Here is a 144,179-nt window from a genome sequence, read left to right on the forward strand (position 1 = left end):
AGCAAAGGCAAACTAGAGCTGCAGTCTACCAAAATCAGTTGGCGCTAGACTATTCATTAGCAGAAGAAGGAGGAGTTTGTGGAAAGTTTAACACATCTGATTGTTGTCTACAGATTGATGATAATGGAGATGCAGTTTTGGTTATAGCCAGAAACATCCGGAAAGTAGCTCATGTACCAGTCCAAAAATGGGAATCTATAATGAATAAAGAATGGTTGAAAGATTTTTTTTTTTTGGACTATCCTGGTGGAAAAGGGTGGGATTTGTAGTGCTATGTGGAATAACAAGCTTAATTTTTCTTTCATGTTTAATCCCATGTCTTATCCAATTTATTACTTATGTGGTTCAAAATATGCAAATAATGACAGTGCCCACCAGTCCAGAGTTGGGAACCACAGGATGAATGCAGAAAATGATTGTATTGAGGAAAATAAAGATGATAAAAACCTAAAGAAGGCATTTAGGATATATCAAAGGTATCAGTATGCCAAGAGCACAGAGGTTTAAAGGTTGTAGCTCAAGCCAAATAAAGTAAGAAAGACAAAGGGGAGGAGATGTTATAAATGACAATATCATATCAGCTTTTGCATTTATGTATTAGCTTTTGCATGTTGTTATTGATTACAAGTATTCTAATATGGTACAATTTATAATTCCTTTTAGCTGCTCCTTAATATAATATAATCTGTCAGTTTATGTATGCACCATTGTGGTGGTTTCAGGTCGAAACTGGACAGAAACAGTAATTTCGTGTAGTGGTTTTTGTTCGCCAATTTGAATTTCCCGAACAATGCACCAATTAATGTAGTGGGCTGAGCGCTGGCTAAACACCAGCGGATCTACTAGAATTATTTACTCTTTTTCTGCTGTGAGATAGGATTAGGACAAGTCAAAAGAAGGCTTAAAACTTTAAAGGGTATAAAGAACACTTTATTAACAGAACTAAAAGAAAATTATAAGAATCAGAATAAAATCTTAAGAACACTTCTCCTCCCCCCACAACCTTCTTTTCTTTTCCACTGACAGCATACAGAGACAAAACTTTAGGACTTAGGTCAGTTGACCACCTCTAAAATAGTCTTTCATCAGTTCTCTTAGGGAGAGGAGTCTTGCCATGTCATGGAGACTTCTTTACAAGAAAACAGTTCCCTCATGGCTTCAATTCTCACAAAAAGCAGCCGCCCAGAAATCTGCATTCATGAAGTCCCTCTCATCTCATGCAGCCTTCCCACAGCTGCATTCCTGGGCCATGTCAAACTCATGGGATACTATTTCAAGGATGGGCTGTTCAAAAGCAGAGATTGTCTTCATTTATCTTTGAGATCATATTCATCTCTAGGAACAGAGGTCTTCTTCTTTCCGTGGGGGAAAAGGGTCTTTATCACTCTCATCTCTCTCTGTTTAAGCTTCTCATGAGATCACAGCTACTTCAACATCTACTTGCTTCAGCACAAATGCCTTTGTTCATATCTGCAATTTGAACACTCTTCATTTCCCCCCTCCTGTTTACATAAAATAAAGGGCTATTTTAGGATATCACAGTCCATTACCATGGCCTTGCAAAAGAATTTCAGCCTAAGACTAAGGCTTCTCTTCATTCTCCTCCCATCTGGGACTTGACTTCTTCACTGACCTTGGTGTCTTCATGTTGTTTCTCTACGTGCCTTCACTCTGTCCTTTTCTCTCACTCGAGAGAGAATCAATGTTCTGCAAGTTTCATCTGTGCAATGAAAGAGTTAATATCTTGCCCAGGGCCTGCAGTGGTCATGATGGTCAAAGCAGTCACAGTGATAGATTCAGGCCACACTGGGGGCTGGCTGTGCCAGGATCTCGGGGCCCCAGCCAGAATGGCAACAGCTGCTCTGGCCACACGGCTGGTCTCAGGCCTGTACTATGTTTAATTCCAGCCACAGGTTGGCTTGACTGCCCTGGGGAGGAGGGAACTGGCCCAGCAGCAAGATGTTAACAGCCACTGGGGCTCAGCAAAGCCAGGATGGGGCCCCCTGGCCTCCCCTCCCCCTGCCTGGAAGCCACTGGGGCCTGGCCCAGATGGGGCCTGGCGGACTCTCTGGGAAGGGGCTCAGCCCTTTGGCAGGGCCCACCCAGCCCAGCTACATGGAGGAGGCTGGGCCAGCCTGTTACCTGTTCCCAGGCCAGAAGAAGAGGCTTTTCCTGGGGTTTGTTTGTCTTAAAATGTGAATCTCACAGAGGGGTATTCAGCTCTTTAATTGGTTTAACAGGTTGTCCATATTCAAACTAGCCACTGATTGGTTTTATCTGGCATGGAGGAAGCTGTTAGCAGCTTCTCTTAGAAAAATCATTTCCGTGGGTGGCTTCTTCCCTCCTCAGTAAATGTCAATCAGTGCAAAACCAGCACAACTGTATAGCTTATAGAAATAGTGGTGTGATGAATATATCGTAGGCCTTAGCAAAACATGAAATGTTAAAATGTTTCTATGTAACTAAGGGAATGGTGTAAAACAATTACGTTGTTTCTCACATCTGCTCACCGGCCTCTCCAAGTGATAACACTGACAAAAAACAGAGCACCAGAGAAGAATTAGAGAAGAATTTATTCACTCTTCATTATCAGGGAGTATGAAACAACAGGATGGAACCACAAGAAGACATAAAATATATTGACTGTTAAAAATGACCCTATAATATTGGCTTTCACATTTATGTATTAGCTTTTTCATGCTGTTATTGATTACAAGTATTCAAATATAGCGCAATCTATAACTCTTTTAAACTGCTTGCTAATATAACATAATCTATTATTTTAAGTTTGCACTGTATAGCCCATAGAAATAGTAGTGTGATGAATATATCTATGTATACACTGTATAGCTTTTAGAAATAATGGTGTGATGACTGTATTGTACTGTAGGCCTCAGCAAAACATAAAATGTTAAAATACATCTGTAACTAAGAGAACTGTATAAAGCAATTATGTTGTTTCCCACATATGCTGACTGACCTCTCCAAGTGATAACAGTGACACAAACCAGAGCATCAGAGGAGAATCAGACAACAACTTAACTCTTCATTATAAGGAAAGTGTGAAACAACAGGACAAAGCCACAAGAAGGAATAAAATATATTGACCTGATCTGCAGGATGTCATGCAGATAAGTCAGAGTGTAAAACCAAAACAAGAGAAAGTTCTTGCAACATCAAAAGCACCCAAGAATGTTTGAATAATGCATGAAACTTATGAATATGTATGTACCTCAGTAAAGTAACAGTATATAGATAACACTGTCTTCATCTACCGGTGTGTTCTTTGGCCAATAGCCAGGAACACCCCAGTGCTGGACATTGTCCTTTTTTATCCCCTTAATAAACTTTTAAAAATATTCTAGAGTGAACTTTCGTTTTTCACATTGACCTAATCTACAGGATGTCATGCAGATAATTCAGAAGTTAAAACCAAACAAAAGAGTTCCTGCAACATCAAAAACTCACAAGAATGTTTGAATAAGGTATAGAACTCATGAGTATGTATGTACCCCGGTAATGTAACAGTATATAGAGAATGCTGTTTTAAGTTAACAATGTGTTCTTTGGCCAATGGCCAGAAACACCCTGGTGCTGGATATTGTCCCTTTTTATCCCCTTATTAAAAAAAAAAATCTAAAGAGTGAACTTTGTTTTTCACACAGGCCTTGGCATTCCCAGCTGCAAGGTCACTTGAGCAAATCTACCATCCTCCTCGCCATTCTTCCACTTTTAACCCTTTCCACCCAACACTGTCAGAGAGCAGCTTTAGACTGGATATTTGGAGGAATTTTTTTCCTGGGAGGGTGGTGAGGAACTGGAACAGGTTGCCCAGAGAAGCTGTGGTTGCCCCATCCCTGGAAGTGTCCAAGGCCAGGTTGTATGTGGCTTTGAGCAACTTGGTCTTTGGAAGGTGTCCCTGCCCATGGGAGGGGGGAGGATTGGAGCTATATGAGCTTTGAGGCATCTTCCAACCCAAACCATTCTAGGATTCTGATTTATGGTGCAGTACATTTGTTGGGGTTGTGTTTGTAGGGCTTTGCACTTATGGGGATTGTATTTCCGTGACCATACATTTATAGAGGTTGCTTTCGCGGCCCTGCGCATTTGTTGGGCTTCCATTTTTGGACCTGTTCCTTTTTGGGACCGCGCTTGCGGTTGCAGGAGCGCTGCCTGCCTCGACCGATGCGCCACCGCTGGACGCCAAACATAAAATTAAACTCCGATTATACCCGTCCGCCCGCCCCGGCTTCTGGCTGTCGGCGGCATGGCTATTGCGGGGCGACGGGCGCGCAGGCGTAATAGTGGTGTGTGGTGGCGGTGGAGTGTTACCCGTATGTCGCGCATGTGCGGTGACGTCCGGACGTGTCGGAGGCGGCTGCGGAGTGCGAGCGGCCGGAGCTGCGGCATCGAGGCGACGGTGACGACGGCCGTCACTGGGTGCCCGGGTTCCCCCTCCCCCGCGCCGCCGGCCTGAGGGTGGGGGGCGGAGGCCTGGCCCGCTCTGCAGCACCGGGGCTGGCTGAGACGAGAGTAAGCTCATCCCCGCAGCCGTCGCCACCCCTCATCCGAGCCGTAGGCCGCGCCCGGAGAGCGGCCGCTGCGCCGCCGCCCGCGGCCCAGGTAACATCCGCTCTCGCCTCTCGTCCACCTGCCCGCCGAGGTCGCCCGCAGCACGCCCTCTCCTACCGCTCACCGCCAAGGCTGCCGCAGGACCGGGCCGGGCCACGGCGCGCCCCACCGCCCCGCCACGCTGGGGGCGCGCCGGCTGCTGCTCCGGGGAGCCGAGACAGCGGCACCCGCCGCCCGGGGGCTTCTCCTCGGCCCCGCTTGTGGCTTCCCCTCCCTGGCTCCTTCCCCATCTACCCCTCTTTTACTGAACGAGAAAAAATATGATCGCCCCGCCTTCAAACCTTTAGTATTATTGTTTTAAAATTCCAGCAAAGCCTCTCCAACCGGTCTGTTCCCAGTTAAGCTTTCCTCCGCTGCTGTTCGTGCAGACTGCTCTCTTCCTCCTCTCTCCCGCACGCTGGAAAAACGCTCTGGGTGTTTGTATGTGAGCCGCTTCTCGTTTAGTTCTTTGAAATCTGCCATCTTATTTGCAGTAACAAAGAACTGTGCTTTTAGCTCATTTTCAGACTGCGTGGGGCTGCTCAGCACAATGGGTATTAATTAATTTTGTTCCTTCTTTATTTTTCTTTCTTCCCATCCCTATTTCTGTGAGTGTGGGTTTTGTGTGAGGTTTGTGACTTGCTGCAGTTGAGCCTTATATATTTTACCTATGAAGATGGGTTAATTTGTGGGGTAATCTAGTTGAAGGTTAGGTGTGTTATCACTTAGTACCCAAATTGTGCTACTGCAAGCTAGTTCTTCTCAAACACATACGGTTGGAGTAGAAACATGGTGTCTTTTACCACCACTTCTCAAATTATCTTGGTTAATAATAGTGTGCCACTGTCAACAGGCAAGAGTGAATTCAGGCTCCTGCACTGTTGTTACTTTGTTCAGTAATGCAGATAATTCCATGCAAGGTTGTTGAAATAACTATACTGGCCTATAAAACAAAATGTGTTTTTGTACTCCAGCATCATGATAAGTAGGCAACTTGTCTTTCTGGCCCTCCTCTTATTTTTCTTGGTTGGACTGTGACTGGAAGGAGTTTCTTCTCACTTGGCATTCACGAACCTCTTTTGATTTGCTTGTTGTGTAGGCATGTTTAATATTGATATAGAAGCTTCATTTCCAAGAGCTGAAGCCTAAAGAAAAGCAGTGTCTCAAACTAATGAGAATTTCTTTTTTAGGTAGATGGCTCTTTACATAATGCATTCAGGCAAAGCTAACACAATAGGGATGTGGGTTTTGAGAGGAATCAACAGATTTAGTGGAGAGCAAAGGTGTGCTGAGAGCAGATCCGTGGATCCTGATGGGGAACAGCCTTTGCTGTGCTGTTGTTAGGGTCTTGCTGGAATTTTAGGACTCTCTTTCTGTGTTGCTAACCTTGTGAAAAAATCTACTTTTGTTTGAGGCTGGAATTTTCTGTGTTTCCAGAAGTGATTTTTTTTTAAAATTTGAACAAGTGCAGAGAACATTATCCCTGTGCAGATTACAATAAAGAACAGATGTTATCTAATACACCTATTGCTAGGGTATTGAAACATTACATACAAGTGAAAAATCACACTGCTTTTGCCTGAGCAAGGTTTGATTCTTCCTTTTATTGCTTGGTGTAGCCACAATTGTTTTCTCTGTGAGCTTTTCACAAATAACTATTTGCCCTTGTTGAAGGAAGCCTTTTCCAAGAAGAGGAATCTTGCAGGATCCTCTGAGGAAGAGTTCAGTTCAGATTTGCCATGTCATTCTATGGCAAGGATTTTCACCACCTTTGCTCTCTGAATGTGGTCTCTCCTGCCGTTTCCAGGTTTTTATCCTCATCCCCAGGTGCTAGGATGAGGAGGGGATGACCTCTTGCTCAGTGGGACCCCAGGGGTGCTCTCTCACAAGTGAGGTAGTTTGAGGTGCCTGGAACTGTATTGCGGAAATAGATCCAGTTGTAGAGGAGCTTACTGCCCTCCCCACTCTCGATGTAAGGTGCAGTAGCCTTCCTTCTCTGTCCATACAGAAGTCTGTATTGAAAAGATGAGTTGTTTTCAACTGTATGCTTTCTCAAGAATAAAAATGTGGAGAGAGAGGAGTGGAACTAAAATGAAAAATGAAACTTTCTAGGATTTAAAATGCATGTGTATGTAGTTACATGAGCATAGTAGCTCTACCTTGCTCATTGTCTCCTGTCCCCCCATGCATTCAAAAACAAGATATGGACTGCGATATGTTTTTACTGTTGTATTAGTTTCTTGAACAAGATTAAGAAAACTGGAACTGTGTGCAGCAGAAACATTTGCTCTGTTTATAGGATCAGTCTGTTGCATTTGTAAAGTGCTTTTCAAAGCAGTTGAAGTGCACAGGTTGAAGCTGAGCAGTAAAATGCTGAGAGCTGCACTTGGTAGCTACATCAGATTAGTTTCTTACACAAAGAAATGGTTGCTCCTACTTTTTTTAACTGTGAATTTATGTTGAGATGAAAGAGTTGCCACTCAGAGTTGTCTTAAAACTCTTTCCCAGTTCCTTTCATGCTGTCATGTGTCTTAAATTTTTGTAGCTACTGACAGTGAGATGAGCAGAATTGCGACTTAGGATTCAGATATGCACACAAAAATAGTATTCTGGGGAATGTTGGCTCTTACTGTACAGAACAGTGTGAGTATAGTACCTTAGTACTCTCTCTTGCTCTTTAATGCTAATTGTTCTTATGTCTACAAACACTTTGTTCCTATTCACCCTTTGGGCAAGTAGGTAATAGTCTAATATGCTGGAATGTATGTATCTGCAGTCTAATAATTCATATCTTCTTTAAATCACAAGCTGCCTTTTGTTTTATTGGTTTTCAGATTTTTCTTTATCATAAAACTTATACTACTGCATTATTAAACAGCAAAATTGTAGTAATGTTTTGGTGGTTAAAAGCTATCAAATGTATATGCAGATTTTCTGCCATCTTTGTCTAATTTTGGAGACAAGAGCCTTTCTTGTCCTTTATTCATGTGAAATGTTCTAGCAAGATGTCAATTTGTATGCTTTTCTAATTAGCCAGTTTGTTAGCATCGCATTACTGCCTAATATCAAAATGCTGGAAATTTGTTTGGGATGGGTGTTACTAGTAAATCACATTCCAGAGTATCAGTGGCAGGTTCACTACCCTATTTGTTTACAGTACGGTTTATCATATCAGTGTCAGGCCTGGATTAACTGTCTTGCCCAAAATGTTGGATTACTGATTGCCTGGATCATATTCCTTTGGGTTACACCTCTGATTTCCAGCTCCATAACTGCCTGGTTTTTCTGCATAAGCATATTGTTTCCTTTTCTTGTTGGGGGTTGATCATTCTCCTCAAATTGCAAAATGTGGCTTAAGGTCATTTTTAATATTTAGAAAAAGATGAGCGTTCTTTTTAAGAAATCTAGATTTGTAACTTCTCAGCAAATTTCAACCAGATTAGAGTATTGGAAATGGGAATTATTTTGAGGAAAGGATTTTTCAGATGATCTTCAAGATTTGCTTGGCTGAATGACTAGGGCACATTAATGGGAGCTTAGGTTAGGTCTTCAGGTTATATTGGATGTATGGAAGAATTATGGTGTTTGTTCAAGTTTGCATCAGTCTTGAAGGAAGAGTTTCAGTTAATGGTTACTTATCAATTCTCTGAGATAATAGTGTGTTTGTTACAGATCATCAAGTGTGTTTTTAATTACCTGGCAATCTGAACTTCTTTTGTCTTACAGATTTACCAATTCAGAGGCTCTTATTCTTGTTCCAGTACTTGAAGTATTGTAGAACACCAGTTGTTGTTCACTTGTTTTATAATATACCTGTTAATACTTAGTTATTGAAATAAATTACTTTCTATAACATAGAATTATAGAATTGTTAAGGTTGGAAAAGACATTTAAGTTCAAGTCCAAACATAATCAAGTACTTCTCTATAACTCTGTAACTTGTTAGCATTTTATGTTATTTGTCCCTTTTTTTTTTCCTGTTCTGCTCACATTACACTGTAGCAAAAGGGAGAGAAATACCTTTTTGTTCCTTGGTGAATGAAGCTGAGAGCTTTACTACAAGCACTGTCTTCTGCTGCTGTTTTTCTCATGTTCCCTGTCTCTTCTCTCTGCCTCTTTTTTCCCAAAGCACTCTCTCACCCATTTCTGTTTCCATGAAATTCCTGGGCAGAGGGAATTAAGAACTTCTTTGCTCAATATATTTGGCCCTATGTATTCGACTGTAAATCTAAGCTTGAACTGTAGTGTCCATTTGTAAAACATAAAAACTTGGCTTGTCTCCAAAATATACCTATGCTTCTGGTGCTTCAGAGGAAATATGTCAAGACACTTATCAAGATGTGCCAGATTGATACCCACTGACCTCACTCCCTCTTTTTGGGGATCAAAATTGCAAGATTAAAGACAAGATTTCTGTAGATGTGACTTCTAAAAGGAGGCTCCTGAATTAATGTGCAATTATGGACCAGCAGTGTTTGACAGTATTCAAAATCCTAAACAACTGGCCTGGCTTTCAAAAATGCTGAAGAATCAGAAGCTCCTACTGAGCACAGTTGGCAACTGAGGGGTGACTCAACATTTCTGAAGATCATTACACTTAAATAAGGATTTATTTGCTTGATCTTAGTCCTCTGAAAGTCAGCCGTCAAAATTCTCATTCATGCTTTTAGGGATGGAAAAGAGCTGCATGTCTAATTTTAAGCATCTCTTTATTTAAAGCTCCTTTAGCTAGTAGCTTTATCAAGTCACTTATTTGTGATTACTTATGTGTATCTATCTAGGATGCTGTTTTATATTTAAGGAAAATGATGTTCTGTTTTGTTTTAGCTGGTAAGCTTTGAGATTTATGTGAATTTGAGTTGCTGTGGAGAATGAATGGCAGGTTAAGCTTGACTTTTAATAGAGACTTACTGATTTGAAGCATTAGAAGAAGCTAGTATGGAGGGAAAAACTTTAATAGCTAGGTAAAATGATCTTAAACTTAGAGGTAATTGTTTTCCTTTGGGAGAAATTAGATCCAGAAGCATCCTTACAAAAGAAAAGTATTGAAAATGGAGGGGGGGAGGATTTGTGCTGTTTTTTCCCAAGTATACCAAAATGTGATGTATTCAAGTTGAAATCAGAAAAAATACTAAATATGGAAGAGTTTGTTTCCTTTTATAATTGTGCTGGATTTGTGTTGCAGTATTCCTTTTACAAGGAGGGAAGTCATGTGTTAATACTGTAATTTGTGTGATACATTAACTTTCTAAGTTAACATCCCACTCTTATTTTTGTGCAATGCATTTCTTTCAAATAAATAGCTGCTACTGCTGTACCTCTAATGACATGGAAAATTCCGGTGCAGAAACAGGTCTTTGACTGGATGTGTTCTTCAGATAGTGAGAACAAACATTTTTTTTCTTTAACGTTTGAAATCACATATATTTTATTTACATTGCTGAGAACAACATGGTAGTTTCAAAAAGGCTTATATTTTAAGCTTACTTGGAAAATGTAAATGTAGTAAAATCACTTATACGTATTTGCTGCCAGTTTCTTAAGAAAGTCAGACCACATATTTCATAGAATGGTGTTAGTGAAGCCAGAGCTGCTTGAAGAACCAGAGCAGCTTTTTGACATTAGACTCCTTTTCTGTGACTGCACAAAACCTGCTGTCCTATGTTTCTGGATAAAGCAAGATAAAGTGTAGTAATTGGCTCATTCAGAAGCAAGAAAATCAGGCCAGCTATAATTTGTGGATTGAAGGAAACTTTAAAAGGATCGTGTCTGCTGGCTTTGAGAAGAATGACTTCATAACTAGAAACCACTGCAGGTTCTTAACAAATGGAGTTTAAAGGCTAAGTGTGTTAGGAGGGACTTGGTCTTGAGCTTATCTTTAGTATAATTAAGACAGTTCTGTTTGAGACAATTCGGAAGTGCTTTTTTAGTGACTTCAGTCAATTTGTCTTGATCCAGAAGAAGCTGGATCCAAACAAGAAAAGACAAATGTGCCAGTTGAGGTTTTCATAGCTAAAGATACACACAATGCTAATTTACATAAATGTGTATTAAATTAATGGTCAGGTACAATTTTTGCCTTTCTGATTAGCAAGGAGAAATAGAATTGGTCAGAGGTCAGAACATAGTTGAACTATTTGAACAGGATTATTAAATGAAGATGACAGATGATTCTGGTGTGTATTCATGCTTATTCACTATTCAGATTTTATTTAAATCCGTGCCACTTGATTCCCAGCCAGTATTTTAACTTGTTTTCATCCTGCCAGTATAAAACATAGGAAATCATTGTTACTGTTCTCCTTTCCCTGATTCATTCAATACATTTCTATATGTACATACTATGTGTACATATATATAAACTATAATCTTTATTTAAATATTGTTACTAGGGGAAAATAAATCTTATATCTGAAACTGTGCAAGCAGTCTTAAGCATGTTTTAGCTATCATGGGACAAGAAATGCAGTTTTGTCATGCCCTTTTAATATCCTGCACTTGAAAATAAAAGAAGCACAAAGCCACAGACTTCCTTAGAAACATGATCTGCAATGTTAAAAACAAATCTAATGTAGATATTTTTTCCTCCTAGGTTTTACCAAGAGACAGTACATCTAACACTTAACTTGGATCATCTCTTGTGCATCAGCTTGAAAATCATAACAGCCCCCAAAACTGACATTTGATCTGAAAGAAAAAGCTGTGACATATGGACAATATGTCTATTACTAACACACCAACAAGTAATGATGCTTGTCTGAGCATTGTTCACAGCTTGATGTGCCATCGACAAGGTGGAGAGAGTGAAACTTTTGCAAAACGCGCAATTGAAAGTTTAGTTAAAAAGCTAAAGGAGAAAAAAGATGAATTGGATTCTTTGATTACAGCTATAACCACAAACGGAGCTCATCCTAGCAAGTGTGTTACAATACAGAGAACGCTGGATGGGAGGCTTCAGGTTAGTACAAGTGGAAATCAGATGTTTTCCTCCTAGTGAAGCTGGAGCAAAAGTGAGTGACACAGGATCCTAGTGTTGAGGAAGAGTAGCGCTTCTCTTGCATCTACCCTCGCCCTCATTTGTAGACATGTTTTATGGCTGGAGCTCTGGACTGCTGCAGTAGTTTTTTGGAGGTTTTTTTTTTGTTTGTTTTTTGTTTTTCCAAAAGGAGCAAAAGCCATTGGATCAGCCATTCTAAATGAGTATGTGTGTGGCAGTAAAAACCAGAGTCATGTAACAAATTTGGCTGTTTCTCTTGGTATTTTCACTACAAGCTTCTGTCAGATCTGTGTTGGTCAGAAGTATAAAGATAGACCTATTCTAAGAAGGTACTCCAAGGAGTCTGCACTGAGGATTTATGTTAGCCTTATATCATCAGTACTCAGTACCTGTATAGCTTGGGTTGCAATTTCCTTGTTCCAGGACAGATGTCATGTTTGCTGGCTAGCTTTCTGTCTACCCTAGAAGCATTTTTTAAATTTTTATTTCTTTCATTATAATGGATTGGCATTCTTCTACTTGTAAATTCCTTATAGTGTAGCTCAGCACCTCATTCTTCTGGGACAAAGCTCCTTAGTCATCCATGGTGGGGAAGGTGACCATACATACTACCTTAAGCACAAATTCTGCTTCTGCCATTTTGTATCCAGTATTTTTTTTCTTAAGAATCACAGTGTTGATTTAACCATAGCAAAACCCTAATAGAGATTTATTTCTGTTGAGTACAGAACTTGGGTAAACTGTACATCACCTTTTTTTTCCATATTTTGATGATGAAGAGAGGTTGTGTTGTTGTTTGTCCTCTTCCAGCTTTACTCCTCACTAAGTAAAATGAAATATGTTGCTACTTTCCCAATCAACTTTTGTGTCTAACTTTTTAGGTGGCTGGTCGCAAGGGATTCCCTCATGTGATTTATGCTCGTCTTTGGAGGTGGCCTGATCTTCATAAAAATGAACTCAAGCATGTTAAATATTGTCAGTATGCTTTTGACTTAAAATGTGACAGTGTCTGTGTAAATCCTTACCATTATGAGCGTGTAGTATCGCCTGGCATTGGTAAGTAGACTTGATCTAAAATGGAACAGTGGGAATAAAATGTAAAATGTTTTCCTTTTGAGTGCAGAAAATACAGGCCTAAATTAGAAACATTATTTTTTAATGATCTAATTATGAATTACTCTCATATACTCTTGTCCATCTTCTTAATGGAATTATTCTTTTATTCCAAATTTAAAAGAACAATTACTGGCTTTTATTTAAGCCTTTCTGTTGGCTTTGCACACAGTTCTTGCAGTTAATGTCTATCCTAGGAATAATTTAGCATTGAGACTTGTGTTGAGATAGAGGGGGTATAATAGAGGCGGTGTAATATGTAGTCTGTAGTACCAATTTGTAAAGTTTATAAGCTTAATGTTCAAAAGTTGTTGAAGATCTCTGAATATAATTTTCTATGCCCCCTTTTCTTTTTCTTCTTTTTAAAGATCTCTCGGGACTGACACTACAGAGTTCTGGTAAGTAGTTCTGTTTACTATTGCATTTCTATGGGCGCAAACTGTGTTAAATTCTTCAGTATGCACACAGTTTATTCTGTTGTATCTCCTTGGGAAAGATTATAGAGAGCAGACGAAAATGCATTTTTCTCTCTGGTTTTGGAAAAACCAGCTAAGTAGCATATAAGAGGTGTGATAAATTCTTTAAATTGAGGCTTCAGCTGAGCTTGTCAGTATGTTCTGTTTTCATTGTTCACAACTTATAAACCCCACAAAAAACCCCCAAACAACAAAACTCACCATTGAATGCTGCTAATTAATAAAAAAACCTAGACACCCAAAGCCATGCGCATCTGTATGATATGCTAATTAATTGAATTGGGAATAATAGATGCTTATGATGTAATAAGTAGTTTAACAATAAACTGGTGTAAGTTCTGTAATTAATATGCAATTGAATGAAGGAGTCTTAATATTCTTGCTGTCTCTGAAACTTGAGAGAAATTGGATGTTAAATCTCCAGTGAACACTATTCAGAAATTATGAGATTGTGCAGCTGGTAACTGCTTTATTTCAAAATGGTTTTTTTTCCTTCAGGAAGAAATTCATAGAGAAATTTGGGTTACCCAATATTTTTAGCAAAGACAACTTAAAAAAACCCAACCTACCCAACAAACTCTTAACTTCACAAGCTTTATCTTGTTTGCTCACCTCTGCTAATTGTTACATGTGTCTTCTGAAAAATGATCCTTTGTATGGAATCAAAGCTTACTAGCCAGCAGTTAAATACATAAATGTTTTCGTGTCATGCGACTGTTTTTGCAGCAAGAAACAAAAAAATTACTGTCAGATTTTAATACATTTAAGTCTGCTTTATAAATGAGCATGGGAGCTAATGTGTGTTATTTAAAGATGCTCAATAGGATATATAGAAATAAACTCTTGTAGTGGCAATGGTAGTAATTTCTTTACACTGTATGTGGAATATTCTGAATTAATGGCTACATTATTAAATATGTAGTAGCGGTGTATTGTCTTTGAATGTGAATTTGATGTTTCTAGTCAATTTGGATGGGAGTTGCTTAAAATTATTTAAGGGATGCATGAAGTTTTTAATATACTGTGTTAATGAATTGGTTTTCATAGGAGCTTTATTTATGTTCTTATTTGTATACTAGGAATTGGTTTAACTACCGTGTTAACATATACTTAGGTGCTTGACAAAAAGCATGTTCTTCCCTTTTATTAACTGTGTCAAATCACACAGTGATGGACTAGAAAACAAAATGCTATTGGAGTCTACTACTGTGAGACTAAACTGCTTGTTTGATAGCAGTAAGCAAAATAAACAGTTTGCTTTTCTGTTCAGTTATGCTTCAAAATGTCTTGCTGCTGGCTTGAAGTGTTTATTTGTAATTTAGTGGAGTGCTTTAGCAATGTTTATATAGATTAAATTCTCCCCCACTAGTTTTAATGGCATTGTTATTGCTTGAATATAGTAGCACAATCTGTAGTTAAATCCTGTAAATAGATTTGCTTTGCATGTTTAACTGTTTGTTTCTTCACAGCTCCATCAAGTATGTTGGTGAAAGATGAATATGTTCATGACTATGAGGGGCAGCCATCATTGTCTTCTGCTGAAGGCCATTCAGTCCAAACCATCCAGCATCCACCAAGTAACAGGGCATCTACAGAGCCTTATAGCACCCCAGCCATGTTAGCTCCTACTGAGGCTAGCACTACCAGCACCACTAATTTTCCCAACATTCCTGTGGCTTCAACAAGTAAGATTGAGATGATATGAAATACTAAACTCTGAAAATGTGAAAGCTCAAAGATAACCACTGATTTTTAACAAAGTAGATCTTGTATTGGAACTGTGCTGCTTCCACACTACACTGGTAAAAGTGTGTGGCAATATGATCTAGGCAGTCTTATAAGCATTAACATAAGGTTTTACCTTGGAGCATAATTTGAGTAACTTTTCCTGGTGACCCAGTCTTTTTTCAATGAAACTGACACTACATGACTCTTACAAGACACTTAAATATGCCAAAGGTTCAGTAACACAATGTTAAAACAATTGGCCAGTAGCAAAAATATTATGGCTATTATTTGATTATTGTTGTAGAAATGGAAGAATTTTGTTATTTTATCACAACAGCAAATGGGGTAACAAACAGATATGCTGTAAGGTAGCAGTATCAAGATGTTTTAAGGCAATTCTTTAGTGTTCCACAATTGACAAAATCTATCTTCCAGTTTTAACTTGATTATTTTTATAATGGCCCACTGTACTACCAAAGTGACAATCCTAATTAATATTTTCATGAGTCTGTGGAAGTGCTGCATTGAAGTTTTTTGTTACTTTTTTGTGTGTATTTGGTACAAGTGGAAGAGTCTGGTTTGCCAACACCAAACCTCACATTTTACTCCAGCAGGACAGTAAAGCATTACGTGTGCAGCGTCCTGTAGCCCTAATGTAGGGAAACCATGAAGTTTGCAGGGGTTTCACATACTCATTGTCACTTTAATATCAAAGATGTGTGAATATGAATTTCATGTTATCAAATTTGAATTATGGTGGAATTATGTTTTTATAGTGTCTTGAATTTTAGCTGGCAACTCTTTTGTTAAAGCTAATGATGGTTTTGCCAAGCTGAGATGTGGTGTCTGTTTCCAGCAGAGAAAAAAGGATAGGCAGTTTAATTGTATTGCTTTTGCACAACAGTTTATTGTCAATAACTTTTTCTCATTAGCATTATAATTGTTGGAGTCAATTAGACAAGAAAAATGGCTCATTTTTGGGTTTTAGTTCAAGTTCTCAATGTATTAAATTATGCTAGCCCACATCAGTTTGAGAGTGCAAGTACACTTGTGAAACTGCTGGTTGGTTTAGTGTTAATGGCTGAGCTGAAGTCTTAAAATCAAATTCTGTTAACCTGTTCTGAAATATTTGTAGTTTTTCTTTAAAGCTTAGATAATTCTTGAAATACTTACTTGGGAGGAAAAAAGCCCAGCAACTTTCTCAGGAAGGAATCCAGTTATGTATACAGCTCTATTCAAGAACTATTTCTAAAAATAAAATACCATTCAGTATGTTTTGGATGAACACGAATGAGTGTTTTCCTTAGGAACAGTAGTTATAACATGCTGAAAATAAACAACATATTGGACCTGCTGCTGGTCTGTTTGGATTCACACCAAATCTACTCCAGCTATGTTATTCAGTAAAACCTGACGTTTCTTCTTTCCTTTCAAATTGAAAAATAAGATGTGAACAAAACAAAGATGCACTTGATAAACATGACTCTTTGCATACTTTTACTCCTTAAAATAGTAAGGGTGTCAAGAGTCAAAATTAGTTGATGCAGAGCATCTTGCTTCAAGTTTCCCTAAGACACTCTGGTGGATGGAAAAAAATACTGGAACCAAACTTGTAGGAACTGTGTATTGCAGTGCCCCTAGTTGGGTGTATTTTCCTACCCAGTAGTGTTGAGCTCTTCTTAATTAAAATTTTGGAACATTCATGAATAGGTAGTGTGTTCTTTTACCAGGTCAACCTCCCAGTATATTGACAGGTAGCCATAGTGATGGACTCTTACAGATTGCTTCAGGGCCCCAGCCAGGAACTCAGCAGAATGGGTTTACAGCTCAGCCAGCTACTTACCATCACAGTGAGTATATATATGTATATATATATATATATATATATATATATATGTGTGTGTGTGTGTGTGTGTGCACTCTTCTTAGTTTTCTAAAACCAGTTTCCAAATTTCAGGAGAAATAGAGGATTAGAAGTGAGATACAGAAAAAAAACCCTTTAAAACCAACCACTCCTTTCTTTTTCTAGATAGTACTACAACTTGGACTGGAAGTCGGACAGCAGCCTACACACCTACCATACCTCACCACCAGAATGGCCATCTTCAACATCATCCACCTATGCATCCTGGGCATTACTGTAAGTAGTGCAGATTTCCAGATCACTTAGTTTTCAATTTTGTTGAATGGTGGGGGTTCATTTGTGATTACTGTTTACCCCCAAACACTTTTCTTTTTTTTTGTTTAATATTACAGACATACCATTACTGTGTTTCATATTTTATGACAGTTAAGTATAAAAGCCTGATGGACTTGCCTCTGTTAAAGCAGCAGAGATTAGAGACTCAGATAGCTATAGTGATATCATCTATATTATACATCTTACTATACCTAACGAAATTAGCATTTCCTTTCTAAACCTCTGTTTTTAAGGCTTTGCAATCCTGAACTAAATATTTCCTTTTCAGAAAAGGAAGTTGATTCAGAATGTGTTGTTTGCATATTTTTCTTTCAAAACTTGGAAGTTCTTGGCTGTTTTTATTTTCTGAAAATTTTGAAGTCATACTAAGCTTTGGAAGACGTGTCCACGTACCCTAGCCAATTTAAAAGAAACTTGTGAAAGCTCGTGCAGTAAAGTACTTGTCAATAAACTGGTCTTGCCACAGCCTGATTCATGAGTGCATTTGGCTCATAAAAATGAATCTCTTGTTTTAAGGTACCAGGAGATGGGGAGGAAAAAAGTGTGATCAAACTGCTAGTGCAAGTGTCTAGCACAGTATATGTATTGTAAGAGTATAGTGGAGAAAAACTCACTCAAATTCAAGTTTTTCTAAATTTTGTGGCAAAAAGCTAGAACAATTCTCGGTCTTCTAATATAGTACTTAACCAGATCACCTGTTGGCAGCAGTCATGGTTAACAGAGGGGAAAACAAACTGTGAGTTAATATTAGAGTGACTTTTCAGCTTGTCTCTATAGAGAAAATTGTTGTTTAGATACAGTTATTAAGTTTCCTTATTTTGGTCTGTTAGGATCCCACTTCATCTGTCATCTAGTTTGTCAGAAATACCAGGATGTAAAAAAACTTTAGTGGTGCTGTAGATTATCTTTCCATAGTTATTATTTAGAACTGGCTGGTGGTACTACATAGAGCTTTTCTTGGCTACTGCCATCTCTCACTTCAGAAAGTCACGTTTTGACACCTACCAGTGCTGTGTTTCTTTTGACATCTTGTTGCAAAAGCTGCTCTTACTTATAATACTATGTTTAAATTTTTCCTCTTTGTTCTCTGCTGCCTGTAAGGGACCCAGTTAATTCATAAAAGTCAAGAGACTAAATTAATACCAAGACTGTATTCATTGTATTTTTTTTTCTTAGAAAATGATTTCTCTAGGGCTTCTTTCCATCTTCAGTGAGTGTTTCTTATGGTTACGTCCACAGCATGCTGGGCAACTTGTTTTGTGATTGATGAAACTAATGAAGTGTGGTTTCTGACAGACTTGTATCACCTGCCTCTATACACTGATTCTCTCCTTGCACAACTTGGGGGCAGATGTGGAGTCCTATTTCTCTTACATCTCAATGCTATATCTGGTTTCTGTTCTCTCCTGGAACCGGGTCTGGCTTGAGCAGCATGCAACCTTTCTTCCTGGGATACTAATGGAGCTCTTTACTCAACTTCTGAATTTTTAGGAAACCTCTAAGAGTATAGTTTTTCTGTGGGCATTTTTATCCCCTGTCAGATTAGGCCAATTGATTCAGAAATTACTGGGATTTATAACATCAGGCATCCTTGCAAGTCTTTTTTTAATAGGAAAACAAGCTAAGTAAGAAAACATTATTTTTCCTCATGCAAAACAAATGGCATGTTTTCTTTTAAAGGGCCAGTTCACAATGAACTTGCATTCCAGCCTCCTATTTCAAATCATCCTGGTGAGTAAAATCTAACATGTAATGCTAGCTTATAACTTTGTGGTTTAAGTTTGATTATTTTTTTGTATCAAGTACTCTGAGATTTGAGAGATATAAATTCCAAAGAAGAGGAAGAATTTTGTGATTAAGTCTTGTTTTGAATTTGGACATCTCTTGGAATGGTGACATAGGCTGTGAACTGAATTTAATTGAGATGCCGAAGTCAAAGATTGCAGCCCTCAAGCCCACACTGAGCTGGTGCCTACCCTGGAGGTATCAGAACTCTGAATGTTCTTGATCCTAAACTTTTCAAGATGGCTGTAGTTGTACTTTTTGCCTGCTTAGAAATATCATGGAATTTAGGTGATGCCAAAGTTCTCTTAGATCCATAATCTAGTCCATCGTTACAGCCAGATGCCCTGAAAGATAGGTATTGTGCTGCTTAGCATTTTGGTGCTGAAGTTCCTCATTGGATCTTTGCATAAAGCTTGTTCTTTCCAAGTCTTCATTAATGGTAACAGTTCAGGGAGCCAAGGAGGTTTTGTCTTGTGGTACAGGCTAGCTCTCATGTGGGTGCAAGGTGATATGTTTTTAACAACAGCAAGGCTGTTGCCTGAATAGGGAGATCTGCATAGTTGAAAAGCCTAAAAGTTTAACTTGTTTATTCATTGGCTAGTGACTAAATCCATACAAGAAATAAAAATGTTGATACTTGCTGGCTAAACTTAACTGTAGCTGAATTGTATTTCACATTATTTAGTATCTCTTTCACTCTATTGATTTCATCCTATTCAGTCCTCAGAGGCATGAGTATTTATTTGAAGATAAAGCTTAAAGTAATTTAGGCACCTTTTTTTATTGTTTTCTAATAAAACCAGTACAGTTTCTTGAGGCAAATAGGTGTACTGTTTGGTGCTGCTGTTTATAATGAATGACTACCACTTACAGCACAGGAAGAGCTCTTCTTCCTTTTGGCTTATCAGGCTGTTGTGTTTAGGTCCTACTGCACTAAGCATGTCCAGTAATTTTTTTGTATGCTTTCAGGGATTGTGCCTCCACCACCTCCCTGGATGTCCCATTCCAATGCTTAACCACCCTTTCAGTGAAGAAATTTTCGCTAATATCCAATCTAAACCTCCCCTGGTGCAAATTGAGGCAATTTCCTCTTGTCCTATCACCTGTTACTTGGGAGAAGAGACTGACCCCCACCTGTCTAAAACCTCCTTTCTGGTAGAGAGCGAGAAGGTCTCCCCTGAGCCTTCTTTTCTCCAGGCTAAACATCTCCAGCACTCTCAGCTGCTCCTCAAAGGACTTGTGCTCCAGACCCTTCACCAGCTCTGTTGTCCTTCTCTGGACATGCTCCAGCACCTCAATGTCTTTCTTGCAGTAAGGGGCCCAGAACTGGAAACAGGATTCGAGGTGTGGCCTCATCAGTGCTGAGTACAGAGGAACAATCACTTCCCTGGTCCTGCTGCCCAAACAATTCCTGATACAGGCCAGGGTGGCATTGGCCTTCTTTGCTACATGGGCACACTGCTGGCTCATGTTCAGCTGGCTGTCAACCAACACCCCAAGGTCCTTTTCTGTCAGACAGCTTTCCAGTCATTCCACTCTTCTCCAAGCCTGTAGTACTGCATGAGGTTGTTGTAACTGAAGTGCAGGACCCACCTGGCACTTGGCCTTATTGAACCTCATACCATTGGCCTTGGCCCATTGATCTGGCCTGTCCAGATCCCTCTGCAGAGCCTTCCTACCCTCCAGCAGATCAACATTCCCACCCAACTTAGTGTTGTCTGAACTTACTGAGGGTGCACTCGATCCCCTCTTCCAGATCATCAATAAAGATATTAAACAGGACTGGCCCCAGTACTGAGCCCTGGGGAACCCCACTAGTCATTGGCTGCCAAGTGAATGTGGCACCATTTACCACCATGGTCAGGGCCCAGCCATCCAGCCAGTTTTTAACTCAGCAAGGAGAATACCTGTCCAAGCCATGGGCTGCCAACTTTTTCAGGAGTATGCTATGGGAAACAGTATCAAAGGCTTTGTTGAAGTCCAGGTAGACATAGTAGCTCTTTCCAACTACCATCTTTCTTTTGTACCCAATTTTTTAAATAGTACGAGTTAAAAGGCACCACTTGGCTATTAAAACATGCCATTTTGTTCTGCTCCCTTACTTAATACTTCCTTGTTTTAGCCCGTACCTGACTGTGTGCAGACAAGGTCATTATATTATCTTTGGTTTTTTTCCCATTGCCCTACTTTGCACATCTGGTTTGCTTTGCAGGGAAGATAGAGAAAACTGACTTCAGTTAGGATAGGAGGTAATTACTCCTATCTTAAGCCAGATCTGTTTCAAAGTTAGTTTCTGCTAGACTAGCCATGAATAGGCATATATGTATTACTTGTTTAGGCTAAAGCTATAGTCATAAAGTGCAGGAATGTAGATGGCTTAGAAAATCTTACTGCAATTATAAACTGTACAAAGATTTTTAAGATCTACAAAAAACCCTATCATTGTGTTGTGTCCCACCCCTACACAGAAAGGAGCACCCAAGATTTGTAGATGCCTGTGGTCCAAAAAGAATGGCAAAAGCCAAAAGGGTCAAAAAAAACCCTCACAAAGTTTTATTAGTAAACTATGCACTCCGCATGGAAATTGGTATATATTTTTCCCCTTAATAATGATGTTGATTCTAATAATAATAATAGAATAAAGAGGGGAAAAATAAAAAAATAAAAGGGAGATCAGAAAGAGAGGAAAGGGGATCTCCAGTCCTGAATACAGCATCAATACAGATGACAAGGGTGACCTGGGGATGCCACCTAGGCTCTGTGGGGGTACCTTCTTATAGGTAATTTTTCCCTGCCCTGGGATTAAGTTCCTCCCTCTTCATGTAAATGAGTTAGCATGTGCAGTTTGTTCTTCTGGACCTTTCTGGAAATGGGTCAAGGGGCTTTGAAGTTCCTTTGGTGGTCTCGATCCCCCTCTATTGGTCTTGCCTGCTCCTTGATCCCACTTCTGACCTTCCACTCTATGTTTTGTTGTCACCATGGACCTGAATAGGAAAATTTGCTCCAGAAAGGTGCTGCCATACCTTCATAAGGCCTCCCTTTTCAGGCACATCATGTTCTAACTTGCCTGCTTGAGTGGTCATCAGTGTTTGAGGCATAGCAGTGCATTAACTCCTTACTGCCTAGGCTTCTACACATTGATGTGTGCTTTAATAAAAAAGAAAAGCCCATGTTCATTGTAGTATGTAGTAATTTTCTGTGCTAGTAGATGTGTCATTGTCTATCTGAACTTGCTTATGTGAATGTGCACTCTTAGTCTGAATGACAAATACAGTTGCAGAAGGCCTAATGGATTGTCTGAATGGGTTTGTTGGGTTTTTTTGCACCTTTCAGTCAGTTAATTGTATATATTCTTTAGCTCCAGAATATTGGTGCTCAATCGCATATTTTGAAATGGATGTGCAAGTCGGGGAAACATTTAAGGTCCCTTCAAGCTGTCCAATTGTTACTGTTGATGGATATGTGGATCCTTCTGGAGGAGACCGTTTTTGCCTGGGCCAGCTTTCCAACGTGCATAGAACAGAAGCCATTGAGAGGGCAAGGTATTCTGCAGATCCCAAAAGCTCCAGATGTCTGTGGTATTTGAAAATATTTTGGTTTGCCTTCAGTGTGTGCCTTTCTTTTGAAATCACAAGTATAGTATCTTTGAACTGAATTAACCATACCAGGGTAATTTTTCTATGCCACTCCTGTAACACATTCAAAATGTGAACTGTGTGACAAAGCCCTTCAGAGCTTTGCAGTAGTAGCATGTTGCTTTTCATTGCTTTCAAAGGCTGTGCCTTCAAGGATAAAATTAGCAACTCATGCAGTTATATATGCAAACTGAATATTAGTTCTTCACACTAGAGAGTGATACAAGAATAACTGCAATATATAGATTTGTCAAAAGGAGCAAAGGAAGGTTGATAGAGAGCTAGTTGAATTTTCATTCATTCTCACCATGCACATGCTATGCTTTGATGTGGAACTGAAGCAGTCTTTCAAATTTTTTTCCACTCCTTTGAAACAAAAAGAAAGGAAATTATTCCATGTCTTCAGAAATGTTGCATTGTGACAATCAAAATGTTAGATTGCTATAATGTGATCCAAACAAGCATACAGTTCTGCATTAAAATGTGGCTTTGTATATGTATTTGATTGACTTTCTGTTCTAGAATACTTGGGGGATTTTACACTTCTGAACAGAACTGAGTGCGTTTGGTATCCCAACTCTGTATTGTTAATGACTGGTAGTTGCAACTCGAATATCATGGCTTCTGCATTCTGTTTCCCAGAGATCTTTACATGGTATTACAGATGTTTTTTTTTAATTTACAGATTTTGCATAACAAATGCTAACTTACACCTAAGATAATAACTACAATTTCAAGTCCTTGTATGAGCAGAGTGCTGGAGAACTGTTTATGGTTTATTTAGGAAAGGTCTGATTTATAGTATGTATACACAGCTGCATTGGATCTGTTTTTCTTTTTAAGGTTGCACATAGGTAAAGGGGTGCAGTTGGAGTGCAAAGGAGAAGGTGATGTGTGGGTTAGATGCCTCAGTGACCATGCAGTCTTCGTTCAAAGTTACTACCTGGACAGAGAAGCAGGGCGTGCACCAGGGGATGCAGTTCACAAGATTTACCCAAGTGCATATATAAAGGTTGGTTTGATGTTCCTAGATGAAAATTGTAGGGGAAATAGCGTATATTTGACTCTTGTAAATGTTAGAGAAGCTATGAGACACTGAAATAAATGTAATTTGGCTTTAAAAAACCCTAAAAATTTCCATTTGACAAGTCACTTAAGATGACTTAAGATTGACTAAACTGAAAGTGTCATCTAGATACTGTGAAAGTAACTAATTTTGTATTTTGTCACAAGCAATCTTGATAGCAGTTTTTTGTATTTTTAGCCTTACAGGTTTAAATAAATTCCTACTAAAATTTTTAGCATAGGTTACCTGTTTCTTTACTTTCTCTCTCCAAAACAAGAAAAGTTGGGAAATTATGTATAAATGCAGTAGAAGTGTAAAGTGTATGTTAAAGTGTGTGTTAGTGTTATGAATGTGAAGTGATCCAGAGGCCGCAGAACATTGCACGTTCTTAGATGTGCCTCTGCCAAAATTTAAACTTTATTTAGGACAAGTCACACTCGTAAAAATACATTTTTTAATTAAACTGCTTGAAGTTTGCATTGATTTTTTTACAAGCTTTCTAGTATGAGAACAGAGTTCCTGTGCATATATATTAGTGTTAAGCCTGATGACAAAGATATAAAATACCAACAACCTGAAACCTAGCTGCTGAAACTTCAGACCTGTCAATTATTGGTATTTCTTTTAAATAGACTAACACATTTCAGTAAAACAGTAAAGAATAAAGTCTGACAAAGTTAAGATGGACTTGTTGTCATCCATTTTGATTTATATGCCTATTTTCTGGAAATACTGGGATTTAAAAGTTAGGATTTTATCAGCCTGTAGTATCCTTCAGACTTTGATCTTGCAGTCAGTCCCACACATGATACTTCTGTAGCCTGCTCAGTTCAGCCAAGTTCTGGTAGTGCCAGTGGCAGTAATGTCATATAAGAAGAGTCTTTAACAATCAGCTTTAATGGATTATTTCTGATAGAAATTAAACTAGTTAGAGAAGGTTTGTTTTTACCCAAGTGTATGGTGAGATTGTACAAGTTGCTTTGGGAGAGTAAAGAGGTCCAGATTATTTGGGCTGGGAGTTGAGAAATTATTTTCTTTACTGATTTTGGTAAGTCTAATAGTTCAATGTTTTTATTTTTTTAAGGTGTTTGATTTACGCCAGTGTCATCGTCAGATGCAACAGCAGGCTGCCACGGCCCAAGCTGCTGCTGCTGCTCAAGCTGCAGCAGTAGCAGGAAACATCCCCGGACCAGGATCAGTAGGTGGAATAGCCCCAGCCATTAGTAAGTGCATTAACTTCTTGGTTTCCTTTTTTCCTTAATTGAAAACAAATAACACAGCTTTCCCTCATAGCAGCACCCACCCACTGCCCCTGCAACAGTACAGACAGACTTGGAATGAAATAGCAGGATTGGGGTAAGGTGGGGCTGGGATGGCATTGTGGTAAGTCTGTATTCATTCACTTTGTACCTGTTCCACGTGCCATTTTTTCACTCTGTAGTCTTCAGGGAATGTCGGATATGGAAGTGGCTGCTTATTATACTGCAAGAAGTGTTGCAGTATGACAGAAAGCATGTTATATGCAATGTCAAATAGCATAACTCTATGACTTTAAACAGATACTTTTGGCTGCTTAGATCCAAGCTCATAAAAATATTACTGAAAACAATAGGGATTACTTGGCAACAAAGTCCATGACTGAGTTTAGGAAGACTTAAGATCCTTGAGAAGAGGAAGAGGAGAGTGTGAGGGTAGGGTTTTTTTGTTTGGTTGTTTGTGTGTTTTTAAGTTATTCTGGGCTGGAGTTTTCTTAGTTACTAAATTCTAGATTCTTGAAATTGTACCTAAGTACTTTTAAAAGTGTAAGTACTTACATATCTCAGGATGTTTTATGTGCCAGAGTGTTTTCTGAATTACTTGTATTGCCACATGGCTCTTTCCAGCTATCTTAGAAATTGCTGAAGGCATCTTGGGGAAATGTGTTTAACTTTTGTCTTAGCCATACTTGGCAATTTGAAGTTTGCCAGCAGTATTCATCTCTTTATTACATGTAAGTAGTGTTGTTTGTTAATCCAGCTTCCTGCAGGTGGTCAGTCTGATTTCCTATGCTGAAAATGCAGCATTTGGCAAACATCAAGAATAAGTGTATTTTTACTTCTACATAAGGGTTACATGCATTGTATCACATAAGACATTGAGTGTCATCCTGTCTGCTTTACTATAGAGTTTTATATTTCAGCACCCTTCTAAGATTGCAGAATGATGAAAAAAACTTAATTGTAAGAAATGCAAATTAATTGCTGCATTCATTATAGCAGAGACCTAGAAATATGGACTGGCCTTGGCTGTGGTGAGAGGAAATTGTATTTGAAGCAAAAGCCAAGCAAACAGGAAAGGCTAAACAAACAGATGATAAAAGAATATGTCTGAACACTTACTTGAAACTTCTGTTTAGGTTTGTCAGCTGCTGCTGGAATTGGTGTAGATGACCTTCGACGCTTATGCATACTCAGGATGAGTTTTGTAAAAGGTTGGGGACCTGATTACCCAAGGCAGAGCATCAAAGAGACACCGTGCTGGATTGAAATTCACTTACACCGTGCCCTCCAGCTTCTAGATGAAGTACTTCATACCATGCCTATTGCAGACCCACAGCCTTTAGACTGAGATCCTTCTGCTGCACTGCTGCAGGCCATTATATTGTGAGGATGATGGATTGTAAAATACAGTACTGTTTATAACCTGAAGATATATTTTACTTTTGTTCTACCTAATCTTCTAAACCCAGGTTTTAAAAATATGTTTGCCGTCTTGCTCTAAGCAGAAAGAAATTAAACATGCAGAATTTGGATTTCAGTTATTTTCAGAACTTAATTGTCATAATACAAGGCTTAAAGTGAAATGTAAATGCCTTACAGAGACTTTTTAGTACTGGGTTTGTTCCCTTTGAAACTTTCCTTCTTTATTATGGCATCTTCGTGATAAGTCTCACAGGAGCCTTTTGTATGCAGAATATATATTATATATATTTATATCTGAAAATTCCTTCTACTAGTTACAAATATTTACCTTGTAGCAACTTTAAAGTTCCAGCTGATTTATGATGTTCTTTTTAGGGAACAATAATTAACAGAAGACTTCTTTATTTTGTTGACAATCTTGTTATGATTTTTCCAGATTAAAACATAGAAGCTGCCAAAAAGTGAGGGGATGAGACATATGTTGTTGGCACTGCTTAAAAATAGCAAGGAAAAGAAATATGGCTTTTCCTTCTCTAGTTTTTTAAAAAAGATATCTTAGATTTTTATTTATATAGACAGATGAGTTTTAAAACACTAAAGGAAATGGATACTTTCAGTGCTGGCACTCAAATAACATGAAATACCTAGTCTGCAAAGTTGCCACTGAAATTGCATAACAAGCACCTAATGGCAGGAATATATTTTCATCATTACTACTGACTTCTATGATTTTACTCAACTAAAATTTGGCAGGTATTTCAAAGAAGTCACATGACTCTTTTTACTTGCATATACCATTAAATTATGTATAATATTGCATCAATATTTAGGATCTAGTTTTTTGTATCTGTTCACCATTTCCACTCAGGGCAAGATGGCAAACTTGTTTTTATAGCTCTTGGTTAAGCCCTATGCCATCAATGACCATATCAATTGGCAATGACTTTGTATAGAGAATTTATAGTAAAAAACCCTGCAAATGTATTGACTCTATGACAGATATGTGTATGCTTTCTCTCTAGCTAATACAAAAAGCCTGGGTTTTATAAATTTAGTTTGCTTATATTCTGCATCTTGAAACCATTGATCTTGAGCGATGGATTCCTTTCCTTTGCAAAACCTGCAGCAGCCAGTAGTGGTAGGAATTTTTGTTGGTTTAAATTTGCCAGGAACAAGTCAAATTTTTCTTACTTCCACCGCTTCTCAATAAAAGCATGTCCTGAGGATATCTTTTTGACTGTTTGATGCGGTATGGAGAGAGAGCAGGAATTCCTTCTTTTTCAGCATGTGTGTAGGGAGTTGGAGCTTAATTAAACCGGCTTAGGTCATACATTGAAGTCTTTCAAGCGCTGCGGGTTCAGTCTGTCTGCTGTGCTGTGCTGGAGTGGTTAACAGAAGTCTTGGAAGAGATTATTCAAAAGCTTTTGGACAAGTTTCTTGCATAGTTTCAGGAATCTGTAGAGGGCTGTGACACACAGTGTTTAGATATTGCTTCTCCCATATGCTGGAATTCTGATGAAGTCAGCAGTCATTGTTTCTCTTAGGTGTGGAAGTACAGAAGACAGATGACCTGAGTGATGGCCAGAAATAGATCCATTTTCTCTGTATTTTCACTAACAGTGCTGTCTTCTTCAGACTAATTTCTAATGAGATCACTTTTTCTTTTCACTTATGTGGAAACTTCTTGATGTATGGAAAAATAGTGTTTGCTTTTCTTGAAGCCTTTAGTTAAAAACCTTTTTCATTTTGCTTTCTCTCCCAAGTGATCTATTTTGTCTGCAAAGCAAGCTGCTTCACAGTCTTGAGGAAGACTCTCAGTAGAGGATTCAGACCACATCCTCAGAGAAGCTTATTAACCAGCAGTTTGGTTACGCTTCATCCACAACAGAAACCTTGATTTGGGGGAAGAAATTAAAAGCCTGACGTGTTTTTCTTGCCAGCCTCCCTATTATATTGTCTGCCCTGCACTTACTGCTGGGTTCAAGGTGCCTTGGTGTTTGGAAAGTATGTAACCTGACTGATGAATTGCTTATAACAGGCTGTTCATTTGATTAGGAGTCCATGAGCTTACTCCCTATTTAACTTTGTGGCTTTGCAAGGTGTTTTTCTTGGTGGATGACTGATCTGTATATGACTACTTCACAGACAGCTTTCTGTACCAGTTGCTTCTGCTTTGATTGTGCCAGACTTTGATAAAATAGTGAAAGATTGCTTCTACCTGTTGGTGTATTGGCCTGTACTATGGTGTGAAAGAATTCAACTTTTAAGATTAGTTTTCTTTGCAGATGTTTTGCAAGTCTCCTTAAGTCTGCACCTACAGCGTAGTATTTAGATGGCTCAAAATGTTTGGAATAGAACGACAAAATAATGTCAGATGAGTTTATCAGAAACAAAAAATTGCAGGCTCCACGTCAGGAGAAATCTGAGCATTGTGTGAGGCAGTACAAATACTGAAAAGGCATTTATCTTCTCCATCAGGCAGTTTCTGATAAGATGCTGTCGTAACTGTTAAAGATCAAAAAGAGAAGCTCATTCTTAATTCTTAATATGTATTTAACTTAATTTTTTATATTTTTATGACAAGGCATAAAAGGCAGTGCATAATGGATTAAAAACCCTTCAGTAGCAGCGCACTGAATCTTTGAGTCTTGCATTTATCTCTTTTTCTGAGAGCTGAAGAACTGCAGCTACTTGATAGCCATGATGACCCCTATACATGCAGCAGGCAGGAATGTCAAGGATGCCAAAATCATGTCTCCTTCAGCTCTGAATGTTTCAAATTCAACAAGTATTTTTTCAGCTAGCAATCTCCTGCTTGCAGTCCTGTTCCCATGTCTGCTCTGCTTAGTTCTTTCAATGAAATAATTACCTCTGTGTTTCTCACCCTTGATTATGTGCTCCTCAAAAAACACATTGTGCTGGAATACTATTTTATTTCAACTTCATGTACTGGTGAGCTGGGATTAACACCAGAAGGTTTAGATTGCTTTATCTGTGTTACTGTTAGTTTTGAAAGTGAGGGCATTTAAGGTTAACATGGTAGAGATGTAGGAGAGAAAAGCTTTTCTCTGGAATGGTTTAAAAATAATTAATTCTACAGGAATCTCTTGGAAGGAGCCATAACCGCTAAACAGTGGTGGTTGAAAGTATTCCTTTCATCACTTTTCTGGGCTTGATGAGAATGACGTACTCAGAGACCTGGAGACCCTGGCTGTGATGTAAACCACTTCATTTACAGCTCTGGCCTACTGAAGACCTGGGAAGTACCCTTCTGCTTTCTAGAGAGGGACCTACACTGCAAACAAGACAATGGTCTCCCCCAGTCACCAAACAGGTCTGTAGCAGCAGTAGTCATCAAACCGATGTCCAGCTCCTGTGCCTTACCTTTGAAACCATCATCTCATAACACTTCTGATGACAGCATTCTCTCTGTGTGGCTCAGGAACAACTGCCTCTGTTCTTTTACTAGGAACCATTACAAAATTTGTATACCAGTGTATATAGGAGGGGCTTCTGCCTCTAAACCCTTCAGATGTTGTCTTGATAGTGGTCTTTATTGAAGCATCTTTAATCTCTTCTTTGAAGAGTAAGCGCTTTAGAAAGGACTGTTTCCTCAATTTGCATTTTTACTCTGTTACACAGAGTGACTAGGTTTGCTAGTCACTAATGCAACTAGTTAAAGACAGCCACATGGATCTTCATCTAAGTGGGATTCAGACTTCATTTAAGAAATCCTCTTTCCTCCCCCCCTTCTCTCAGGCTCCATGCTAATTAACATCTGCTCTATAAAATTCTAAGATGCTTAGTTGTCAGGTGTTTTTAAGGATGCAGTTTTGGAGAGGTTACCTTCTTTTGGTTTTTGAAAGATTTTAAAAGCTATGGTCTTGCCTGGTCCTGCTGATAACAGGATTATTTCCATGACTGGTATCAGGTTTTTGAGGAGCATGGCATTGTTCTTGGGACTGAGAATTGCAAGTTGCCTGTCATAGGCATGTGTTCAAACCAGCTTTGTGCTCATGCTTCTAATCTCTGATGCAGCTCATTGGCACTTTGGTCCTGGACAGGGAAACAAAAATGGAAAGTGCTTCTCCACCAGTCATGTAGGAGCTGGATGCCGAACATCTCCTTTTATTGTGTCATTCACTTTCAAAACATCCTTCTTGATTGTGTGTTTCTGAAAATTATCTAAGGCATGTGACCGTGCTGACTCAAAGCTGCTGCGCATGATGCTGCTGAGGTCCCCAAGAACTGACTTGACTTTTCAGCAACATGAAAGTTTCACTTGGTGAGACCTCGTGAAAGCAGAACTGTCAACAATATCTCAAGAGGTTTTGGCTCTGTTGGCTGCAGTTGAGCCTTTTGGGTGATACATCGTTCCTAAATTTGCAGGACTTGTATAAGTTCACTAAAACCACATAGCACTTTCTTGCTCCTATACCTTTTTCTGTGTCTTTCTGGTGAAGTTTGGTAGCAGGACAAAGTGATTCAGCTGGATTGAGAGCTGCAAAGTACCCACAACCCAAAACCTGCTGTGAGAGGGGTTTTTTGAGCATGAAAGCCTAGTTAAGCATTTCTTCTTTCAGCCATTGCCTTTTGATAAGTGGTCAACAGAATTCCCAGTAGTTCCTTTGTAGCTTACTGTATGTTTTTCATTCAACTTAGTTTGTGGATAATATACTGTAGTTAACTTTCCTGAAATTCTGTTACAGAGTATGTTTTTGATTAAAAAAGGTAAAGATTCAAGTTTCTGGCTTCTTCATTTCATTCAGTGGGGAGCTTTTATCCTGTTTCTGGTCAGCTGTTGGAGCTGCTAGCTGCAGTCTCGAACTGTGTCAGGGCTAGGGGAACTTGCTGGAGCAGGGCTGTGATTCCAGAGGGTCCCTTCTCGAAGTCCCATGTCAGATACTTGGGTACAACTAGTATCAAACCCAAAGCCAAGGTCAGTTTCCAGTGTAGAACTGTCTCTGGGTGCCTGCAGGTGTGCAGATACCAGTCTGCTTTAAGCTGGTAGGGCACAACAGTTCTATGGGTGTTCATGTTAATAGAAATTACTTCATTTAACCCACCAGCCAAGTTGTGTGTGCGTGGTAGGGTCTCAGAGGAAGGACCAGAGATCAGAATGAGTGCCAGGTGTGGGTGAGTGACTGCCATGGCATGTTAAAAGTTGCACAGGAGCTCTACTCCATCTGCTCCTGAAGTCAGGCTGCAGAACTCTTACCAATAAATGAATCAAATACCAACCACCACAAGTCATGCAATGTAGGAATAAAGCAGGGGGCAGGTGATGTGTCTGTTATGCTGTCTCCTCCATAAGCAGCTGCATCCCATGGGGAGAGAAAGGGAAAAAACATATACCAACTGTCTTAGTTTGAAAGACAGGTGTCTGCCAAGGAAGGTGGGAACCTCCCTTGTAAATGGAAAATATGACCCCCTTCCCTCCAAATTATTATAATTTTGAAATTAAGGGGCTTTCAGGCAAAGATATGGGAAAAGGAATAGCAGTTCTTTATTTATGTATATGTGTGTATAACAGGGCAAACAAACAACAAGGGCAGCAACAACAAACAAAACCAGAAATCCAATAACAGCCTTCACCCAGCTGTCTAGGACTTTTCCCTTTGGTATAGTTATGGTCACAGCCAGCAGGGGTGCTGTTGGCTCCCGGCTAAGCAGGGCAGGTGTGATGATTCCCTTGCGGCTGCAGTGGGAGCTTTGGTGCGAGCTCAGGGACCATGTGCTAATGACGGACTTGACCAAGACAGGAAGGGATAGAAGCTCAGCCATACCGCCACACAGTAATGACAGATGAGCCGATGGAAGAGACAGAAAAGGGGCTTCCTTTACAAACTCCCAGGGGCAGTCTCAATGCCCCTCCAGATGGCAAAGTGGGCTGTAGCAGGAACCTTGGAAGCAGCAAGCTGGAATGGCAGTCAAGCAGACCTGGGGTGACAAAGTATAGCAGAGACTCCAGGGCTGTGCCAGAAGCTGCAGGGTGTCTGGATGTCAGGTTCAAATGTAGCAAGAAGCCCTGAAGCAGTGGCAGAGAACAGTGGGGCTGAGCGGGAAATCACTCCCCTGGGTAGCTCACCAGTGACAGCAGGCCCCAGGGTTGGGCTGCACAGAGGGGGCAGCCCTGGCAGGGGATGGGGTGCTCCCAGGTCCTGGCGTGGCATGCACTGGCTCTGGGCTCCCAAGCAGCAGACAAGCAGAGAAGCAAGCCAGTAACCTCCAGTCACAGTGCCAAAAGAAAAGAAAAATTGGGCAAAAACCACACAGCAACAGTATCTCTCATCAGAGGGATCGTGCCATGTGGCCGCTGAGACAAATCGCCCCACTGGAAGGAAGCAACCCCCTTTGCCCCCAACTCTCACAGGAATCATGGGCTCTCACCCATCACGCATGATACTCAGGGAGCCGGGGGGGGGGAGCGACCACCCCGGACATAAAACAAAAAACAAAAACAAACCCCAAAATGGATATGGGATACAAAAACCATCCCTGAGAAACCAACCCTCTGAACTCCAGTGATTTATGAGCATGAGGCAGGGTGAAAATTCCTTCTCCATTGCAGATCTGGTGCCCTGTTTGAGCAGGAAGGGGTACAACAGAATGCCTCAGTGCCCACCTGTCACAGTCTGGTCTGGTGGTGAAGGTGCCACAACCTTCCTCGCTAGAAGCATCTTTAAAAAGACACCCAGATCGATGGAGGCATGGGCACTCTCAGGCGGAGAGTGATTTGCTCTTTGTACACTCTCAGGTGCACAGTGATCAGCTATTTGTGAGGCTGCCTGAGTAGCAGAGCTGTGTTTGCCACCCCAGGCGACGCAGGAGTAAAAGCAGCAAGAAGGGGTCTTTTCAGTCTCCAGGAGAGCTTCTTTATTCCACAAGGTCTGGAGAGAAAAGGAGCCAAATGATCCCAGGGGAGAGGGATTATATAGGGTAGCTAGGGGCGGGGTTTCACAACTTGGCCAATGGGGAAAGGAATTGGGAAAGGGACCAATCAGGGGAAGGATCCAAAAAGAACTAATCAGGAGGGGTAAAAACCAAGATCAAGGGGAATAACCAATGGGATATGAAACATTAACATAGAACTGCAAATGCTCATAAGTTGAAGTATTTTTTCTCACCTTGAGCCACAAGGAAATCTCTCAAGGGGACTTCCCAAAGGCGAGTCACTGCTAACTGAGGCAGCCTAGGCGCTTCACACTCTCCAAGGGAGTGAACTGTCCTCTGTGGATGGTCCACAGCCCACCACACCCACCCACTCTGGGTCTGGGGCTTCACTCACTGGTAGCTGTGGCAGGCTGGAGGGCACCGATGCATAAGTTGTGTATTCTAAGGTACTAGACTAATAACTGTAATGTGAAAGATGATGCTTCCCTTCTACCCCCGAACAGCTTCCTATATGCAGAAACATCAAATCTTCGAATTCTCTGTGGCCAAGATGTTCCTGCTCAGTTGCAGTCCCTCCATAAGCCACCTTAAAGCAGTTTTAGCTCCATACCTCTCCAGAGAGCTTTTCAGATGCTCCCTCCTGGTACTTAGCAACTATTTTCTAACTGGTGGCTAGTCACTGTTGAGGCCAATGTAAAAGCATTGGATAGCACACTGGTATTTGCCTTTAGAGCACTGAGAAACTATATACCAGCACATGATGCATGTTTAAACCCTCTGATACAACCACATGTCTGTAGGCATGGAATAAATCCATATCACAAAGCTAAAGCTGGCCCAAAATGTCTCAGTCTGAGCACCTCTGTGCTGCCCCAGGGGGTGAAGGATGGCCCCATGTCAGACCCCTGTCCATGCTGTTGCTATTTGCATGTCTATGGGGGTACTGGAGTGACCCAAGGGACACAAGGCTGGGTTCTGCCACAGGGTGATGGCTATGTACCAGGGGGTTCTGTAGCTGCCTCGGGGCATCTGGGGTCGGTGCCCACTAGATGTCCACTAGTGCTCCATCTTCCATGGCTGAAAACATAGCAGGGGAGGGGGGGGTGAGCGGCTTTGGGAGCATCCTGCAGATGGTGTGGGTCATGTCTCCTTTTGGTCATGTTCTTCATAAATATTGGATGGGAGCAGAAGATGGGGACACCCTGGGGCAGACTGGCAGTTCAGGTTGATTTTGTTGATTTGTTGAGTCAGGGTGAAGCATTGTCTTGAAGTAAATGCAGCCAAAGCAGTGCAAAGCAGCATGGCCATGCTCAGAGCAGGGAAGCTGCATGGCCAGCATGAGGATGGCAGGTTTGGGTGCTACAGTGAAGCTGCCTCTGGATGTAGTGACATGACCAAGGACACATAGTATGGTGGTAGCAAAGGTGGGAATGGCTGCTGTGGGTAGGGATCCATGGGGACATCTGGGCAGCTGGTAGCAGCAGCAGGCAGGGGGGATGCACCACTGACATGCCACTCAGGTTAGCACAGGTTGAGGGAGCAGACTCCAAGTGGGTAGCAGGCATGGATCATCCCAAGTAACAAGCAGCAGGATGAGTCTCATGTTGTGCCGGGGCAGTTTAAATTGGAGATTAGAAAAAATTTCTTCCTTGAAAGGGTGGTCAGGCAGTGGAACAGGCTCCCCAGAGTAGTAATGGAGTCACTATCCCTGGAAGGATTCAAAAAGCATGCAGATGTGACACTTGGAGACATGGTTTAGGGGTGGACTTGGCAGTGCTAAGTTGACAACTGGACTCTGATTTTAGAGGTCTTTTCCAACCTAAGTGACTATATGGTCCATATTTCTTTTCCCCCTTGACTTAGAGAATGGTTTAGATTGGAAAAGACCTTTAAGACCATTGAGTCAAACCATTAACCCAGCCCTGCCAAGTCCACCACTAAACAATGTCACACCCTGGGGCAGGCACCTGCCAGCCTCAATATTTGGGATTTCTTACAGCTCCTGGTGCAGCTCATTTGCCCAAAACCTATTTGTTTTCTTAGCAACAACCTGCACCCTCCCTTCAGCTACTTCAGCTCATTTTGCATGCATTTATTTTAAACTTTACTCAGCAGCTCCTGGAAACTTTTCCCTGCAACTTTGGGAAAAATTGGGCCAAGGGTATTTTGGGAGAAAAAACCCACCACAAAACCCCCACAAAACCCCTCAATTTTTGTTTATACCAGTTAAACTTCTTTCAGGAGTGGAGCACTGGAATGGGATCCCACCAGCCTGAGCCCTGCACATGAAATACTAAGGACCGAAAATGCCCCTGGTTGGGTGGGGGATATCATCCAGCCCCAGCCTGCCTAAGCTGCTCCAAGTGACAACTATGAAGAGAGCAAAACATTCAAGTTAATGGAAACAAGTCTTTATTAAGTAACTTTTAATATCAGAAAAATAAAACTCTTATAATTCTCTTTACAGCAAATATACAATATCAGTGCTTTGGCCATCGTAAGTTAAAGGCCCTTTATCATAAAATATATAGATTTTAAACTTTACCAAATTTGAATTTATAATCCCTATGACCTCCCTACATATACATAACAAAGAGTGTAGTAAAATTAGCAAATACTAAGCTAGATCAATAGTTCATCAGTTTATTCTTGGTTTGTGGTATATAGAAATGGTACACGCACCTAATGTCTGTTGATTCCTTGGCTTATTAGTTGCAGTGTACAACGCAATAAAACAAAATACACGCTCAGTGAACATTTGTTCCCATCTACAAGACTGCAGCTAGAGATCAGATTTTAATACTGACATGTAACTATCCTACAAGCAATTATAGTATTAAAGTTATGCAGTATATAATATGCCTTCAAGGCAACTCCTGGTTGTAAACTTTTATTCGAAATATAACTCTTCAAGTGGAGATAAAAATAAAATTTTCTGCATATTTACTAGTTTAATACACAATTTCTTTTTTTTTGTTACACTGAGAAAAAGATTGTATTGGGAAAATAATGCTTTAAAAAAGAGAACAAAACTACATCAGCACTCTTCTTTTGTGTCTTTTTTTTTGTTTTTGCTGTTTTAATATGTCAGCACAGATTCGAGAATGTACTGAGGATGAAAAAGCTAGAAACATCCACAGGTTGAAATGTAAGAACCTCATTCAAGAGACTTTTTTTTTTTGAAAGACAGTTTTGAAATGAAGTAAACTGATTACAGGGCCACTGTCACAGCTGCTGTCATGAATACAAGGGCATTTACACAACTGTTCCTTTTTCTTACTAAAAATATATATTTATGTGTAAGACATGAATTGAACATAAAAATGCTTCACATTTTGAACTATATACCCTCTAAAAAGGTAAAGAACAGCTTGATCAGACTAATGAACAGAATGGCAGCATCATCACTCTAAGTCAAAGTATGTGCATCCCAAAGCCCTTACTCTAACTGGATGAAGCCAGCCAGACTTTTTCCACATTACACTAACAAAAAAGCAGTGGGTAGGAATTCACAAATTGAGACATTCCTGATCCTCTGGACATACTGCCCTTATCAAGGACAAAATGGAGGTGCATCTAGCAGCTTCTCTCTTCCCACCTCACTGTCATTTATTATCTGAACCTGCCAATAACACAATCCATTTCAATAAATCAAACTATGCTTTAATAGATATTTGCAATGCTGAAGAAGTAGGCATAAGTTGTCACATAAAGCAAAAAATATTTCCTCAAAACTGGTAGAAGAGAGCATTGGAAGTGTTTGATATATTGATATCACACATCCTCCATAGCAGACAAGTACTTTTGCATTTAGGCAACAAGGTTCATTGCTGCCAGCTCACAGAAGCCAAACAATTAACAGAGATCCTTTAGAAAGGCCTGGAAAATTTGAGGGTTTTTTAAGTTGTGTACTTTATAAAAATTTGTCCTCACTGTGCCATAACATTACCCCAGATGTATCTCTGCTAAACATGCCATCTGCTTACACTGAACCAGACAGATCACTTAAGTTTAGTGTTACCATAGCAGCCTTTTGAGAAAGTAAAAATTTATTAATAACTTCAGCCTAATCCCAAGGAAGTCCAACAGTCAGAATTCATTAGAAAGTTTACTAGTGGGTACCATTACATCTATGCCTTTTAGAGTCTTTAAAAGTCCACTTATAATATCTCTATAATATCTCTATCTAAGAGTGAATTTGAATTGCCTGAGTAACAGCTGTCTGGCAAAGAGGACATGATGGGACTTCTTTTTCACAGATTTTGTTGGCACACTTCAGGCAGAAGAGATTGTGACCACAGGGGACCAGGGCCGCAATGACTTGGTTCTCGAAGCACATCATGCAGTCGTGCTTCCGTCTCGACTCAGGGGGCGAGCTGGACGTGGAGCCACCATTGGAAGATGAATAGCTGTTGGTGCCATTGGAGAATGCAGGGATGTAGATGGGAAGGCCTACTTGGTGGCCAGTGCTAGGTGGGTCACTACTCACTCTCCCAGCCAGCAGGTGATCCAGGCTTTCTGGAAATGTGGGTGACAGGCAAGGAGTAGATGGCCGTCTCCCTCGGCATTGAGGCTTGACATTACTAGCAGGGTCACTACCAAAGCCAGGGAGAGGGTTTACAGGTTCAAAAGGAGTCCAAATGGTTTGGGAAGGCATTGATATGGAGTCATACACAGGAGAGTCAACCGTGAGGTCTTCCGTGCCCACTGAAGGCAATGTTTCTCCAAACCAAAAGTTGCCTGTGCTGAACGGACTTGTTGGGCTCAAGTCAGCCAATCTATTGCTTCCAAAACAGGAATCTGTGGAATTACTTCCCAAGGAGCTGGAGCTGTCATTCCTGTAATTAGAAATCATTCTGGTGCGGCTAAGAGGGACAGGATTAGAAGCAAGCCATGCAGACCTGAGAGTGCCTCCTTCAAACCTCACATCTGTACCACTGTAGTGGAAATCATTCTCTTTATTCAACTTGATGTAGTTCCCAGTACGCATGGCTATATGCATCTCTATCTCCTCACGTGCACAGTTGACATTTTCAGGCATTCCTGTGACTTCGAAGACTGGCTCCTTGTCCCTGCTGGGGGTGACTATGTAGGTATGGGTCTGCTGCTGAATTCTTTTGATTGTAGCTCCTTTTGGTCCAACCACCAGCCCAACTACACGGTAAGGCACCCTGACTTGGACTGTCATCTGACCTGGCAGGTTAGGGGTAAATGGCAGGCCTCCCAGGGCAGGACCGCTCTTGTTGCGTGATGCTCTGATCATGGAGAAGTGTTCAGCAGCTGAGAGAATTTCCCTTTTAGCCACGGCTACATCCTCCTTTCGCCCAGTGACAACAAAGACAGGTTCTTCTCCACGAACAGGGGTCTTAATGTAAGTATTTGTCTTGGCCCTTAGTGCTTTTATTTTGCAACCTGTTTAAAGGAAACATATACAAGTTTAGCAAGACATCTAAGTTTAGAAAGCCACAAGAAAGCCATCTATTTTAAGCTATTTGAGAGTTTCAAGAAACCATAGAGTGAAACCAGAAGCAGCTGTTTGCATCTCTGCAAGCCACATCAGCAAAAGCAGTAACAATTTATACCTATTATTTCTAAACAGACCTCTGATACTTATAGCCACAAACTAGTTTAGCAATGTTTCTTGGGCTGGTTTAGCCCAGCAACTCCTCAATTGCTATTAGATGGTAAATAAACATGAATTACTTTTTCCTCTGTCAGCCACCTTTGTGATTATCCTATACATGTTGCATCATGCTACAGCATGTCTCTGAGAGCGACCTGTGCCTCAGGGGCCCAGAGCACTCTGCTAATAAAGAGCTGACGATTAAAGGCGAGAAGACAGGGTCCCATTTGGAAATCCGAGGGCTGTTTATTGTTGGTGCTTGCATTGTGGGTACAGCCTCGCATGTGTTCCAGGGATGAGAGCCAGAAGGGGTACAAGGGCACAGGGTTATAAATGGGACAAGTAGGGTGGGTCTTGAGGTCAGGGTCCAATAAGAATAGGAAAAAGTGGTGCAAAGGGGTAAATATAAACTAAGGGGACTAATGGGGTTACAGGGGTGTAACACTGCGGCAAATTTAACCCAATGGGGTTCAAGGGAAAGAAGAACATTCTGGCATGGGTGCATATATGGTAACAGGGTGACATAAACTTAACAAACCAATGGAACAATGAAACCTAAGAAATATTAACATGAGGCTGCAAAGCCCCATGGGAGGGAGGTTTTCCTCACCATGACCTAAAAGGGTATCTTTCTCCATTTGCCTCAGTCCTTCCAGGGTTGAGGCATAACTACCTTGGGGATAAGCCCCTGGGCCTCCACACATACATACTGGTAGGTTTAAATTTTTTTCCACTGATGGCAAATTATTAGCCAATAATCTACCGCCACACATATTGTTTTAATTTTCACACCAGTAGCTAATTAAACTGTATCACGTCCTGCCGCAATGCAGACAATTTTATCCAATCATATAGTAACGCACAAACTACTTGCTACACCTTGAAACTTCTTATTACCTTTATAACTACTTCTATATCTTAACTTTAAAACCTTAAAACTCTCCACTACCTAGCTTAACATGTTCCTATCTAAACTAAAATTCCACAATCTTGCTTATGGTCTCTAAAGCTGGAAGCCTTTTCCAAGGCCTCAAGTCGAACCCTGTATTCTCTGCTGTATTTGGGCCTGCATGCATGAGGTTTTGAGAATTTTCTGTGCCTTGATTTCCCACAGGTATACTTCAGTTATTTCTAAGATCCTGCAAAAGGAGTAAAGGTTCACACACACGTTTGCTGATATATTAGCCTTCCACCAACAAGCATGACCTAAAAGCAAATTAAACATTTACAAGTGACAAAAGTGTCTGTATTGCAACCTGTGTAGTGTATACATAAAATTGATTAACTGAGAACTCTTCTTTTGCTTCCTTTGATCAGGAAGTGTTATTTAAAACTTTACTCTTCCCTGGGGGATGAAGGAGCCACTCCTTGAACTGTAAAGTAGGAGTTCAAGCAGTTTGTTGCATGCAAATAAGGCTTACTATGTAATAGTATGTGCCTACATGGAATTTCTCTCATTCATTAACTGAGTAAATATAGTCTGAAATAAAAGCAAAAAGTTAATGAAATATTTGTCTTTGGTTTTTGGGAACCGAATTATAAAGTTTGCTATGACACAGTGACAACAGGCTCTTTCCCAAGATGCTCAAGACATTTTGAAAGGCATCGTACATACAGAAGCCCCTTTTACCCATGACAGGACCAGAAAAGCAGGCATTGCAAAATGAAGAGACACAAGCAGATTCATGACATGCAAGACAGTCTACTGAATTCAGTCTTAATTGAATTTATCCTATTTTAAAACAAATTCAAAAGCATGTCACAGTAAATGTTATTTTATAGTGAACCTCATCTTGAAAAAATTATAAATAGCATTTTCAGATCAAGTGTTTTAAGCATCATTTCACTTGCAGCAATTTATTCAACTTTTCCTTATTTACTTTAAGCATCTCATAACTGTTTGGGTACTCAAAATAGTCTCTCAAAATAGTGTTTTGTTAGTCCTTTGCACCCAAGGTATCACAAACAATAAATTGTACAGTTAGAAAACCACACAAAGATACACTATCAGTACTATCTCCTAATAAAAAGAAAGTAGCAAACATGCAGATGCTGGTTGGAATAGAGGGGAGGAACAGCTGCTTTTTGAAGGGCCCCTGCACATTGCAAGGACAAAGGCTCAACACAACAGCCCTTTGTTTTTGTGACACACCTCAAAAGAAAGTTCATTAATCTTCAATAGCTACAAAGGGCTCTGAGAGGCCCTACCTCCCCCAGAAAGCACACAGAGGAGCACAGGAGGGCTCCTGCAAGAGTGTGAGGCAGATAGATCTGTGCAAAGGAGGGGATGCAGACCAGAGAGCCAAACATGTTGATCAGCAAGAGCAGCAAGTGTCAGCAGAGGAGAACAAATCCATAATCCTTAACCTCCCACTACAGTCCACCGAGAAAGCACTAGTGCTCTACTAGTTAAAAAAAGGAAAATAGACATGAGATGCCTTACAGAGGTGGCAAAGCACACATCCTTCAAAGCCATGGCATTTTCCTACATGTACCAGAGAGCAGCACCTCACTTCAGCAATTTACCTTTACTCCTTCCATCTCTTTGTTTGCATTTCTCCCTGTAGTAAATCTGCTTGCCCACTCCATTCCCATTCCTTCCCAGTTACTCAGAAAATATAGTGGGCTCAAACATTAAACGAAAAGGATCTGTAAAACGGTGCCACTGAAGTTTTCACACTGCTGGAACACCTAAACCCAAAGTCAGTCTCCTGATGTGTATCGATTATTCTCCAATATACACAGATTACTTTCATTTACTCCATTCCACCCAAGTATATATCCTTATTTCCTGAAAAATTACAGAGGCATCATTTAAAGAATACTAGAGGCATTTAGACAGACATCTAAATAGCAATATAATTCTATATTATATATCACAGTTCAGAGCCCACTTAATTCCAGATTCCAAACAGCCTTACCAAGTCTCATAGCTTACATTTTAGACAAGATTTTCCTGATATTTTAGAAATTCAAATTAAGTTAGAATTATGCACCTTTAACTCCATTCCCTGCAAATTCCCAGATTACTTTGCCAGTGTCACATTTCCAAACCACTCCAGTATAAAGAAAATCCTTCTTGCCTTTCTTCCTCAGGCTGCAGAACAGCACAGACCTAGATGGGTAGAATTTTGCTTTTAAGGTATGAGTCACATACCTAGAAAGCAGAGGCCAAACACTGCCTCAAATCACTGTAGCAACAAAACAACTTTTAAACATCAGAAAGTTGGCTTCAGTGAAAAGCTGACTCCCCAGATTATCAAGATCAACTCTCAATCTTTATCTGAAAAGTTAGAAAGAACTGAAGAAAGTCACCACATACAAAACCCAATATTTCTGAATGAGTCAGTCAATACTCACTGGATTTTGTCTACAAGGAGTGCTGGAAACCTCCACAAAAGACTCATGTCAAAATACAAGGTCAGTAGCCCATTATACCACTCCAGCTGAATGACCTTTCCATTTGCTTTTATTCAGCTGGTCTGGTTTCCCACCCTCCTCCATTAGTCACTACTGAGGCAATGCTGCAAAGCACAGCTGATCCCATTCCCTCTCCAACAATTCTGCAGCCACAATGACAAGTTCTGCCAGCTATGAAATCACATGGCCAAAGGATAAATCAAGACGTTTCTGTATCTAAGCTCAGGAGACTGGGAAAGACAAAGGGGAAGAAAAATATATCACCCAGACTTTTGCAATAAATAAGATTTTTGTAACCAAGATTTTGAAGTACAAAGAAAAAAAAAAAACTGAAAAGGGGACTTCTAGACCAGAAATTTTTTTAAATCAAACCTTTTCAAGTGATTTTAGTTTGGTGTGATAACAGAAGTCTATTCAATACCAGTTACCATCCTTGGTTCAGCAGTATAAGCATTCCTAAGCAGCACATTCAGCCATAAGTACATACAGACACAGGTAAAACAAAAACCTTTCGGTTTGCTTTCATTTAGGCAAAGTTTTAGGGCTTGCTTGCCCAGGCACCTGATGAGGAGCCAAGCCTGAGCCAAGTTCTGTAGGCAGTGTTCACCCTGTGCTGGCTGATTTGTATCATTCTTCTCAAGCCTTCTCCCCATTTTTTCCCATTAATAGGATTATTTGACTATACATTTTAACCACACAATGAACATTATAATCCTCAAGAAACTTAAGGGTAGCTCTAAAGGAATAGTTTACCTCATACGCTGCAAATTTGAAATTATCAAATACTTTCTAATTAAAATGAGATGATAGGAATGTCGGAATCTAGACCATCCCTCTGGCCACCCTGGAGGGTTTGGAGACCGGACAGGGGGGTCTGGGATCTGTACAAGGGGGTCAGCCAGCCTCACACAGAGCCCAGGAGGACACTGCCTCTGATCCCTGGCCATGGGAGTGAATGCCCACATTGTATGAAGATACACAACCTGAGAGAATTCAAAATAAGTAGTAGTTAGTTAATCACAGAGTGTGAATGTAGAATCTAGGATTTTTAGTATATGGGGTTGAAGAGACAAGATGGAGGAATTGGGGAGTGGCCCCTGTGCTCCTTGTTCTTGCTCTTGTCCCCCATCTTTTGCTGAGTTGGATTTTAGAGATTGGTTTAGAGTAGAAACGACATGTTAGCATAGGTAGTAGGCATTGGTAAAATTTTGTAAATAAAAAGTACGTTGTGGACTGTGGTTGGGTCAAGGGTACCGTACATAAGGTACAGGGCTCTCTGATCCGCTCCAGTCCGCCGCGTGTCCTGCTCTGCTGGGGATGCCTTGCAGAGCTGAGAAAGAACTAAGATAAGGTACCCTGCCAGGGAGGCCTGGCAGAGCTGAGAAAGAACTAAGATAATGTACCCTGCCAGGGAGACCTGGCAGAGCTGAAAAAGAACTGAGATAATGAAGAATAAACAACCTTGGAAACATGCACTGGTGGACTCAGCTTGTCGTCTCTAGCTCTGGTGTGAAACACTTAGGGCAAAGAGAAGATGAAAAACCTTATTACCTCGGGGAACAGCAACCCCGAGGAGAATCTCAGGGAAAAGCAACCCTGAGAGAGTGGAGCCCAAAAACATCTCAGCAGCCACAGACCCTCAGAAGAAGCCAAAACTTCATCACTAGAAGATAAAGACAGACTCAGCAGGTCGCCGACCTTGGAACTTCAGCCGGACCGACGTGAACCCAGGGGCCCAGGGCTGCGTCATCCCACAGCTGCCAGACAGCAAGGGACAACACCGGTTCCAGTTCCACAGGGAGGAAGAACTTGCACCTAGGTGAGACCGGTCAAAAACCCAGAGCACGGGGGGAATGTAGCCCAGAAATAGCTACATATCTTATTAACTCGGCAAAGTATCACTGCTGCATAACTTGCAGCTTTATTTAACAAAGAGCCAGCAGCTCTCTAACAATCGGTTCGCCTCGAAATTCCACAATGTAGAACGGAACTACTGTTCCAAACAGAGTTTTGGAAAGAGGTGAACAAAAAACTATATCAAAAAGCAATAAGGAGAGATAAAGTAGCTCTCAAATTATTGGCACCAGCAAGAGCACTGCTGGAAATAATATCACAGAATTCCAGGGAAGAATTAAAACTCCCGCGGCAGCAGAGAGGCAAAGAGGAATCAGATTCCCAGCCCTCTGAGCAACAGTGAGCCCACATGCAGACCGCAACCCCAGAAAAGGGAGGGGATGCTCAAAATCAGTCTCTAACAGTTTCCCGGACATCCCCACAATCTATAAGCCTGCCACAAACCTCCTCACTCATCCTGCTTTGCAGGAACACCTTGATATGATATTTTACAAAATCGAGTCCTCTGCACGCAAGTGTAAACCTATACAGAGGCATTTAAGAGCCCCAGAGTTCAAAATCCCATCGCCCCTCCGCACCCTACCCCGCACCCCGGCAAGGACACTGAAGCGGGCGGCTCGCGGCCATGCCGCGCTGCTCTCCCCATCCCCCACTGCAAAACAAAAAGGGAAAGAGGGGAAAGGGCAGAAGGAACGCCAGCCTCGCCGCCAGGGCCGGGGGAGAACACACAGCGCGGGGGAGGGCGGTCCGCAGACGCCCTGCACTGGGAAGGAAACATTAGCCGGGAAGAGGGGTTGGAAACAGATGGTGAAGAAATAGAATGGGGAGAAGGCGAGCTTTCACAGTCGCATTTGAATCGGTCAGAGCAAAAAAGTGAGGACAACGAATCGTTTCTGTGTGATTCTCATGAAATACGACTCACAGGGCAGGTTCAGTGGCCGCGCATGTTCGCACAGCTCAGAGCTGATGCGAAAGCAGCAGCGGGCGCTGCCGCCGTGCCGGGGGAAAACGGGACAGGTGGCAAGCAGTGATCTCCTCCACGCACCGCAGGGCTGGGGAAGGCTGGATTGGGTCACGCCACGTGAACGTTCGCACAGCCCGCTGCACTCGCCGTGCGCCCGGTGACAGAGGCTGCTGCCTCCCCAGCAGGGAGGCGGAGACGGGGCCACGCTGCGGCAGCGTGCGTGGAGGGACGGAAACGGACCCATGTCACCGCGCGAGCAAAAGGAGGCGGGACAAGAGGTGCGGTCGCGATGGGTGAATGAGCGAAAAAAGTGGTTTTACTTAACTTCCCCACAGTCCCCACACACACCCTATCACTGCTCCCGAGAAGGCTGAAACTACTGATCCATCCTACTGAGGAGGAGGACATGGATCCCCCTTTTTTAAATTTTTTTGAGGCTTGTCCCCCCCGCCACGATACGCGTTCCCCGGGAAGGAGGCGCGGGGAGTCCAACACAGACCCCGCCTCCATGTCCCTTCAGCCCCCTCCCTCCAAACATCGAACACGGAGGGACAAAGCGCTGTGCCCCCCCCCCTCCCCCACACAGCGGGACAGGGAGAGACGAAGGGGAAAGGAGTGGAGGGATCGCAGGCAGCGGTCACCAAGCACGGGAGCGCGGGAGCGCGGAGCAGATCAGCCACGCCAAACCAAGCCGTGTGGGGCAGTTGGGGGACGCCCTGCGCTGGGGGGACGCGGACCATGGGGATGCCCTGCCTGCGGACACCACGCTTGTCTGCGGCGCGGGCAGGACACACGGTGATGACGCGGACCGTGGAAAGCGAGGCAGGGACCGGGGCCACCAGTCCAGCACAAGCGGCGGGGATGCAGGAAGCGTGGGCGCCGGCTGGATTTGTAGGGAGCACCAGCGCAGATCGGGGTGGGGCGGACCCCAGGAGAGAGCAGAGAGAGTGCGTCTCCTCGGGCTCTGCCACGCCAGGGCAGGCGGAGGAGGGGCATGGCCACACCAGAGGCGTTTCGTTCCACGCCCCCATGCTGGTGCAGACAGGGGCGAGGCGGGGCCAGGGTGGGATTTCCCTCTGGGCACCGCTCCCCCCTCCACCCCCTTGCAGCAAACGCAAGCAGCGTTCCGCCCATTCCCTCTCGTCACAGCAGTGCTCAGACACGGGACCCTCCTGCAGCAACCTCGGTGCACGACCGAAATTAAAAGCAATTATGCAGCAATGCTAAGGCATTGAAATACTTAAAGCAAAACCGCAAATATGCTCGCAGCACCCAGCCGACACTACACGAGTCACACAATTGCAAAACTGCAGCTTTTTAAAGCATGCTTCACAAGGATTGTAGTTCTCCCATCCTCAGCATAGAGAGGGGGAAGATGATGTTGCATGACGGCAACGCATAGCATTTAAGATTTATAAGAAACACGCAGCAACACCGAAAAGCTGCAGTGATCAGGGCAAATAAATTTTCACAAACTTGCCCATTGTATCACAACACTGGCACGGAGTTGGCCGTGCCAGGGACCCCTCAATGTTTTTTATCAACCCCAAATCCCTCAGCTCAGTCAGAACGGCCTGGCCAGCTAGATGAGCAAATGCTGAACCCAGCCGGTTCAGTGACAGTGCCACCTAGTGGCCAAATCCTAAAACTGCACCCAGCCAGTGCAGCGACAGCGCCACGCATGGCGGAACAGCAGCATTGCAATGGATTTCCAGGCAGACTGCACAGATTCAACAACAAAAACAACAACGAAGAAAGCTTTCATCAACTCCTGAAGACAACAAAATTCAAAATATGCTAGCTCAGAAGCAGCAACAAATATTCACCGTTGGTGACAGCAAGTCAGTTCAAACTCCACATGATTTTTGGACTGCAGCACAAACTTTCCACTCAATTACAATCATCTTTATTTTCAAAAGATTTTTTTTTAAAAGCAATTATTTCTTCAGTTGAAAGACTGTGCTCTGGAATTTTATCCAAATTTAGCAATGCATTTCCCTCAATTACCCCTTCCAGCATAAGGTAGCCACACCCTTTCTGAATCCTCTGCAAATAATCCCTACACATTTATACCAAGGCTACCTGCTGGGTCAGTGGCAATTCCAGCCGTGATTTCACTTCACTGTGCCACATAGGTATTATGTGCAGCACAGAGAAAGCAATTCCCCAGTCCTCATACAGGAGGGGAAAAAAAAATTTACAATATCCACTCCTCATCCAGGAGAGGGAGAAAAGTCAGAAATGCAAGAAAAAAACACCCCAGAAATGTCAGCAAGCTCCAAAATGGAAGAAAGAGCATCATGGCAACAGCAACTGAATCATATTCCTGCAAATTCACAGGATGAAAGAATTATAACAGACTGCAAAGAAATCAAAAAGAAAACATTGAAAGAACAGAGCTGTGATATAGTGAATCATGGAAAGTATCGTGTTATCAATGATTTATGATCTACAGGATGGAAATCCAAGATGGGAGCAATTGGATCACGATGTGCTCAGAGACTGGAGGAAAGTGATGCAAGAAAATGGTTTGAAATCTCTGTACTTCAAACAGTTTTTGAAGGAATGCTAAATAGAGGAAAGCCCTCAAGGAACTGAGGAACAGATACCAAGGAGGAGTGAATGCAACCCTCACCATGTTGCAGGTGGCAGGGGACATGCCACATGACAGACCCAAAATTCAAGCCAGGAACTTGCCACGACAGGTGCTGGCAGACATCACAAATACACCACAAAAAACAATTTTGCAAGGTCCATCGACTGAAACACCTGAAAACATTTATAAATTAATCCAGCAAGGATTTTCAAAGTGTTTCATGTCATTCCCTGGTTGTCCCAAAAGTGCAATGAACAGGCAAGTGAACAGTGAAATAGCAAAGCTACACCTGCTTCAATTCCTTGCATTTGGGAATGCCAACGCAGAATGCAGATGCATCATCAATGCAATGCCTGGTCGACCGTCTCTGGCAGAGATGGTGAAGGCAGAAATGGTAAAGGCATGCAGCGAAGTGGACACACCTCAGCACAGCACATCAGTGCAGGTAGACATCTGAAGAAACCAGCTTGAAAAGATCCTCCAAGCCCGGGAGGAAGGAATTCTCACAGCACTTCAACAAGTGCTTCAACAGAACAGCATGTGGACATTGTAAGAAAAGACCAGAAGAAGAAAATACAATCATTTGTCCCTTTGTTGTGGAGCAATCCATCATTGTGTGGGAAACACAATGTGAGAAAGGGACATCCTATAATAAAGAAGATAAAATAGAAAATTAAATGGAAATGAGCTTTTAGCCAGAGTTATTCATTGTGTGTTAATTGGAGTTATGTTTCCACATTTTACTGTTGTTGAGATTTTTGTGTGGTTTGGTTTGAGTTTGAGTTACATATTGTTAAATATATAATCTTAAAGTTTATTTCAAGTTTGGGCCCTGATGAGTTTAAGTTTATATTTAAGTTTCATAAAGTTTAATTAATAATGAATTTATATTTTATTGATTTGCTGTATATGGATTTTATAAGGTTACTGGAAGTTGTAGATTTTTTATCAAGATTTATTTATGTTGAATTTAAGTGTTGGTTGATTTAAAAGGTGATTTACAATTTATAAAAGGTATGTTTGTTTAATTTGCAAAGTTTAGTTATTTCTCTCCAGAAATGAAACAGTTTCAACTGAAATGATGATGATGGAACATTGATAAATAAGATTTGCGGAGAAGATACAATTTGTTAGATCCTTGATTTTATTGTTGGTTGTGAATTGTTCCAGTCTTTTGTGTTTCATTTTGAATTAACAAGTGTATGAGAGTCTTTAAATACAATTTGACATGTTAAGTACTGAGATATTGATTATATAGTATGAAAATATATATAAAAATTGATAGTACTTGTAAGTTGATATTACAGTTTTTATGCTTTGTCATTTGTTTATAGGGTTTTTCAAAAGGCATGCCATTTTGAATTTTTCTATTTGTTTTTTAGCCATTTAAGCATTTCGTAAATGCTGTTGTTGAAAAATGTAGTTGTATTGTTAAGTGCAAGTCAGAATCTTTTCTTAAGTTTCCTTTAAAGTATATAGTTTGTCTTTTGTAATCAGTCTTGTATGTTTTATGCAATGTTTCTGCATGTCCTTTTGAAGTTTCATTTGATTTTTTAAATTGTGTTATGCATTTCTCTTGAAATGAGATTCTGGGCTTGTTTTGGTACCTCTTGTGTGAGTAGAGGCACTGCATTTCAGTTTGTTAAATCTTTAAGTGTTTTTCAGAAGGTCTTGGAGAGAGATAACCTGAAGCATCATTGATGATTTTTCCATCAGCTGTTGATCCTGTGACAGTTCCAATTGGTGCTCAACTGTTTTCAAGAAAAGTTCCAGAAAAGATGAGTTCCTGAGTGATCTGATCAATTTTTCATCTTAAGTTTTAAGTATTTCTTTTGTGTAAAAATGTTATGACAGTTTGTTGTATTTTGGGCATTTTATGTTTATTGTTGTTGGAGGTTTTATTTAAAGAATATACTAAAGAGCATCACTCCAACTTGAAGTTTGAGTCCTGGCCAGACTGATTTTAAATTGGACGGATGTCGTTTGCCAACAAAGCCCAGAGGTTTCTGCTCCAAAAAATAATATGCAAGTTATCTTGACTTGGCAATTTGAACCTATTATTATAACAGCTGAATCAACTTTGAGGTGAGACCTGATGTCCTTGCCCGGGAAAGGGTGCCTAGGTCGTTTTACGGGCTAAAGTCTTTATAAGGTCTTATATCATTTTAGTATCTAAGCAGAGTGGTTTATTTACAAAGCATGTATCTGAAGGTGCAAGAGTTCTAAGAGCGGTCTTACAATACGATCAGTTATAAACATAAACAAGCAGAGTCCAAATACAAGCAAACTCTAGTAAGACTATAAGCAAGCATAAATCTGACATTACAGCCTCTAGGTAAATCAGCCTCCCATCTGACCCCAAGCAGGATTTTCCAACCGTGGGGTCACAATAACAGAAAGGGATCACAAGATCACAGATCCCAGACAGGGGTCCCGGCCGCGGGGATCACAGTGGCAATGGAGGGGTCCCCAACTCGGCAGAGTTCCTGAACGCAGGGTCACAGGGACAAGGAGGGGTCCCGGGGTCCCAAACCCTTGCAGTTCCCGGTTGCAGAGACAGGAAGGAGGTCCCGGGGTCCCAGACCCTCGCAGACTCCCCGGCAGCCCCGAACAGAGTTCCGGGGCAAACACCACAGGGGGAAAGGGAAGGGACGGGATCGCAGGGGCAAGGAGGGGTCCCTGGGGTCCCGCACCCTCGCAGGAGGAAGGGACGGGACCCCAGGGCCCAGATGCCAGGCTACAATAGATGATACCTTTAGAATCCCATTCGGCTCCCAAGCAAGGCTCCTTCCTCAGGCTGCAGGAGGTGGAGGTTGGATCGATAGATCGGATTGATCAGTCAATCCCTCCGACCAACTGACCCAGAGGCTTTTTATGCCAAATTGCAAAATGCATATTCATATTTTTTATCTACACACTAGCCAATCTAGATACAATTCTAAAGTTCGTAAAACTACGAAAATCAGCGTCAAAACCTACGCACATAGCATATCTATTAACGTAAAACTCTATATTACTAGCATAAGGTTCTACCTTGTTGTATATAAAACTCATACTAAAAATTATAAACAGTACCCTACTCTATTTTTGTTATGTCTATACTCTATCACTAGGCCTGAAGCTGTGTCCTTCTACAGTGAACTAGGACTTAGGGCATGTAAAACTTAAGGCTCAGGGTTAGATTTCTACTTTATGTATCTAAAGCTTTTATATATTCTAATTTTTCTAAAGGTTTTAATTCTATCTCTGTACTTTTCACTCTCTGTGGAGGATCCATGGAAACATGGACTCCAACAAAGGGTATCAGGATTTTCACTGAAGTAAAGTGTTTCAGCAGTTTGCAGTCTCTGAGGTGATGGCAAAAATGTTTTGATAATCATGCTTCATTTTCATTGGTATGTCATTTTTTTTCTTTGTGTTGAGCATTTTTTTATTGAAGTTTTTTGTCAGGGAAAAGCAACCCTGAGAGGAAGACAGATTAATTTTTTCCCCTTGAAATGAGAGTTAAGTTTAGCAGCCATAGCACCTGCAGTCCTCACCTATCACACAGCAACAACCAGCTCAGCCCTCACTCCCCCTTTCACCTTTCATCATCACTAACAGGATGAGATACATCAAACCCAGTCTCAGGCCATTCAATCCATGAGGGAAACTCCCCAGTGGAGCCAGCAGAGCCAAGTGACTGCAATGGGAACCCTGTGCTCACCTGCTTCACACCACACCAGCTGAGCTTCTGCTATGAGCCAAGAACCACCCCAAAAAAGCATTCCAGACTCCTGTTCTGCACAGCCATGGAGAAATGTAACCTTTCCCCCATTTCTTTCTTCTGCTGAATTCACCTCCATGTTACACAGTGGGAATGGGACAAGGATCAATTTATAGATGAGGTTCCCTTTGTTGTGTAGTATCCCCTCTCTCACCACAGGATGGAAGTCCTTAATCCTTCCAATTATCAATAGCAGCAAAATGCAACCTGTCACAGCAGGGACACACACCTTATACCCACATTCCTCTTGCCAAGTGCTGCAAAACTGGGGTTCAGGCACACACGGGAACTTAAACCTTCTTACCATTATGTCTGTTTAATTTTGCCTCCCCAATTACAGAGAGCTTTAGGGAAAAAATAGCTGAAAGAAATTTATCCAGATAGAAGCCTGGAAGTCATGGTGGGTAAAAATTCAGTGAGCAGCCCCTGTGAACCACAATCAAATGACAACACCAGTTTGTTTTCCTTCCCTGCTCCTGACAAGTAACTAGCTAAGGGGATCAAAACTGAGAATTTCCTGCAGCTCTTCAAACACACAAATCCTGTGTGAAGCCACCAGTGCTGCCTAGGCTGGAAGAGCAGCAAGCAGGGTGAAGTATTAGCACCAATTCACCTCTTAAACAGGAGGGAGGGCTGACGAGCAGCCTTGACCAAGTCTGACATCCTTCGACTTGTCCCCAGAGCAACCACAGATCTCACAGCTCATTAGCACTAAAGAGAAAGCCATAGTTCACAGGAATATATTTTTCAGTAGCTTTGCAGTTATCTGATGAAAGACAATACTGTATTACAGCTTCCACTCTGAATACTGTCTTCAGCACTCTGACCACCATAAGAAGCTGACACCAAGTAACAAGGCAGCAACAGAATAATTACTGACATCAACCCCAAACAATGAGCTGCCATAGCTAATTTCTTGCCTACAAAGCAAGGTCTGGGAAGTCCCTCCAGACCAGCAGGGGATAGCATAGCATTGCCAAGTGTGCTGAGGGGAACATGCAGGGATTTGTTTTCTATGGGCTTGCAACAGCTGTATATGGACATAGCTTTAAGAGAGTCTGTTAAGCTGGAACAGACCTTATGTCATTGCTAGGTTGCTACAGATTTTTAATCAGAAAGCAAGAACCCCTGCGACTATGTGCAAATCCTTTGTTACCTGACTGAAACACTGGATGGTAGTACCACAAGGCCAACAGCTGCTGGTCTGCAGAGCATAACACTGCATACCTGATTAACAAAGAAAGAAAAATTAATCTGCTTCATTAAGAATGACTGCTTGATATATATTTCAGAAGAGCTGTTCATTCCCAAGCTGCATTCTTTTGTTTAAACAGAATGCTTCTTCTCAATTGTGAAATGACTAAAAGTATTTCTACAGTTTGTGATTATACAGTACAAAAAAGATAAATGCCTCATTTATTAAGCAGAGATGAAGCTGCATTGGGAGAGAAAATGAAAACCTATTCTAAACTGTTTAATGGCTAAACCTCCTTAAGCAGGCTGGCTACACAAGAAAATTAAAACCAGAACATTTGTGGCATTTCACTGGGTTATTAAAGCCATTTTAAATACTACCTGTTGTCAAGTCAGTTGATAGTGACTAGTTACTTGCACCTTTCAACTAAGATCAATTAATTTCATCTCACACCTTGTTTTAATTAATGGACTTGAAAATTTTAACTCTTGACAATTTTATTTTTTTAACTGGCTGTTGAATATAATTAGTTGATTTAAGGAAGATGAAGACAGTAATCTCTCTATACTTGCAAAAGATGCTCATCTACATTGTACTGAGTTTGCATGGCCAGGTTTTGGTAGCCAGGGGGCTGCAGGGGTGGCTTCTGTAAAAAGCTGCTAGAAACTTCCCCTATGTCAGACAACCAATGCCAGCCATCTCCAAGATGGACCCACATGGGAGCAGGTGGATGCTCAAAAAAAGGCTGTGACCCTGTAGGAAGCCTGCACTGGAACAGGATCCTGGCAGGGACCTGTGGAGAGAGGAGCCCACACTAGAGCAGGTTTCCTGGTAGGACTTGTGACCCTATGGGGGACCAACAATGGAGCAGGTTGTGCCTGAAGGACTACACCCCATGAAAAGGGGGCCACATTGGAACAGTTCATTGAGAACTGTTGCTTGTGGGATGGTCTTACATTAAAGTTCATGAAGGACTGTCTCCCATGGAAGGGACCCCATGCTGGAACAGGGGAAGGACTCTTCTCCCTGAGCAGCAGCAGGAACAGCATGTAATTGTTGGAAATGATATAACTTTTCTAATTATTTTTTCTAATTAATGTCTTTAATTAACTTTTAAATTGTTTTAATTAATCATAAGCAGTGTATTAATCATAAGAAGTTAAGCAGTGTAATTTTCCACTCTGGCCAGCACATAGCTAACTTTCTTTTCACAGACTCTTTTTAAGTGTGGTTATTAGATCACTGAAACTTTTAAGTTTTGCTAAACTAACCCTGATAAGTTTCAGTGAACAAAGCCTGGGAGAGTTAAAGGCTGGACACCTGGAATCCAGAATTAATAGTCCTTCAAGGACATGTTAGAGTAACGAGGAGATAGAGAATAGACTAACAAAGACATTTCAGCCTGAGTGCTGGAGACTCCCTGTCTGAGAAAATGATAATAAAAAGAGTGAAAAATATGGACTAATTAGTATGGGAAGCGAGAAATCAATAACCAATAGAAGACAGAATACCAATTAATGAAGAGAATTATGCAATTTAGAACCAATAAACAATAATTTTGTTGTTTGCTAAAAATGTATAAATAAGTGAAAAGTTCTGAAAGTGGTGTATATGGCTGAAGTTATCCACTATGCACCCTGGCCAGAATAAAGTAATGCCTACTCCCTAATACTAAAAGAAATAGTGTTAGAGAGTTTCATTTATCCTAACATTTTTGGTGACATGATGAACTGATCATAACCCCCATTCCCTGTCTCCCTGCAATGCTGGGGGAGGCGGTAAGAGCCCAGGAAGGAGGGAGGGGTGGGAGGGGAAGGTGTTTTTAAGGTGTTATTTTACTTCTCATTATCTTGCTCTGGTTTTGTTAGTAAGAAATTCAATTAACATCCCCAAATTGAGTCTGTTTTGCCAGTGATGGTTATCTGTGAGTGACCTTTCCCTGCCCTTAACTCTTGAACCTTTCACTATATAATAATTAAAAAATTAGAACATTTTATACTAAAGATATTTTTCCTTGCCTCCTGGCCCATAAAAAACTCACCCCTGCAATCACAAGCTTTTAGTTCCACTGCAGTGTCCTAGGGTGACTTTATGATGCTTGTATCCCCTATCATCTGTTTTGTTCATGCTGGATATTGATTTCTGTGCCTTTAAAACTAGATCTGAGAGCAAAGGGGGAAGAGAAGAAGCGTACAGTTGGTTTGCAGAAAGTGCACTTGCTCCCCCATTCTTTCTCACGGACTGGGTTGTCTGCAGCACGGACAGCGGGAGAGAGCTCTCCTTTGCTTTCAGTTCATTTTTTTAGCTAGCTGAGTGTTGGGGGTTAGATTTGTTTTTTTTTTTCTTCTCACAGAATTTTTTCCCATAAGTTTCCAAGAAGCCTTGATGACTACTTAGTCAGAACAAAAGGAGTACTTGAGGGATATGGCAGCACAAGGCTACACCTATTGTTTTTGAGTCCCTGGGAGTGTCCCTCAGAGGGGAGAGATGATGAGCTTTGGGAAAGGCAAAAAGACAGATGTGGGGGAGGGGGAGGCACTCTTGCTCTCAGCGCCGAGGAGGACGGTCAGGCTGCTCTCTGCCTCTGCCTCGTCCTGGGAAATCTGTCGTCATCTGCTCGTGTACCCGGGAATCCTGAGCTCGTTTTCTCCAGCCTCCCCCCACCGCTGCTGCTTCTTCGGAGCTTTGAGGCTCTCCTGCTACTCTGTAGCCCTGCACTGCCCAGCCCTGCCGGGACACCTCTGCTGCTCCAGCTACCAGCGCAGAGCTCCTCATCTCATCCACCAGCCCGGGACTTTCCACCCTTCCAGCTCGGCCTCTCGGAGTCCTGCAGGGGCGCCGAGATCAAACTGCTCTGGGCTTTTGTAAAAGAAAGCCCTCAAGGTTCTTGGTTCTGTTTATTATTGATGCTGTAGTTGTTGTTTGTTTGTCGTTTTGTCATATATACTAGTAAAGAACTGTTATTCCTACCCCCATACCTCTGTCTGAAAGCTCCTTTAATTTTTTTTTAATTGGAATAATTTGGAGGGAGGGGATTTGAATTCTCCATCTCTAGGGAGGCCCTGCCCCCTTCCTAGCAGATATCTGTCTTTCAAACCAAGACACTGAGGCAGAGAAGTTCCCGAGACTGTGGCTTTTCTTTTTCTTGGAACTGATCAGCCCTGCTCTGGACCGAAAACCCAGAAAAACACCAGAAGCTCATGCCTGTGGCCCACTGGACCCTGGGACACGGCATTTTCCAGCGCAGGAGGGACTGATAAGAAACTGAGTGAGCCGAGCTATGTCCCACAAGAAGGTCTCTCTCTGAATTTGCCGTCTCTTCAGAACAATAAGAAGTTCCATTGTTTAATATTATTTATTTTTTCGTGTTTGTCAGTACTTTGCTTGTTAAATAAACAGTTTTTTCCATTTTTCTCAAAGGAGGTTTACCTCCTGAACTGGTTGGGGGAGAGGCCGCTTGAATTTGCTTTTTAGAGAAGACTCCTTCAGGAAGTTCCCTCCCAAATCTGTCCCAAACCAGGACATGCAGTTACCAAACCCCTGTGCCTGCCCGTGGAACATATCAAGATGGCTCTGTATTTGGTCTGGCCGAGCCAGTGTTCATTTCCCCAAAGTAGCCCTCACAGTGCTATGCTTTGCATTGGAAGCTAGAAAGATGTTGATAACACACCAGTGTTTTGGCTGCTGCTGAGCAGCTCTGGCACAGCATCAGTGCTGTCTCACAACATTCCCCCCATTATGGGCTGGGAGTGGGCAAGATCCTAGGACGAGACACAACTAGGCCAGCTGACCCAAATTAACCAAAGGGATATTCCATAAGGGATATAAAAGCTAAGAAAAGGAGGAGGAAGGGGGGCATTCCTTACTTACAATGTTTGTCTTCTGTAGTAACTGCTGCACATGCTGAAGCCTCGCTTCCCAGTAAGTGGCCAGACATCACTTGCTGACGGGAAGTAGAAAATAAAAAAAATTTTTTCCTCTTTCCTTGTGCGCGCACAAGTTTTCACTTTTGCCTTAGTAAACTGCCTTATCTCAACCTACAAGTCATTTTCCACCCTATTTTCTCTCCCCCGCCCAGCTGACAAGGGGGAGTGATGGAGCGGATTGGTGGGCACCTGGTGTCCAGCCAAGGTCAACCCACCACAGACTCACCTCAAGTTTTGTGCACAGTTTTGGGCACCTCAGTATAAAAAAGCTATAAAGCTATTAGAGAGGATCCAAAGGAGGGCAACAAAGATGGTGAAGAATCTGGAGGGGAGGCTATACAAGGAGCAGTTGAGGTCACTTGACTTGTTCAACCTAGAAGAGACTGAGGAAGACCTCATCACAGTCTACAACTTTCGGGGAAGTGGAGAGACAGGCATAAATCTCTTCACTCTGGTGACCAGTGGCAGGACCCAGGGGAATGGCCTGAAGTTGTGTCAGGGGAGGTTTAGGTTGGATATTAAGATAAGGTTCTTCACCCAGAGGGTGGCTGGCCACTGGAACAGGCTCCCCAGGGAAGTGGTCATAGCACCAAGCCTGACAGAATTCAGGAAGTGGTTTGACAATACTCTCAGGTACATGGTGTGATTTTTGGGGTTGTCCCATGCGGGGACAGGAGTTGGACTTTGATGACCCTTGTGGGTCACTTTCAACTCAGGATATTCTATAATTCTATGCTATATATAGTGACCAAGACTGCTCCCATTACAATTCCATCACACCCATTTCTGAGGAGTGACTGACCACTTACTTAGCATTAGTACATGTAAAAAAAAATACAAAGTGAAAATGATACATGACTTTCCTACTTGTCATTATCCAGCTGGAGCTGTAGAAGTGTTTTTAGATGACATACTTTCCAGACCAGCACTTCAAGCTCAAGTGCACCAGGTGCTGCAGCCACACAGGCTTTGCCTAGGTACCAGGACAGAGGAGTCTGGAGATCTCAAGTACTTTAACCAAGAGCTGAGGAATTGAGGCCAACCACTTGGCTGTGCCAGATCAAAGGAAGCAGGACTTTGTTTGACCCTATTGGCGCCAAGCTAAGACATGAAAAAAGAGGGCAGCTTTAAGAATCTCTGATTATGTTGAGAAAGCTTTCCAAGAGAAGGCTACTCAAAAGCTCTCAGGGATATTTCCCTCTTCTAAAGAAAAAAGAACTCTGGTTCAAGAACCATGTAGAAACTCTTTAATAAAGATTTCTTAGGCATGTATTAATTTATCAATTGATATATATATATAGATATCAATCAATCTAGTACAGAATGAAGTAGTCAGCCTACACGGTGTTTCCTTCCATATATCAGTCCAAGACGCTATCAAATCAGCAATCTTACAGGCAGAAGAATACTCCAATTCCCAAAACAGATGGCAACTCTGTTAACAAGGTCCATGGAGCAAAAAAGCCAGAGGGCAGCAACTTGTATTATTAATTACTTGCACTGCTCTAGCATCAGGACTGAGGTAGCATCTGTTGAGCCAAATTGAGAAGGTACAATAGCAGAAAAGCAATAGTTATGAGAGGGAGTACATCCAACAAATAACTACAGGAAAAAAGTTTTGATTAGGAACACTGATCTACTGAATGAAGCAGATTTGTGTGAGAAACAGCATTGGGAAAACTGACCTGCATGACGATATTAAAAAGAAACACTATTCATGCCATGCAGTAAATGGTCAATAAAGGAAGGTTGCAAAAGACAATGCAAATCTTCACCTACACCAAAACCTTGATTCAAAAAATGCTGCTAGACCTGTGTTCTTATGGACAAAATCCCACAGTATACTGTCAAAGGTAAAATGATCTAGAAGGTAAAAAGTAACAAATACTGTGTCTGTTCAAAAGAGAAACAGAGAACCTGACGCAGACCTCAGAACTATTGACTCACACCAGTGAAGGAAACAGATCTCGGACACTGACAAAAATCTCACGCTCTTAAAGGAATACATGAAAGAGAAAATGAAGACATTAAGGAGTAACTGAAATTGGAAAAAAATGCTTGATTTAGAGTTCTTTGGCCTTTTCTTTTGATTAAATAAAAGTGTACTAGTGCTCAGCAACATTTTTTGTTACAGGAAATTTGCAACCTTAACCCTGCTAAATTTTTTGCCTGCAATGAGAAACTGGCCCTGTGGGATGGAAGCATTGCATCAAAACAAAATTTAAGATCTTTGAGATATCCAACGCATTGTTCAGAACAAAGTTTCTTTTCCAGAAATTCAGACCACAGTGTACTAGAAGAGAGGGTAACGGGGTGAGAAACACAACATCTGCTGACTTTACTAACAGCTTAAAAGAATTCATCGGTTTTCTCAGGCCAGACAGGTTAATCCAGTGCAGTTCAGAAGCACATTAATCAGGATTGCTTTTCTATGTGTGCTTTAAATATAAAAAAGGAAACCATTCTTTTATAAGACAGCAATTTTACAAGAAAATCAAAAGGACCAGACAATTAGAATTTGGTATTTTACCTTCCAAGATTTTTAATTTCAGCTTCATTAAAAAATAATCTTATGATGCAGTCACACATTAAAATCTACAGAATTTCTGGCAGACTACACAAAGTGTCCTGAGTGTGCACTGTGTTTGGTGTCCTTCCCACCCAAGAAGCAAGACAAGAACAGTATTTAGGAGGAAGAATTTACGATCCCAGCTGGAAAACCTGCACCTTTCTAACACACTTTACAACTTGAGTTGTGTCAGAGTCCAGGACATCCCTCTGGTCGCCCTGGAGGGTTTGGAGACCAGACAGGGGGGTCTGGGATCTGTACAAGGGGGTCAGCCAGCCTCACACAGAGCCCAGGAGGACACTGCTTTTGATCCCTGGCCATGGGAGTGAATACCCACATTGTACGAAGAATCATAAGCAGAGAGAATTCGAAATAAGTGGTAGTAAGTTAACCACAGAGTTTGAATGTAGAATCCAGGATTTTTAGTATATGGGTTTGAAGAGGCAATATGGAGGAATTGGGGAGTGGTCCTGTCCTCCTTGTTCTTGTTCTTGTTCTTTTCCCCCATTTTCTGCTGAGTTGTATCACAAGGATTGGTTTAGAGCAGAAATGACATGTTAACATAGGTAGTAAGTATTGGTAAGATTTTGTAAATAAAAAGTACGTTGTGGACAGTGGTTGGGTCAGGGAGACCGTACATAAAGTCTGAGACCCTCTGATCCGACCAGTCTGCCGCGTGTCCTGCTCTGCTGGGGATGACTTGCAGAGCTGAGAAAGAATTAAGAGATAATGAAAGAATAAACAACCTTGGAAACGCACTGGCAGACTCAGTTTGTCTTCTCTGGCTCCAGCGCTGGACTTTTTGGGCAAGAAAAGCTCGAAAACCCTATATACTTCGGGGAACAGCAACCCCGAGGAGAATCTCAGGGAAAAGCAACCCTGAGAGAGTGGTGCCCAATCATCTCAACAGCCACGGACCCTCAGAAAGCCAGATGCCAGAACTTCAACACTTGAACCCAAAAAGAAGACACTCAGCAAATCGCCGACCTTGGAAAACCTGAGATGACGATTCCTGACTCTTCTTCTGCTTCTGGCACAAGGTGTTTCAGTGGGCAAAGAACACTTTACCACCGAATCTCAGGGATAAGATTACTTGGGTGGGCATGGCCCAGCAGGCCTGGCCCAGTGGGCACACAGTCAGCCCTTTGATGGTGATGAGCCAGAAACTAAACTCCTGAAAAAATCGTAGGAAAATCTCCTCAGAGACGCTGCCCTTGAATTTGGCCGGAGCCAGATCTCCAAGGCGCCTGGACTCAGTCATCCCACAGTTGCTGGATGGCAAGGGACAACACCGGATTGAGTTCAACAGGACGGCAGAGCTTGCACCTAGGTGAGACCAGTCAGAAACCCAGAGCATGGGGGAGAACGTATCCCAGGAACAATTACATATCTTATCAGCTCTGCACAGCCTGATCTCTGCACAGCCTGCAGCTCTCTCTAACAAGGAGCCACCAGCTCTTCTGCAATGGGTTCGCCTTGAATATCCACACCGTAAAACAGAACTACTGTTCCAAACAGAATTTTGGAAAGAGGTTAGCAGAAAGCTACATCAAAAAGACACAACAAGAGATAAAGCAGCTCTCAAATTGTTGGCACCAGCAAGAGCATTGCTGGAAATAATATCACAGCATACCGGGGAAAAATTAAAATTCCCGCGGCAGCAGAGAGGCAAAGAGGAATCAGATTCCCAGCCCTCTGAGCAACAGCCAGCCCACATCCTAACCACAACCCCAGAAAGGGGAGGGGACGCTCAAAATCAGTCACTAATACTCTCCGACATCCTCACAATCTATAAGCCTGCCACAAACCTCCTCACCAATCCCGGGAAGACTACAGCTTCTCATTCATCCTGCTTCGCAGGAAAACCTTGATAGAATATTTTACGAAATCGAGTCCTCTGCCTTCATGTGTAAACCTAGGCAGAGACATTTGAGTGACCCAGAACTCAAACTCCATTGCCCATTCCGCACCCTACCCCGCACCCCGGCGAGAACAGCGAGGCAGGCAGCTCGTGGCCGTCTCGCGCTGCCCTCCCCACCCTCCATGGCAAAACGACAAGGGAAGGAGGGGGAAGGGCAGGAGAAGGAGCACCAGCCGTGCCGCTGTGGTCCGCGCGATCACACACAGTGCGGGGGAGGGCAGTCTGCAGACGCCCTACACAGGGAAGAAAACATTAGCGGGGAAGAGGAGGACTTCGAAACTGAAAGTGAAGAAATAGAATGGGGAGAAGGCGAAATTTCAGTCGCCTTCGGAGCGGTCAGAACAGGAAAGTGAGGAGAATGAATCACTTCTGTGTGATTTTCGTGAAATACAACTTACACCAAGAAACACAGGGCAGGCTCAGTAGCCGTGCGTGCCCGCATGGCTCAAAGCGGATGCGAAAGCAGTGGCGGGCAGTAATGCCGTGCTGGGGGAAGGCGGGACAGGAGGCGCGGTCGCGATGGGTGAGTGCGCGGAAAAAGTGGTTTTTACCTAAATTTGGGAAAGTCTGGGGCGAACCCCGAGTGTCAGCCAGCACACTTGACTGCCACAGGAGATGTGGGAGGAAAATCTCAACAGACGCAGCTTTCCCCAGGTTCCCCAGAGTCCCCACGGTCCCCAGACACCCTATCACCGATCCCGAGAAGGCTGAAATTCCTGATCCACTCTACCGAGCAGGAGGACATGGATCTTGTCTTTTTTTTGAGGCTTGTCCCCCCGCCACTATGCGCGTGCCCTGGGAAGGAGATGCGGGGAGCCTGACACAGACCCCGCTTCCACGACCCTTCAGCCCCCTCCCAAACATCGAGCACGGGACAAACGCCGTGGAAAAGCACTGAGCTCCCCCGCCCCCCCCCCCCCCCCCAGCGGGACAGGCAGGCAGAGACGAAGGGGGAGGCAGCAGAGGGACTGCAGGGAGCGATCATCCCTCTTGCAGCCACCATGGGTGGGAGCGCAGGGCGTGGGGCAGATCAGCCGCGCCAAACCAAACCCTGTAGCCACGCACAGCGCGTGCAGGGGCAGTTTGGGGACGCCTGGCACTGGAGGGACGCGGACCGCCGGGAAGAACTGTTTGCAGACACGCAGCATGGTTTCGCAGATCTCGGGATGGCGGGGGGAGATAAGAGAGACAACCGCGGACACCGCGCTCTTCTGCGGCGTGGGCAGGACGCACGGTGATGACACAGACCATGGAAAGCGAGGCGGGGACTGGGGGCACCAGTCCAGCACAGGCGACGCGGATCGAGGATGCGCGGGCGCCGGCGGGATTCATACCGAGGGCCAGCGCGGATCAGGGCGGGGCGGACCCCGGGAGAGAGCAGGGAGAGGGCATCTCCTCGGGCACTGCCACACCAGGGCAGTCGAAGGAGGTGCGTGGCCACACCAGAAGCGTTTCTTTCCACGCCGTCATGCCAGTGCAGACAGGGGCGAGGCGGGGCCACGGTGGGGATTTCCCTCTAGGCACCGCCCCCCCCCCCCCCCCCCCCCCGCAGCAAATGCAACAGCGCTCCGCCCATTCCCTCTCATCGGCAGTGGCATGGCGGCCACACCGGAGCTGCCTCACGACAACAGGCAGCGGCAAACAGGCTGTGCAAAGGGTTTCTTGCAGCAGTGATCAGACAGCGGGATCCTACCGCAGTGTTATAAACGTGAAATGATTAATTCATGTTCTTATGGTAAATTGGAAAATTATAAAACTGTATAAAGTTATATTAGGTATAAGTCTATATTTTAGGAGACCTTGCAGCAGATGGTGAAAACAATCAACCCCGAAAAAGCAGATGCCTCCATTCAGAGAGGAACAAAGGACTTGTCCGGGAAAGCTTGCAGCCTTCTCAAGTACCGGGAGGGGACCTCCCGAGACAAGCCGGCACCAGCAACTCACACCTTAGTTGTCACCTTCACAGACCATCAAGCAACATCATCCATATCTCGATCATTTATCGACCATAGGATCCATAGAAATTGGACATTAACATTTGAACTGAGAAAGGAACTCTTTTCTGCTTGGTCGGGGAAACTCCTGAATTTGTATAGTTAGTCGGGAAACAATGGGAAATTTGGGGAAATATTGCCGAGGGCAGAATAAAGTGTATAAAAACCAAGCCCCGAACCGGGCAAATTTGTGAACCGTTGGGGGAGATAGCAGACTGCCAGGCCCTGTATCTCACAGTTCACCCTTGGCATTTCCCAGGAAAACTATGTCAAATATCTCCGCTGTTGGTGGGTTATCGAAATTCTGTGATTTGATCTTTATTAATAAACCAAATTATTATTTTAATTGGAATATCGTATTGGCATTTATAACACGCAGCAACCTCGGTTCGAATCCGAGTCACACCACCAAAGAACACACAAAATCAGCATCCAACCTCGGCGAACGACCGAAATTAAAAGCAAATAAGCAGCAATGTCAAGACGCTGCAACAATTCAAGCAAAAGAGCAAACGCCCGCTGCACCCAGCCGGCACTACGCGAGCGCCACCCAGTGGCACAATTGCAAAACTGCAGCTTTTTCTAAGCATGCTGCACAAGGACTGCAGTTCTTCGATCTTCAGCCAGGAGAGGGGGAAGAAGATGTTGCAACACGGAAACGGACAGTGTTCAAAATTTTTAAGAAACACGCAGCAGCACCCAAAAGCCGCGGTTATCAGGGCAAAGAATTTTTTACAAAAATGTCCATTGCATCACATTGGCACGGAGTCAGCCGTGCCAGGGACCCCTTCTGAGACACTAATTTTGAAGCTTTGAGAAAAGCTAAGGTTACAGTTAACAATAGATGTTGCTGATTTAGCTGAAAGGAATAGATAAGCTTTGCTGAAATCAGTTAAAAGTTAGAGGATGGTTAGAAGAAACCGGATTTAAGATAAGCTACCCCGGATCTAATAACTCATTGCTTGTCAAACAGAGAAACTAATCAATACACCACCAGACCTCCTGTTTCCAGAAACCCACTGAAATAGTCCTGGAAAACAGGAAACAGGGAGTTCTACCAGGCATCAATCACATCTGCATTGAAAAGGTTGAAAGTTTAGAACGAGGAAGACTCGTTTTACTTCCTCCTTTTGGTAACCACTCCTCACAAAAAGACCACCGACCCATTTCAGAGAACAAACTACGCATGCTTAATAGTCTTTTTGTCAATTAGCATACGAAGCGGAGAAGAGGAAGTGACAGGGGTATGAATATGCATTTGTATTTTGTGTATTCAACATTTTTGTAAATAAAAGGCTTTGTGATCTTTGCAGTGCCCATTAGGGAGCTATCCCACGAGCTGCCCTTCGTCGCAATAAACATACACTTTCTAACTTTAACTGTTAGAGGGTCTTTTGTCCGTCACAGTTGGATACTGATATTAGATCGATATTCATGTTTTAATAAATCATCTGGCGAGCCAGCCAGGAGACTGCTCTCTCTGGCTGAGGGGCCATCGGGGTCTGGGACCCCTCTGGGCGCCCACCCAAGATTTTCTGGGAAGAGGGCTCCCGCGGCCCCGCTGACACCCCGGGGAACGACCAGGACCTGTCAAAACTATGGACAAAAAGGTATGTTTAATAAATATTGGAAATGGGTACCTTTGAACAGAGGCAGCTTGTAAGTCATAAGAGATGTCTTATGCAAAGCAGAGGCCTGACTGGGTTTTGTAAGCTCCGTGGAGTCTGGTATTTGTGATTTGTGTTTCGGGTGGTGCTGGCAGCAGCACCAGGCGTTTGTAGCCTGAGTCCCGGGGTGGGGCAGCGGCAACAGGACAGCCAGTTTTAATGTGTTCTGGGAGCAGCGGTGGCTCCGTTTGGCTCGGTTTGTGCTGAGAAGCGGCTTGGTGAGCTGCGTGTAGGTGTCAGCTGCGAGTTTTGGGACGAGAGGGGTCCCGCTGTGGGTTGCAGGAGATCGCAATTGCAGCTCGTGCGCGCTGGATGTGAGTGGAGTGTAAACGATCTTTAGTTTGTAAGTTTGCGTGCTTACACTGTAAAAATTACTGGTGTGCCGTACGCATGGTGGTTTGTGAGGATTTGTATTTTGATTTGTGTGTTTTTAGGGTGTGCTGGTAGCGTGCTGTACGTGTTTTAGAAGAATGGTGTATGTTTAAAGTGGTAAAAGAATTTTAAAACCCCCGCCTGATCAGTGGAGGGATATCTGAGTTGGTGTTTGCGAAAGTAGTGCTTATACAGTTCCTGGAATGTGTGCCATGGATAAGTACTGTGTGTGAGTTTTGTTTGTGTAGCTGGCAATGATATTTTAACCAGTGTGTTGTTAAGTAGAGAAGACAGTTGTGAGTGAATAAGCTGCTTATTTTGTGTAAAGGAACGAGTGGTGTGAAAAGTTTGAAATTACACCCGGTATCACCTCAGTAACCGGCAGAAAGATCCAAGGTTTGTAGTCTCGCACTGTGTTCTACCAGCCCCGCTCGACCCCAAAAGGTTTTGGTTGTGGGGTCTCGCCTTGACTGTGAAGGAACAGACCTGATTGCTTGTGAGGCTTTGAAATTGCCGGGGTGTGTGCAGTAGGATTTTAAACAGGAACTGGGGATTCCTGGCCACAGAGGAGTGCAGGACGGTGCGGGGCCGGGGTCGCCCCCCTGCTTCCCTCTTGTAGAGGGATTTGTGCTGTGTCTCCGCTTGAGCCCTTTGGCTTACGGCGAGACTTTGTTAAAAGTTTTTAGTTGAGTGTGTATGTTTGAGATTGTTAACATCTGGCTGAAGCCAGATATTGGTTAGTATTCTGCAAGAGCCCCATCTATACTCTAATTACAGCTCGACAGGAATTGCGTTAGGTTTTAACTGTACGCCTGCTGCAGTATGTGTAAAACTGCTTGCAGTTTTTGAGCGCATTTTTAGCTGCAGTATAGCCAGTGCAAAGTATAACAGAGGACTTGGTTCGATAGCAATTTATAATCAGCAATTTAAGCAAGGAAGAGGGGACAAGTCTGTGTGTTGTCAATTTGTTTGACTGTGTTGTGTTATTTCCTTTTAGATTAAAATAAAAAAGAGCTTTTCCCTTCCCGTGGCGTGTGTGCGTGTGTGCGTGTGTGTAAACCCTGCTTCATTCTTCAGTAAAAGTATATGCCCAAGAGCAGGAGATACAGGGAAGCCAGCAGAAATATTTAGGGTGAAGAGTGCCCAGTATATCTTTATACCAGAGGGATTTTAAAGATGGGAGCAAGTGAAAGCCAAGAGATTCCTAAAGGCAGTCCTCTGGGATGTATTTTAACACACTGGAAAGAATTCGTGGGCTATGGGGGTACAGAAACCAAAAGGGAGCTTGTTAAGTTTTGTACACAGTGGTGGCCACTGTATAGGCTGGCAGAGGGGGTGAAGTGGCCAGCAAATGGTACTCTGGACTATAAAACTCTTGCAGCTAATGCTCTTCCTATGCTGCGAACAAAAGTGGCAGGAAGTGGCTTATGCCCGTATGTTTTTTACTCTTAGGGATCACACTGAGTGGCAAAGAGATTGTAGAACGAAGCCACCATCTGATCCTTAAGTATTGGCCCTTGAAAAGGACCATAAACTTACTAAGGGAAAGCCCAAACGGTGTTGTAGCACCTGCTCAATAAATCAGAGGTGCACACATCCTGACAAGGTATACCAAGCATAGGCTTTGGAACAAGAGACACAAGACATACTTAAACCACCCCCTAAAAGGCAGGAAAGGAGGAGGGTGGTGGGGGATGCAGATTCAGAACCATCATTAACTCCAACCTCCCCCGCTTCATCTCTAGCTTCATCTTCCTTTGGAAGAACAGCAGCTGAGGAAAGGGTTTCTCCATCCACTCCTGAACCCAGGGAACCATGCAAATTTTATCCACCACTGCCTAGCAGTGACAGTGAGTGGGATGAACCTGAACCTCCCCCACCAGCTCCCAAACTTCCCCCACAAGGACCCATAGCATTAAGGACCCGAAAACAAACCAGAGAGGTCATACAAGCACCTCTAAGGCAAACAATGACCTCTGATGGAGAAACAAAATTGATTAAGATTCCCTTTTCCACGACTGATTTAGAAATTTAGGAAAAGAGTGCTAAGGGCTATCAAAGTGATCCAATAGGGGTTGATAAGAAAATAAAGTTTATGATTAAACAGCATTTACCTGATTAAGCAGACCTCCAACTGCTGCTTGATGCCCTAACAGAAACTAAGAAGCAATTAGTTTTGAAAGTAGCTAAGGATCTGGCTGAGGATGATTGTAGAACAACACAGGAGGATGTTAAAGATATATTTCCCCTCCAAGACCCAAAATGAGATCCTAATAGCGATGAGGGGTTGGGACGGTTAAAGAGATACCAGGAATTAATAGTAAAAAGGCTGGAAAGAGCAATCCCCAAAACCATAAACTGGTCAGCCCTATATGCTATCAAACAGGGCCCTTCTCAAACACCTTCTGAATTTCTAGATCACCTGCGATACGCAATGCGCCGACACACCACTCTAGATCCTGGATCTGATGAAGGGACGCAGCAATTAATAAATTTATTTTTAGGACTGTCTACAAGAGACATCAGGCGGAAACTCCAGAAGATCCAGGGTCCAAACAGCCGGAATTTAGAAGCTTTAATGGAGGAGGCCTAGAGAGTTTTTAGTAATCGGGAAAAAGAATATAAACAAAGGATGAAGAAATTAGTAGCAGTAGTAAAAGAGGGAGAAAAAAGAAAATGTGGGCAAGGTCCACCGAAACAGGGACCACCCCGACATGGAAAAGATCAATGTGCATTTTGCAAAAAATTTGGTCACTGGAAAAACCAGTGTCCAGAACTAAAAAAGGGTGATGAACATAGAAAAAGTGGTCAGAAAGGGGAGAAACTGATTGCTCATGTAAAAGAGGACTGAGGGGGACTAGAGGGCCCTACCCTAGAGGACCCTCTAGTTATAGTCAAACTAGAGAACAAAGAAACAGAAGTGAAATTTTTGATAGACCCAGGGGCAACATTTTCAGTGCTGAATAAGGCCCTAGTACCTGTAACCAGTGACTATGTTATAGTAAGAGGAGCGACTGGCCAATCTGAAAGAGCTTATTTTTGCAAACCACTGAAGTATAAATTGCGTAAACAGTGAGGAAATCACCGATTTTTATACATGCCTAAAGCTCCATCTGCACTTTTGGGCAGAGATCTGCTAGAGCAGCTGGAGGCAAAAATAACATTTAAGAATGAAGACATTATTTTAGAAGTAAAAGATCAACAATATGTAGAACTGTTAAGTTTAATGATGATAACCAAAGAAATTTAAGTTGCAAGTAAAGAGGAAAATTTCAGGAGAGGAATAGACCAAGTATTTCCTGGAGTGTGAGCTTCTGATATACCAGGAAGGGCAAAGAATGCACTACCAGTGCAGATTAAACTTAAAGAAAGAAGACAGCCAGTAAGGGTTAAACAATACCCCCTAAAGAAAGAAGATAGAGAGTAGATTAGTTTTGAAGATAAGACTACTGAGGGAGTGTCAGTCTGATTTCAACACTCCTATTTTGCCAGTGAAGAAGCCTGATGGGTCATATGGGTTAGTACAAGATTTAAGAGCTGTTAACAAGGTGACTGAGGACTTGTACCCAGTAGTTGCCAATCCTTACACCCTGTTAACCCATTTAACACCTGAATTAATCTGGTTTACCATTTTAGATTTGAAAGATGCTTTCTTTTGCCTACCTCTCCATGAAGCCAGCCAGAAAATATTTACATTTGAATAGGAAAGCCCTAGATCTGGACGTAAAACTCATCTCACATGGTGCGTATTACCGCAGGAGTATAAGAACTCTCCTACCCTATTTGGGGAGCAGCTTGCAAAAGATTTGGAGTACTGGAAACCTCCTCCAGGAGAAAAACAGCTCCTCCAGTATGTGGATGACCTCTTAATAGCCACCCAGACTCAGGAAACATGCGTAGACTGGACGGTAAGCCTCCTAAACTTTCTAGACATGCAAGGATATCGAGTATCCCAAAAGAAGGCTCAGATGGTAAAGCAGACAGTTATTTACCTGGGCTATGAAGTAAGTGCTAGACAAAGAACCTTGGGACAAGATCACAAAGAGGCAATATGCCAGACCCCAAAGCCTCAGACAGTGAAAGAACTGAGAACCTTTCTAGGCATGCCAGGGTGGTGCAGACTGTGGATTTATAATTATAGATTGTTTGTTAAACCTCTGTATGCCTTGATCACGGAAGAGAGCAGAGATCTTCAGTGGACAAAAGAAGCAACTCGAGCCTTCAACCAGCTAAAGAAGGCCCTCATGTCAGCACCAGCCTTGAGACTTCCAGACATGGGTAAGCCGTTCTTTTTGTTTTCTCACGAGAAGCAAAGAATCGCTTTAAGAATACTAGCACAAAATCTAGGCCCGTACCGAAGGGCAGTTGCTTACCTCTCCAAACAGCTGGATACAGCAGCTAAGGGGTGGCCAGGGTGTCTCAGACCCGTTGCAGCAGTAGCAGTGAACATCCAAGAGGCATGCAAGTTCACCCTGGGCCAGAAGATGACTGTGCTAGTGTCCCACACAGTGTCTACAGTCCTGGAAGCAAAAGGGGGGCATTGGCTCTCCCCACAGAGATTCCTGAAGTACCAAGCTATACTGGTAGAACAAGATGATGTTGAGATTGTAGTAACTAACATTGTGAACCCAGCTTCCTTCCTCAGCAGGAATATGGGAAAACCAGTGATCCATGATTGCCTGGAGACCATCAAAGCCACCTACTCCAGTCGCCCGGATCTGAAGGATACCCCGCTTGAGAATGCCGAGACCTGGTTTACTGGTGAGAGCAGCTATGTCATCAGTAAAAAGAGGCATGCTGGGTATGCAGTCACCACAAGCAGAGAGGTAATAGAGTCTAGACCATTACCAACAAATACCTCTGCGCAGAAGGCTGAAATAATCACCTTAATTAGAGCCCTAGAGCTGGCGAAAGGAAAAGAAATTAATCTTTATACAGATTCCAGATATAGATTTAGAGTAGTTCATGCACATGGAGCCATTCAGAAGGAAAGAGGACTATTGAACTCACAAAGGAAGAATATTAATCATGCCCAAGAAATACTGAGACTTAGATGCAGTACAATTACCTGAAAAGGTAGCCATCATGCACATTAGAGTGCACCAAAAAGTGAGCTCTGAATTAGAAGAAAAAAATATGCTGGCAGATAGGGAGGCAAAAGAAGCAACAAAAGGTAAAATACCTGATAAGACAACTGAGGCAGCATTAATTCCAGATAGAAAAATTTCTATTGAAGGTAAGCCAATATACAATAAGAAAGATAAAAAACTTATTAAGGTAAAAAAGGCAAGTTATAACCAAGAGGGATGGGCTGTAACAAAAGAAGGGAAACTTGTAGTACCCTCTTATTTGTTGTAGTCATTAGTACAGAGAGAACATGAGAAAACACACTGGGGAATAGATGCCCTGTATAACCTTTTGAAAGAAAGAATTATGGCTAGGAAATTGCAGGGCACAGTGATACAAGTAACTCATCAGTGTAGCCTTTGCCTCCGAACTAACCCTAAAAACACCCCAAAGCCTAAAGTGAGACAAATTGAGAAAAGTTGTAGACCTGGGCAACAATGGCAAATTGATTTTACAGAACTGCCCAGGAAAGGAGGGTATCGTTACCTATTGGTGCTAACTGATACCTTTTCAGGATGGCCAGAAGCCTTTCCTGCCAGGACAGCTAAGGCCCGAGAAGTAACCAAAACATTGTTGCAAGAAATAATACCACGATTTGGAGTTCCAGCCACCATACCCTCAGATAAAGGGCCACACTTTATTTCAAAAATTGTACAGCAAATAAGTCACCACCTGGGAATAGACTGGGAATTGCATACCCCATACCACCCTCAATCTAGTGGGCAAGTAGAGAAAATGAACCATTTGATTAAACAACAAATTGTGAGATTGGGGCAAGAAGCAAATTTGCCCTGGCCCCAGGCTCTCCCATTGGCATTATTGCGAATTCAGACAAAACCAAGGGCAAAAGAGAAACTAAGCCCTTTTGAAATATTGTATGGGAGGCCATATGCAGTTCAAGAGGGGACAACACCCATTCAAATAGAGAAAGAAACCCTACATAGATATATAGTAGCCCTAAATAAACAACTCAGAGAAATTGAGAGATATGTGGCTAGAGCTCAAAACAGGGAATTAGATGGGCCAGTACATGATGTACAACCTGGGGATTATGTGTACATTAAGTCTTTTGTAGAAAAGACCTTAGAACCACAGTGGGAAGGACCATTCCAGGTGCTCCTCACTACCTTCACTGCAATCAAGATCAAAGAACAGGAGGTCTAGATCCATCACTCCCGAGTGAAGAAAGCCCCAGAGGGAATTTGGAAGGTCACACCAGGCGATAACGAACTGAAGCTGAAGCTCACTCAGGACCACAAATAAATAGACTAATAATTATTATAGACATTATGTGGAAAGTTATAACTATTGTAGTAATTACCTTAGCCATAACAAGAGTCAACGCAATACCACGTAGGTATAATGTGACTGGGATATATCGGTGCCAAGGAAGAGCTTATGACCCTTACTCTTGTAAGGCTTTAAACAAGATGCTAAAAGTCACGAATGCAAGCTTGTAAGAAAGAAAAAATGTTTAGAGATGTAAATATGCATTCGTACAGGATGGGTTCCATGAGGCGTACCACCCACCCATGAGACCCATCCAGATTAGTCCTGAATGCTGTGACAAATGCTTGAGTAAATGTCCTCAGTTTAGGCTCAAAACAGAGGAGTGTAAGATAAGAAGGTAAGATATTGACTTTAACATCACCCAGGTATGTACTGAGCTCCATAAGGACCAGACCGAGATTACTCCACCAGTGCCAAGAAAGGCTGTGATCACCCAGATGCCAGCTATTCCAGAAGTAGAGGAACAAATAACTCCTGTAGTTACCAGAATCGGGCCATATGCTATTAAGAAGACAGCAGTTCAAAAGCTAATAGTTAACCCAAAGTAGTCTTTGAAATGAGTAGAAATAAGAGTACAGGTAAATGCTTCTCACGTTCGGCCAGAATGTGCCCCATTTCTCAGGAACTCCTTTAGGGATTGGGCCACTTGGCACCAAAAAAGTATGCCTCCTAATTTTAGGAGTAAGAGGGATCTCACTGGGTTGCTAGAGACAAGACTGGGAGTGCTGAACACAATAGATTCAGAAGTGCTGATGAATAAACTAACCTCAGTAAGGAGCGATTTAGTCAAACTACAACAACCTTTGCAATCCTCTCTACTAGCACTGGGTAACAATCATTAGAAATTGACCCAAATATTACCAGAATAAGAAAATACAGAGAAGCGAGATCATGAAGTAATAGTTAATGCGCTAGGTACAGCTAGTGAAAACATCTCGCTGGCTCTAGGGTGTACTCAAGCACAACTGTGGATGCAACCAGTAGCTGCTGCAGTTATCAGGGAAGGTAGAGAGGGAACATTCCCTGCTAAAATTCGCAAGATTGTTTGAGACGATGCCTCTGATATGGAGAGAGAATTTCAGTCTTGGTAGATGTTAGTCCATTTCACCTATAACCCTGTGACTGGTATGGTGACAGCCTTTGTTTGAACTATACACAATGCCTCAGTGGACCTAATACATCCAATAGTCCCCTTAAGATTAAACCATGAGGGAACGGTATTGTACCCTTCCGAACACAGGATGTGGGCACGAGAAATTGAAGGAAAATGGCAAACTGTTAATCTAGAGCCCTGTACTGTGAGGAGACAACTAAGATACATATGTGAAGAGACATTAGAAGGTGACAAAGACACTTGTTTGGATACAGACCAAAGTATTTGTCACTTTGAAACGCATCCAGGCAAACAGACAACTTCACTTGTGTATACAGGACAAGGTTGTGTCTGTTTTAGGACTGCATGCCCCATCATAAGGATAGACAACCAAATTATAGATGAGACTCAGTTCAATTTGTGTGTTTGCAATTTTGTTAGAATTAAAAGATGTGATTTTTCCTATCGGGTACCTGTAATATCACATCAATATATAAAGGCCAACCTAGCCACTGTGCAGGAGATACTGCCTGTGCCCATAGGAATGAATTTGACTTTAGTTGCTCAATTGTTAAAACATCACGAATTGAGAGAAATATTAAAAGAAATTAGAGATGGAGAGAACAAGACATTAATTACAATACATCATGACACTGAGACCATCAAAAGGGTTTTTAAAAGGCTTGAAAGACACTTGTCTCATCATTAGTAAGATGTGCTTTTTGGGTGGTCACCAACAGCAGCTGGTATACTGAATGCCTTAGTCCACCCTATAATTGTGTTTGCTTATTTTAGTCAGCATAAGTTTAGTATTATCTGTTGTAATACTTGTTTAGAATTGGAGGATGCTACGACGAGTAGCAGCTTTAACATCACTATCAAAGGCGTATGGCTTAGTCTTGAGAGACACCAGCCGTACGGCTTAGATAGATGAAGAAGATGCTATATACTGAGTAAAAGAATTTACTCATTTCAAAGAAGAAGTGGGGAAATGAGACACTAATTTTGAAGCTTAGAGAAAAGCTAAGGTTACAGTTAACAATAGATGTTGCTGATTTAGCTGAAATGAATAGATAAACTTTGCTGAAATCAGTTAAAAGTTAGAGGATGGTTAGAAGAAACCGGATTTAAGATAAGCTACCCCGGATCTAATAACTCATTGCTTGTCAAACAGAGTAACTAATCAATACAACACCTGACCTCCTGTTTCCAGAAACCCACTGAAATAGTCCTGGAAAACAAGAAACAGGGAGTTCTACCAGGCATCAATCACATCTGCATTGAAAAGGTTGAAAGTTTAGAACGAGGAAGACTCGTTTTACTTCCTCCCTTTTGGTAACCACTCCTCACAAAAAGACCACCAACCCATTTCAGAGAACAAACTACGCATGCTTAATAGCCTTTTTGTCAATTAGCATACGAAGCGGAGAAGAGGAAGTGACAGGGGTATGAATATGCATTTGTATTTTGTGTATTCAACATTTTTGTAAATAAAAGGCTTTGTAATTATCTGTAATCTTTACAGTGCGCATCAGGGAGCGATCCCATGCGCTGCCCGGCGTCGCAATAAACATACACTTTCTAACTTGAACTGTTAGAGGGTCTTTTGTCCGTCACAGTTGAATATTGATATTAGATTGATATTCATATTTTAATAAATCACTTCAATGTTTTCATCAATCCCGAATCCCTCAGTTCAGTCAGAACAGCCTGGCTAGCCAGGCGAGCAAATGCTGAACCCAGTCGGTTCAGCGATAGTGCCATGCAGCGGCGGAACAGCAACATTGCAATGGATCTCCAGGCAGACTACTTTCACAGCTTCAACAACAAAAACAACAACAACAAAGCAAGCTTTCATCAACTACTGAAGACAACAAAGTTCAAGATGTTCTAGCTCAGAAACAGCAGCAAACATTCATCGTTGATGACAACAAATTGGTTCAAACTCCACATGATTTTTGGACTGCAGCACAAGCTTCTTTTTCCACTCCATCATAATCATTTTCATTTTCAAAAGATTTTTTAAAACAATTATTTCTTCAGTTGAAAGACTGTGCTCTGGAATTTTATCCGAATTTAGCAATGCATTTCCCTCAGTAACCCCTTCCAGCATAAGGTAGCCACACCCTTTCTGAATCCTTTGCAAATAATCCCTACACATTTATACCAAGGCTACCTGCTGGGTCAGTGGCAATTCCAGCCGTGGATTTGCCTTCACTGTGCCACATACGTATTATGTGCAGCACAGAGAAAGCAATTCCCCAGTCCTCATACAGGAGGGGGGAAAATGATTTACAATTTCCACTCCTCATCCAGGAGAGGGAGAAAAGCCAGAAATGTCAGCAAGCTCCAAAATGGAAGAAAGAGCATCATGGCAACAGCAACTGAATCACATTCCTGCAGATTCACAGGATGAAAGAATTACCACAGACTGGAAAGAAATCAAGAAGAAAGCAATGAAAGAACAGAGCTTTGATATAGTGAAGTATGGAAAGTCTTGTATTATCAATGACTTAGGATTTACAGGATGCAAATCCAAGATGGGAGCAATCAGATCACAATGTGCTCAGAGACTGGAGAAAAGTGATGCAAGAAAATGGTTTGAAATCTCTGTACTTCAAACAGTTTTTGAAGGAATGCTAAAATGGAGGAAAGCCCTCGAGGAACTGAGGAACAGATACCAAGGAGGAGTGAAAGCAACTCTCGCCATGTTGAACAAGTGAACAATGAAATAGCAAAGCTACAGTTGCTTCAATTCCTTGCATTTGCAAATGCCAATGCAGAATGCAGATGCAATCATCAGCGCAATGCCTGGTCGACCATCTCTGGCAGGCATCTGAAGAAAGCAGCTGGAAAGGATCCCCCGAGCCCAGGATGAAGGAATTCTCGCAGCACCTCAACAAGTGCTTCAACAGAACAAGATGTGGACATCGTAAGACCAGAAGAAGAAAATACAGTCATTCGTCCCTTTGTTGTGGAGCAATCCATCACAGTGTGGGAAAGAGACATCCTATCATAAAGAAGATAAAATAGAAAATTAAATGGAAATGAGTTTCTAGCCGGAGTTACTCATGTGCAAGTTTGAGTTAATTATGTTTCAACATCTTAGCATTGTTGAGAATGATTTTTGTATGTTTTGGTTTGAGTTTGAGTTAAATATTTTTAATTATAGTATTTTAACATTTCTATCAAGTTTGGGCCGTGATGAGTTTAAGTTAGGTTTATATTTGAGTTTCATGAAGTTTAATTAGTAATGAATTTCTATTTTAGTGATTTGCTATATATGAATTTTAAAAGGTTACTACAATTTGTAGGTTTTTTATCAAGATTTGTTTATGTTGAATTTAAGTGTAGTTTAATTTCAAAGGTTATTTAAAGTTTAGAAAAAGTGTGTTTGTTTAATTTGCAAAATTCAGTTATTTCTTTTCAGAAATGAAACAGTCTCAATTGAAATGATGATGGAACACTGATAAATAAGGTTGATTTTATTGTTGGTTGTGAATTGTTTCAGTTTTTTGTGTTTCATTTTGAATTCATAAGTGTATGAGTCTAGAAATATATTTTGTTGAAATGTTAAGCACTAAAAAGGCATTTGTCATTTTTTAATTTTTCTATTTGTTTTTTAGCCATTTAAGCATTTCATAATTGCTGTTGTTGAAAAATGTGTTGTTAAATGCAAGTCAGATTTTTTTCTTAAGTTTCATTTGAGTATATGGTTTGTTTCTTTTGCAGTCAATTTTGTATATTTTATACAATGTTTTCCAGACTGCATGCCGTTTTGAAGTTTCATTTGATTTTTTCGCTGTGTTATGCATTTCTTTTTGAATGAGATTTTGGGTTTGTTTTGGTACCTCTTGTGTGAGTAAAGGCACTGCATTTCAGTTTGTTAAATTTTTAATTATTTTTCAGAAGGTCTTGGAGAGAGATACCTGAAGCATCATTGATGATGCTTCCATCAGCTGTTGATCCTGTAATTGTTCCAACTGGCATTTCTGTCTTCAGGAAGTGTCAGAAAGGATGAGTTCCTGAGTGATCTGATCAATTTTTCATCTTAAGTTTTAAGTGTTTATTTTGTGTGAAAATGTTATGAGAGTTTGTTGTATTTGGGGGATTTTTTTCATTGTTGTTAGAGGTTTTATTTAAAGGATATATTAAAGAGCATCACTCCAACTTGAAGTTTGGGTCCTGGCCAGACTCTGATTTTAACTTGGACGGATGTTGTTTGCCAACAAAGCCCAGAGGTTTCTGCACCAAAAAATAATATGCAAGTTATCTTGACTTGGCAATTTGATACTACTAATATAACAGCTGAATCAACTTTGAGGTGAGACCTGATGACCTTGCCCAGGAAAGGGTATCAGGATCTTCGCTGAAGGAAAGTGTTTCAGCAGTTTACAGTCTCTGAGGTGGTGGCAAAAATGCTTAATTTATGCTTCATTTTCATTGGTATGCTGAATTTAGTCTTTGTGTTGTGCATTCTTGTCATTAAAGTCTTTTGTCATGTTTTATAGTACTCATGTCATGTTTTATATCAAAAAAAATTTAAATAACCTTCATGGTTCAAAAGGAGAGGGGAGGAATGTTGAGTGGAAATTTAAGCAGAATCCTGAATGTTGAGGAAAATTTAGTATGTTTTAAACTTTTGATAAGTTCTTTTGCAGAGTCCACTTCACCGAGCATCAAGTGGAACTTGAAGAGAAAGGTGAAGACAATCCTTTAGTCTTGAGCAAAAACCCAGAGAAAGGATGGATTGGAAAATCATTCAAACTGAAGGCTTGGGGCAGGGATTGTGCTTGTGTTTTCACAAGAGCTGAAAATGAGCATCAGCAAGGCACGAGAACCTCTGCCAAAGTCAACGGCATCAGACGCTGGTCCCAGAAATGGAGAAGCGAGCACGCAGACGTGAGCTGGTGTCAAGACTGTGGACATCTCTTCATTTGGTGTGCAAAAGATTTTGGGACTTGGGATTTCTTTTGGGACTTGAGTGGTGTTGCATTTCAGAGATTCCCACAGAGTGAGGCCTTTGAACATGCAGTTCAATCAAGTGTTATACAGTGTTCTCACTGATTGCCTTGAGCAGTGGGGTGGTTTAGCCCATGATTCAATTAAGGGAGAATGGTTGGGAAACTCTGGCCAATGCATCAGAGTTGAACATCTTTCGTTTGATATACTCAAGATCAGGCAAACTCTTTTCAACATGTTTTATGAGTTTGTTAGCAGGCAGGTGATCGAGCAGGTAGTCGATCCCAGAGGACATCCCTCCAGCAATTTCACAGTTCATTTTCAAACTAGTGGACAAATGGGATGTTCGAATGAAATTCTTTTCTGTGGTTCTTTGTGAACCCCAGGAATGAGAAATTTTTGGTTCAGCAAAAATGAATTTTTGCAAAAAATTTGATCTTTCCTGGAGTGACACAAAAGAGATAACATCATAGACGTCACTCCAAATCATATGATTTGTAAAAGTGCATCATCTTGGTGTAACTACACTGAGATGTCAGATAAACTATCAAGCCAGGTTTCAATGCAATCACCACAAGGGATCTTTTTCATTTGTGAAGACAGGATTTAGTCTGTGATCCCTGCAGATGTCAAGGGTGGTCCATGCAGCAATGGGAGACTTTCTTTGTTAACACCCAGCATGACATTGATAAAAAAGCAAGAGATAAAAGATGTGTTGAACAATATGATCCAACGTGTGATGGCAACAAGGATAGCATCAGGGATGATTTTAACACAGTTGGATCAAAGGGGCTGTTGGCAGAACAAGTATGCCCATGCCACTTCTCTTGCACTGAATGATTTGTTAACTGATATTGACAGTGTGAGACGAAAACAGAACAGCAATTGATTATTCATTGCTAGAGCATGGACATGAGTGGATGAGTTTGAGGAGATATCATGAGAACATAAGACAATTGGAAAAAAGGGTGTGAACCAACTAATATGAGAACTGAGCCTTGGATGGATGGAGTGTTCAATTTGTTTAACCTTTTATCATGGTAGAGGGAACTTCTGAAAGTATGTGTATATTTCTTGCTGAGGCTCGTGATTCTTCTGATGTTTGTGCCGTGTTTGCTCCAATGCATACGGTGGGCCATGAACAGAGTTGTCAGAGAAGCGTTTTTGGTGCAAACAGGAGGGGGAGATGTTGGAGTCCAGGACATCCCTCTGGCCACCCTGGAGGGTTTGGAGACCGGACAGGGGGGTCTGGGATCTGTACAAGGGCGTCAGCCAGCCTCACACAGAGCCCAGGAGGACACTGCCTCTGATCCCTGGCCATGGGAGTGAATGCCCACAATGTATGAAGAATCACAAGCCAAAAGAATTCAAAATAAGTAGTAGTTAGTTTATCACAAAGTGTAAATGTAGAATCGAGGATTCTCAGTATATGGGTTTGAAGAGGCAATATGGAGGAATTGGGGAGTGGTCCTGTCCTCCTTGTTCTTGTTCTCATCCCCCATTTTCTGCTAAGTTGTATCACAAGGATATGTTTAGAGTAGAAATGACATGTTAACATAGGTAGTAAGTATTGGTAAGATTTTGTAAATAAAAAGTATGTTGTGGACGGTGGTTGAGTCAGGGAGACCGTACATAAAGTCCGGGACCCTCTGATCCACCCCAGTCTGCCATGTGTCCTGCTCTTCTGGGGATGCCTTGCAGAGCTGAGAAAGAATTAAGAGATAATGAAAGAATAAACAACCTTGGAAACACACACTGGCAGACTCAGCTTGTCTTCTCTAGCTCTGGCGCTGGACTTTTGGGGTGAGAAAAGCTCGAAAACCCTATATACTTCAGGGAAGAGCAACCCCGAGGAGAATCTCGGGGAAAAGCAACCCCGAGAGAGTTGGATCTTTGCATAGCACAAACGACAAATAACATAAGTGAAATCACATTTGTTACAAGGTATCAGAGCAACAGGCCACTGAAAATTTAGCAGTAATTTCAGACTGTGCCAGGCCACAGTATGCTCACATGTTTCAGATCCTGGAGTTCCAGGCTCTAAAAATGACAAGACTTCAACTACCTAGAAAAATAGCTTTTCAACAAATAGCTTAAGTTTTATTTCAGTCTTTAGAACAAGCCATTTAATATAGCATTTAATAACTGGCTTGTTATAGAAGATGCAAAAAAATAATCTGAAGTCTAATTGCCTTTTTCACTTAACTTAGTTGAACCTGTGGTCTTTGTTGTCTGTGGCAATCAGTTGGCACCGAGATAGATGACAACTTCTGTCATACAAATTAAACTTATCTATGAAAGTAGAAATCTTAAAAATCCAGTATAAAAAAAGCAACAAACATGCAGTTCAGGTTAGTTAGCTCTACTTATGCTGACTATGCCTTACAGATAATTAATAACCAGTCAAGGCTATGTAAGTACTCTAAGTAAGTAATTCAGTAATACTATTATCACAACACATTGAGAGATAAAACCAGATATTCAGTATTTTTGGAAAGGACTATAATTAATCCTCCGATAGATAAATACAGTACATAGAGATCCTAATAAAAAAGTCTAGTATTATATTAGTATTATTATATTTTATTATAGTTAGCTATAGGATTGTTTTAGCACTTTTCCACTACCTAAGAGTGACAGCTATTGCTTTTATTTGGCTGTTCAGCTATGTTAGTTATCAGCTACCAACTTAACAGAACTATGTTTTTGTTTTAATTTCCAGGATTATTTTAAGCAAAGTAATATTTTGTTCAAGAGCTCACATTCAAAAACAAAGAACAAAAAAGAGTCCAGGATCATGAAATCTGCATAAAAGTGTTGCTTTAGAGTTAAGCAGCTCCCAACTCTAGTGATGTTTTAGGGAGAAAATCCACTACTGTCAGTTTTATCGAAGATATAAACACAGAAAAATCACATTACTTGGATAGTCAAAGCACTGGAATGTATTAAATATATTCCAGCAATCACTATCTGAAGACAGTTAATATAATCAGGGATGCAGCATCTCTACAGGACAGACTTTGTCCCTTCCAGCATCTTTCAGGTTTTGTGCTTGTCTTTAGACACTACCCCTCTTTTTGCATTATTCAAAAGAGATGTTAGTGTTTAAATGTTACTTCAAGTGCAAAGTGCAGGAGGCACTGAAGACTTAGCATCACCAACGTTACATAGGGAAAACAGTTTTCAGGTGATCCACAGAAGACTTTCACAAGTCCTTCACATGATTTCGAGATTAAAACAAAACCTAACTTAGACTTCTGGAAGCTTTTTAAGTCTGGATACATGCTTATTTAATTCCAGCTTTTCTCATGCAAACAAGGTCACCTCCTCAGCAACACAGCTTTTATGCTACCACTTCTCAAGAGCACTTTCTCTAATTTGATTTTATTTTTTAAACCAATGCAACTTTGTGCATGCAGGATTTTCAGCTGCTGACAGCAAAGGAAGTAGCTTTTCTGCTCAGCATGATGACTGGCCAAGAAGCAAAGGGTGGATTTAACAGCTAGTTCAAATTCATACAGGAAGCCTGTACACTGTCAGGAATGGAATCTAGTTTTCCTGGCTCCCAGTTGCATGTCTTTACAAGAAAAGGATACAAAAATCTTTTCCTTTGTTGTTCACCTTTGAGATTTTTCTACCTCAAGGACTACAAAGAAATATATTGCACTACCCCAACAAGTGTCTGTTAACTTCATTTTTCGGGGGGCAAGAGGAATAAGAAAAGGTTGAGAACATTTAAGATTAATAAAAATAACATTAAAAATAATTTTGAAAAGGCACAAAAAGCTGCCAGGTTTCAGAAATAATACACTAAGGAGCACTTAACTATTCATGAAAGTCTTAAGCCTTTTCCAGTGATGTAAATGCTTCCAGCAGCAACACACTGAACTAGTGTCACAGTAACCCAGCAACCTCCAACATAGTTTCAACTATCAACCACAAGGTACATTTCAAGCACTCCACACCTTCTATAGCTATGGCATCCCACATCTGTGCACAGCTACCAGCAAAAATGCCCACATGAGACCCTGGGCTGCAGCAAAAGACATGCCCAGCAGGTCGAGGGAGGTGATTCTCCCCCTCTACTCTGCCCTTCTGAGACCCCACCTGGAGCACTGTGCCCAGGTCTGGGGTCCTCAGCACAAGAAAGTTGTGGACCTGTTAAGAGTGGATCCAGAGGTGGCCACAAAGATGATCAGAGGATTGGCACACCTCTCTGCTATGAAGACAGGCTGAGACATGGGATTGTCCAGCACGGAGAGGAGAAGGCTTTGGAGAGACCTCATTGCAGCCTTCTAGTACCTAAAGGAGATTTATAAAAAGGAGGGAGAGGGGCTCTTTATACAAGCAGATAGTGACAAGACAAGGGGCAATGGTTTTAAACTGAAAGAGGGGAGGTTTAGAGGAGATATTAGGAAGAAATCCTTTACTCAAAGGGTGATGAAGCACTGGAACAAATTGTCCAGAGAAGCTGTGGATACCCCATCCCTGGAAGTGTTCAGAGCCAGGTTGGATGGGACCCTGAGCAACCTGATCTAGTGAAAGGCGCCCCCACCCATGGCAGGGGAGGGTTGGAACTAGATGATCTTTAAGGTCCCTTCCAACCCAAACCATTCTATGATTCTAATCTGGAATCCAGCAACCTAGAGCAGGGCTGTGGGAACACCACTGCCTTAAGTGCTATATTTATTTCTGAAACACACACAATTGAAAAAATGTTAAATGCGTGCACCATAAGGTCTTTGCTTGTTTACAGCTTGCTTAGGACTCAGAAGTTCCTTTGGTCTGGTAAAGTGTCTAGAGATTCTCTTCCACTGGGCAAAATATTAAATTTGGATAACGAGTACTGTGGAATTATGATTATCATTACTTTTTCAGTTAGGACTTAGAAAAATCATGCTCTCAGTCACAGGAGTGAGGCCTCAAGCAAAGCCTAGATCAAACTCAGCATTCCTGGTATTTCACAGCTGATGTTTTTAGGCTGCAGACATTTCAAGTTCTTTTTATACCTCAGACAGCAACAGAAAGAATATAAACTTAATCTTTGTGGAAATCTATCAGAAGTAGCATTTCAATCTCATCACCCTTACATAATTAGATATTAAAGTACTGCAGTATAGAGGAGTCTGGCATAAAACTTATCTGAATTCATTCAAGATAATCCTGGGAAGATCATGGAACAGATCCTCCTAGAATCTATGCTAAGGTACGTGGAGGACAAGGAAGTGATTCAGGACAGCCAGCACGGCTTTACCAAGGACAAGTCCTGCCTGACCAACTTAGTGGCCTTCTATGATGGAGTGACTACACCAGTGAACAAGGGAAGGGCTACAGATGTCATTTATCTGGACTTCTGTAAGGCCTGTGACACAGTCCCACACAACATCTTTCTCTTTAAATTGGAGAGAGATGGATTCGATGAGTGGACTGTTAGATGGATAAGAATCTGGTTGGACAGTTGCATCCAGAAGGTAGCGGCCAACAGCTCAGAGTCCCGATGGACATCAGTGAAAAGTGGTGTCCCTCAGGGGTCTGTACTGGGACCAGTGTTATTTAGAATCTTCATTAATGACACAGACAAAGGGGTTGAGCGCACCCTCAGCAAAGTTGCAAATGACACCAAGCTGAGTGGTGCTGTTTACACTCATGAAAGATGGAATGCCATCCAGAGGGACCTGGACAAGCTTGAGAAGTGGGCCCATGAGAATCTCATGAGGTTTAACAGGACCAAGTGCAAGGTCCTGCACCTGGATCAGGGCAATCCAGGCTGGGGGATGAAGAGATCAAGAGCAGCCCTTCTGAGAAGGACTTGGTGCTGGTGGATGAGGCTGGACATGAGCTGGCAATGTGCACTTACAGCCCAGAAAGCCACTTGTATCCTGGGCTGCATCAAAAGCAGCATGGGCAGCAAGGCAAGAGAGGTGATTCTGTCCCTCTACTCTGCTCTCATGAAACCTCACCTGCAGTGCTACATACAGCTCTGGGGTCCCCAGCACAGGAAGGACATTGACCTGTTGGAGTCCAGAGGAGGCCACCAAGATTATAGGGATGAAGCACCTCTCCTATGAAGAAAGGCTAAGAGAATAGGGATTGTTGAGCCTGGAAAAGAGAAGGCTTTGGGATGACCTAATTGTGGCCTTCCAGTACCTGAAGGGAGCCTACAAGAAAGATGGAGAGAGACTATTTACAAGAGCATGTAGTGACAGAACAAGGGGGAATGGATCCAAACTGAGAGTATGTTTAGATTAGATATTAGAAGAATTTCTTTCCTGTGAGGGTGGTGAGGTACTGGAACAGGTTGCTCAGAGCAGCTGCGGATGCCCCATCCCTGGAAGTGTTCAAGGCCAGGTTGGATGGGGCTTTGCGCAACCTGGTCTAGTGGACACTATGATAATTTAATCAGCTGGTTAGGATGTCTGCTAGGAAGAGACTATGTGTCTTCATTTTTACAGAGAGCAGAATGATCTGTGAAGGATGCAGCTCTGACCCAGCCTTGCTCAAGGCAGACCAAGCTGCACTACAACTGACAATACTTTGTGGGCTAAGGCACAGACACATGCAAAGCAAGTAGATGAGAAAGCAAGAGCCTCTAACCCATGCAATGAGCCAGCACAGTTCTGGATCATAAAAGGGGATGCAAGGACTAGTATGTCTTAAGACATTTGACAAATATTTAGTGGAACTAATACAACTTACATAAGGCAGTCTTTAAGCATAAGTCTCCCATGAATGAGAATTTTGAAGTGCCTCCTTGCATAAAGCTTTCATGCAAGTATATTTGGTAACAATTTTTTTAGCTCTCTCTCCACTCCTGCTCCTTCTTCTTTTGTAGCCCTAATTCTCTGTATTATAAAATCCCTCCCCATCAAGGCTAAATATTTTATCACAAGCCAAACAGTATGACACCAGATGAAAAATAAAAGCAGAAGCAGCAAATGAACCCTCAGGAACAATGATCCTATTTTTATGCAAACCCCATTATCTTATCTTTAAGTGACTCGAAGTAGTGAAAAATATACTACAGAGAACAACCCTGATCTGGTGGAGAATAAACATGGCAGCCTAATTAGTCCTTGAAGCCAAATAGTTTCTATTTCTCCTTTAGAGGACTGTAGCAATCATGGTTTTCAGTTCTGTTTTCCACCCACTCCCCTGTCCTCTGCCCACCATCCCCAGTGACACATGAACAGTCTTTAGAAATTGAAACACCATTTCTTGGAAAAGAAATTTTCTGCTTGAACAGAACATACTTTTCTGCATCAGAGGAAGCTACCTGCAAATTTCTGCTGCACAGCCTTCTATTCTCCTTTGATACATACAGCAAAAACCCCACCCTTAACTGCTAAAAACCTAAAATAAATGTAGAAAGAGAAAACAAGTCTGCCTAAGCATTGGTGCTTGGTGGGCCTTTCTTTAGTACCACACTAGTTTAGATCAATCTTACTATTACTTCCATACTCAAGGGAAAAAAACAATCCAAAGCCACACTGGTATAGAGAGACCAGGCAGCATAACTAGTGGCTCATTATCAGAGCTCATCAGCAAATGAGACATACCACCTCCAAAACAATAAAAATAACAGAAAGGGAAGAGACAGTGGCAACTTCATTGTCTGCATTTCCACATCTACACCTGACACTGCTCAGTGCTTCTCTCAATATATAAAAAGGGCTTTTAAAATTAGGTTCACCACTAGAAAGCTGGTGCAAAACATCTTTCTAACTCCTCCAAGCACCACTCCCACAAGACCACATGAGAGGCACAAAATGAAGGTGACATCACTGATATGATCTCATCCTAATGACATAATAGAGACCCACCGACTGTAGCAACAGCAATCAACACGAAGCCATAACCCGAACAGAAAGACAATGGCTTTCACACAGAGGAGGGCTAAACATGACTCCTTTCTCCATCTAGTTGACTCCTCAGGTCTTTGTAATCGGTGAGCACTATGAAAAGCTGTAGGAAGTGTCAGCCCATACCTTGCTCTCCAAAGCAAATGACAGCCCTTCCCTCAAAAGTCTTTGTAAAATACAGTACTAAGTTCTTACAGTGAAAGGCAGCTTCTCACTAAAGACCACGAGCCAAGTGGCACCAAAGAGCAAAGCCTATGCCAACAACTACCTGTACGTTGCCAAGCTATCCACTGCATTTTACAGCTCAGATAAACAAAAATAGGTCTGAGCTAATCCAGTCCTTGCTCTCACCTTCTCAAGCAGGGCTGGCCTGGTGCCAGCATCCTATCCCCCATGGGGAAGCCGGGGTCTGGGAGGGAGAGGTCATCCCCAGGGGGCATAAAGCTACTACCGAGGCAAGGGGCTCTTGCAGCTGGCCCCGAAGGGGCACGCCCCAGGGGCGTGCAGGGACAGGCCTGTCACGAACCCCGAGGAAGGACAGCAGGCCCAGGCCGCCCCACACCTCATCCAATCCTCCACTCACCCTGGCGGCCCACGATCTCAGCCACATGCTCAGAGCTGGGCACGGGCACGCACTCGGTGGTGTTGACGCTCTTTCCGCGGAGCAGCGCCTTCTGCTCACCGCTGAGGCCCACCTCACCGCCGGCACTCAGGCCGCCGCCGTAAGCGTGGGACAGCATTGCCGCCATCACGCCCTCAGGATCGTGCGCCCCCGCCGCTGCCTCCTGCTCATCGAGAGCGGGCGAGAGCAGGACGGATCCCAACGCCGGCAGCAGCGGGAGGGGCTGAGAGGGCGAGGAAGACGTGGAGAGCAGCAGCAGCGCGGCCAGGTGGTCCTCCTCGTCCTCTTCTTCAAGCTCCAGATCTCCCTTACCCCTCGCCGCCGCCTCCCCCGCTCCGCCAAGCCTCGGCTCCCCGAGGGAGTCGGGCGGCGGCGCCAAGACCGCCCGCTGCCTGCCCCCCCCCATCACTCCGCTGCCTCCAGCGGGCAGGCTGTGGTGGCGGAAGCCGGAGCCGGAGATGTGCTGCTGGAGCAGCGGCAGCGGGTGGGAGGGGAGGTGCGGCAGCTCGGCGGCACAGGAGGCCGCTGCGGCGCTGCTGCTCGGCATGGCAGGGGAGGCACCGCAGGCCGGGCAGGGCCTAGCGGCGCAGAGCCACCATGCCGTGAGGAGCACGACCCGAGCCCTAGGGCCACGCTCTCAGCACGCCTTTTGCCCCATAACTCTCCCCACGGCAGGACCACAGACGGCGCTGGAACAGGGGGAGTAGCGGAGAGGAGGTGGTCCTGCCCCGTGCTCGCTGAATCGCCATTGGGCGGCAGAGCCGGTTCCTGGGCGGTGCCATGGGTGAATAGGGCCTGCGGGGTGTAGGGAGGCCCAGCCCTCCGCTCCGCCCGAGGACCCGCCGCCTCAGCGCTTCGGTGAGTCCTGGGACGGTGGGATGCTGTGAGCTAAGGTCCGGTGAAACAGGGTGAGCCCCAAAACTGACAAAATTAAAACCCAGAAGTCTCTGATGGACATGGTGCCATCTTTCCCCTCATACACTGTGTTGTGTGTTTCCCCGCTGAGGTAAAGGCTCTGTGATTTGCCAGTTACCATCCCTAACAGAGCTCATCTCCCTTCTCCGTGCTAAAAGCAAAGGCAAATGACCATGGACATCTTAATACAACCATAATAAGATGCTTGAAAGTGATCTCTCAGTTAGTTGCTTTATTAAACAGAACATCTTCAAGGGCAGCCCAATGTGTCAGGGACATGGTATGAGCACTGTGGCTTGAACAATTTATAGCCCATACTACAAATTAGAATCCAATAAAGCTTTTATAAAGTCTGCTTTAGGAATATCAAGTTCTTTCTACAGTGCTCATATTTGAGGTGCTAGACTTGCATAATGACTTTGCAGTCAATAAAAAAATGTGTAATTCTCCAAACTTCTATCCATATTGGTTGTAAAATAGTTACACGAATCTATTGTCTGAAGCAGTAGGCAGTACGGAAGGATTATGGGGTATATCAAATGTAGGTGCAGGTGTAGGCCAGTTAATGTAGCTGAAGTTCTTCTTGGTTCACTTCCATTTGCTCTTTTGAATGGCAAAATGAGCTCAGCTTCAGGGCCGTCGCTGCAGTGGCAGCAACATGACTTCACACACAACAAATGCTCCCCATAAATCCTACATGGCGACTCCTACCAAGGCCAGGTTGGATGAGGCTTTGAGCAACCTGGTCTAGTGGAATGTGTTCCTGCCCCTGGCAGGGATCTTTACAATTCCTTCCAACCCAAACTTTTATGAACAAGTTTATATGTTAATCAATTGTTACCATGTTCTGTTAATTGTTAAATGTTACCATGTCAAGTGTTGATCACCAAGATGAATGCATAGACTCTGTTAATCACCCATATTGTTAATTACCCTGACAAATAGTCCTTTACCTGTACCCTTTTCCCGTCAGGTATAGTCTCTGCTTCCCAAAGTAGCACATAATATGCAAATAAAAAGGCCACTAGGCACACTGGGTACTACTTAGAACAAAAACCCTTTGAGACAACAAGCCAATGCAAAATCTGAGACTAGAAGTAGAACCCCCAGACTGGTGTAGCAGCAGAGAAGATAGGACCACCAACCAAAACAACTCCACCATGTCGCCGTGACCTAAACAGTTCTTCATCTGCAGGACCCCCCCCCCCCCCCCCAGAGAACAAGCTCCCCAGGAATTCCCAGGCACGCCCATGAGGACGGAAGCCCCAGCTCTTCTGCGTAGCAAAGCTGCCCACCTCCTCCTCGACGTTGCTGAAGGGAGCAGCAGCAGTGAGCGCGACCCCGCGGGCCCCCACCCAGAGCTAATTTCTTAATAAAGGCAATAAAAAGGAGCAGGTCTCCTTGCCCTTTTTATTTCACCTGGATGATGGTGGAGGGTTAAAATAATAATTTCTGTTTAAGCTAACTGCGGGTAGTTGGGGGAAGGTAGAAGACGCACAATCTGAACTTTACAGATAGCTTGGAACAAACGTCACCTTCTGCAACTAGCTGCATACCATTGTTTAAGTATGACTCCAGCCCAGGAGATAATTGAGAAGCATTGTTTTAACCAAATCAAGTATAACACAGGGTAGAGCGTAGGTATGATCTAAGATAGTAACTAAGAAATAGGATAGCCAGTATCTAGGGGTGGAGGTTAGTTAACATATGTATAACTTGAAACTATAAAAATCACAAATCAACTCTGTATTCTTGGGCATAAGATTTGGGCACTGTATGCCCGTGTCCCCGCGTGCTTGAATAAAGAACCGCATATGATCACCTTCGTGTGGTTATATGTTTTCCTATGCTAATATTTTTGGCAACCCAAGACGGGACCTTGTGGGCGCAGCCAGGACTCCGCGACCCGATCACGCTCCAGCCGGCACCGGGTGATTTCTTGGGGAGCCCATCGGCGCCGCGACCCTCGCCGCTCACAACGACCCCTGGTGAGAGGTAAGGTTCTTTATTCTCTGGTCTGGGGGCCTGCCATTAAGACGCAGCGAAAGCTGTGCTTGGTTGGGCAAAAGGAATTCCTGGTGGTATTGCCTAGGCAGCCATCCATCAGACATCGCGAAAGCATTGCAGGTTCGGCATCTGTGGTTTTTATGTATTTGTAATATGGAAAAACTAAAAGGGTTAAAAGAAATTTTGGGCAGCAATAATGCCTCTATACCAAGTTCCTCTCCTTTGGGTTGTTTGTTGGCACATTGAAAAGAGGGGAATTTTGGTCAGGAATTACGAAAAGATAAATTAATTGAGTATTGTAATGTTAGCTAACCAAAATATGCTTTGCCTGAAAACCAGAGGTGGCCACAGAACGGGTCTTTTGATGTAAAGGTTATTATGCAACTTAGATTGCTTTGTGCACAAGATGGAATGGTAGAACAAATTCCATACCTTGATTTATTCCGATGCTTGCTCGAGAAACCAGTTTTGTGGCTTGACAGCAAAATGGAAGCAATGAAGCTTGAGAATAATAAGTGTCTGGCTTGCGTCCAAAATAAGCATTGTATGGAACATGTAGTTTTAAGTGAAATTTAGGGGAAAGAAGAGATGAATTGGATGTAAATTTATCAATAGCTCCTATAGCCTCTGCACCCACCACAGCTCCCTCAACACCGAGTTCTACCCTGCTCACCCTGACCCCACCTGATTCTCTTACACCTCCCTCGCTCACGCCAGCACAATATGTTTCACCCCCACCTTTGTCTGCAGAAGGTAATTATCCTCCTCTGCCTGTGCCTGACGCTCCTCCGCCTGCTCGGGTGCCTGCCCCTCCTCCGCCTGCTCAGAGAACCCCCCCTTCTCCACATATACCTGCTAAAAGCTATCCTGCTCCCCCGCCCACACCCGCTGAAAGATTTATCCGCCCTCCAAGACCGGTTCAAGGGTGTGTGTTATAAATGCCAATACGATATTCCAATTAAAATAATAATTTGGTTTATTAATAACAGATCAAATCACGGAATTTCGATAACCCACCAAGAGCGGAGAAACTTGACAGAGTTTTCCCGGGAAAATGCCAAGGGTGAAGCGTGAGATACAGGGTCTGGCAGCCTGCTATCTCCCCCAACGGTTCACAAATTAGCCCGGTTTGGGGCTTGGTTTTTATACACTTTATTCTGCCCTCGGCAATATTTCCCCATATTTCCCATTGTTTCCCCACCAACTATACAAATTCAGGAGTTTCCCCAGTCGAGCAGAAAAGAGTTCTTTTCTTAGTTCAAATGTTAATGTCCAATTTCTATAGGTCCTTATAGTTGATGAATGATTGAGATATCGATGATGTTGCTTGATGGTCTGTGAAGGTGGCACCCGAGGTGTGAGTTGCTGGTGCCAGCTTATCTGACAGGTCCCCTCCCGGTACTTGAGAAGGCTGCAAGCTTTCCCCAAAAAATCTTTTGTTCTTTTCTGAATGGAGGCGCCTGCTGTTTCAGGGTGGTCAGTTTCACCATCTGCTGCAAAATCTCTTAAAACATAAACTTTTACCTGATATAAATTTATACAGCTTTTATAATTTTCCAATTTACCATAAGAACATGAATTAATCATTTCACGTTTATAACAGTGTGGAATGGCATTTTATGGAAATGGTTTGCTCTGGCTCACCCCTGGAAAATGTATGGTTTATCCCAAGTCTGTACCCTCCCTGCAGTATCGTGTATCTGTAACTCTATTGGCTGTAGAATCTTACCGCGCCTACTTTGAACCTCTGTGTTAAGAATGCAAATGCAGAAGGTTCGCCCTCTTTGCCCCTCTTCCCCCTGGAGGTCTCAAGATGCTCCCCTTCCCCCTCTCCTCTTCCCCCTCTCCCCTTCCCTTCCCCCTCTCCCGCAGGACCATGCTCCCTGCCTGGAGTGAGACCTTGAATAAACCCTCATCTCACCGGCGTCTGAAGTCTCTTTGCCTGCCAGCATGGGAACACCCAGCGACCCAAGGACCCTGGGGTCTCCCGGGGGACCCCCCCCCGGGGACCCCCCAAAAATCAAACTACAACACAAGGGTACCCTCCGCTCCCACCTACACCTCCTTCACCAGCTCCTGTCCCGTCCGCCCCCCTGTACCCTCCCCTGCCAGATTCACCTGTCCAGGATGTGATTGTGAGGCGGAAGCAAAGGGGGGATGCAGAGAAGACAGACAGAATGGAAAGTAGTGATAGTGATGCGGATGAGCTAGATGCCCCAGTAGCTCACCGAACACGAGGAAAACTGGCCCCAGAGTGGCCTAAGGCAGGAAAGGGTATATTAAAATCAGGCAAACAAAAGAGAACAATTATTGCACCACTGAGGCAAGGGGTAGGAACTAATGGGCCTGTCTTTGTAAAGGTACCCTTTTCACCTGCTGATTTAGTTATATGGAAACAATCAGCTGGAACATATAGAGAAAACCCAGATAAGGTAGCTCGTGTGGTTAAGATGATAATGAAAACTCAGAACCCTGATTGGGAAGATATTCATGTGATATTAGACACTCTGATGGATGAGACACAAAGGGACATGGTACTTTGGGCAGCGAGAGAAAGAGCTAGAGAAGACATACGAAAGGGTTTGGTGACAGGGACACTGGATTACAATTTTCCCACTGCAGACCCAGAGTGGGATGCTAATGACCCCTCTGGAGTAGATATGTTAATGCTAAAGAGATATCAGGAGTGGATTTCAGTTGGTGTTCAACAGGCAATACCTAAGAGTATGAGCTGGTCTAAGTTGTATGAAATTCGACAGGAAAAGAAAGAATCTCCCACTGCCTTTCTAGAAAGACTTAAGAAAGCAGCTAGAAGATATACTGATCTTCAAGTAGACAGTGAGCAAGGAAGAACTCAGCTTGCCTTTATTTGTCTGGGTCAAGCACAGGAGGATATTAGGAAAAAGCTACAGAAACTGGAAGGTGAAGAGTTAAGAAACTTGGATAAACTCCTAGAGGTTGCCTGGAAAGTTTACAATAACAGAGACAGAGAAGTTGCCAAGAAACAGGGGCAAAGCCTTTTGGCAGTTTTACAGAGACAGGGGCGAGGATGTGGTAGAGGAGGTCATGGCGGTAATAGAGGTGGCTTTGGCAGAGGTTCTGGTCATGGTAGACTAGGTCTAAACCAGTGTGCGTATTGTCGAATGGAGGGACACTGGAAAAGGGAGTGTCCAAATCGGTTTAGTCAGAATGGTCAGCCTCAGTTAAGACAGCATGCTTAATCAGAGTGGTGAGCCTCAGTTGGATGGTGTAGCCAGGGTCATGGTTTTACATAAGAGGGAGCCAGGATCAAGAGAGCCCATGGTGACTTTGCATTTAGAAGGAAAAGACGTAGATTTTCTCATTGACACGGGGGCCACACATTCTGTACTAAATTATCTTGAGGGGCAAATCGGGAACAAGTCAGCAGCAGTCATTGGAGCCACAGGGAAGGAAGAGATACGGCCATTCCTGCAACCCCTAGAACTGAGCTTTGAAGATAAGATCTTGACCCATGAATTCTTATATATGCCAGATTGGCCAGCTCTGCTCTTAGAGCGCGATTTACCTGTGATTTACCTGGGATGTGAAATCTCACAAGGGCAGAGAAAACTGGGTACTAATCGTATTCAAGCTATCTGTGCTATTCCAGAGCCCCAGAATCTACACGAGCTGCGGATCTTCCTTGGAATGACTGGGTGGTGTCGTCTGTGGATCATGGACTATGGACTGATTGCAAAACCCTTGTATGAGGCTCAGAAGACTCAGCCGTTCACCTGGGGCAAACCACAGAAAGAGGCCTTCCAGAAGTTAAAGGAAGTATTGACAACTGCTCCTGCTTTGGGGTTACCTGATCTGTCTAAAGACTTTCAGCTGTACGTGCATGAAAGGCAGCGACTAGCACTGGGAGTCCTGACCCAACGACTGGGAAGCTGGAAAAGGCCAGTGGGTTACTTTTCCAAACAACTTGACAACCTAAGTGCTGGGTGGCCTTCATGTCTGCGGGCAGTGGCAGCTACCGTGCTGCTGATACAGGAAGCCAGGAAGCTCACGATGGGAAGACACATAGATGTCTATGTGCCACACATGGTAACTACAGTCCTGGAACAAAAGGGGGGCCATTGGCTCTCTCCAAGCCGGATGATGAAATTTCAGGTAACCCTGACTGAGCAGGATGACGTTGCACTAAAAAGAACTAACCTCTTGAATCCAGCTCTATTTCTAGGTGCCACAGCTGAGGAAGGTCCATTAGAGCATGACTGTTTAGAAGTCATCGAGCACACCTATTCAGCAAGAACAGATCTGAAGGATGTCCCCCTGGAGCAACCAGAGTGGGAACTCTTTACAGATGGAAGCAGCTTCATGGAAAATGGAACCAGATACGCAGGATATGCAGTAACTACAATTGATGTAGTAGTAGAGGCAAAAGCACTACCACCTAATACATCTGCACAAAGGGCAGAACTAATCGCATTAACCAGAGCACTAGAGCTGAGTGAGGGGAAGACAGTAAATATCTAGACTGACTCCAAATATGCCTTCGGAGTAGTGCATGTACACGGAGCTTTATGGAAAGAAAGAAGACTGCTGTCCTCCCAAGGTACAAATATTAAACATCAAGATGCAGTCCTACAACTGATAGATGCATTACAAAAACCTGAACAAGTAGCAATTATGCACTGCAAAGCACATCAATCAGGCAACTCCAAAATTTGCGAAGGAAATCGAAGAGCAGATTGGGCAGCCCGTCAGGTAGCGCGAGAGGTGCAGAAAACAATGGCATTGATACCATCAAGACTTAATATCTCTCAATTTAATTTGCCTCCTAAGCCAAAATATACAATAGAAGATGACAAACTAGCACAACTGCTGAAGGCACAGAAGAACGCAGAAGGGTGGTATGTAACCGCACAAGGGCAAATAGTGGTACCTCTTTTGGTAATGAGAGAAATTTTACAGGTAAAACATAATGAGTGTCACTGGGGTGCAGAGGCGTTGGTAAAGTGGTTGAGACAATACCTAATCTCAGTACTGATGCAAACAATGGCCAAGTCAGTAATGTCTAAATGTGAAATCTGCCTGAAAAACAACCCGGTAGCTAGACGACAGGCACAGTTAGGCAGAATTCAGATAGGAATAGAACCAGGAGACTATTGGCAAGTGGATTTTGCAGAATTGCCAAGAACTCTGGGATACAAATACCTGTTAGTAGGGGTTGACACGTTTTCTGGATGGCCAGAAGCCCTTCCCTGTCGCACAAACCAAGCAAAGGAAACAGTTAAGTGGTTATTACAGGAGATCATTCCCAGGTTTGGGGTGCCCCTAGGGATATCATCAGACAGAGGCCCACACTTCATAGCCACCATGGTACAAGGGGTAAGCAAGTTATTGGGAATATCTTGGGACCTCCACACACCATGGAGACCCCAGTCAAGTGGGCAAGTAGAGAGAATGAACCAGACACTGAAGAGGCAGATCAGTAAAATATGCCAGGAAGCCAAATTGCAGTGGCCACAGGCTTTACCAATAGCATTGCTGAGAACTCGGATAAAGCCTAGGAGTGGGATGTCAGTTAGTCCTTATGAAATATTGTATGGGAAACCATATGAATCTCCTAACCCCAATCCAAATGTTCATGTCACAGGGAAACAAGATGTGTATAATTATGTTCTGTCCCTTGGGAAAACTCTAGCTCGGCTTCGAAGTGTTCTCGTGTGAAACAGACCACTGGCCCTGGAGAATCCAGTCCACAATATGGAACCAGGAGATGAAGTATTCATCAAAACCTGGAACGAAGAACCACTAAAAGAAAAGTGGACTGGTCCCCATCAGGTACTGCTAACCACCTTTACAGCAGTCAAAGTGGCTGGAGTGGAACCCTGGATACACTACACGCGCGTGAAGAAGGTCCCTCGTGGAGTCCAATCGTGGGCTGTAGAAACTATAGGACCGACACAGCTGAGGCTAAAACGTCTGTAACTGTTCAAATGGTATCGGTAATTGTGCTCATGCTCTTCTTGTGGGTAATGTTAATTTCATGGATACTAATGTCACCAGTGGGGATTGCTGTTACTTTGGGATATGGAATACAGAAGGGTCAACTAACCACTCTTCATTCTAGAATGAAGAGAGAGGTACAAGCAAAGACACAAGTAATAGAAATTTCTAATGAAATTCGGGCTGAGAATGTAATGATTGGATTGGTCAGAGACTTTGCCAAAATGCCCAATACCAGCAGAATAACGGCCTGTCTGCCAATACCAAAGGCAGCAGGGGACCCAGTAAGCTGGGGAATAATAACGTCAAAATTACCTGAAATAGGAGGGAACAAAACAATCAACTGTAAACAAGTACCAGAGTCAAGGGTGGTGGTCAGAGAGTACTGGAAGATAACAGAGAATTCCTATATGCAACCTATGAGAAAATCAGACTGCATTCTTAGTAATGGCAAATTAGGACAAATGATGGAGTGGTGGGTTAAGGACCAAGACCTCGCAAAATGGCAATGTTGGTTTCTACACTATCAAAAGATCAGGGACAACGCTACAGAGAGTGTTGTGGTGTGGAAATGTGAAGAAAAGGATTGGAAAGGACTGGAACCCTGGGACAGTGCATGGTCTATGAGTATCCTCCAGAAATTCCATTATATGGAAAGCACACCCTGGTGCATTAAATGGAAAGGCTCTGAAAATGAGACAGATCCCACAGTGACGAGTACTGGTACTAGCAGTCAGAAAGAGGCAAATAAGGTAAGTTGGTGGGTATGTAAGAAAATTTATGATTGCCCCTCTGATAATCTGGAAATAAAACAGTGGTCACCATTAGCAGTAGCCTTACGAATCGGTTGTGCCTGCAGGAAAATTAAACACAAACAAGGCAAAATAGATGCCAAGATTATAGTAGGATGTAGCAGGAGTACAATTCGAAGTCCAGGACCGTTTGTATGGGCAATGAGTGATGGCACATGGACAACACACTTGCCTATGGACGGGGAGGTAAGAGAAATCACCTTGGGCCTTCCCACTTTATGTCCAATTTGGAAGAAATCCCCATTTCACAGGAGCAGTGAGCCCTTGCAAATAAAAGCAAAACGAGATGTCTCAGAGGACAAGAACCCAGATGACACTTGGCAGGAACCCTCTAGTGGAGTAAAGATTGGGTGGGCCCTAGAATCCTTGTTTGGTCCCATTGCAAATTATCAAAATAGAGAAATGCTATATAGACTCACAGGTCAGGTAGATAGATTAGCAAGAATTACACGAGAGGGATTTAAGGAACTCAACATGCAATTACAGGCCACCACCAAAATGACTCTGCAAAATCGTTTGGCTTTAGATATGTTACTTTTGAAAGAACATGGAGTGTGTGGATATTTAAAGGGACAAATTGACCATTGCTGCATCCACATCCCAAATGTAACTGCAGATGTAGAACATGACATCAGCCAGTTAAAACAAATAGAGCATGAGGCACAAAAGGAACAAAAGGATTTAGCTACCAGCTGGTTAGGTAAAATCTTTGAAGGATTAGGATGGAATGTGAGTTCATGGATAAAATCTATCCTTGAAAATCTGATAATTTTACTAATTATATTTTTAGTAATTTGGTTAGTTTACAGAATCCTGAAGACAGAGATACAGAAAAAGGCATCTTGGAACAGAACCATAATAAAGGCATTGGCACAGAATCCATATCCAGCGCCTTCGATACGCAACAACATTCCGGACAAAGCCCATGACTCTGGGAATACACAAGACAGAGAGTCAAACAGACTTGATTAGCATAGCTGGTTTGATAACCAAGATGCCATGGCAGGAACAAACAGAACTGTGAAAATTACAGGAGATGGGATTACACCTGCTTACGGGAAGAGAGAAGATTCAATCAACTTCTGCAAGCAAAGAGTTGTTGTAAAATGCATGAGTTTTCTGTGTGATTTTTAACCTGATTATTGTAGTAGAAATGATTAACCTGTCTGAAATAGTATATAAGCTTTTGGAAAACCTGAGTAAAATTGAATTCTGATCACCGAATCAGTCTTCCCGTCTCTCATCAATCGCCAATAATTGGTGCTCCGTGTGACCGGAGAAGAACCGGCGGTCTGCTGGCAATTGGCGACGCCCCTGGAACTGATCGTGGCGGTGAAAGAACCGTGTTTGGGCCTACAATCATCTGTACGCCGGACGTGACAGGTGAGCCAGGGGAACTCAAGGTATGGGACAGGTCATGTCCGACGGAAGAGACGTTAAGAAAACCATCCAGCGCTTGCTGAGCAAGCATGGATCCCCCATTCTTAAGCAGGACCTTAAGTCGCTCCTACGATGGGTGTCACGCATGTTCCCCGATACCACCCCTTCCTCTGTTCTTACTCTCCGCTACTGGGACAAGGTCGGCGTAAAGCTCTACGACCTGGCTACGCTGCCTGGCCACGAGCCAGAGCTGCGCCTGCTTCCTGCATGGAGGGCGGTCATGGAAGCGGTTAAAAAAGAGGGGGGGAGCGAGGCAGCCTGCGAGGCTACCGCGGAGACGGCCCCGGAGGCCGTGCCAGACCGAAACCTGCCCAGGTCCCGCTCCCCGTCCCCCGTCCGCACCCCCTCCCCGACGAACGCCAAAGATAAAGCCCAGCCGCCAGCTGCACCCCCACCGGGATCCCACCAGCGACCCCAGAGCCGCCGAATGCTAACTGCTTATGGAGACTCTGACTTTAACAGTGACAGAAAGCCGTTCGACCCCGGCCCCGAAAATGATCCGGACTGACTCGCTTCAAATATGCATAACAATTGGTTACAGATAAAAAAGAAAGCCCTTAAAGACAGAGACCTTGCCTTTATTTCGCTAATCAATGCCTCTTCAAGTTTCACCAAGTGGCCAGCTTTTACAGCAAATCATCTCACAGCATGGGACAGCAACGAGTGCAGACACAAGTCCCACAGCCTACCCAGCAGCTGTCACAGCCAGAGCCAACCTTCAGCTTCCAGCCAGCGCAGGCCCTGCCCGCCGGACCATCTCCGACCTACGGCCAGCAACTCCAGGGAGCGCCAGATTGGACATTTCAACCCGTGATACAGTAACGTTGACCAATTCCTCAGTGTTTTGTCTCCCCACAGGAATTTACGGACCTTTGCTACCAGGTCACCATGCTTTGCTTTTAGGTAGATCTTCTACCTCAGTAACAGGATTATTTGTTTTGCCAGGAGTTATTGATTCTGACACGGTTGGGGAAATAAAAATCATGGCTTGGACCCCACAACCCCCCTGCGTGGTCCCAGCAGGGACCAAAATAGCCCAGCTTGTACCTTTTCCAGCAGCCCCCTTATCCACACCCCCGATAGCTAATCAGAGGGGAGGCGGGTTTGGTTCAACGGGGGTACCACAAATTTTTTGGACCCAGCGCATAACCCCTGAACGTCCTACGTGCAGGTGTAAGGTGTCTCTGAGAGGTAAAGAGTTAATTTTAACCGGATTGATTGACACGGGCGCGGATATCAGTCTTATCTCCCAAAATCAATGGCCTAATGATTGGCCATTAATGCCTGTCCCCCAGGTCCTCTCAGGGGTGGGTAGAAACAGTCAAAGCTATCAAAGCCAACACCTGGTACAGATCACAGGGCCTGAAGGCAGGGTAGCAACTGTCAGGCCTTATGTGTTGTCTGCGCCGCTGATTTTATGGGGGAGAGATGTTTTGTCTCAATGGGTAATTTTCATGCAGTCAAATTTTGTATAAGGGTCATTGGGGCGCGCGAGACCCCCAAACTGACTTGGAAATCCTCTGATCCAGTTTGGGTAGACCAATGGCCCATGTCATTAGATAAACTGCGCATTTTACAAGAACTTGTAAAGGTACAGCTGGAAAAGGGACACATAGTCCCATCTAATAGCCCTTGGAATTCACCGGTGTTTGTAATCAAAAAGCGGTCTGGGGGGTGGAGGCTATTGCATGACTTGAGGAAAATAAACGAGGTAATTGAGGGAATGGGGCCCCTACAGCCAGGCCTCCCTTCCCCTTCTATGATTCCTAGAAATTGGCATTTAACAGTAATTGATTTAAAGGATTGTTTTTTTGACATTCCTCTGCATCGAGATGATGCACCCAAATTTAGCTTTTCTGTGCCAAGCATTAATATGCAGGCACCTCTAAATCGATATCATTGGTTATCACTTCCCCAAGGAATGCGAAATAGCCCAATTTTGTGTCAGTGGTACGTGGCAAAAACCCTGAGCCCGATACGGGAACAAATGCCTGATGTTCTCTTTTATCATTATATGGATGACATTCTTATTTCTGCAGAAACCGTGGGTCATATGGAGGAAGCAGTGCAGGCTGTCTGCCAAGCTGTTACCTCAGCAGGCCTCACCATTGCTTCTGAAAAGGTTCAAAAGACATCTCCCTGGAAATATTTGGGCTGGCGAATAAGCATGCATTCTATTTCTGCACAACCCTTGCAAATTTTAACTGAAATCAAAACTTTACATGATGCACAGAAGTTGCTAGGAACAATAAATTGGGTCCGTCCCTTGCTTGGGATTTCAAATGCAGATTTAGAGCTATTGTTTGCCCTCCTGGGAGGAGAGCCTAACCTCTTATCACCCAGACACTTGAACAAAGAAGCACAAATTGCGCTTCAAAAAGTAGCTGATGCTATCTCTCAAAGGCAATCAGCTAGGTGGGCTCCAGAGTTGCCTTTGTGGCTAATTATTCTGAATCCTAATAAACAGCCTTATGCATTAATATTTCAGTGGGACTCAGAAAAACCAGATCCTCTTCTAATTATCGAATGGGTCTTTTTGCCTAACAATATGCCCAAGACTATTTCCATGCAAGATGAACTTATGGCCATGTTGATTGTCAAGGCTCGGCAAAGACTGACCTCTTTGGCTGGGAAAGATTTTGATATTATCTATCTGCCTCTCACAATGTTTTATTTGAATTGGTTGCTACAGATGTCTGAAAAATTGCAAATTGCTTTAACAAATTACCCAGGGCAGATATCTATCCATCCGCCTAAACACAAATTATTAAGTTCGTCTTTTAATTTAATCCCCAAGCCAAAGAGAAGTGAGACTCCCTTGCAAGCTATGACAATATTCACAGATGGGTCTGGGAAAACCCGTAAATCAGTGATTGTATGGAGGGACCCTGAAACTGGAACTTGGTGTGAAAAAGGCATATTGGGTGTGTGGCTCTACGCAGATATTTACTATATGTAATATGCTAGGTAGAAAAGTTATGCAATATTAACATTTAAATAATGTAGTAAATGTAGTTTTTAACATTGAATCTAAGTAAGAATTGTGTGTAAGGTATTGTCCTTAGCTCAAGAGCAAAGAGAAGATAACCCAGAGGTTTCTACACAGAGAGAACAATTACAACAAGCCATACTAAAAACCCCTCTTGGATGTTTCAGAGGGAAAGATACATATCTCCTTGAAACCACCCTGGTCACTCCAGACCGTGCATATCTCCTTGAATCTACCCTGGTCAAGCGAGACCATTGTATATCTCCTTGAATCCACAAAGCCACCTGGTTAAGCCAGACTCCAAGACGCCAGGGGTTTTGCAAAAGGCTCTTGGCAAACGGGCTTTTCTTAGATAAAGTATGCATAATCATCAAAGTTTGTCCTCAAAAATAGAGATGCTTCTCTCTAACGGGGCCCTTCTTTCTCGCAGCTTTTGTCTGAGAGGAGAGGGGACGGTAGACCCGGGCTACCTTTCTTTGCTCTTATTGCCTCATTATTTGTCCTGTCTCTGAAAACTTTTTAAACTTTTATTATTGTATTAATTTTTTTGTAACCAATTTTTATTCTTTATTAAATTTTCATAAATTTCAAAAAGCGAGTTATTGGCATATATCACATTGGCAATCTGATATTGCTGTGGTTGAAGGGTCTCCACAAATAGTGGAATTAGCTGCTGTGGTCAGAGTGTTTCAGAAATTCAGCACACCTTTTAATCTGATTACTGACTCCGCATATGTTTCAGGTATTGTACAGAGAGCAGAGAATTCTGTTTTGAAAAATGTTAAAAATGACATTCTTTTTTCCTGGTTAAAACTGCTGGTCTCTCTGTTAGACCAGAGGACGGCTCCTTACTTTGTGATGCATATCAGGTCACATTCCAATCTACCGGGTTTTCTCACTGAAGGTAATGACCAAGCAGACTTGTTAACCTTATCAGTGCAGCATGTTTTGCCTAACAAAATAGAGCAAGCTAAACTGAGTCACTCCTTTTTTCACCAAAATGCTGGGGCTTTGGTAAGACTTTTTAAATTAACTCCAGCACAAGCCTCTAATATCATTTCTATATGCCCTGACTGTCAGCGTTGCACACTTCCTAATGTGAACACAGGGGTCAACCCAAGAGGTCTACAGAGCCTACAAATTTGGCAGACAGATGTGACACACATCCCTGAATTCGGCCGCTTGAAATTCGTGCATGCTTCTATTGATACCTTTTCAGGTGCTCTGTTTGCCTCAGCTCACACGGGAGAGACAGGGAAAGACGCCTGCCGTCATTTCGCTGCTGCCTTTGCCACCTTAGGAATTCCGCAACAGATTAAGACAGATAATGGACCCGCATATATTTCCCGTAGAGTTGCAAACTTCTTCTCATTATGGGGTATCACCCACAAAAGGGGCATAGCTCACTCACCCACAGGACAATCAATTATAGAACGAGCCCATTGCTCTCTCAAACGTCTTCTGTTACAACAAAAAGGGGGAGCCGAGGATACTCCTGCGGAAAGATTATGCAAAGCCTTGTATGTCTTTAATTTCTTGAATTGTTCAATGACAGACTTAAATCCCCCTATGACTAGGCATTTTACATCATCCACATCGCTTTCCTGCAAAGAGAAACCACCAGTACTAATCCGTGACCCAGAATCTGGTAAAATCCTTGGCCCTTACCCTTTGATCACCTGGGGAAGGGGCTATGCTTGTATCTCCTCAGAAAAAGGACCCCGCTGGATTCCGGCAAAAAACGTGAAGCCGTTCCGAGAACCTCTACCGACAGCTGACGGAGGCCAGGACGCCACCGCCACCGAGCCCCCGAGAGAGGAGGAGGAAGAGGAACCCCACTCAGACTGCAGTTGATGACATCCTTTGTTCTATCGAGAAAGGAAACTGTGAACTTTTGGGTTTGATGTCTGTGTGAAGGGTGTGGGAATTGGTGATATCACAGAGCCCTTTTTGGCAAAAGCGTAATGTAAAACAGGTATAAATCCATTGAATTTTTTGTTATAACTGACCACCAAAAAGGTAGGCCTTGAACGAGGACCAAAAGGAGATAAGCTAAAAAAGGTTTTGTTTTCTTTTTTTTCCTTTTACCACAACATAGTTCTAAACAAACAAACAAAGGCACCATGGAGTTAAATCGAATGCTATACTTGTTAGCATTGCTTGCCTTTTGTAGCACAGCCTGGCCTATTAATCAACCCAAAACAAATGTTTGGATAACTCTGGCTAATGCAACCAAACAAGATACCTTATGCCTGGCCACTGCATCCCCAGAAAATCCATTTTCAACCTGTTTAGTCGGTTTGCCATTAGATGGCTGGCCAATACCAGAAATTACCAAAAGCATAGTACAGAGCTCAAATCCTGTTGATACATGGGATCAGTGGACTCCTTACCTTCCAATAACACCCTTGGAGCCACAAGAATTAGAACTCCTGGGTTCTGTAAAAATGGATTTTTGTGTTAATTTTGATTACACAGGAAAAAACCAGTCAAAAGCCTGGGATGTTTCTCCCTATCACCCTGCATATAAAAATCAGACCTCTTGGTGCAATTACACTTCTGGCAGCCCTTCTAAATCCAGTAACGCCCCACTGTGGCTGCCATCAGGAATGTTTCTGATTTGTGGGGATCGGGCCTGGGCTGCTATCCCCTCACACATAAAGGGAGGTCCCTGTAGTTTGGGACGACTGACTGTGCTAACACCTAATATGTCCATGATTTTACAGCACAAGTATCCCCACAGAATAAGGCGCACTCTGCATGCATTTGATGAATACTGCGATGATGAATTGTCTTTGTGGTCTGAGACCCAGATGAATTTGGCTTCTTCGCTTTTGCCAGGAATGGCTGCAAAAAAGGCCTTAAGTCAATTAAATAAGGTAGCCTGCTGGCTGGCAAAGCAGACAAATGCCACCAGCTCAGCTTTATCAAATTTATTAACAGATGTTGACAGTATAAGACATGCTACCCTTCAAAACCGTGCAGCCATTGACTTCATCCTCCTTGCTCAGGGCCATGGATGTGAAGATTTCGATGGAATGTGTTGTATGAATCTTTCTGATCACTCAGAATCTATCCATAAAAGCATTCAGCAGCTAAAAGATAGTGTATTTAAATTAAAGGTAGAATCTGGATCTTGGCTAGATAACTTGTTTAGTGGCTGGGGTTTGACACCCTGGCTAAAAGATTTTCTTAGGATAGGAATGCATGTAATGATTTTAATAATAATTGTATTAGTTATGATACCTTGCTTGCTTCAATGTGTGCAGAGATGAGTTAATAAAGCCATCAAGGGAGTATTCTTGGTTAATACAGAAGGGGGAGATCTGGGAATACACAAGACAGAGAGTCAAACAGACTTGATTAGCATAGCTGGTTTGATAACCAAGATGCCATGGCAGGAACAAACAGAACTGTGAAAATTACAGGAGATGGGATTACACCTGCTTACGGGAAGAGAGAAGATTCAATCAACTTCTGCAAGCAAAGAGTTGTTGTAAAATGCATGAGTTTTCTGTGTGATTTTTAACCTGATTATTGTAGTAGAAATGATTAACCTGTCTGAAATAGTATATAAGCTTTTGGAAAACCTGAGTAAAATTGAATTCTGATCACCGAATCAGTCTTCCCGTCTCTCATCAATCGCCAATACATGACAACCGAGGATTTGAAGAAGAACATCCAGTATGAACTCTGAAGCCAAATGGACTGTATTAAGTGAAAGCATTTACACTTAGTATATTAGAGTGAAAATACTTTCAAAGGGGGAAATGATGGTGGAGGGTTAAAATAATTTCTGTTTAAGCTAACTGCGGGTAGTTGGGGGAAGGTAGAAGACGCACAATCTGAACTTTACAGATAGCTTGGAACAAACGTCACCTTCTGCAACTAGCTGCATACCATTGTTTAAGTATGACTCCAGCCCAGGAGATAATTGAGAAGCATTGTTTTAACCAAATCAAGTATAACACAGGGTAGAGCGTAGGTATGATCTAAGATAGTAACTAAGAAATAGGATAGCCAGTATCTAGGGGTGGAGGTTAGTTAACATATGTATAATTTGAAACTATAAAAATCACAAATCAACTCTGTATTCTGGGGCACAAGATTTGGGCACTGTATGCCCCTGTGTCCCCACGCGCTTGAATAAAGAACCGGATATGATCGCCTTCGTGTGGTTATATGTTTTCCTATGCTAATATGGGGACTCATCCGGGATAGCCACGCCGGAAGAGGACCAGAGACGGGACGGCTGCCCTGCCCTCCAGGACAGCTGGCTATCTGGACCGGAGAACTCAGCCTAGGTTCAGCAACACCAAAGAGCGCTGGAGTGTAAGAAACTCTGGTGATGGGATTGTAGGAGGCGAGTGAGTGTGGTGTGAATGAGACAGGGGGCCGGCAGCTTGGACCCCTGAAGCAATTGTGGACCCCCCAGTACCGTGATTCTGGCCTCCCGCGAGGGGGCCAGCCGGGAATAAGGGGAAGCGGAAGGAATTGGTGAAAGAGACATCTCCTGGGGCAGAAAGGGGCCCCCCCAGGCATGCAGGGGACAGTTAAGTGTGAGTCACACGCATTAGGGCTAGGCCTCCCTTGGTAAGGCCATAGAGGCCTTGGCAGCTCCAAGCGTGTGGAGGGCCTGAGGCGTGGTGTGAGTTGCGTGCATCCCTGGAGGGGCGGGCAGACTGTACCAGGGTGTACAGGGTGCCCCCTAGGCACTGCCAATACCGAGAGCCCACAGAGTCCCTCCTTCCCAGGACATGGCCAGACGTATCGTAGGTAGTGTGCTGCCGTGGTCCCAGAGGGGGAGCCGTAAACACACGGCCCAAGAGCACTGGGGTGGGGAGTTGCGCTAGGGGGCAAGGCAGGCACTACACATACACACACACACACATTCCTTTCGCTGAGGCTATCTTGCTAGGGGAGGGGTAGTCAAGCCCGACGTGGTGGAAGGCAAAGGGGTCGGGTCCCGCTTGGGTTGATCCTGGCGACAGGAAGGTATACCCCTGGGTAACCCCACAGAGTCTCTTAAGCCCTTCTACCTCTGCACAAAAAAGTCAGAAGGGAGATGGCACTAGGGACAGGACAGTTCTAGCCCGGGGAGCAGACTAAAGGGTCCAGCCTGGCGGGAGGCTAGGCAGGGAAGGTCCTGAGCCCTAAGGAGAGGACCCTAGTGCTAGGGACCCAGTCGTGCGCCACAAAGCGTGCTCAAGAATCTCAGTGGTGAGGCAAGGCGCGGGGATACATAGGGGGTTGGGTCACTAGGACTGACCCCAAGGGATCAGCAGTGAAGGAGTATCTCTGTGACGGTAGAGTCGGCGACAAAGTATCTCTATAAGCAAAGTAGCATTGGTAGCACGTGGTTTATTGTGAGGGCCTTGCTTGTAGCTGCTAGATACAGCTAAAGCAGGCCAGGAGAGCAGGAACAGCGAACCGAACCGAGAGAGGGCAGAGCCCCGAATCCTGTACATTAAATATCTTTCTAAGTTGAAGAGTATGAGTTGGACCAACCAATCTAATACAAGATAACAACACATACAGCCAATAGAAATGTCCTACCACCCAAGGCAAGCAGAAGGGGATTGTTTAATCAAACGATCTGGCCCTCAGCTTAGCAGGTCGTTGTTCACAAGCTGATGGCCCTGCACCCCACACCCTAAATCTCAAAGCATGCTTTCATTTCTATCTCGCTTGTTGAACTCAGACTCCCAGAATCTAAACCACCATATTTGCAAAGTCTTTCTACTTCATCCTTCCCAACACAGCAGGAGGTCCGAGCCCTAGGCCGAGGCGGAGGCAAGGGGTCTGCCACAGAGGTCAGTTGTGTGTGCGTGAAGTGTGCCTGCCCAGGCAAGAGAGAGAGAGGGTGAGTAGAAGAAGAGCGTGTGATTCCCTGCATGAGAGTGAATGTATGAAAAGTGTAGAGAGAGCGGAAAAAGCATGAGTTTAGACCAGTAGAAAGTTTTTGTGTTAAAGAGTTAAAGAGTTAAGTTAGGGAATTCAGATTAAAATAAGTTAAGTAAAAGAGGCCAAAAGTTTTAGTTGTTTATAAATTTATGTTGCCCGTCTGTATATTTTCATTTGGGTAGGGGCACTTTAGAAGTTTCAGTTTTCAATCCAAGGATGGGTAAATGAGTGAGCAAGGAGAGAGAATCCCTAAAAGGAAAAAAGAAAGTACATAAGTGGGAGTCTCAGGAAGTCACAAAAAGTTGTGTTGCTTGTCCATATATTTCAGTTTAAGTAGAGGTACCTTCAAAATTTTTTTTTATTATTTCCCCTTTTAATTTAGACTATGGGAGAGTGTTGTAGCAAAAAGGTAGACACCTCTAATATTAGTAAAGAAGTTAAAAATCTTCCCTCCAATAGCTCCCTTGAGAAAACTAGAGCCAAGAGAAGCAAACCAACCTGACCACCTGGAGCAGATAGGAGTATTAGTAAGATCAAAGAACGTCAAGTTTCACTGAGTAATAAAGTCTGTTTTCATTGTGGGGAAGCAGGACACCTAAGAAGGAACTGTAAACATAGGGAACCTAGAAATCAGGGAAAACTTACCACCTTACCACAAAAAAGAGTTGACCAGACAAGCAAAAAGACAGATGTATGCCTGAGCACCCGGCGGAGGAAAGTTTTCATTCAAAATGCAATGATTTTGGGGGATAGGTATTTTTTCACCTTCCCCAGCTATTCCCAGAAGATACCTGGAAAATCCCTTTCTGGGACCAGTTAGATGTTAAATTAATTGAATTAGAGAAACAAGGAGATACTGTGGCTTTGAAATTTCTTCTTTTGTTCCATTTAATTCAGTCTTCACTGTTGCAATAAGGGAAAGAAGGGAAACAACCAGATTGTTCGTGTCCGGTTAGCCCCCAAGCCCCTCCTTCCACACCCTTCATTCCTAAACCCTTGTCTCCTCAACGAAGCCCAGACCTCCCTACCAATGCCCCACCACAATCGCAAGTAATTTGTATTATAATTAGTTTTAAGCAAGTATTTTCTCCTGTTAATGTACTTTAGTTACCCCACAATTTATTCTGATTAATTTAAAAACTGAGTTTCCTCCAAAGCACTCTCTAAAGACAGAATGTGGCCTTCTGTGCGAAAAGCCCTGTGAGAAGACAATATTCACAGTCCTTGTAGAAAGTGTTCCTCACGAGATATGCTGAGTATTTATAAGTAGTCATAATTTCTTTCAACAATAAAGAAATAACAAAAATCTTGAAAAATAAAAAAGTAGATGAAGAAAGGGTTAGTGAAAAGGAGTCTAATAGTAAGATGAGGGGTGACAAAGTAAAATAAGTTTACTCCCTTATCTTCTATTCCAAATTTTATTTCTTCTCCCTAAGAGTCTGAAAGAGAGTTATCGGTGATAGCAAAAGAGAACATCCCATGGGCTAAGAAAATTAAGTTCACAGATACAAAGCAAAAATAAGGAGGATTTTTCCCTTTGATAGGGTATGTTCAAATTCCACAGTGTTGCATAAAGGTCTTGATAAAACTCTTGGCAAAATTCCTGCAAACCATCACAAAGAGGATTCTGTGGGGACTCCAGAAAAAGAAAAGCAACAAGTAGCTGAGAAGACAACCTTCTTGATAGATGAGGCACACTATAACAGCAGGAACCTGCTGAAATTAGCCTAGATGTGAATAATAAATCTGTACTATATGAACCAATAGAAAACAAAAATTAAATTCAAATACTATACAAAAATCACCTGACTTATTCTAAAACTAGCAGTTCTAATACCAACAAATCAATTCAATCCTCACCCACAGACTCAAAAGGGGAATTTGTAACAAGCTGGGTGAAGAAATCATTAAGCAAAAATGTTTCTTTTATGCCTTCAAGTGCCTCAGCTCTCAAGAATGAGAGAAGTTGTAAAACTCCCTTAGAGCAAAAATTAATGAAAAAGGCCAAAGGGCCTAGTAGTGCCTAACAGACTCCAAGATTTTAAAATAGATACAAGTAACTTAGAGTTAGCCACTTCAAAATGTCTTAATCCTGCACAATTCCTCTCTGAGGAACCTGTAGCTGATTTATAATGTGATTGCTTAGAACTGATAAATTTGCAAACAAAAGTAAGAGAGGACTTAGAAAATACATCCCTGCCCTATGGAAAAGTGTTATTCACTGATGGGTTTTCAAGGGCAATAGCAGGGAAGAGAGCCTCAAAGACAGCTGTAGTACACATAAGGGAACACCAAAAAAAGGATGCTCTAGAAAGAGAAGAAAAAGCCAATATTCAGTGAAGAACACAGAGAATGGCTAACACCCGATGGGCAGAAGCTTTTAAATAAAGCTTTAGCTCGGAAGGTGTTAACTGAAATACATAAACCAACCCATTGGGGAACCCAGGGATTATGTGACTACTTCTTAAGAGAAAACCTGTGCATTGGAGCACATAATTCAGCAAAACCAGTAACCCAAAGATGTGTGCTCTGCCAAAAGATGAACCAAAAAGTAATGAGAAAAACAGAACCTGGGGGAAGAGAATTGACTCTAAGACCATTTCAAAATATTCAAATGGATTTCACAGAAATGCCCTCTATACAAGGGTATAAACGTCTGCTAGTAATGCTAGATCATCTCACACACTGGGTAGAGGCATTCCTAAGAAAGAAATGGCAGAAGTGGTTGCAAGAATAATCCTAGAGAACATCATTCCCCAGTATGGGCTAGTTAACAACATTGATTCTGACAGAGGACCCCACTTTGTTGCCCATACCCTACAACAGGTGATCAAAGCCCTGGGGATGAAATGGAAGTTGCATACTCCATGGCATCCCCAGAGTTTGGGAAGGGTGGAAAGGATGAATAAAACCCTTAAACAAAATTAATAGCTGAAACCAAATTAAACTGGCTCAAGTACTTGCCACTAGCACTACTGCGTATCAGAACTAGACTGCGGGCGGATATTGGGGTTTCCCCCTATGAAATGATGTTTGGGCTTCCTTTCTTAATGTCCCCTTACAGTCCAAGAGATTATTTAGATGGAGAGGAAGCCACGAGGAAATACCTAGAAAAGTGAAGTCCCAGTTTCCTTAGCATTCTCCAAAATAATGTCTCACCAAAAATTGTTTGGATTCATTTATTCAGCTAGACTGTCATACAGGGTCAGGGAAGTAAGTCCTGTACCTGGATCTAATTAACACCATCCCAAGCCCTGCCATGACACCAGAAGTTGACCTTCTCCCAGAAGAGAAGAGGGACCTACTGACACACAGAAAGACTCTAAAACTCAGAGACAAAGTGAGTTTTAAAGCAGGTGTGTAGTTTATTTGGCCAGGCGTCACCATAACTCCGCTTGTTGGTTTTACCAAAATTCTGTAATTTGGATTTTTTTACTAAACCAAATTATATTTCAATTGGCAAAGTGGATTGGCATTTATAACATCCCCTAACTTATTCTCTCTGAGAGAGAAGTGAAATATGACCCAAAATGGGGTCAGGAGAATGCAGGACGAACAGCCTGCAGCGAAATTAAATTCAGGCAGTGAATATACAAGTGGCGAAAGGCTGCGGTTACAACCGGCCACGGGACAGCACAAAATGTGCAAAGGCAAGAACCAGCTGGCAGAGCGGGACCCGAGCGGGAGCGCACGGGGCCGTAGACAGGGCGAGATGCTCAGAAACAAACACAGAAACAAATACAGCTCCCTGGGAAACCGCGGGCATCGGCGGACGGGAGATCGAGTCAAAAATTCTTGAAATAACAACAGGATGTTTATTAGAATTTAAAGACTTTGATGAGATTGCATTACAGCTTCTTTGCTCCCTGCGTGCCGCATATTTAATGATGCTATGAGCAAGGTAGAGGTCTCAGCGGGCAGTTGCGTCACTGCCCCCCCCCCCCGCAGAAACCGCGGGCAGCCCCACCGAAATCGGAGTCACGCTCGGCTCTGCTGAGCCGTGACCAACCCTGCACCCTGTCCCACCAAACTTTTGCTGGCTCCCTCGACGCCGCGCATGGCTTGCCCAGTCTTCCAGGTGTCTCTCTCGGCCGTACGGGCACCCCCCCAGCTCAGGGCAGCCCCCTCGAGCGAACGGAGCTTGAACATGACGCAGAATCGGGCGGTGTCCTTTGCAGCACTGCGCATGTGCAGCACGGTCTTCCGTACAACAAAATGGCGGCGCCCTTCAAAGACCTTTCTTACAACAGAAGGGCTGCTTCTTGTTCTTTTCCGTACAACAAAATACCGACGCCCTATCTGGAGCATGCACATTACAGCCGACGCCATTTTGTGACCACCGAGACTCACAGCCTCCAAGTACAGTGCCACTTCTGGCCGCTTCTATGATTGCAAGGAGCAGAGAGAGAGAAGAACGAACAGAAAGTTGTACACGGATAGGAGGGATACAACAGCGAGGAAATTATTTTATCTCGGCAAAAGGGACAGATTTGCAAGATGCAGGCTCACTTAATCCGGAAAGAGACCCCTCAAATTTTAAATCACAAGATTTTTCAGGAAAAAGTCACTTAATTGGACTGAGGTGAGGCGAAAAACTATTAAAGACAGATTTTGATGTAGTAAATGAACAGCTTTTGATTATGCCTTGTCGAGAAACTAAAAAAAGAGTGCTCGCCTCCTCTTCCGCGGTGACCAGAGACACAGAGACCTGAAGCAGGGGCAGAGCGGCTCCCGCGCCCGCTGCCTGTGCCACCCTGCCTGGCATTCCTCCCGAGCCCAGCCAGCCCAGCCGTAGGGAACGCAGCCACCCCAAGACGAACACCATGCTCAGTCCCAGAGAACTTGCAACTTGGAAAGATCCAAGAGCAGTCAGCTTCGCAGAGAGATGAAAAGACTTTGTCAGAAATCTCAAAGAAGACAGTAACAGGAATCCAACGACCCAGAAACTTGCCAAGAAATACAGAAGACAATAGAGGAAGCTTGACTATATTGTACAGACATTTCCAAAATGCTGCAAAATTGAATAGCAGTTTTAAGAAACTATAAGTGTTGTCTCTTTTTCGTTGGTAAAGCTGCAGTTACTGAATTATACTGGAGGTTACATTTAATATAAATTAGAGTTGATAGAGTTAAGCATAATTGAGCTACTATGTTTAGGTCAGAGTTAAGTTATATGCTATTGCTTTGATATCCAGATGCTAGAGTCTTTTCAAATTAACTTTTATCAAGTTTAAGTGATGATTAATTTAAAATTATTCTAAGTTCTGTTAAAAGATGCTTGTCTAAAGTTCAAAGTATAGGGTTTTGTTTTGTTTTTTTCTTTTAGAAAAAAGCAGCTCCGCGCAGCTGAGTTTTATCCTCCAGAAACTCTGGACCTGCGGGCACCGGTCAGTTCGCAGCTCCATACGGAACGCGCGAGTTCTGCAGAAAGCAGGGTCCGGAGCACATTCCCTGCTCACAGCTCCTTCCCGGAGCTGAAGGCTCCAATTGAAAAAAACAGGGCATATGCCTTTATTAATAGTCAGCTCTTTATTAAAGTGATCAGCTCATTATTAAAATCATCAGCAGGATTGCAAAGTCTGATCGGAGTTTTCCACGCTGCTGCAGCCATCTGAAGGAGCAAGTGCTGACCCAGTGGATGCTGAGTCCTTGTTCCCATAGAAACAGCTGGCAGTTCTCTCTGGTCATCCATCAGTAGGCAAGGCAGTGGCAGTCAGCTCTTTACCCTCAGGGAAAAGTTTCAAGAGTTACTCATTCTCTGCCTCAGTCAGCTCAGCTGGCCAGTTCCCATTCCATTCAGGCTCCTCAGAGGTCATGGCCAATCTTCAAACCAGGCCAGGGGGTGCATCCACTCCCCGCTCGGCCAGGGCACTATCCAATTCTCTTCTGACGAATCCAGCTTCCTGTCCCGGGGTGCAGTTTCCCCCAAAAACCCTCCCAGGATCCACGGGGGCGGCCCTATCTGCATATACAAATGCATATGCATTTGTCCTGGTCGTAGCCGAGGTTACTCTTGCTCAATGAGGTAGGTACAAAGGACAATAGGGCTATCTAGGTGTGGGCAGCTTCTTTTCACATTTCAATTAGGTAGGGAAAAGTTGCCAGGCAACTTTCCTTCAGGGCAGCTCTCCCTACTCAGATTGTCTGGGGTGTGGGAGGGTGTTACTCTAGCCAGGAGAGGGTCAGTTGTGGGGTGGTTTTTTTGTTGTTTTTTTTTTTTCTTTCGTTCCTAACACAATGTCATTCCTTCCTGGTCTCTGCGCGGGCTTTTCAACAGCTCGGCGGCTCTGCCGGTGCGGCCCCGGGATCGGCGGCCCCTCTCCGCAGAGCTCCGGGGCAGGAGGTGGGAGACACAAATGCTTTGTGTCTTTTTAACCTTTTCCGTATTTGGTTTTGGTGGTTTTTCCTTTTTTTTTTTTTTTTTCTACATGCGGTCTTTAAATATTTTGTTTGTGTTGTTTTTCCCCCCCGCCTTTCTATCGAGGGTGTTTGGGGAGGGGGCGGGGATGCAGCAGCCCCTGGGGCTGTCGCGGGCCGAACCGAGCGGGTCGCGTTGGTTCTGCACGGCTCCCACCGCCACCATTGCTCGGGCATTCCACAGCTAAGGATCAGATTCCTACGGATGTGATCACAACACGGCAGCGTTTGTTTGTTTTTCCTTTCCCCGCAGCGGCTGCAAGATCGTGCAGCCGGAGTTTTTTGTTTTTCTTTCCCTCTTCCCCTCCCTTCTCTTTTACGTCATCATGCTGTTATTTCTTTTACGGGCTGTTCACTTTTCCTTTTTTTTTTTTTTTTTGGTTGTTCGTTCGTTTGTTTGTTTGTTTGTGTTATACCAGTAATATAAGCTACATCTTGTTGTGTCTATAACTTTTGGAGGTATTAATTTGCAGTTGTGTTTACATAAGGTCCAAGGGATAATGCTTCAGTTAAATTGAGCAAGGCTAAGTTTTAATGGGTTGGTTTAGTGGATTTCATGTCTGCTGAGTTTCAATATTAGTAAGTCTAGACAAGGTTTTATTCCATTTTTATATGGATCACAGTTGTATTCAGTATAATGGTTGACTTTGAGTTTTCTTAAAGGTACCTTCTGTTTTACTGAGGTAATAATTGAGCTCTTAATTTGAAGTCCTTTTAGCGCAGAGTTTTATTGAGTTCATTTTGTTCAGCTTTATTGCTGTCAAAATTTGTTTACACCAAGTTTGGGTGTTGTTCAGTCAGTTATTATAGATTTTACTAGTGAGTTGTTTAGTGTTTTCTTTTTCATGCTTCCTGATACCCATGGGTTATGGCCATGCAGGCTGTGCAAGAGGCAAAGCTGTATGAGCTTTTCTGTGTTTTCTGGGGTTTCTCTGGGTCTGTTGATGTTGTTGAACTTGAGCAGAGGGTGGAAGCTATTGAAGACCTTCTAAGTGGTAGATAAACTCTAGGCTTTTTTCCTCGTGGGATACTGTTGTCCATCCTTGCTGTGGAATGCTGTGTGTCTTCTCAGCTTTGGATTGGGTTGTCAGTGCAGTCTCATTTTGATTCTATCCTGTTTTTCAAATTCTAACTTATTTGGTGAAAGAGCTCATAGTTTTATCTCCCTTTTTGTTTCATTTTACTGTTATAAATACATGAAGGTTTGGAATATATTATCTGAACTTTTTCGTATAGTGATAACTGATATATTTTTAAGAGAAAGGTTACAGGTGGACACGATCTTGAATCATGGGAAAGCACAGCCTTGAGCCATGGGGGACGGCCGAGAGCTGGGAAATACATTGCGTCCAAGGAGACGCGGGGCACGGTGTGAAGAACTGTGGACTTCACCCCTGATAAATCATAGCTGTGTTTTGAGTATGATAAAAGAATAGGATAGCTAGTCAGGAGAAGTTCCTGAGGAAGAAGGAATCAAAGGTATTGCAAGAACGGTTTGGGAAGACTGACCAAACGGGAGAGACACTTACTGCTGTGAGGAATCTGCTATGAGGTCAGTGTGGGTCTGCAGTTGGACCCTGCAGTGGGAGTCTGTTGCAGTCATAGTCGAGCTGGGTGAAGGCCTACGGTCAGAGGCGGCAAGGGAATACTAGTCATATTCTACTGTCCTATTCCTACTAGAATATAGTCATATTTTAATAAGAAATAACCAGTATTCAGAGTCTGCAAAAGGAACCCTACAGTGGGAGTTTACTGCAGTCAAAGGTCAGTGAATAGTTAGGATCAGGCTGGCTGAATTATAAAGAAATAAACCAGGAATCTTTCACATTTTTAGACAAGAGTCTGTGGTTTGACTGTTTCTATCTCAAACATGATGTCTGAATATTAATTGTATGGTGTGAACTTACTGATATGATAATAGGCATTATTCATAAGTTGCTATTATTGTTATAACCGTCTTCTTAGAAAACACGTGTTGTTTCAAGATTTTATTTATTTATCTATTTTTAACTGCTTTAAGTATTTCATAACTGCTGTTGTTAAGGACCTTGTTTTAAATGTGTTAAGTTGTTCTCTAGCTGTTTATGCTAGTTTCTGCACTAGCTCTGTGGTTTGACCCAGTGCTGTTTCATAATTTTTAAGTATTTTTCAGAGCTCCAAGAAACGATATCTGAGCTTCATTGAAGACCTCCTCTGAACTGATGATGTTGTGACCTTTAGTTCTTGTTACAGAAGGACTCTGACAGTTTGCTGTGTTTAAAGCATCCCTATCTTGAGGGAATTTCAGGGAGGGAGGAGACTAGTTATTAGATGGTTCAACTAGTCATTCACCCTAAGACTCTTAAGAGTCTTGTTTTGAAATATGTCTAGGGAATTCTCTTCCAGCTTAGAGCTCAGGCAGTGGCCAGGCCTTAGCTCTATGTGGACGGGAAATTTGCCAGCAGACCCAGGTGTTTTCTGTATCAAAACAATATTCAAGTCACTTTGACTTGGCAATTCGACCCTATGAATGACAGCTGGACCTGTCTTTGACAAGAGTCTGGAGAATCATTATCCAGGAAATGATTGTCCAAATCTTCACTTATTTGCGGTCTATTAGCGGTTTACAGACTCTGGGATGATGGCACAGTATTTCAGAGATTTTTAATTACCTAATGTCACATGTGTTGATGATTATGTGTAGTATCTGAAATATTCCTAATGGTTGTACCTGGCTTATTCCTGATTGCTGTCAGTTTCTTGTTTTACTACATATGTAGTTTTGTTTTGTTATTCCTTTTATGTTCTTAACAAGAGTCATGCATGCTGTTTTGTACAAACAAAAACAAAACAAAACCAAAACCAGAACCAAAACCAAAACAAAAATGGGGAATTTAGGGCCTTTAGAAGGTTGAATAATGCAAGATGGACATAAGAACTTGAGACAACAGATAATTTTGAATAAGGTAATATTTAGATTAGAAGTTTGGAAAAAGAGTTGAAATAATGCAATAGTTATATCAAGAAATTTGGGAAAAGAGTTGTCGAATCTGAATTTCAGTTCTGAGCTCAGATCATATCTGCCAGAAGCTCTATGTGTTCTGATCTACCAAGTTTTTGGTTGTAATCTACATGCAGTTAGAAAACAAGTAAGTGAAAAAACATGCTGTAAACTAGCTGTATGAAGTTTCCCAAAAGAGTTTCCAGGCTTTTAAAGGAAAATCCATCTTATCAAGATGGCAAATTGCAACAGTGTGTCTTTTTTGGAGTGTAGCTGTAGCCTAATTAAATCCCAGTCAGCCTCTCCAGTGGAGAAACTGCTTGACAAGAATTCAGGCAAGGCAATCAAGCCACACATCCACACACATTACCGGCTTGCTCAAGCAAGGAGAGGCAGAAGGGTCTCAGCCACAGATTAGTTCCAGAGGAGTTTATTCCATGTGCTGAAGGGAAATCCATGGGCCGAAAGAGAACGAACCATGTGGTTTTCTCAGTTTCTCAGTGTCTCAGGTTCATGGGTGGTACAAGGGGCAGGGCAGGGGGCAAGTGGCCAAAGGGAAGACAGAAATTGGACCCCAGGCCCCACAGCCAATGGGGAACCAGGGAAAGGGGACACCATGGGAGGGTGATGGGCATCGGGAAACCCAGGGAGCAGATTGCGCAATGTTTGCAAAGAACTATGGGGGAAAAACTTTGTAACAAGTGGAAGGGGTATCTTTAATCTTCACTTTTCCAAGGCAAGGCAGTTGGGAATTCTTTTAAGGGCACAAGGGACTCCACAACTCCTCCATTTTTACTAACTATGACGGCTTCCCGAATGGATTTTTGCAAATATTTAGCAAGGCAGGGAAACACAAGCAAGATAATAAAAACAATGATTACAATTAAAAATATCCCTTTAACAACGGACGAAACCCATCCTGTCAATCCCCAGTGTCTGAAAAGTTCACTGATCCAGTCTGAGTTTTCAGTCTTTAATTCCTTCACTTGCTCTCTTAGTTTCTGGATGTGTGCGTGGATGGATTCTGAGTGAGTAGAGAGGTTGAAACAGCACATCCCATCAAAGTCCTGGCAGCCATGTCCATGGGCGAGCAGCAGATAGTCAGTGGCTGCACGGTTTTGTAAGGTTGCATGCCTGGTAATCTCAGTGTCACTAAGAAGGTCACTGAGTGCAGCAGAGGTAGCATTTGCCTGCTTACTAAGCCAGAATTTCAGGTGAGAAAGCTCACCAAGGGCCTTGGCTGCAGCCACCCAAGGTAAAAGTAGGGAGACCATGACCCTCTTTCCTTTATTCCAATTATAAATTTGGCTATCACAATTTTCATCAAATTCAGAATATTACTTCCTTTGGCATGCCAATTTCCCTTTCTGTTTCCAATTTTGAAGTAAGGTTATGTTTGGGGTGAGGGTAGTAAGCTGGCCAAGGCTACAAGGGCCCCCTTGAAGGTGTGAGGGCATCCCGGCCCATACTTGGTCTCCACAGATAAGAAACACTCTCCGAGGCAGCACTGTGGGATGGAGTGAGGACACAGAAGGTGTAGGGCTAGTGTAATTGCACCAATTTAGGGGGGTGTATTCTTTGTTGAATGGGGTTACATCCTTTTTATGGGCAGACCTAATGAGTTCAAAGTGGGTCAAGAGTGCATTAGGAGGTTGATATTGAAATTCAATACAGTAATGAACCTTGGAGGACCCCAACAGCTCTAATTCTTGGGGTTCCTCTGATGTTTGTGCTAGGGTCTGGGTCCATTGGTCCCAAGTGTCTACTGGACTGGGTTTCTTATCTGCATATGAGAATTCATTTGTTGCTAAGGGAACCCCCACCAGGCATTTTGACAGCGGGTTGTCCACACTGCCCATGGACAGGCATAGATTGTCCTGCTGTAAGGTCTTGGCTAGTGTCACCCAGATGTTCTGGTTGGACTGGGGGACGATCCATGCACCAGCTGATGGAAATGTGAGGATCATGCAGAGTCCTATTTGGAGTAGCTGGGGACTCCCTGCCGCAGGAGACATGGCAGGACACTTGGGGATGATGAATGATGTGTGAGTCTGAAAAGATAAATTTTAGACTTTTATAACTTTCTCAGCCTCTCTTATCCTCCCACCTTAACCCCTTAGTTTATACTGAGCAGACAGGGTATGGGAAAACAAGAGGGGATAACAGTGGAACAACTGAAGAACAGTAGCAGTAAGATCAATAAAAAGGGGTAACTGTGCAAAACAATTTGTGAATGAAGTTCAGCAGACAGTCTTATGATTCTTTGTGGTACTGGAGGGTTGTCTTTTCTTGCGACAGATAACTTATTTTATACTCCTTTTCCTGTAGTCGTGCATTTCTGTACCCGAGCAGGTGTTTCTATATAAGGAAGTTAAACTAGAATTTTCTATAGCCTGCTTGTTGCAATTGGCTCAGTACCAGCACAGACACAGTGATAGGGCTTTGGAAGTGCACCTCAAAGCCTAGTGTCCATCTCATTGGGCAAAGAGCCAAATAAGCCCACCTAGACCATCGAGTATTAAAGAGCCAGCTCAAGGGGTGCACGTGGGCTTTTTGGGAATGCCTTAGCCAGTGTAACTGTGCTTGGTACACTGTGCTCGGCTTATCTCTTTTCATTTTGTAATGTTTGTTATTTTTGCTGTTAGTAAAACCTTTATTTTACAAAGCATATCCTGAGAAGCCGTCTCGCTATTTTATTAAGCCATTTCTCCGCTGGCTGGACCCTCGGAGGTATTGAGAGAAATCTCGATATTTTCCTTCTTCTCCTCCATGCCTCTCGAGTTTGGTCTCTTTGTTGTTCCTGAGGTTCAGAAGTGTCTGCAGATGGTGCCTTTAGGGGTTTGATGCAAGGCTTCACATTCCTGCCTGGAACCCATCTTGGGCCAGAATCTGTGGATACGCAAGCATAGCCTCTCCCCCACGTTATTAATTTGAATGGGCCCATTATTTGCTTGGATTCAGGGTCTTTGATCAGCACAGGGGGTTTTTCTGAGAGCTGAGCTCTGCTCATGTTAGAAAAGTGCCTGACACCGGGGGTCTTGGCTCCTCAAATGAATTATAAAGAAAATTGATCACATAAAGAGCCTTGCATAATCTTTCTACGTTTGATAGTGTTTCCACACCCCCACGCTGCTGATCAAGGACTCTCTTGAGGGTGTGATGAGCTCTTTCTACAATGGCTTGCCTTGCTGGGGAGTGGGGTATGCCAGTGTTGCGTTTCACCTCCCACTGATCTAGAAACTGAGATTTTTGGAGCCATAAGCAGGACCATTGTCTGTTTTGATGGCTTGGGGGACACCTAGGGTGGAAAACGCAAGGAGGAGGTGTCTGATGGCATCCTTTCCTTTTTCTCCTGAATGAGCTGATGCAAAGATAGCCCCAGAAAATGTATCTATGGACATATTAATGTATTTTTGCCTCCCAAAAGGTGCATAATGTGTTACATCTGTTTGTCATAATTGTAAGGTTTCGAGCCCTTGGGGGTTAACCCCAGCTCCCATAGAGGGTAAGGCAAAATCCTGGCAATTGGGACAGGAACTCACAATTGCCCTTGCCTGTTCTCTCGTCATTTTAAATATATGGACAAGGGCTGGTACATTTTGATGAAAAAACTGATGGCTCAGTTTAGCCTGATTAAAAATGTCTGGTGTTGGGAAGGATGAAGTAGAAAGACCTTGCAAATATGGTGGTTTAGATTCTGGGAGTATGAGATCAACAAGCGAGATAGAAATGAAAGCAAGTTTTGAGATTTAGGGTGTGGGGAACAGGGCCATCAACTTGTGAACAACGATGTGCCAAGCTGAGGGCCATCTCCCTTGATTAAACAATACCCTTCTGCTTGCCTTAGGTAATGGGACAGTTCTATTGGCTGTATGTAAATGTTCTTATCTTGTATTAGACTGGTTGGTCCAACACAGATTATTCAACTTGGAAAGACATTTATTGTACGGTATTCAGAACCTCCTTCTCTTTTGCCCTCCTCTCTTTTCCCTCTTTTCCCCCTCTCTTTTCCCTCTTCTCTTTTCCCCCTCTTTTCCGCCTCTCCTGGCCTGCTTTAGCTGTGCCTAGCACCTACAAGCAGGGCCCTCACAATAAACCATGTGCTACCACAACTGCTTTGCTTATAGAGATACTTTGTTGCCGACTCTGCCGTCACCGAGAAGCTCCTACAGTCTGGTAAGGTAGTTTGCACTGCCATGGCTAAAATGTCAGCTCTCCTGTTGCCTTCTGTGATAGGTCTGGGGAGGTCAGTGTGTGATCTTACATGCATGATGTGATATGGATGCTCTCGATGGGAGAGGAGGAATACTAACTTTGAGAGCAGTCTGTATAATTCTGGGTTTGGCACCTCCTTTAATGAGTGTTCTGCCCTTTCAACTATGCCAGCCACATAGTCCAAATCAATGACTAAATTTAGAGGTTGTTTGAACTTCTCAAAGGCTCTGACAACAGCTGCCAATTCTGCAATTTGCAGGGATCCTTGGACAATCTCGATATGAGATCCCCACTCCTGAGTGTCAGGATTTTTCCAAGTCATAACCAACTTGTGGGATTTCCCTGAATCATCAGTAAACACAGTCAGTGCCTTAAGAGCAGTCCTACTTTTCAGTGAGTTTGGGACTAATTTAAAGCAGGTTTTGAATAGTTTATGTTTTGGTGGGTGGATGGAGATTTGACCTGGGTAGCTGTCCAGGGCGAACTGGAGGTGTTCATTGTTTTGGAGCACATGTTCTAGATTGATTACTGTAGTTGGGAGATATGTGAATTCACATCCTGCTAAGGTCTTGAGGCGAGCTCTGGCCTTTATGATAAGCTGAGTCATGAACTCCTGAGGGGTTGTGATGGTCTTGTTTGGTTTGTGCAAAATGAAAACCCACTCTATGAGTAAGATCTGATCCTTCAGAGTAGGGTCCCACTGAAAAATGAGCCCGTGAAACCTGGGTGTCTTACCCAAAACGATGAATTGGAAAGGCAGGGCAGGATCAACACTGTGAGCCTGTCTTGTGGACAGTGCCTCTGATACTTTTTGGATCACTTCCTGGTCCTCCGGTGTGATGGTCCGTGGGGAGTCGAGGTCAGCAGGGCCTCTCAGGAGATTGAAAAGGGGTGCGAGGTCCTCGGTCGTGATTCCTATGAGATTACACACCCAGTTTATGCTGCCATAGAGTTGCTGGAGGTCTTTCAGGGTCCTTGGGTTGTCCTTGATGGTAATCTGCTGGGGTGCGATTGTCTGTTCTCCAATTTGGAGTCCAAGGTAGGTCCACAGACAGGTGGGCTGGATCTTCTCCATAGCAATTTCAAATCCTGCTTCTTCAATGGCTTGGATAGTCTTTTTGAGAACAGTCTCTAAAAAACAGTCAGTCTCAATGCAAATTAGTATATCGTCCATTTAGTGAAAAATGATAGCATCTGGGAACTTTTCTCAAATAGGTGAGAGAACACGAGCAACATACATGTGGCAAATGGCGGGAGAGCATTTGAGACCTTGGGGAAGGACTCGCCATTGATATCTTTTTACAGGGGCTTGTCGATTAATTGAGGGCACTGTAAATGCAAGTCTTGGAGCATCTCTAGGATGGAGTGGGATGTTAAAAAAACAATCTTTAACATCAATGACTGCCAGTTTCCAATCTCGCGGGAGCATTGAAGGTGAGGGCAGGCCAGGCTGAAGGGAGCCCGTGTCCTCCAGGATTTCGTTTACTTTTCTGAGGTCTTGTAGGAGCCTCCACTTATCCTTGCCTGGTTTGCGAAGGACAAAGACAGGGGTGTTTCAAGGGCTAGTGGATGGGACTATGTGGCCCTTAGCTAATTGTTCCTCTACTAGGGATTCAAGCGCCTTTAATTTCACTTCTGTCATGGGCCACTGTTCTACATAAATGGGCTTGTCAGGTTTCCATACGAGAGGTGGGGTCAGGCGCCCAACAGTGGCCCCAGCTAAAAATCCCATGGTTGTGAAGGGATTTCTAACCTACCTCCCAATTGCGACAACATGTCTCTGCCCCATAAAATGACAGGAGCTTTCATCACGAAGGGTCTTACTGTAGCAATTTGATGGTCCGGAGCTTCAACGACAATTGACCTTTTGCTCCGCATAGAGGTGGCTGCTCCTCCAATCCCAGAGATGATTCCATTGATTGGCACTAGCTCCCAGCCTTGTGGCCACTTGGATTGAGCCACAATCGTCACGTCCGAGCCTGTGTATGCTATCCCTGGAAGAGAAACTTTGATACCTTGCTTAGACAAGCTACACTCTAATATGGGTCTGTTCTCGCCCAGCATCTCTACCCAAAAAACTGTAGGATTTTCTGGCAAGACATCAGTCCAGGAGGGTACAAGAAAGGCTTGGGCAATAGGTGTGCCTGCAATCAAATGCCAGGGTGGGTCTGTACACGATACAGTCACAGTGATCTCTTGCCATGGCCCCACAGATGGTGCTTCTGGGATTACATGTAAACCATCTGGTCCATTTATAGCATCTCCTAGGATGAAAATGTCTCTTGGCCCATCAGGAGGTCCATATTTGAAACCAGGGTCTCTAATGTGGGGTTGGAACAAAAGCAACGTACGGTCGAATCAATGTGATTATAACATACATTCTCCTCCTTATTCCCGAAATGGCTGGTTTTATACAGTGTCAGATAGTTTACAGTTGCAGGTGCATTTCTATTGGCATTCAGCGTGAGAAGGAATGCAAACAATCTTAGCTTAAGGCAGCGACCGTGTTTCTACCCTAACTGTCCTAGCTAAAGCATGCACACACCTTAACTTAATTTCTAACTGCTCCACAAGTTTAGTCTACTACTACACGGGCCCAAATCTGAGTCCTAGCAGGCCCAAATCTAAGGCCTAGTTTGGGATAGCTCAACCTTCATTCCATAAAACATCCTGCTCTTGCTACACATATTTGCCAGTTGGAATTCAGTAGTCTGCTCCATCGTCAAAGTCAGTGGAAAGGGTGCTTACCAGTGATCTCCTTGTCCCCGACTGGACCCGATGGTATGCCTCGGAGAGCCTGCGCTGTTGATGCAAGTGGATGTGGTCATAGATAATTTCTCGGTGCCTTGACGCTCCAAGGTTTTGGGAAAAGAGGGACGAAACGGCTTGGCATTTGGTGTCATAGTGCGAGGCCGTCTCGCGCTCGGCTGGAAGTTTTTTTGCTGCTGCTTATGCTGTACCTGCTGGTGATATTGCAACTGGAGGCAGTGTTTTAAAAGTTCTTTACAGTCCAGGCATGCAGGACAGTGACAGTCATTGGCAAGGTGTATCTGTGTAAGGCCTTTAGTACATTCAAACTTGAGGTGGCCCATTTCACTGCACCTATAGCACCTCATATTTTGTTTATTCTGTGCAACAAAGGCTTCAGCTATCCCTTTACTGACAGCCATGGCTACTATGTGTTCTGTGGTTGTAACACGCGTACAGGCTTCCACAATTTGCTCTATAGTGGGTTCTGGCTCTGGGGGCAGTCCTCCTATGATTTTCTTACACTCAGTGTTTGCATTGGAAAGTGCTAGCTTGTTGAGCAGTTCCTCTCTAGCCTGTGGATTGTCAGCTTGTTTGTCTATAGCATCTTTTAATCTATCTATAAATTTAATAAATGTTTCATCTACCCCTTGGCGAATATCAGAGAAACTTTGTAGTGGAGTGGTACCGTCTGGTGTTTTAAAAAGAGCACTTTGGGCAGCATTATTAATGTCATCTAACACAGCTTTGGGTAGATGTTGGGCCTGATCCTCAGATTTATCAAATTGTCCCTCTCCACTGAGATGCTCCACTGTGAAGTGAGCTCTGCTAGGTTCACCTTTGTAATTATTTAATAATGCTTTTAGTTTTTAGTTTCCAAATTGATTCCCAGAGAAGAAGCTCTGTGTGTGTTAAAAGGAGGGACATAACATGCCTTATATCATGGGGGACAAGCACATGTGCTGAAAAGGTAACTTTTAAGAGATTTTTAAAATATGGTGGATTTCGCCCATATTCTTTTGAGATTTTACATAATTCTTTGAGCGCTGCATATGGGATGGGTTCCCATTTCGCGTTTCTGCCTCTTTTGTATGTTACTGGAGCAGGTAATATTTGTAATTTTTCAGCAAACTCCCAGTTTCTATCCAAAGCTGCTTCCTTTTTAACCTTTGCCCAGTGATTTTGAGACTCATTGTCTGAATCACTGTCCTGTGAGGAGGAGGAGGATGTGCTCGTAGAAGCATGAAGGCTTTGGCTGCAGTGCCTATTTCGGTGCTTGGAGTGTGTGGTGTTTAAGAGTAGGTAGCTTTTGGTTAGAATCAGTCACTGTTCCCTTGCTGGAAGCATGAGGGCTGGGGCCGGGCAGGTAGGGAGGAGTGGGGGTTGGGCTGGGAACCGAGGGAGCAGCTGCAAGTATCGGGGGGGACAGGTGGTGGAAGCCCGGCAAAGGAACCACGGGGCTGGGTGAGGCGGGCGGACGATCGGGCAGGAAGGGGAAGGGACTGGAGGGAGGGACAGCAGGACCCAGAGGGTGGCAGGGAAGACCCGGTGCTGCCGTGGTGGGGACCGGGGTTGCCCCTGCCATGTGGGGAGGCGTCGGGGCCGCGGGGTACCCGAGGGCTGGAAGAGCTGGGGAGGGAGCGGCCGGTGCGGTGGCTGTGGCTGGCAGAGCGGCAGCAGCATGCGAGGCTGCTCTGGCAGGGAGTCAGCGGGCTGGGATGCAGGCAGGGGAGGCAGCCGGGACCGCCACAAAAATGGCCGAAGGTACGGGAGGGGCGGCAGGAGTAACCGGGATTGTTGCCATGGGAACAGCTTGCTCAGATGGGAAGACTGGGAAGGTAGAACAGCAAGGCACAGGCAGGGAGCAAGCAGGGAAGGGATCAGCTGGGTTCGGGAGGCCTGGGGTGGTCAGTGAAAAGAACAGGACATATGCCTTTATTAATATTCAGCTCTTTATTAAAGTGATCAGCTCATTATTAAAGTCATCAGCAGGATTGCAGAGTCCGATCAGAGTTTTCCACGCTGCTGCAGCCATCTGAAGGAGCAGGTGCTGTCCCAGGGGATGCTGAGTCCTTGTTCCCATAGAAACAGCTAACAGTTCTCTCTGGTCAACCATCAGAAGGCAGAGCAGTGGCAGTCAGCTCTTTGCCCTCAGGGAAAAGTTTCAAGAGTTTCCCATTCTCTGCCTAAGTCAATTCAGCTAGCCAGTTCCCATTGTATCTAAGCTCCTCATAGGTTATGGTAAATCTTCAAACCAGGCCAGGGGGTGCATCTACTTCTTGCTCGGCTAGGACACTATCTAATTCTCCTCTGACACATCTAGCTTCTTGTCTTGGGGTGCAGTTTCTCCAAAAAAACCTCTCCCAGGATTCACAGGGGCAGTTTTATTTGCATATAAAAATGCATATGCATTGGTCCTGGTCAAAGCAGAGGTATCCTGAAGCAGAGGTATCCCAGCTGAGGTAGTTACAGCAAACAATGGCTGGGCCATCAAGGCCGGAGCCGCTCCTTTTCACATTTTAATGAGGTAGAAGAATGCTGCCTTTCCCTTCGGGGCAGCTTCCCTCTGTCTTCAAACTTGCTAGGGTGTGGGGGTTACAACCAGGAGAAACCCCCATTCTTCCAAAAGGCTGGGTGAAAGCACAAATTGGGAGGAGGGGGGGCTGCACTCCCAGAGCTCTTTTAACATGCCAATGCGTGCTCCGCGCTTTCCCCGGGGGGACTGGGCGACCTGTCCTCCACGGGGCCAGGACAGGGGCAGCCCAGCCCCTCCCATCCGGGAAGCTTCTTCATAACAGTCAGCACGTGGCCGGGATCGGGTGGGGGAGGGTGCGGGGGTGGGGGAAACTGATGCGAAGAAGGGAGAGGGGCCACCGCGGGGGCGGGGAAGGGTGGAGCAGAGGCAGCGACAGGGGCGGGGCTGACCCCAGGGGGAACACCCACCTTGGGGATGGGGCCCGCCGCGGGACTGGGGCCACGCAGTGGGGAGGGGGAGGGGAAGGGTGGCGGTGGGTCACAGACGCCATTCCGGGTGAGCAAAGCAGGCAAAATTCGTGGTAGTTCATTTAAAACAGCAGATCCGGCCACATGGCTGGTTTCATCATTTCTCATAGAAGAGGATGTTATTACAGGGTAGATGGGGTTGGGGCAGGGGTGAAGGTCAGAATCAAGGCTGTTAGGAACGAAAGAAAAGAAAAAAAAAAAACAACAACAAAACAACAAAACAACCACCCCACAACTGACCCTCTCCTGGCTAGAGTAACACCCCCCCACACCCCAGACAATCTGAGTAGGGAGAGCTGCCCTGAAGGAAAGTTGCCTGGCAACTTTTCCCTACCTAATTGAAATGTGAAAAGAAGCTGCCCACACCTAGATAGCCCTATTGTCTTTTGTAACTACCTCATTTAGCAAGAGTAACCTCGGCTATGACCAGGACAAATGCATATGCATTTGGATATGCAGATAGGGCAGGGCCGCCCCCGTGGATCCTGGGAGGTTTTTTTTGGGGAAACTGCACCCCAGGACAGGAAGCTAGATTCGTCAGAAGAGAATTGGATAGTGCCCTGGCTGAGCGGGGAGTGGATGCACCTCCTGGCCTGGTTTGAAGATTGGCCATGACCTGTGAGGAGCCTGAATGGAATGGGAACTGGCCAGCTGAGCTGACTTATGCAGAGAATGAGAAACTCTTGAAACTTTTCCCTGAGGGCAAAGAGCTGACTGCCACTGCTCTGCCTTCTGATGGTTGACCAGAGAGAACTGCCAGCTGTTTCTATGGGAACAAGGACTCAGCATCCACTGGGACAGCACCTGCTCCTTCAGATGGCTGCAGTAGTGTGGAAAACTCCGATCAGACTTTGCAATCCTGCTGATGATTTTAATAATGAGCTGATCACTTTAATAAAGAGCTGAATATTAATAAAAGCATATGCCCTATTCTTTTCAAAGGCTAGCCTGGCTAGCACTAGCCTTGGAATTGGGTAGGAAGGAGCTGGAAATAGCAGAAGGCCAATAGCAATCCTGAGCTAAATTTAAGCTGTTTCTATTTTCAGACTCATTCCGAGGGGACACTGGGGGAGGAACAGAGGGATAGGTGCACAGTAGCTGGGGTGACAATTTAGAAACTTTAGAACCCTTTCCCAAATCTTTAATAACTACATAGACAGAACTTAAAGAGAAGTGTCTGTTCCTATCAACAGGTTAAAAATAGTCATCTATTCAGTGACCAAATGTCAATTGCCTCTTAGAAAATGAGGTTCAGTGAGAGGAGAGGTGACTTCATCACCACCCAAACAATATTCAGAGATAGCTCTGAGAAAACCCATAAATCAATGATTGTATGGAAAAATTCTGAAACCAGAGCCTGGCAATCTGACATTGCTGTTGTCAAAGGGTCTCTGCAAATTGTTGAACTTGCTACTGTTGTCAGAGCTTTTCAAAAATTTTCTATTCCTTTTAATATAGTAACAGATTCAGCTTATGTTGCAGGAATCGTGATGAGAGCTGAAGCATGAGCCCTGAGAGTGTAAACAAACTGCAAGTAGATAATGGGTTTGATTGACTGAATGGACTCCTAGGAGACTGGGGACTGAATGGGTGGATTAGAAATTTAGTTAAAATAGGCTTATATGTATTAAGCATTATATTATGTATTGTTATAATTATTCCTTGTATTTTAGAGTGTGTAAAAAATTAATAAACTTAAGAGAAACGGGGGAGATGTGGACATAGGACAGAGGGTACTGTGAATTTAATTAGCATAGTCTGATAACCAAGATGCCTTGGCAAGAGCAGAGCTTTGAAGATTACAAGAAGATTGGATCAAGACTGACAACAGGAAAAGAAGATTGAATCAACTTCTGCAATCAAGAGGTGTTGCAAAATGTCTAAGTTTGTTCATGTGATGTTTAACCTCATCATTGTAGTAAAAAATAACTAGCCTTCCTAGAATGGTATATAAGCATATGTAGCTCACATAAAAACGGATTCTGATCACCAGTCAGTCTTCCCTGTCTCTCTCTCAATCGTCAATACTAACATAACTCTTTTGCTCATGTCGGAGTGGTTTCTACAGCAGATTTCAGGTTGGCTTGTTATAGACTGTTGCAGCCATGAGGCCTGAGAGGCCTCTCTGGCGATCAGTTTCCTAAGATAAAGAAATGCCTAGTCATGGTGACTGGACCAAGTAACCCCTCTCCTGCCTTCGGACCCTTTCTTATCTCCCTGTAAGACAATAGGTCACATTTACCCCAACTCATATCATTGGACCATTTCTCAAAACCTTGATACCCTATATAAAGCCCCACTTCTGCCCAGTTCAGCAGAAGAGCTGTCACTGAAACCCTTTGCAGAGGATGCCAATAAAGACTCATGTGTGGAACCTCATACAGTGCTTCTCCTCTCTCTCCCTGCATCTGCCGGAGGCACTTAGCAAGCTAATGAGCTGAAATCACTTTGAGCTGAGCTTGCCAAGTATTGCCTGTGTCTGGGAGCTTTGCCTGAGGTACTTGGACAGGAGGTACTTAGCGGTACCCCTCTATCCAGGAATACCTACGGCAGCTGGGATCGGACTGACCCTGAAGCCCCAGACAGGATAAAATAGACTGCACAATATCAGTCATTTTCCATTCTATTACTACCTTCTTTAGATGTTTCAAAAGGTTCTTTGTTCCCATTTGGGTGCTTTCATGTTCTCAATGAGGTAGGACTACAATCTGTCTCCCTGGTGTAATAGCTCATTCACTTTCTTTGATTTCAGCCTTAAGAGACTCAATTAAGTGGTGGTCTTTCTGATCATACTGTCTTGGGTTGCAATGTAATGTGTAACCAAAAGTATGTATTCTACTACCATCTACATGAGCTGTTAAAATTGGTGGAACAGTGTTCTTTATCTTCTTCATGATTCAGACCTGATAACTCCCTCTGGGGAAGCAGCAGCCACCCTGAGGAGGCCGTCTCTTCTAATGGGCCCTCAAGATCTCTCAGAATGACTCATAGAATTACATCATCCTATTGTGAGATGCCCCGCCCTGGGGGAGGGACCAAACATTCCTACGTGTACATAATCTGGAGCTTGTGACACCACGATACCACTACCACTGCATTTCCAGAGGACAAGAGCTCAATAACCACCACTGGACCTCCAGAGAAGGACCAGACCTTTTCTGCAGGATCACCACTTCAATAAAATCACATCTATCACTCCAACAGGACTGTAGCCACCATTTAATTGGACTGCCATCACCACCCTGACCAACAGGGTGTCAGGTCATATTCTGACTTTCTCAGTTTAAACCAGTGTTTCTGTACTGTTGCCTTTATTGTAATTTTCCTATTAAATTGTAGTTCTGACTTGGAATCTCTCACAGCATATTTGTGTGGAGTTAATTCCTTCAGCTGGTTTGCCCTCAAACCAGCACAGAAAGGCAGGCCCTGCTTGACCAACCTGATCTCCTTCTACAGCAAAGTGACCCACATAATAGATGAGGGAAAAGCCGTGGATGTTGTCCATCTACAATACAGCCTTTGACACCCTCTCCAACAGCACTCTCCTGGAGAAAGTGACTGCTCATGACTTGGACAGGTGCACTCTTCACTGGCTGAAAACCTTGATGGCTGGGCCCAGAGAGTGGTGGTGAATGGAGTTACATCCAGCTGGAGACTGGGTTCCCCAGGGCGCAGTACTGGGGCCAGTTCTGTTTAACATCTTTACCAACGACTTGGATGAAGAGATTGAGTGCAACCTCAGCAAGTTCACAGATGACACCAAGTTGGGTGGGAGTGTTGATCTTCTGGAGGATAGGAAAGCTCTGCAGAGGGATCTGGCCAGGCTGGATATATGGACTGAGGGCAATTGTACGAGGTTCAGAGGCCAAGTGCTGGGTCCTGCACTTGGGTCACAAAAACCCACCGCATTCAGCACTGCGGGCTGGGAGAAGAGTGGCTGGAAAGCTGCTTGGCAGAAAAGGACCTGGGGGTGCTGTTCAACAGTGGCTGAACATGAGTCAATGTGTGCCCAGGTGGCCAAGAAGGCCAATGGCATCCTGGCCTGTATCAGCAATAGTATGGCCCACAGGGGTTGTTTAGCCTGGAGAAAAGGAGGCTGAGGGGAAACCTTATTGCTCTCTAGAACTCTCAGCGCTCCTTTTGCCCCATGAGGGTGCTGGAAGGAGGGGAGGAGGTGGAGGAGGTGGTCCAGCCCTGAGCTGGCTGAAGTGCCATTGGGCAGCAGAGTCGGTTCCTGGGCGGGGCTGGGCATGGATGGGGCCTGCGGGGTGTGGGGAGGTCCTGCCCTCGGCCCAGCCACCTCAGCTCTTTGGGGAGTCCTGGGACAGTGGGGTGTGGAGTATGAATGCGAGAGTCACAAGCTGAGAGCAAATGAATCTGTTTATTGCAGAGCTAAGACAGTACTTATAGTGTGAGAATCTGTGTTCAGTTCTTCTCACCCAACCCAGTTGCAGGCCTGTAATAAATCCATGGGCCTGACAGTCTGTTATTTTTCTCAAGGTCTGCAAGCTTCGAAGAGACAGTGTTAGCGTAGGAAAACATATAACCACACGAAGGCGATCATATGCGGTTCTTTATTTGAGCGCGCGGGGCACAGGGGCATACAGTGCCCAAATCTTGTGCCCAAGAATACAGAGTCGATTCGTGATTTTTATAGTTTCAAATTATACATATGTTAACTAACCTAGATACTGGTTATCCTTTTTCTTAGTTACTATCTTAAATCATACCTACGCTTTACCCTGGGTTCTACTTGATTTGGTTAAAACAATGCTTCTCAATTATCTCCTGGGCTGGAGTCAAACAATTGTATGCATCTAGTTGCAGAAGCTGACGTTTGTTCCAAAGCCAGCTGTAAAGTTCAGATTGTGCGTCTTCTACCTTCCCCCAACTACCCGCCGTTAGCTTAAACAGAAATTATTATTTTAACTCTCCACTATCAACAGGACGCCTTTTGTTTTTTCAGATCAGGTGTAATCTTCTTTCTTCCATGCTTCTCAGGGGTTTTCTGCAGCACCAGGCTTCCTGTACGTCCACAGTGAGGTACTGTGAGTTAAGGTCTGGTGAGACAGGGTGAGCCCCAAAACTGACAAAAATAAAACCCAGAAGTCTCTGATGGACATGGTGCCCTTTTTCCCCTCATACATTGTGTTGTGTGTTTCCCCACTGAGGTAAAGGCTTTGTGATTTTCCAGTTACTGTTATAAATGCCAACACAATATTCCAATTAAAATTATAATTTGGTTTATTAACAAAAAGATCGAATTACAGAATTTTGGCAAAACCACCCACAGCGGAGATATTTGACTATTTTTACCCGGGAAAATGTCAAGGGTGAACCGGGACGCAGTACTTGACCGACTGCCGTCCCCCCTAGGTTCACGAATTGGCCTTGTTTGGGGCTTAGTTTTTACAGACTTTATTCTGCCTCTGGCAAAAATTTCCTCATAGTCCCTTTGTGTCCAAGCTAGTTATTCACATTCATAGTTGTCTCCGGCTTCGCTGAAAAGAATTCCTTCTTTCCTGCGAGGTGTCAATTTCTGGTTTCTAAAAGTCCATCTCCACAGATATGGCTGATGTTCCTCTAATGGTGGTGTTCGATGCTCGGACGAGGGTGTTGGCTGAAGATAACGATCTGATGACTCTGCCATCCAGGGAGGAGAAGACTGATGGCTTATCTTAATGTGTGTTCTCCTGGTGCTGAAGAGACTGACCGGTTTTCCGTAAATCCCTTTGTCTCTTTTCTGAATGTTAAATTCCAGGGTGGTGCCTGCTTTTGTCTTAACAAATTTTCAAGGCAGACTGAAACTTATATTCTCATATTCCCCATATATACAGTGATTTTCATAGTTTTAATATGTCGTAACCTATAAGAACATGAATTAACATTCCATATTTTTCACAGTTACCATCCCTAACAGAGCTCATCCCCCCTCTCCGTGCTAAAAGCAAAGGCAAATGACTATGGACATCTTAATACAACCATAATAAGGTGCTTGAAAGTGATCTCTCAGAGTCAGTTACTTTATTAAACAGAACATCTTCAAGGGCAGCCCAATGTGTCAGGGACATGGTATGAGCACTGTGGCTTGAACAATTTATAGCCCATACTACAAATTAGAATCCAATAAAGCTTTTATAAAGTCTGCTTTAGGAATATCAAGTTCTTTCTACCGTGCTGTCTTGGTTTGGAAAGACAGGTGTCTGCCAGGGAAAAGCCGAACCCTCCCCTGGAATGGAGAATGCAAACCCCTTCCCTCCGAATTATTATAATTTTGAAAGTAAAGGGCTCTCAGACAAAGGTATGGGGATAGGAATAACAGTTCTTTACTAGTATGTATAACAAGGCAAACAGAACAACTACAGCATTAACAACAAAACAGAACCAGGAACCTCAGAGGTCTTTGCTTCACAAAGCCCGGGGCAATCTGATCTCGGTGTCCCTGCAGGACTCTGAGGAGCACCGAGCTGGAAAGGGCAGGAATGAGCAGAAAATTCTGGGCTGGTTGATGAGATACATCAGAAGCTCCACGGGGGTAGCTGGAACTGCGGGATGTCCCGGTGGGCAGGGGGTGAGAGGCTACAGCGCAGCAAAGACCCAGGGCAGTGTCAAAGAAACGGCGGCGGTGGGACAGGGCCGGCCCAGCTCCAGCAGGGCAAGCTCAGAATTCCTGGGCACAGGAGCAGATGGTGGCAGATCCTCAGGACTGGACTATCTTCCCCATCCAGAGACTCCCAGAGACAAAAGAAGTGTAGCCAGGTGCTACAACTCCTCTCCTTTGGCCTCTTTGTTCTGCTTAAGTACCTATAAGTACCCAGTAGTTAGTTTCCTAGCAACTTATGGGAAAAATCCTATAAGTAAAAAAGAAACAAATCTAACTCCCAACACGTGCTCATATTTGAGGTGCTAGACTTGCATAATGACTTTGCAGTCAATAAAAAAATGTGTAATTCTCCAAACTTCTATCCATATTGGTTGTAAAATAGTTACACGAATCTATTGTCTGAAGCAGTAGGCAGTACGGCAGGATTATGGGGTATATCAAATGTAGGTGCAGGTGTAGGCCAGTTAATGTAGCTGAAGTTCTTCTTGGTTCACTTCCATTTGCTCTTTTGAATGGCAAAATGAGCTCAGCTTCAGGGCCGTCGCTGCAGTGGCAGCAACATGACTTCACACACAACAAATGCTCCCCATAAATCCTACATGGCGACTCCTACCAAGGCCAGGTTGGATGAGGCTTTGAGCAACCTGGTCTAGTGGAATGTGTTCCTGCCCCTGGCAGGGATCTTTACAATTCCTTCCAACCCAAACCGTTCCTTGATTCTAGGATTCTATGGTTCTGGGGACACTCTGGGGGACACATCCTGCTGCTCACCCATAAATGACCAGCTCATTTTTGAAACACTGTCTTGGTTTGAAAGACAGATATCTGCTAGGAAGGGGCAGGACCTCCCTAGAGATGGAGAATTCAAATCCCCTCCCTCCAAATTATTCCAATTAAAAAAAAAAAATTAAAGGAGCTTTCAGGCAGAGGTATGGGGGTAGGAATAACAGTTCTTTACTAGTATATATGACAAAACGACAGACAAACAACAACTATAGCATCAATAATAAACAGAACCAAGAACCTTGAGGGCTTTCTTTTACAAAAGCCCAGAGCAGTTTGATCTCGGCGCCCCTGCAGGACTCCGAGAGGCCGAGCTGGAAGGGAGGAAAGTCCCGGGCTGGTGGATGAGATGAGGAGCTCTGCGCTGGCAGCTGGAGCAGCAGGGGTGTCCCGGCAGGGCTGGGCAGTGCAGGGCTACAGAGTAGCAGGGGAACCTCAAAGCTCCGAAGAAGCAGCGGCGGTGGGGGGAGGCTGGAGAAAACGAGCTTAGGATTCCCGGGTACACAGCAGATGACGATAGATTTCCCAGGACGAGGCAGAGGCAGAGGGCAGCCTGACCGTCCTTCTCGGCGCTGAGCACAAGAGTGCCTCCCCCTCCCCCAGATCTGTCTTTTTGCCTTTCCCAAAGCTCATCATCTCTCCCCTCTGAGGGACACTCCCAGGGACTCATAAACAATAGGTGTAGCCTTGTGCGCTGCCATATCCCTCAAGTACCCCTTCTTGTTCTGACTAAGTAGTCATCAAGGCTTCTTGGAAACTTATGGGAAAAAATTCTGTGAGAAGAAAAAAAAAACAAAACCAAATCTAACCCCCAACATTCTTTCCATGAAAAACTTTTTCCTAATATCCAACCTATATTTCCCTTGACGCAGCTTGAGACTGTGTCCTCTTGTTCTGTCAGTTGCTGCCTGGAGAAAGAGACCAGCTCCCACCTGACTGCAACCACCTTTCAGGAAGTTGTAAAGAGTGATAAGGTCACCTCTGAGTCTTCTCCTCTCCAGGCTAAACAACCCCAGCTCCTTTAGCCATTCCTCATAGGGCTTATGTTCCAAGCCCCTCACCAGCCTCGTTGCCGTCCTCTGGATGTGCTCAAGCACCTCAATGTCCTTCCTAAACTGAGGGGCCCAGAACTGGACACAGTACTCAAAGTGCAGCCTCACCAGTGCTGAGTGCAGGGGAAGAATGACCTCTGTGGTCCTGCTGGACACCCTATTCCTGATACAGGCCAGGAGGCCATTGGCCTTCTTGGCCACCAGGGCACACTGCTGGCTCATGTTCAGCCGGCTGTTGACCAGAACCCCCAGGTCCCTCTCTGCCTGGGCACTGTCCAGACACACTGTCCCCAGCCTCTTATGTTGCAGGGGGTTTTTGTGGCCAAAATGCAGGACATGGCACTTGAACTTACTAAACTTCATCCCACTGGACTCTGCCCATCCATCCAACTGTTCCAGGTCTCTCTGCAGAGCCCTCCTCCCTTCCAACAGATTGACACATGCTCCCAGCTTAGTGTCATCTGCAAATTTACTAATGATAGACCCAATACCCTCATCTATGTCATCAATAAAAATATTGAACAGATATCCCAGGTAGTAGATGAGATGTATCAAACTCCACAGCTGTAGCAGGAACCACGGGACTTCTCGTCAGGCGGGGGTGCGGGGCTACAGTGTAGCAAAGACATGGAGCAGTGGCAAAGAAGTAGCAGGGGCAGGACAGCAGCAGCCCAGCTCCGAGCAGGGCAGAGGAAAGGCAGGCTCGGAATCCTGGGGTTTTCCCCTTGAGGCACCTGAGCACCTGAGTGAAAAGCCCCTCTTTTAGTGAGGTAGAGTGTTAACAAGGTCCCAGTGCAACGGCTGCTCCCAAGAGCAGAGCTCCAGTCATGGTAGAAGAAAGGCAGCAGAAGGCAGAACCCCGCAATGGTAACAAATTCTCCCCACAGCGACCACAGCCTCTCCCACCTTCGAATGCTGAGAGAACAAGAGAGCTAGGGGCTGCACCCAACCCCGTTTTCCCAATCCAAATCTCTCGGCATCTCTGCCCTCCACGGGAAACCTCAGGTAAAGAGAGAGCAGCCAGATGCACCCCTCTCCTGAGCTGTGACAACTTCTTTTGTAGCTCTTAAGTATCCAGTCGTTATTGTCTCCTAGCAACACGTATGGAGGAAAATTCCTTAAGAGGAAAACAAAACAAAACAAAGCAAAACAAAAACAAACAAGCAAACAAACAAAAACTGACCAAAAGGAGAACTCCTAAAACCCCAACAACAGGTCTGGGGTGAGAGTAGAAGCTGTGGTTCAGCAGAATCCCAAATGTCAGAAGCCACAACTGAAGCCCTGCTGCATGCCAGGCTTGTCCCCATGCCATCCCCAACCATCCTCAGCTGTCCTACTTCCCTGAGGACCCAAAGCACATGGATACAGTGCCCAGGATATCATGGCCATCAGTCTTTCATTTAGCCACAGTTCACTCGCTGATTTTTCTAATCTTGTCCAGTATCCCCAGACTCCAGGAGGTGAAGCTACAGAAAACAGCCAGATCACAGCAGATTCATAACAAAACCATAAGAATTGGGAATTCTATGTTTTTACACTTTTGTGACTTGAAGACTGTCCTGGGGTGACTTTGTGGTGCTTGTATCCCCAATCGTCTGTTCTGTTTGTGCTGGATGTTAAATTCTGCACCTTTAAGACTGGTTCGGAGAGCGAAGAGGGGGAGAGAAGAAGTGCGGAATTTGTTATCAGCGTAATAAATATTGTATATTAATTCATGTTTTTTGGTGTATATAAAATGTGAATATGTTTTGTGAAATAAAATACACAAGCTGGTCGGGCACGAAACCAACTAGTTTCAGGATGGGCAACACCCAGAGGCTGCTGTTCCAGGAAAGACAATACCCTGCCGGGAATCGGGAAGCCCACCAGTGACACCAGAATAAAGAATAAATCAAGATTGGAATCAGTCCTCTGGGGGCGGTGGAACTGTGAAGTGCCCAGCCATCGCGGGAGATACGATCGGGAGAACGCCTCTCATTCAGAACTTCACCTCCCATTCATACACTGGAGGAACGAACTTAACATTCATCTTTCCGTGAGAAAACTCCATTCTGGACGGTGCGATAGAGGCCGTAACTGAGGTTTACCCAGTGTCGATCCCGGGCATCGGCACTGTGCTTCTGATTGCTGGTTCCCCCAAATTTTTGTCCTGTAATTCTTTAATTAATATTTTTTTAAATTAATTGGAATTGGCTTGGCATTTATAACATCAGGAATTGCACTTGCTCCCCTGCATCCTTCTCACAGACAGTGTTGTCTGCAGAACAGACAGCGAGAGAGAGCTCTCCTTTGCTTTTCAGTTAATTTTTAGCTAGCTGAGGCAGAGAAGTTCCTCAGACTGTGGTTTTTCTTTTTCTTGGAACTGTTTAAACCTGCTCTACACTGAAAACCCAGAAAACCACCAGAAGCTCACACCTGTGGCCTACCGGGGCCGGGACACTGCATTCCAGTGCCAGAGGGACTGATGGGAGACTGGGTGAGCTGAGATGCACCTTACGAGGGGATTTTTCTGAGTTTGCCATCTCTTCAGAGCAGCGAGAGGTTTTGTTGTTTAATGTTCATTTTTTTTTTGTGCTGGTGAATGCTTTGCCTGTTAAATAAACAGTTTTTTCCACTTTTTCTCCAAGGAAATCTTTTCTCAAACCAGTTGGGAGACAGGCCACTTGGGTTTTCTTTCTGGAGGGACCCCATTCGGGGGTTTCTTCCCAAATTTGCCCTAAACCAGGACAATGGAAAACCAGAAAACATGTCCCAAAAGCTCCCAAACAAGAAACAACACAAAATCACTTAATGAGAAATGTCAAGTTCTTCTGGCATATGACTCATGACTTTTGATGCTGATTTGGAATGCTGAATGTATACATTGTGTTATAAATGCTAGGACAATTTATTACCAAATTCAATAATTTGGTTTATTAAAATTCAAATCACAAAATTTGGAATCAAATTACAGAATTTTAAGTAATAAAAAAAAACCAAACCAAAACAAAACCCCACAAACAGCGACACTTACTTGACAGAATTTCTCCCGGGAAAAATGAGCCAAGGGTGACCTAGAGACACGGACCTTGGCCATCGGTGTCTCTAGCTGGGTTCACGCCTTGCTCACCTAGAGGCTTAACTTAAATACCCTTAATTTCACCCTCGGCAGCCTTTCTTCTATTGTTTCCACTAAGCACTGGCTATTAACTTTGTTTATACTAAATCCCGAAAGGGTCCCCTGGCCTATTCAAATGCTAATGTCTAGAGTTAGTCCTTGCTTTGAGTAATTTAACCGTCGTAGAAGTGTGTGATGATTCGTCTTGCACGTAGCATTCGATCAGTGGGAGTCCCGGTAATTTTCGCTGCACGTAGGCAGGGGTAGGTTGGTCCGTGTTCATTGTCTCATCAGTGCCTCGTGTTCTCACCTTCTATTTTTTTGGACCAGGGAGATCAGGAGAAATGCTTTACAGAAGTCCGTGAAACGTGCGGGTTGAGCAGACACACATACCTTTATACAATATATTACAGTTTCCAGTCTATAATTATTTATAGAACATGAATTAAATAACCCTATTTTCCACAATTTCCCCATTTCTCTCTTTTGTTAACAATTTTAATTCATGTTTTGTATTTAGTCTAATTGTTTTCTTCTATCACTGTTTATTTACATTCTTTTTCCAAATTGTATTTCAAACATTTTAAAACCTGAGCAGCTCTTTTTCGTTGATTTTTCTTTGTATTCATACTTCTAAAAGGTCCTATTCTCATGGTAAATCTGGGATTTACCAGGATCTATATCATTCCCATAGCACATAATCCTATTATCCCTCGTCCCCCTTTTATTATCCACCCCTACATTGGAAAACGGGTGTCCGGATTTTTTATCTTGCTTAACTTATTTTTTTCTTCCCCTTTTATAAGACAGTCTACCTTTTTTGACTGCACATTTGTCTAATTTTCTATTTCGGTCTAAATTAAATTGGTTTTACTTTTCTGAGTGTTGCCTTCTACTAGTCCTATTACTCTTTGCAGTCTTTTTAATTCAATTTGTATACTGATTAGAAATTCGTGGATTCTCATTCTAGCTTTTGCTATTTGAGCTAGGTTGCATGTGATTGCTGCTCCCTCCAAGGTTCCTTCTGAGGGGGTACTCTTGAAAGAAGAGGGTATTTCTGGCTACAAATCTTTAGACAAGGTCTGTGGGCTGGAATTTCTTTTAATCAATTTTCTTCTGGTATTTAGATTTCTCTTTTGAGGGTGCTCTATTTTGGACATTATGTCAACTTTAAGACTGTCTTTTCTAGGAATCTCTAGGCTGAGTCCAGTTTCATTGTACTGACTCCTTATAGGTATTACAGTTAAGCTTATGATCAGTAGGGAAGTCCACAGATGAGTTCTTCTGTTTGTACCAAAGCCTATTGGGTTGCGACTAACGGCTGGTTTCTGGGTTCTTCTCACAGCAGGGACAGGTTGCCTGGACTCCCTTCTTGATCCTTCTTTCATTTTCTGCTGGGTTGTTTTCCTTGGACGGCTTGAGTTGCCCTTTTGTCACAATAGGAGCTTCACTGGATCAATTTCTCTACTTCTATGCTTTTTGCACTCTATCTCCCCCTGCCGGCTGAATTCCAGGTATTTGCTAGATTAACTTACACTACTCCCAGCAGACTGTAATTTCTAAGATTGTATGACTAAGGAGAAATACTTTCCTTCGGGTTACCCTTCTCTCTTTTAGTTCTCCTTTTCGAGTGGTTACAAAGTTTCTTTTGAGGCTCCTTTAGGCTGCTGCTTGATGTTCTTCAGGGCGGTTGCATCCTCGGTGCAGCCGGACCTTCAGATCTCTGGGGGAAGAGATGACATTCCACTCAGGGTTTTCTCTCGGTGCTGTTAACTTCTTAGCTCTGGAGGCGTGTGGCCAACCTCTCTCAGCTGTTCGGATGGCTGTATCTGTAGTTAAAAGGACAAGAAAGGGTCCCTCCCAATGAGGGGTTAGTGACACTGCTTTCTAAGCTCTTATCAGTACTTTATCTCTTGGTTGTATATCATGAATATACATCAAAATTCTGCAACTTTCCCAGATTGAATTTACTAATTAAGAACACGTACTTAATACAAAATTCTAAACCAGCCCAATACTACAGGAATATTTTACAGAAAGAATCTCTGCTATGTTTACTATTCAGAAAATCTGAATATTAGAACAAGTTATCTAATAGTACATTCACACCTTCACTATAAAAACAATTTTGTCCCTGGATCACTATGATTCTACTTCACTATTCACACAATGCACTATACAATCTAGAATTTTTCTTTAAAAAAATGATTCTAACGCATCATCTAAAATTTAAATAATTCAATACAAAATTCAAAAATCCTTTTTGTACTGTTCCAGAGAGAAAGTAAAACTAACAGGATGGTTTTACCAATACATCTGAAAAATGGCTGCTTGGTACATGGATTCTGTACAACAAGTAAATAATAAACACTAAGACAACCTTAAACCCCATAAACTAGCTCTAGGTAATATGTTTCTACTGAAGAATAGCTTCTTAAGTAAAATGCACATGAGATAAAAATTTTAGACATCAACTATAATCTTGGGGAATACTTTTAACAAGTCATAAAAGAAATGAGGTATACTAAATAAAAGGAAATGACCTCACAAATGACAGAGTCTACTTCTTTACTACTTATAAAATATTTTAGACATATACAGATGCTATAAGAACAATAGTGGCAGCAATATAGAAATGGCATCGCCTCAGGCACTTCTAACTTATTGCGGGTCTGAGCTTCTTCAGTTTTTATCAAAAGAAGTGAATAAAGTAGCAAGACTAACTCATCTGTTTTAGATGGAAGGCATCGAAAGCTATAGTTAAAATGCATTAAAATACTCTGTAATATACCATGCATTACTTAAATTCGGAACTTAAGACTCGGGAAAGTTTTCTAAAGCTAGGAGTCACTGTGAACTTCAGGCCCCGGTAATTAGACAGCTTTATCTAGTGCAATTGCCAGAACATTAACACTACTGCTTTTTACTTCAGTCCCAAAAAAACTTTACAAACTTAGCCTCTCTTAACAAGCAAACTCGAGTTAACCTATGCCTAATTCTTAAAGCAAAATTCTTGTATTTGCTATCCATTCTTGCGTATTATTAAACCTAAATACATGGCTCGAAGGACTACAAGCAAACACCGACCATACTTAACACCGGTGACACAAATGCTGCTTTTCATACATCACTTACTCTCCATCCCTGAAACACAGGCACCAGGGCAACTTCAAGGTTCACATCCTCTAAATTGAGGAGCAAGTAAAGAAGACATAATATCAAAGGGACAACACAAACTATCTCTTTCTAAGGAGTCAGTAATTAAAATTAAGAATCCTTGTTCTCACTAGACAAAATACATACAGAATAGGAACTGCAAAGAATAAAGAAAAGACCTGTAACTACTAACACAGAGAATTATACTACTTTCTCAACTTAATACTAGAATCTTGACTCTAACTACCATTCTAACACTATCTCGACAGAAAGATTTAGTTCCTAGCCTCTCAACAGCCGCTTTAATTTGGACTCCACCGGGCACATGCTTCAACCTTTTAAAAGAAAAACTTAAACAAACAAAACCCTTGCAATACATTGTCTGCCAACACAAATGCCATATCCCTGCTCAAGCTAACAATCTGAATTCAAAATGTAGCAATTGTTTCAATTATAGACGAACTACATCTACTATACTATCAACATTTTGATTTGCACGAAATCTTCACATGCAGCAGACAGGCAACTAAAAGGAAGATATATTTTCAGCTTTTCAAGAACAAACACCTAGGTATTTCCCACGCATAAGTATAGCTCTCATTCTTGGTCTCTTTTCTCAATACTTTTATCTATTTTTGCTTCCTATTTCGCTTTACATGGCGGTTTTCTGCCCTGGGCAGCCTCGTTTAGTTACTTTAAAACTGCTGCTTTCCTTCGTCTCCCGGCAACTATGAACTGACTCACCTTGCCGCTTGCGGGGGGGAAGGGGGGCGGGTTTCGTTCTTTTTCTCATGTTAGCGAAAAGAGAAAAAAAACCCCCCAAAAAAAACCTCTGCTGATCTCGTACAGGAGAAAAAACTTTTTAAAGTAAAATACACAACTCTAGGGAGCCTCTAAAATGTATTCAGCCTGAAGTAAAAGATCTACTACTACTAAGGAAAAGAGTAAGCAAGATTCCTTTTAATTCTTTTTTCTATCTTTTTCTCCTTTTGCAGACTTGCGTGAATTCTCACATTTCTAATTTGCACGCTTCTCAACACCACTAGTTATTCTCTAATGCATTCTAATTCACCTTTGGTAATTTCTGTTTTGCTCTACTGTCTAGCTTAAATTTCTTACAGGAATGCTTCTTTTTCCCCATTTTTCCTCCCGGGCCGTTCTTGCTCTCACACCAACTGTCCCACCCTGAATCCTTTCTGGGTTCTTCTAGATCTCCTTCGGGGGTCCTGGTTTTAGCCAGGGCTCTAACTGGTGTATACCTGTCTGGTTTATTCTTCTACCCTTCGTTTTTCTTACCCTTCTTCTCTTTTTCTCCATAGTTTAGCGTCGGTGGCCGAGGTGCGGGGTCAGGATCAGAAACGGGGGCAGGATTCCCTCTCGGGGATCTCTTTGAGCGGGAGGAAGGTTTCTGGAGTGGCCGCTGAGCTCGGGGCTCCGCATGGGTCTCGGATGGCAGCGCTAACGCTGCCACTGAGAAGGCCGAGGAGGAGGAAGGGGTAGGGGTAGGGGCTGACAGGATGTGGGCCACCGAGCCGTGAGAAAAGCTTATCTCGTAGTCCGGTTTATTCCGTGTTTCTCTTTTTTTAGAATACAGCTTTACTCGTACTTAATACTATAACAGAACATATGCAAATTCCTCAAATTCTCTCCTTTTCTTTTTTGCTACATGTTCTCACAGAACTTCTTATGCCCATTCGTCAAAAGTACCAAACACAGGCCATATAAGATTAGGTCTTATCTCCTTTCCTCCCCAAACATTCATACACAAATAAATTATCTGATCTTTAGATGCCCTTCTCCTAATTGGGCATTCTTGCCAATCTTGCAACAACTTTCCTAATGGACTTTTCCGAGGGATTTCAAGAGCAGCCCCCGCTGAGGTTTCTCTTAAGGAATCCTCCCGATCTCTACTGAGATACGGTCTCATACTCCCCGTGGCACAGAAGTTATGGGATACTATATAAAAATTAAATCCCGAGTTTCTGAACTCGGTGCCGTTAACTTAATGATCCAACGGATGACCGTTCCGTGGATGTTCGGTTAACCGCAGGGCTCCGTAACTGCTACTGAAAAAATTAACGGACCCCTCTCGGTCGCGGTCAAGAAGGCTTACTAGTCCCCGAACTCAAAAAGGGACGTCCTCTTTCCTTCAGGACCCCTGGTGACTCTCACACCCCGTCGGGTAACACTCACACACGAAGCGAAATATCACGCGTTCCAATCGCTTCTCTGTCGGTCGGCCGTGTCCTTCGCGGGAGCAGCGGAACCGCGACCTTAAGGTCTGCTCTCGCTTCGTGATAAATCACGTCTCGTTTACGCACACACTCACACGCACATATACGTTCTCAAACACTTGGTCACTCCACTCAACCACGCTATACTTACGGTTCTTTTCCTGTGTGGATTCTTTGTGCACTTAGACTTTTATGAGTGAAACAATACCGCGGTTCCAGGGGAAAACCCCCGCTGAGTTCCCGAGCCCTCCCCAAGCTAGCTTGTCCTAACACCTAATACCTTCGCTGTTGTGGGTTCTGGGTTCGTAAAGCCAGTTCGTTCTTCTGGACTTACCCGCTTTGCCAGGCCGCTTTTTACAGCGGGGCGCCCCCCGGTCAGAAGCAGGGGTCCGTAGAATATTCAAAACTGGCCCCACATTGGGCGCCAAAACTGTTATAAATGCTAGGACAATTTATTACCAAATTCAATAATTTGGTTTATTAAAATTCAAATCACAAAATTTGGAATCAAATTACAGAATTTTAAGTAATAAAAAACAAAACAAAACAAAACAAAACCCCACAAACAGCGACACTTACTTGACAGAATTTCTCCCGGGAAAAATGAGCCAAGGGTGACCCAGAGACACGGACCCTGGCCGTGGTGTCTCTAGCTGGGTTCACGCCTTGCCCACCTAGAGGCTTAACTTAAATACCCTTAATTTCACCCTCGGCAGCCTTTCTTCCATTGTTTCCACTAAGCACTGGCTATTAACTTTGTTTATACTAAATCCCGAAAGGGTCCCCTGGCCCATTCAAATGCTAATGTCCAGAGTTAGTCCTTGCTTTGAGTAATTTAACCGTCGTAGAAGTGTGTGATGATTCCTCTGCACGTAGCATTTGATCAGTGGGAGTCCCTGCCTTGAGCCGTAGAAGTGTGTGATGATTCCCCTTGCACGTAGCATTCGATCAGTGGGAGTCCCGGTAATTTTCGCTGCACGTAGGCAGGGGTAGGTTGGTCCGTGTTCATTGTCTCATCAGTGCCTCGTGTTCTCACCTTCTATTTTTTTGGACCAGGGAGATCAGGAGAAATGCTTTACAGAAGTCTGTGAAACGTGCGGGTTGAGCAGACACACATACCTTTATACAATATATTACAGTTTCCAGTCTATAATTATTTATAGAACATGAATTAAATAACCCTATTTTCCACACATTGTGACCTTTCTTTGCTTCCTGAAGTTGTTATTGTACACCTTGGAAAGCTGTTCTAGTTCAAGGCAATCCATCAGGGTTTTCCAGGGCTTTTCGGAACAGCATGGTAAACCTATGACCACAAGAGAAGGAAGGAGAGCATTTATTTTGGAGAGGAACAGTAGCTTCTTGGGAGCTAATGGATAGCTGTGTGGTGCAGTCGATATGCTGGAAGGAGGGGATGCCATCCAGAGGGACTGTGACAGGCTTGAGAGTTGGGCTGATGCAAACCTCATGAAGTAAGTCCAACAAAGCAAAGTGCAAGGTCCTGCACCTGGGTTGTGATAATCCCAGACACAACTACAGGTTGGGTGGAGAAGTGATTTTACCTTTGGGTCAAATCGTGATGACTTCCAAGATCCCTGGGCGATTGGAGTTTCCTATTCAAGCTCCCTGTGTGATCAGTGCAACTCACTCCATGTAGCATCAATGGCATGATGTGGAAGGGACTTTCCCTTTGAACATCCAGCCTAGCACTGGCAGTCAGGGTGCCAGGAGGAACTGTGCTTTGGTGCCAATCGCTTCTGAAGCAGCTCAAATCCCTTCGTAAGCTTCCACTATCTCTTTTTCAGTTGGGGTGCAGCTTGGATCCTTTGTATCCCGAACTC

At 43.4% G+C, this 144,179-nt stretch overlaps 2 protein-coding genes across 7 annotated transcripts; one reads left to right on the forward strand and one right to left on the reverse strand.

Moving 5' to 3' along the window:
* Window positions 1-4,315: 4,315 nt before the first annotated feature.
* Window positions 4,316-36,229, forward strand: LOC134565020 (mothers against decapentaplegic homolog 4). Of its 4 annotated transcripts, none has more exons than XM_063424380.1 (12): window positions 4,316-4,623; window positions 11,204-11,569; window positions 12,490-12,664; window positions 13,090-13,119; window positions 14,667-14,882; window positions 16,656-16,775; window positions 16,955-17,065; window positions 18,806-18,856; window positions 22,269-22,452; window positions 23,389-23,557; window positions 24,696-24,834; window positions 35,428-36,229. In XM_063424380.1, the coding sequence occupies exons 2-12, from the start codon at window positions 11,321-11,323 to the stop codon at window positions 35,460-35,462; spliced, it is 1,479 nt and encodes a 492-aa protein (XP_063280450.1). In that variant the 5' UTR covers window positions 4,316-4,623; window positions 11,204-11,320; the 3' UTR covers window positions 35,463-36,229. The 4 variants fall into 4 exon arrangements, with proteins under 4 accessions (XP_063280450.1, XP_063280451.1, XP_063280448.1 ...); XM_063424378.1 differs by lacking the exon at window positions 35,428-36,229 and adding an exon at window positions 26,007-31,035 and having other exon boundaries at window positions 4,318-4,623; XM_063424381.1 differs by lacking the exons at window positions 11,204-11,569; window positions 35,428-36,229 and adding an exon at window positions 26,007-31,035 and having other exon boundaries at window positions 4,317-4,623.
* On the reverse strand, window positions 35,576-87,165 carry LOC134565019 (RNA-binding E3 ubiquitin-protein ligase MEX3C-like). 3 transcript variants are annotated; one of them, XM_063424375.1, is made up of 4 exons: window positions 85,968-87,132; window positions 56,475-56,547; window positions 52,566-52,636; window positions 35,576-38,598 (listed from the first exon to the last, which is right to left on the reverse strand). In XM_063424375.1, the coding sequence occupies exons 1-4, from the start codon at window positions 86,551-86,553 to the stop codon at window positions 37,373-37,375; spliced, it is 1,956 nt and encodes a 651-aa protein (XP_063280445.1). In that variant the 5' UTR covers window positions 86,554-87,132; the 3' UTR covers window positions 35,576-37,372. The 3 variants fall into 3 exon arrangements, with proteins under 3 accessions (XP_063280445.1, XP_063280446.1, XP_063280447.1); XM_063424377.1 differs by lacking the exon at window positions 56,475-56,547 and having other exon boundaries at window positions 38,446-38,598; window positions 85,968-87,165; XM_063424376.1 differs by lacking the exons at window positions 52,566-52,636; window positions 56,475-56,547 and having other exon boundaries at window positions 85,968-87,108.
* Between the last annotated feature and the right edge of the window lie 57,014 nt (window positions 87,166-144,179).

The sequence above is a fragment of the Prinia subflava genome (genome assembly GCF_021018805.1).
Source record: "Prinia subflava isolate CZ2003 ecotype Zambia chromosome W unlocalized genomic scaffold, Cam_Psub_1.2 scaffold_31_NEW, whole genome shotgun sequence".
Lineage (NCBI taxonomy): Eukaryota > Metazoa > Chordata > Aves > Passeriformes > Cisticolidae > Prinia > Prinia subflava.

What these genes read in the sequence shown, in the direction of transcription:
- LOC134565020 (XM_063424378.1), top strand. Translation starts at nt 11,321, where the DNA reads ATGGACAATATGTCTATTACTAACACACCAACAAGTAATGATGCTTGT. An exon ending in TATGCATCCTGGGCATTACT is followed by an intron (nt 17,066 to 18,805) that starts GTAAGTAGTGCA and finishes TTTCTTTTAAAG; the next exon opens with GGCCAGTTCACAATGAACTT. An exon ending in ACCCAAGTGCATATATAAAG is followed by an intron (nt 23,558 to 24,695) that starts GTTGGTTTGATG and finishes TATTTTTTTAAG; the next exon opens with GTGTTTGATTTACGCCAGTG.
- LOC134565019 (XM_063424375.1), bottom strand. Translation starts at nt 86,553, where the DNA reads ATGCCGAGCAGCAGCGCCGCAGCGGCCTCCTGTGCCGCCGAGCTGCCG. An exon ending in TGAGATCGTGGGCCGCCAGG is followed by an intron (nt 56,548 to 85,967) that starts GTGAGTGGAGGA and finishes ACTTCCCGTCAG; the next exon opens with CAAGTGATGTCTGGCCACTT. An exon ending in TACTACAGAAGACAAACATT is followed by an intron (nt 52,637 to 56,474) that starts GTAAGTAAGGAA and finishes TTTGTTAATCAG; the next exon opens with GTATGCAGTGTTATGCTCTG.